This window comes from Stomoxys calcitrans, chromosome 1 (assembly GCF_963082655.1).
Source record: "Stomoxys calcitrans chromosome 1, idStoCalc2.1, whole genome shotgun sequence".
NCBI lineage: Eukaryota > Metazoa > Arthropoda > Insecta > Diptera > Muscidae > Stomoxys > Stomoxys calcitrans.
In genome coordinates, this window is record NC_081552.1 from 31,125,792 (window position 1) to 31,269,970 (window position 144,179).

Here is a 144,179-nt window from a genome sequence, read left to right on the forward strand (position 1 = left end):
TTCGAATAAGAATTGCGCCCTTTGTGGGCTCAAGAAGTAAAATAGAGAGATCGATTTATATGGGAGCTATATCAGGCTATAAACCGATTCAGACCATAATAAACACGTATGTTAATGGTCATGAGAGAATCCGTCGTGCAAAATTTCATTCCAATCGGATAAGAATTGCGCACTCTAGAGGCTCAAGAAGTCAAGACCCAAGATCGGTTTATATGGCAGCTATTTCAGGTTATGGACCGATTTGAACCATACTTGGCACAGTTGTTGGATGTCATAACAAAACACGTCGTGCAAAATTTCATCCCAATCGGATAAGAATTGCGCACTCTAGAGGCTCAAGAAGTCAAGACCCCAGATCGGTGTATATGGCAGCTATATCTGGTTATGGACCGATTTGAACCATACTTGGCACAGTTGTTGGATATAATAACAAAATACGTCGTGCAAAATTTCATTCCAATCGGATAAGAATTGCGCACTCTAGAGGCTCAAGAAGTCAAGACCCAAGATCGGTTTATATGGCAGCTATATCAAAACATGGACCGATATGGCCCATTTACAATACCAACCGACCTACACTAATAAGAAGTATTCGTGCAAAATTTCAAGCGCCTAGCTTTACTCCTTCGGAAGTTAGCGTGCTTTCGACAGACAGACGGACGGACGGACAGACGGACGGACATGGCTAGATCGACATAAAATTTCACGACGATCAAGAATATATATACTTTATGGGGTCTCAGATGAATATTTCGAGTAGTTACAAACAGAATGACGAAATTAGTATACCCCCCATCTTATGGTGGAGGGTATAAAAATTTGGTGAAAAAAATATTCAAAATAGTACTGAAAGTGCGAGAACTTAGGTACACCATGGCAACCCTAAATTGGATGACTAGAAGATTTTTTGGAAATTTTCAGGTTAGGTTAAAAAGAGTACCAAAGTACCACTATGGACATACATCTAAGCCAGTAATTGGCTTGTTGTGCGTTCTAAATACTTAAAAGTAAACTCAAAAAGGAAATTTAAGTCAGGAATTCCGTGCTACTTACAAAATCTCTAATTGTTTTGCAAATCACGCCCCTTAGTTGGTCTATGTCTGGTATTTTGTCCCCACTTAAATGCCGGTGTCTGTTAGCCGCTAAAGCTGGCCAATGACATAGGAAATGCTCCAAGGTCTCATCAATTTCCCCCACATGCCCTACACATGCTATCACTTTGCATAAGTGAGCTTGTAGTCCTATGTATCCTGTTATGATACCGAAAGCTATACTGACCTCACAATCTGGATCTGTCCGTAGGATTTCCGTCTTCCTACCGACCGTTTCGCTGTTCTACAGTATTACGATGCGGATCGTGATGGGTGACAAAATGATCTATTCTTACATATCGGTATCAAAAATTGCTTTATAGTACGAAATAGTTTATCTTCGCCTACAGCGAGCGGGGGCAGCTAGAATGAAGCAACTTGATACGAATTATCACAGTCTTGACAAAAATACGATATATCGTAACAAATCATACCAGAAGTGGAAGAAAACGTACTAATTGTTGTGTAATTGATAGCTTGAAAGCATATATTGGGCGATTTTAGAATTTTTTTTTTTTAAATCGTACTTTACTTCGTTCATTAACTTTCTAAAACCTAGAAAATGGTACTATTTTCCACAGTGGCCTAAAGCTCTAAAATTTGAGATACAGTTACACCTAGACAATATATTGTGGGTAACTAGATTTTTTTTTCTGGCAGTAAATGAAGATAAGACGAAATGGATGGTTTCAACTCCCAAAAAGCCTTGCACAGCCGAGCAGATAAAGAAAATGGAGAGAGTTGGGAACCACAACTTTGAGACAGTCAGTAACTTTATCTACCTCGGCACCGCCGTAATCGAAACGAATGACACCAGTTTTGAGATTAAGCGAAGAATAATACTGGCAAACAGATGCTACTTTGGACTAAGTAAGCAGTTTAGTAACAAGGCCACCTCTCGACAGACGAAGACTATACTTTACAAGACACTGATACTAGCCGTGCTGTTATATGGTTCTGAAGCATGGGTAGTTGTGAAAGCAGATGAGGGAGTGCTTGGAGTATTTGAGAGAAAGATTCTTCGTAAAATATATGGACCAGTTTGCGTTAATGGAGAATATATGCAACGTATGAACCACGAGCTGTATGAGCTGTATAACGACGATAGCATAGTTACACGCATCAAAATACAACTGCTGCGTTGGCTAGGTCATATTGTCAGAATGGATGAAGAAGCTCCAGCAAAGAAGTCTTTTGAAGGCAAACACAGTGGTACACGCAAATCGAGAAGACTAAAAGCCCGATGGAAGGATAAAGTGGTAGGAGGGACCTCGAAACATGGTGTCAGAGATTTTAGAATGAGCGCAGAAGATCGAGGCGCTTGGAACGCTTTTCTACGTTCGGCTGGTGGAACAAATATTCTGTCATAGGCAATTAAAGTAAGTAGATTTTTATACCCTCCACCATAAGATGGGGGGGTATACTAATTTCGTCATTCTATTTGTAACTACTCGAAATATTCGTCTGAGACCCCATAAAGAATATATATTCTTGATCGTCGCGATATTTTATGTCGATCTAGCCATGTCCGTCCGTCCGTCTGTCTGTCGAAAGCACGCTAACTTCCGAAGGAGTAAAGCTAGCCGCTTGAAATTTTGCACAAATACTTCTTATTAGAGTAGGTCGGTTGGTATTGTAAATGGGCCATATCGGTCCATGTTTTGATATAGCTGCCATATAAACCGATCTTGGGTCTTGACTTCTTGAGCCTCTAGAGAGCGCAATTCTTATCCGATTGGAATGAAATTTTGCACGACGTGTTTTGTTATGATATCCAACAACTGTGCCAAGAATGGTTCAAATCGGTCCATAACCTGATATAGCTGCCATATAGACCGATCTTGGGTCTTGACTTCTTGAGCCTCTAGCGTGCGCAATTCTTATCCGATCAGAATGCAATTTTGCACGACGTGTTTTGTTATGATATACAACCACTGTGCCAGGTATGGTTCAAATCGGTTCATAACCTGATATAGCTGCCATATAATCCGATCTTGGGTCTTGACTTCTTGAGCCTCTAGAGGGCGCAATTCTTATCCGATTAGAATGGAATTTCGCACGACGTGTTTTGTTATGATACCCAACAATTGTGCCAAGTATGGTTGAAATCGGTCCATAACCTGATATAGCTGTCATATAAACAGATCTGGGGATTTGACTTCTTGAGCTTCTAGAGGGTGCAATTCCTGTCCGATTTGGCTAAAATTTTGCATGACGTATTTTATTTTTACTTTCAACAACTGTGTCAAATAAGCTTCAAATCGGTTCATAACCTGATATAGCTACCATATAAACCGATCTGGGTTCTTGACCCCTAGAGGTCGGAATTATTATCCGATATGCCTGAAATTTTGTACGATGGATCCTCTCATGACCATCAACAAACGTGTTTATTATGGTCTGAATCGGTCTATAGCCCGATACAGATCCCATATAAATCGTTCTCTCTATTTAACTTCGTGAGCCCCAATGGGCGCAATTCTTATGCGAATTGGCTGAAATTTTACACAGGTCTCCAACATATAATTTAGTTGTGGTCTGAACCGGACCATATCTTGATATCGTTTTAATAGCAGAGCAACTCTTTTCTTATATCCTTTTTTGCCTAAGAAGAGATGCCGGGAAAAGAACTCGACAAATGCGATCCATGGTGGAGGGTATATAAGATTCGGCCCGGCCGAACTTAGCACGCTTTTACTTGTTTTTTTTTTTAATTTTTACATTTAGGTACGAAAACTTACAAAATGGTACTTTCTTTATTGTATTGAGCTAGAGCTCTGAAATTCGGGATGCAGTTACACCTTGACAGTATATATTAAGTGACTAGAAGATAATTCTGATATTCGTATATTTGTATACTAAACCAAATAACATTGAGTTTTTATGGAGCTGGACTCTGCAGCTGAACTTTTAGTTTTGCAAAGCATGGGTTTTGAAATTTGTAGACTTAGATGAAGAACCTAACAAACATTATTATTGTTATTTCCATGAATGTATTTATTAACAACTAACATCCAGGCGGTCCGCTTCGCTATCCCCGTTTTTGGTACCCCCTTTTAAGTGTAGGACTTCCGAAAATAAAGGTAGTCAATTTAAAAGGTTATGAAGTTTTGAAACAACTGCATAAAAAATTTCAGATATCTGTCCCCTTCCGTAAAGAAAATACCAAATAGTACCAAGAATAATAAATATCGGAAAAATCATAAAGCCACCCAATATATATTTTCGAGGTATAAATGAATTCCAATTCTGAACGCTTTAGCCCAATTGGTAAAGGCAGTAACATTTTGTATGTTTTAGCTCCTAAATGTACGATTTAAAAAAAATTTCTGATCGTCCAAAATTTGTCGTCAAGGTATAGCTGTATCGCAATTTTGAGAGCTTAAGATCACTCTGTAAAGAAAGTACCATTTTGTACGTTTTAGTACCTAAGTGCACGAATTACAAATAAATCTTCTAGCCGCCCAATATTTAATGTCAAAGTGTATCCAATTCCAAATTATGAGTGCTTTAGCTCAATTCGTAGAAAAAGTACCATTTTGTATATATATTTTAGTACCTAAATGTACGTTTTCAAAAAAAATCTTGTGGCCGCCCAAAATTTGTCGTCAAGGTATAGCTGTATCCTAATTTTGCGAATTTTATCTTACTCCATAAAGAATGTACCTTTTTTTGTATGTTTGAGTACCTAAATGCACGAGTAAAAAATATCTTTTAATCGCCCAATTTATATTTTCAAGGTACAATTTGCACCACAATTAATACGTTTTCTTCCACATTTGGTATTTTTGTTTGTCAAATTGCTTAATTCTTGCTGTTCCCGTTCGCTGTAGGCAAAGATGGTCTATTTTGTATTATTTTACACTTTCTGCTACAACAATGTACGAATTTTAAATAGATCATTTAGTCGCTCATCATATTTTTTCTCGTTGTACCTACATGCCATATTTCAGACCTTTAGCTCGTAAAGAAATTACCAAATGATACCAATTTTGGTACCAAAATGTTCGAATTTTAAATAGATCATTTAGTCATCCATCATATTTTTCCTCGTTGTATCTACATGCCAAATTTCAGACCTGTAGCTACATCTATAAAGAAAGTACTAGGCCTGCAGCTCTACCAACATGTTCGAGTTGTGAACAGATCATTTAGTCACCCATCATATTTTTCCTCGTAATATTTACATGCCAAATTTCATCCCTCTAGCTCCATCTGTATAGAAAGTACCGAATGGTGCCAATTGCTGTACTAAACTTACGTTTTCTCCCTACCATTGCTATTTTATTATTTTTTCATTTTCAGGAGATGTCTTTTAAGACAAATTTCTAAATTCATGCTCTATCCATTCGTCCTGTACAAAGTTCGCCCATTTCGTACATTTTTGGTACTTTTTTTAGTACCTAAATTTACAAATTTTCAAAATCTCTTCTCTAGCTCAATATACAAAGAAAGTACCAAATAGTATAATTGCGGCACTTAACGTACAATTTCTCCCACTTCCGGTACTTTTTTGGAAAATCTTATTTTTTGCGCTGGGGAAAAAAGTCACAATTCCGTACTTTTTAGTACCTCAATGTTTGAATACCACCAAATCCGGTCTTATCCCGTGCCTACAAGCCAATACCAACATTTCTGCAAAATTTCATGATTCCGATTCAAGTTTAAGCTCAAAGATAAAGGGCCTCGCTTTTATATCCGAGTCCGAACGGCGTGCCGCAGTGCGACACCTCCTTGGAGAGAAGTTCTACATGGCATATTACCTTACAAATGTTTCCAGCATTAGGAGGGGAAAACCACCGATGAAAATTTTTTCTGATGGTCTCGCCAGGATTCGAACCCAGGCGTTCAGCGTCTTGGGCGAACTTGCTAACCTCTGTGCTACGGTAATGGAGGAGGTTAGCATTTGGCGTTTTATACATTTAGACAATAAAATAGTAAATAACAAGTAAAAGAGTGCTAAGTTCGGCCGGGCCGAATTTTACATACCCTCCACCATGGATCTCATTTGTCGAGTTCTTTTCCCGGTATCTCTTTTTTAGGTCAACAAAGGATGAAAGAAAATAATTGCTATGCTATTGGGGCTATGGTCCGATTCAGACCATAATCGATTGAATGTTGGAGACCATTGTAGAAGTCATTGTGTAAAATATCAGACAATTCGAATAAGAATTGCGTCCTTTAGGGGCTGACGAATAAGAATTGCGTCCTTATGGGGGCTGTATCAGGCTATAGACCGTTTCAGACAATATTTGAAACGTATGTTGAAGGTCAAGGAAGAAGACGTTGTACAATATTTCAGCCAAATCGGATAATAGCTGCGCGCTCTAAAGACTCAAAAAGTCAAGATCCCAGATCGGTTTATATGGCAGCTATATCAAAACGTAGACCGATTTGTACCATATTTATCAAAGTTGTTGGAAGTCATAATCGGATAATAATTGCGCCCTCTAGTGGCTCAAGAAGTCATAATTCAAGGTCGGTTTATATGGCAGCTATATCAGGTTATGGATCGATTCGTTGGTTATGGATCGATTCGTTAGCCGGCATCTGCCTGCTAACTTGCAGGCAGATGCGTATGCATGTATTTCACCCCGTGAACAATTTTTTTTTTTGCTAGCGGCTACTTACCTTCCTATCTTATCAACTTCATCGATTAGTACCAAAGGGTTTTCAGTCTTGGTTTTTTTCAAGCATTGTATAGTCTTGCCGGGCATGGCTCCTACATAGGTACGACGATGACCCTTGATTTCAGCAACATCGGTCATGCCACCCACACTGAAGCGGAAATACTCTCGGTTCAAGGCACGAGCAATGGAACGAGCTATAAGAAAAGAAGGAAAGTTTGGACATTCATCTTCATGATAATTTATCGATTTAACTCTTACCTATGCTGGTTTTACCCACACCTGGTGGTCCATGGAAACATAAAATTTTACCCTGAGTTGTGCCTTTCAATTGGCTTACAGCTATGAACTCTAAAATTCGCTTCTTTATATCATCCATGCCATAGTGATCATGATTGAGAATCTCAGTGGCTTGTTCCAAACTAAGATTCTCTTCGCTGGTAACACCCCAGGGCAATGAAGTTAGCCAATCCAAATAGTTGCGCGTCACATTAAACTCTGAGCTGTGACTTTCCAAAAAGTTCAATTTATTTAATTCCTCATCAATGACAGCCATAACATTTTCTGGTACAGTTTTATCCTTAAGTTTCTCACGATATTTCTCTCCTATGGCATCTTTGTCGTCCTTTTCAATGCCCAATTCCTTTTTGATGGCTCTTAATTGTTCATGGAGTATATATTTACGATGTTGTTGCTTAACCTTTTCCTCGACTTCACGACCAATTTTCTGTTGCAATTTGGAAAGTTCGAGTTCTTTTTTCAAAATGGCCAAAGCCAGATGAAGACGTTTTGGGATCTAAAGTATAAATAATACCGACGAGTTAGTTCTTAATTTTCTTTAAAAGCAAAAGAAACTAAACTTACATCCATTTCTTCCATAACTTTTTGTAGTTCCTCGGGATCGGCAGCTGACAAGGAAGCACCCAAATCACAGAGATATACCGGATTGTCAACCACACGTTGATTTTGATGCAGCATTTGTTGTAGACTTTCTCTGTAAAAAAATAAAATGAAAAAAAAAAAAAAAAAAAACAAATTTTGAACTTTTCTCAATTACTTCAATATTTACCATACCTATACAAAGGATTCATAATGACAATATCGCGAATGGTTTTAATTACTTCCTGCGTTAGTGCTTTCACCTCCTCGGTTTGCTTAAAATTGTCATGTTTAACATTCACCACCTCTACCATGAGCACAGGCATGGGGTCCGACGATGTCTCTGCTTCATTTACAGGTGACTCTTTGTTTGTGGTCGCCTCAGGGGTCTCACTAGTTGACTTTGCATCGCCCGGTGTTAAGGGTGTCTTCTTCACGTTGCTATCGTATATGGTTTCTTGTGTCCCGGTTGTCGTTGTACTTTCTGCTGGTACTTCACGTTTATTCAGACGTCCGGGCCGGGCTTTTCTTGACATTTTTCGTCGTTCTGCATCTGTTGAAGGTTTGCTGCTACTACCAGTCTGAGCTGTTTCATCAGCTGGTATTTGCATTTTGATATTAAATAGTGGATAATGTATAGTCGTTGTTTTTTCTGAGTAAAAATCATAGGGAATACAAAAGTGCTTAGCATAAAGTAGAATCAGTAGATGTACTGAAAGTTAGTGGATGTGTGAAATGAGAAGTTATGAAGAAAACTGCCCTCTAAACTATCCGATTAAGAGATCGCAGCAAGGAACGAAGATTTGAGGAAGCTTAGACAAACTTCAACTTCAATCCCAGAACAATTCAAGAGCAAGGTGAAATCGGCAAAGAGGGCCTCATAGGTCCGTTTTTTCCAATCTTAGATGGATACTTGGATAAGCCCAGCGGACATTCACCTGATGAAGATGGGTGTTTTTGTGGGACCTGTCCTCGGTGCGCACGATCTGCCGTGTTCTTGAGAAGCCAGTTACGACTACATGATTTTTGACAATCTCATGGCAGCCGGTTGTACGTACCGGATTGACCCGATGAAGTCCTTCATCGGCAAGGTCTGCCACCTCAGTGTATAACACACTGCTACAACAACATGATTTTTGACCCGAAACAGAACGGAAGAAGGAACTTCGTTGAGAGGATCAAAATGGGAACGCGCATTCGTTCTCCTGTAGCGACTCGATTCGTAGGATTTTGGGGGTTGTTGTTGTAGAGGTCCTGGTAGTGCTCCCTTTGGAGAATAAAGTTGATCCATATTGGACACTCTTCTATTCTTCTGAGGGCTGGTGATGCGACGTGATATACGTATTATGTATAACGAGCGTCCTTCCTTATTGATAGGTTCAATGTTATTTTCCCGGAGAGGGAACTCTGGGCTGAGAGCAACCCCGATTTACCTGGAACCGATTTGCCTGAATACAGACAGGGTCTTCATTGAGTTCCTAGGAATTAGAATCTTTGGCTTTCAGGTCAAGGTCTTAGCGACCCTGAAAACCCAGGAGACAACTTCGAAGTAGGAGCGACAGCCAGAACGGTCTATCGTCATACGAGTGAAACGTCAAGCAGAGTTGAAAGCTTTGCTTCTGCGGGTAGGGAAGGCTATCAGGCTTTGATGGGTTCACCGGGGAGTGGCGACAAACAAGACAGCTGACGAGCTAGAAGAAATGGATCGCTGATGAACACTGATCATGCCATGCTGAATCAGTAAAGCCTCCCATAAGCGAGTTCCTTGTTAGGATAGGCGGCTTCAATGATGGCCGGGCAAATAGGCATGGGCTGATGCTGTAGTTGGCAGAGACAACTAGAACCTGTGACCGATTTTTTTCGCGGAACAAGACGTCACTTTTCCTGTGACAGAGGAAATAAAATCTCGGGCTGCTGATAGAAGTCCTTGTTATTTCCATGTCAGGTCTTTGACTTTGCGGAGTCGGACTCTCTTGTTATTGTTGTAACCACATTTACATGTGGAGGTGGCGATCCTCGTCAAGCTCCTGTAGGTGAGCAACTTCGTTGCGGTCCAAAGGACCGATCGCCGCGGAAACAGAGTGGCCATTGGTTATTTAAAGGCGCCAATAACACGCCTTGCCATATCGAGCATCATAGGCACTCAGTATTTGTGCAAGAGCCGGTGCCACCGGACCTCCCACTGAGACTCTCCGCTCGATACCGCTGATTGTCCGTGACTGCCGTTACGGCTACTCCGTATGGAGCATTCCACTTTCCGCAATCTGTGGATGCGCTCGGGAGCTTGCAGCTAAGCTTCTCGTTACAGCAAAGAACACCCCAAAGTTCAAACTTGTGTGGTGCACACAGCCGTGCCGGGGGACTCTCTTGTTGTTTTTGTATGTGAACTTGTTCCGGCCTAAAGGACCGATTACCGCGGGAACATGTTGGCCATTGGTTGCTTAAAGGTGTCAATAACTCGCCAAGACATCATTAACGGCGCTGCCGATCACTTCATACCGACCAGTCGAATACCCCAATTGCGGCCCACATTGCCAGCGCAGGCAGCGGTACTCGCAGACGAGCCTAATGGGATTCGTTGCACCGACACCTCTAATCCATGAAACTGGAAATAAACAGGGTAGTCAAGGAACATAAGCGGAATTTGTAGCTCGAATGCTGGGTCAACTGTTAAGTCACTCTTGAACCCCGGTACAAGGAATGACAGGACCTTAGTAACTTTTGGCGGCGTAACTAAACCACCATCAATATTGAATTTACCGTGGACAAAGCTACGAATGTCATCTATGACGCCAAGTCATAGGGCCCCGACGGATGCTGAAGAATCTGGATCTACCTGAAGTCGAGTACTTTATAACTGTCCATCTCTGTCTCTGAACACTCTTATAGTACCCAATGTCTGGAAGATGAGCAGAGCGATCCCGCTACTGAAGCCTGAACCCGAGTAAGGGGGATTCGTACAGACCGATCTTCCTTTCCTCACCAGTAGCCAAGACGCCTGAGGGACAACTCCTCTTTAGTTTCATTAGATAACTTCAATTCGCCGAGCAACAGCATGGATTTCGAAGACTGCATAGCACATAGCCACAGGCTTTAATCAGCTCAGACAAAGTGATAGTACGGTCATCGTGGCACTGGACCTATCGGAGGCGTCAGTCATGCCAAACTATTTGAGGACATCGAAAACACGTGCTTTCAGCTAGGCTTGAAACGCTGGGACGCGAATTTTCTGGCTGGCCGCCAGTCATTTGTGAAATTACGGGGATAAGAAGTTGAAACAACGTAGAGTGAAATAGGAAGTTCTTCAAGGCGGGGTGATATCTACGGCACTGTCTAACCTCTTCCAATCCCCCATTCCACCCCCTCCAGACGGCATCGAGATGGTATTATATGCAGATGATTGTACGACCATGGAATCAGGCCCCCCACCCATTGATGACATCTGCCATAAGTTAAACGTCTACCTCAATAAGCTTGCAGTTTATTTCGGCGCAAAGGATCTGCCTCCAAAACTTCAGCCACATTGTTCACTCCATACACGCATGAGCTGGGTAAAGAGCTGAACATGTTAGTCGATGGAGTAACGATTCCGACCATGAAGTGTCCCAAAATACTTAGTTTCACATTTGACAGCTCTTACAAATTCTCCCCAGATGCCATTGCAATTTGCGGTAGAGTCAAAAGTGGAAACAAGGTCGTCAAGTCACTTGGAGTGCTGATAAAGAAACCTTGTTGACAATGTACCAAGCCATTGGCCGGTCTGGTCTCGTCAGCTTCGTGACATGCAGTGGAATAATATTCAGTTCTTACGTGGACCATCTCTCTCAGGAGACGAAGATTCTACACGTGCGAAGACATAATTACATGATGTTCAAGCAAATCATGATCATGTGGATGGGTATCTACCGCCCAGAAGCCTCAAGGTGGATCTTCAGAGGTTCGGCGCTACAAGAGAGAACATCCAGATCAAGCGGCATACCAAGCGGGTCTGGACAACATACATGCACGACATACGACGATGCCTGTCTCACAGCCAGGCCCACTCGACCCACACCCTGATCTCTCCGAACTCATCCAACCTTAATCCCAGATTTCCTGGATCTGGATATTCAACAGAATCAAGCAGACGAAAGATAAATGATAGAATACAATATACTGCTACAACAACATTCTACTATCCACAATCCGTGGAGGTGCCGGGCAGTTGAGGATTCTGAACTACTATAGATGCATACAGTGCCTGACTGGAGGAAACTCTTACATATAATAACTATTAATTTCTCCTTATCATTTAGTTTCAATGTTTTACATCGATCTATGGGAGATCCCATCTGTATTTTTTTTTTCTTTTCCTCTATGGAGAAACGACTAGTGACGCCCGAGCCCTTCAACCTATCCAAACCTACAGAAAAACAATGCCTCTCTAAAAAGCTGACTTGAGATGGGCATTTTTGACCACTCATATGAGGTTGCTACCGAAATTGTCAGCAAATGTCATTTTACGAAGCTAAAGCCTGAGACACATCAGGACAAATGGATGGACGTTTAGAGGGCAGATCTAACAACACCATACCGATTTCCTAAAGGATTCAATAGGTCTGGACAACATACCAATACCCAATACGAGCCAGCCATGTACATCCGTCCGTCCGTCGAACAAGAAAAGCTTTCCGCCACAAAAATTAACAGATGTTTTCTTTTGATGTAGTTCGTTAGCGATTGAAAATTTGGCAGAAATTCAATAAAAGTATGAAGTACATGTATGACCTACAATCTATTTACGTAAAACGACACCATCCCTGATCTCAGCCTGAAATGCGGCATGAACCACAATAACCCCAATTATTGATGGCTACGAGACAAACTCAAATGCCCGGCACGGGATAGCTGTAAGCACCACACAGGCTGGAACAGTCAGGTCCGATCAGTGTGGTGTTCATTGCTATCACGAAAAGCTAAGCTGCGAGCTACCGGGCGCGTCCACAGGTTGCGGATAGTGGAATGCTCCATACGGAGTGCTGCAATGGTAGTCGCGGACAATCAGCGGTATCGAGCGGAGAGTCTCAGTAAGAGGCCGGGCGGCACTGTTGCACAAATACTGAGTGCCTATGATGCTCAACATGACAAGGCGAGCTTTTGGCGCCTTAAAATAACCAATGGCTACATTGTTTCCGCGGCGATCGGTCCTTTGTACTGGAACGAGAAGCTTGACGAGGTTCGCCACCTCCACATGAAAATGTGTCTACAATAACAACAATAAACTCATATCATTGTAGGCAGATCCCATATTTTGCCGAAGACTTTATATCGACTATGCCCATAATCTTTCCCTACTGTTTCGCACCCATAGTGAAGTGTTTTGAGGGTTGACTTTATATCTTTATAGAACGAACACACGTCTGGGGACCTCCTAATTAAATGTACAGATTTTTTTTAAGAATTGTTACGGCATCCCTGCTATTAAGAGAACCTTAATCTCGTGCAACACGACTCTCGACAGATGTAATTAATGAAACCAAAGAGGAAGAACACCACAAACAAATGATAAGAATACATGATGATTAACTTGTTAACATTTTAAATACATTGTCTCATATATACCTTGGGGCATCAATTCCTCCAGTATTTGCCCGGTAATCTGAATACGCCGATGGGCAACCACCACCATTCTAAGTTTATCGCCAAGATCTTGTAATTCTTGAATTTGTGCAAAAGTACCCACTTTGTAGACCTCATCTAGTTTTTGAACAATTTCTGCCTCGTTGCTGCTGTCTTTTTTCAAGAATATGCCAACATAGGGTTGATTCAGTTTCACTTTACGGCGTATTAAGTCAATCAATTGGGGATTGGAGATCTTAGTGGAAATACATTTCAAATAAGAATTTTACATAATCTACTACATACTCCCTTTATAGATAGTTACCTCCAAGATTTTCATAAATCTAGGAAACACTGGATTGCGATTGGTGGCCAACAATGGAACATGGGGCCAAACCTCTGGCACTGCCACTGTGGCTGGCAATTTTTGATCTTTGTTGACAATAAAATCCTGAGCATCCAGCAGATCTTCATCGTCTCCTTGTTTGTTGTTGCTGCTACAAAAAGTTCTCGAACACACGGTAGCTCCTAAGGCCGTTCTCAGCTGTTGTTGTTGTTGTTTCATTAAATGAACATTGTATTGCTTCACCACAAGTGCCGAGGAACGCTGTGCCGGAGTTGCTGCTCTTTGTGCTGCCAGCTGTGTTAGGTTGCGGGTAAGGAAATTCCTTTGTCTTGTGGCCAAACGTGCTAACATTTTGCTAGAACTTTTTATTGATAAAAACACGAAAAAATACTTGAATCTGATGCAATTTTCTGGAACGTCTATTGTGAACACCGCAAATTCTCTTGATAATCTGAAATGTTGGGTGATTATGTGATTGAATGAATGAAATTTTGGCAAATGTCATTTAGTTAAGAGAATTTTTTGGTGTTGCCTTATGGCTAATGTTTACACTTTTTTGTGGAAGTTGCCATTTGATTGGGTTGGAAATTTACTAGTTAGGGCATTTGGTAGCTACAACAGATTGTCGTAAGATGACGCTGGTGAATATGAGACAATGCATTTCAAATGATATTGTAGTTTGGTGCTTTTTTGTTTGGTCACTAAATTTTAGGCAAATGCCATTTAGTAGGGGAATTTTATTTTTGGTGTTATTTTGTTAAAGGTTGCCAATTGAGGGGAAAATTGTCAAAGCAGGTTAATAGTATTAACAAACTATTGCCCTCAGATGTCGCTAGTGAATATTGGATGAAAAAGGAGAGCGCCCTAACCGTTATTATCGCATGCTAACGGCGATATTGCAAGAACGACATTGATAGAACGAATAAAGCTGTTTGCTGATCTAGGTTATCGAGTAGAGGGTCTCAGTAGGAGGTCGGGTGGCACAAACTCACTCGTAAATACCGGCAGCCGTATTCACAAAAATTTACTAATGAAGCATTAAAGCGCTCAATAGTTATTAAACAATTTTTGTACAATAAACCCACTTGAGCATTTCGTATTCACTAACGACATCTGGCATCCAAGAAGTGCAAATAAGGTAAAGTTTCTTTACATATTTTATGATTAGGTGCGATTCTTTATTTTACTTTGGCAACCCTATGCCATTTAAAAAATCATTGCTTCGGTTTTGTTGTTGTTGTTGTAGCAGTGAGTTATACACTGAGGCGGCAGCCCTTGCCGATGAAGAAGTCCATCGGGTCAATCCGGTACGTACAACCGGCTGCCATGGGATTGCTTCGGTTTTGTGGCATTCGGTTTTTGGTGTTATCAAACTTACTTGTTTAACAATTACTAAAACAAGTAAAAACGTGCAAAGTTTGGCCGAGCCGAAACTTGGGAACCCAACACCTTTTCAACCATATCGGACAAAAATTGCGGCTTGTAATGGCTTAAGAAGTCAAATCGGGAGATCACTTTATATGGGAGCTATATCACGTTACAGATTGATTTGGACTGTACTTGGTACAGTTGTTGGAAGTCGTAACAGAACACCGCATGCAAATTTTCAGCCAAAACTTGTGGATTGTAAGGGCTCAAGAAGTCAAATCGAGATATTGGTTTATATGGGAGCTATATCAGGTTATAGACCGATGTTGAAAGTCATAACAGAACCCTACATGCAAAATTTCAGTCAAATCGGACAGAAATTTTGGCTTGTAAGAGCTCAAGAAGTCAAATCGGGAAATCGGTGTATACGGGAGCTATATAAAAAATCTGAATCGATGCAATCTACAACGACAAACACCAATATAAAGTATCTGTGCAAACTTTCAAGTGGCTAGCTTTACGCGTTCGACCGCTATCGTGATTTCGATTGACAGCCGGACGGACATGGTTAGATCGATTCAGAACGTCGAGAGTATCAAGAATATATATAATTTATGGGGTTTTAGACGAATATTTCCCACCACCATTCTGTGGTATTTGTTGCAGTACTTCAGAAATATAAACAATGTTTCGCTGATAATCTATTACAATTGGGCAAAGTTTGTGCTGTAGAAATGAATATTATATTAAAGAATCCTGAAAAAAATTATTTGTCAAAAACCAAATCGGCTTCCATACCATTTATACGAAAAGATGGAAGACATTGTGTCAGAACTTTTGAAATGTTATGTCATCGAAAATTCCATATCCCTTTCTGAACCATATACGCAACGGATGTCGAAAAGTCGAACATAAGTCATTGCGTCGAGTTTCAGCGAAATCGGATTATAAATGTGTATGGGGTCAAGACTTTAAATCGAGGGATCGGTCTCTATGGCAGCTCTATCCAAATCTGAACCGATCTGGGCCGAATTGCAGAAGGATGTCGAAGGGTCTAACACAACTCACTGTCTCAAATTTCAGCGAAATCGGACAATAAATGCGTCTTTTATGGCCCCAAAACCTAAAACCTAGATGTCGGTCTATATGGCAGCTTTATCTAAATCTGGACCGATCTGTGCGATATTGCAGAAGTATGTCAAGGGGCTTAACTTAACTCACAGTCCCAAATTTCGGCGTCATCGGACAATAAATGAGCATTTTATGGGCCCAAAACCATAAATCAAGAAATCAGTCTATATGACAGCTATATCCAAATCTGAACCGATCTGGACCAAATTGAAGAAAGATGTCGAAGTGCCAAACACAACTCACTGTCTCAAATTTCAGCAAAATCGGACAATAAATGTGCCTTTTATGGGACTAGCACCATAAATCGGAGGATCGGTCTATATGGCAGCTATATCCAATTCTGGACCGATCTGAGCCAAATTGACGAAGAATGTCGAAGAGCCTAACATAACTCACTGTCCCAAATTTCAGCAAAATCGGATAATAAATGTGGCTTTTATGGGCCTAAGACCCTAAATCGGAGGATCGGTCTATATGGCAGCTATATCCAAATCTGAACCTATCTGGTCCAAATTAACGAAGGAAGTCGAATGGCATAACACAAATCCCTGTCCCAAATTTCAGCGAAATCGGATTATAAATGTGTCTTTATGGGCCTTAGACCCTAAATCGGAGGATCGGTCTATATGGCAGCTATATCCAAATCTGGACCGATCTGAGCCAAATTGACGAAGAATTTCGAAGAGCCTAACACAACTCACTGTCCCAAATTTCAGCAAAATCGGATAATAAATGTGGTTTTTATGGGCCTTAGACCCTAAATCGGAGGATTGGTCTATATGGCAGCTATATCCAAATCGGGACCGATCTGAGCCAAATTGACGAACGATGTCGAAGGGCCTAACACAACTCACTGCCCCAAATTTCAGCGAAATCGGATAATAAATGTGGTTTTTATGGGCCTTAGACCCTAAATCGGAGGATTGGTCTATATGGCAGCTATATCCAAATCGGGACCGATCTGAGCCAAATTGACGAACGATGTCGAAGGGCCTAACACAACTCACTGCCCCAAATTTCAGCGAAATCGGATAAAAAATGTGGCTTTTATGGGCCTTAGACCCTAAATCGGAGGATTGGTCTATATGGCAGCTATATCCAAATCGGGACCGATCTGAGCCAAATTGACGAACGATATCGAAGGGCCTAACACAACTCACTGCCCCAAATTTCAGCGAAATCGGATAATAAATGTGGCTTTTATGGGCCTAAGACCCTAAATCGGCGGATCGGTCTATATGGGGGCTATATCAAGATATAGTCCGATATAGCCCATCTTCGATCTTAACCTGCTTATGGACAAAAAAAGAATCTGTGAAAAATTTCAGCTCAATATCTCTATTTTTAAAGACTGTAGCGTGATTTTTTATCAGACAGACGGACGGACATGTCTAGATCGTCTTAGATTTTTACGCTGATCAAGAATATATATACTTTATAGGGTCAGAAATGGATATTTCGATGTGTTGCAAACGGAATGACAAAATGAATACACCCCCATCCTTCGGTGGTGGGTATAAAAATATTGAATTAATTAATTTCGTGATTGAAACAGATTTTTATTTTTTTCTGTGTACTATAACCAAATAATAACCTCACTTATTGTAATTTCAGAATATTAACCCAAATTTTATAGCCACCACTGTAGGATAGGAGGTATATTCATTTAGTCATTCCATTTGCAACATATCGAATATCAATTTCCAACCCTTCAAAGTATATATATTGCGGATCGTCGTAAAATTCTAAGACGATTTAACAATGCCCATGTGTCTGTCCGTCCATCTGTTGTAATCACTCTACAGCCTTCAAAAATTGAGATATTGAGCTGAAATTTGGCACAGATACGTTTTTTAATGCACGCCAGTTAAGTTCTTGAACGGGCCAAATTGGACCATAATTGGATATAGCTGCTAAAAGACCGATCTGCCGATAAAGGGTTCAATGCCCATATATGCTTTATTTTTTATCCGATTTCGCTGAAATTTGAAACAGCGAGTTTTTTAAGGCTTCCCGACATCCCACCAAAATATAGTTCAGATCGGATTATATTTAGATAAAGCTGCCATATAGACCGATCTGCCGATAAAGGGTCTGAATCCCATAAAAGCTTTATTTATTACGCAATTTCACTGAAATTTGAACTGAACTAAATATGGTTCAGATCGGATTATATTTAGATATAGCTGCCCTATAGATCGGTCTCCCGATAAAGGGTCTGAAGCCCATAAAAGCTTTGTTTTTAAACGATTGCGCTGAAATTTGAAATGATGAGTATTTTTAGACTTTCCAACATCTGACCTAAGTATGGTTCAGATCGGACTATATTTAGATATAGCTGTCATATAGATCGATCTCCCGATAAAGGTCTTGAAGCCCATAAAAGTTTAATTTTTAAACGATTCCTCTGAAATTTGAAATGGTGAGTATTTTTAGACTTTCCAACATCTGACCTAAATATGGTTCAGATCGGACTATATTTAGATATAGCTGTCATATAGATCGATCTCCCGATAAAGGTTCTGAAGCCCATAAAAGCTTTATTTTTCAACCGATTCCGCTGAAATTTGAAATAGTGAGTATCTTTAGGCCTTTCAACATCGGACCTAAATATGGTTCAGATCGGACTATATTTAGATATAGCTGTCATATAAACCGATCTCCCGATAAAGGGTCTGAAGCCCATAAAACCTTTATTTTTTAACCGATTCCGCTGAAATTTGAAATAGTGAGTATCTTTAGGCCTTCCAACATCGGACCTAAATATGGTTCAGATCGGACTATATAGATATAGCTGTCGTATAGACTGATATTCCTATTTAGGGTCTTAACCCCTTTAAAAGTAGATTTATTGTCTGAATATGTTACTTGTACATGAGTACTCGGGACCTGAAAAAAATCAGCCACTATTTTGATATAAGTAGTGGATATAGTAGTGGAGTTATAATGAAATAGGATGATTTAATTTGGTCCAGATGGCTTGTTTAATTTGGTCCAGATGGCTCCAGATTTGGTTACAGGTGCCATATAGAACGATCTCTCGATTTAAAGTCTTTTTAATAGTGTAGGTCGGTTGAGATTGTAAATGGGCCAAATCGGTCCATGTTTTGATATAGCTGTCATATAAACCGATCTTGGGTCTTGACTTCTTGAGCCTCGGGAGGGCGCATTTCTCGTTCGATAAGACTTAAGTTTTGAATAAGAAGAATAACTTGATAAAGCTTATTCAATATTCTTTGTTTGCCTAAAAAGAGATACCGCGCATAGAACTCGACAAATGCGATCCATGGTGGAGGGTATACTTACTTGTTATATACTAATTTCGTTATTCCGTTTGTAACACCTCGAAATATTCATCTAAGACCCCATAAAGTATATTTATTCTTGATCGTCATGACATTTCAAGTCGATCTAGCCTTGTGCGTCCATCCGTCCGTCCAGCTGGTTGGCCCCTTAGAATGTGTAGTTCAAATCCCTGGTAGAACCTCAGTGGTTTTCCTCTCATTAGTGATGTACTTAGCCATTTAAACTCTTTTGCGAAGAGGTGTCGTTAAGCATTAAGCCATTTGGACTCAGTAATAAGAATCTCCCTGAACATTGGGCTACAAATTTAATAGGACTACACTTATTGATATGAGAGAAGTATCCCCTTTAACCTTTATGGAATCTATGTGGGAAAATTTATTTTAAATTAAGTAGGCTACTATGAAAAAAGCGATAAACCTGAAGGCTGATGATGCAGGCAAATTATAGACATGCGGAGATATTTGAAGATTTGTCATTTTTTACTGAAAAACGTATATGGTACAAAAATCCATTTGTCAATGTCTTACTTACTTTGGTGAAGATTATACTGAAAAAAATCCCTCCCACCCTTTCAAATCTGTTAAATATCTCCAAGTTTTTATACTTCTTGAATAAATTCATAATTTAATTTCTTAAAACTTTTCCATAATGTCTTGATGATTAATGTACTGAGACTCGGCATGACCTGCTTTGGTTGGCTTTTTTTATTCCTCCTCGATCGACTTAAATGTCATTACTTGTAATCTGTACTTTGTCTTCACACCACATGTATGTATCAAAACCAGGACTGTAGAATCTTAAATCCAGTTTCAACTGATTCTTATGCCACTTTTTTCAATTGATATCAATGCATTTGTGCAGCTACAAATGGAAACACATCTTTGCGTCACTATTGATGATTGATATGTTGAGAATTCTATTCGAATCACATTATTAACTTGTGATCCATTACACCATAATGTTGGCCTTTAGTATCACTTATCAGCATTAGAAATTGAAATTAGATTTCCATTGAGACTTTATAGAAAATTTTAATTTTACAAAAAAAGGTCATAGAAAATAAATTTCTAAACAAAATTTTGTTAAATGTTTTATTAAAAAAAAAAATTAATATCAAAAATTTTAGAAAATTTGGTAGAAATTTAGATTTCTGCAGAAAGTATGTAATCTTTAGTGGCCACAAACAGTCTGATGAGGTCCTTGGTAAGGCCGAAATCGCAATTATTATAGCATGCCCAATGCATTTTGCACACCACATTTCTTCTGAACTTTTTAAGCGGTTTTTATTGTTTTGGTTTTGATGGTGAAATACACTGCCTCCCGCTCCGTCCAGATGGTGACAGAGTGGGATGACGGGATATAAAAAATTTAAAACAAATGGCGATGGAATAGGGAGCACGCGCCTGTCCATCAATCCACAAGTTTGGTTCTCTGGAGGGAAAGCTCACACTCAATGAAGTAATCACTCTCCAAGTGCCAAGCATTGGTGCTCCGCGTTTGCGCATGTACGTTGAAGATTTCATCGCGTCCTTTGTCGCATTAACCCCGTCTTATGTCTTATCTACGTATCCGAGGAGACTCCCAAAGAGACATATCTGCAAGTTCGCCGAGATCGGAGAAGTATCTCCTCCTTAAGATGGAAAGCCTATGCCCCTATAGACCCGGGCATTAGTAGAGTAGTGGATAGTCTGATCTTCATCCTCATCAGGACATCGTACATCCCATGCGCGCGGCCATATGGTTATTCGATTATGACTGATGTAATCGCACTCAGTGGCTCCTTATCGAGGGCCAGGAACTCCCTCGTCTTCTTCCGGCCAATAGCTGGTCAGAGTGTCCCATCACTCTAACTGTCGAGAAAACTCCTAGTCCCGTCTCTGACTCTATCTTGGTGCCGTCAGTGAGGTCTCATCCAACTCAAACACAGCATCCGCCTCCCCTCCGGCAAAGCGAATCCGGAACAATCCCGAAATCTATCTAGGCGACAGTCTGAGACCCTCCTCAGCTTACCTCCTACATCCAAGGCCTCCAGAATGGAGCAGTCGCCGTGTCCGCGTTCTCTCAGCATGCCAAGCTCAACCTCAACAGGTTGTAAATTCAGCATCGCCTAATGTCCTACCTGCGTTGTGGATCTTAACTTCCCCGTGACCACGATGCAGGCCAGACTCTGAACCTTTTGAAGTTCCTTGGTCCTTGTACCCTTCTCCACAGCCTTCCACTATATCAGTGCTCCATACATTAAAACTGGTTTCACAATGACCGAATAAATCCGGCCTAAATACCTACCGAGCATCCTTCAGCAGGAGTAGGCAGGAGGCGCACATCTCTCTTTCTTTAGGGAACTTTCCTTAGCATTATTTTTCCAGAACAGTTTCGAATCGAGAACTAGACCTATGTATTTTGCCTTCTTTGACAAGTATAGAGTGGTCCCGTCTAAAGACGGGAGTCTGAAATACTGTAGTTTATATCTCCGAGTAAAGGGCATCAACTCCGTATTCCATGGGTGGTCCTCAACCCCTTTTCTCGTAGCCACCACAATGATTTTTCATTCCATCACAAGGTTCCAGAGAATCGGCGCGAATACTCCTCCTTGCAGTGTTTACCTTGTAACCCGCCTTCTGATATAACCGGGAGACACTCGGGTGGATCCCCGTACAGTCCAGGGTGTATCAACTGTATCTCTACGTTGTTACCACCCTGACCTCCCTCCAAGTCCTTGATATGTAGGACAATGGCAAGCTCGCCTTGAAAGAAAGTAATAGACGGTTTTGACTTATCCCACCATCTGGGCGCATGATACGGTGGATCTCCTTTCTCCCACTCTCGTAAAACCAAATATGGGTGAAAACAAAAAAAAAATTGGGTTAATCCGGATTCTCTCGGTCTCGGAATGTGTGAGACACAGGGAGAGAAGGACGTTGCCACGATGAATGGGGAGCTATACGCAAAATGGCGTCTGAGACAGATGTCGAATATATTGGACTCAGTCACGAGAGTATTTCGACAAGTTTGATGGCAGACCTGATTTTGTTCGACGAGAATTCGGAGATCACAGTTGTCCCAGTCGCCTCCTCAAAGGAGTCAGGAACAAAGTATCAAACAAGGTAGGAACCTTCTCCGTCTGAACCTACACACGACATCAATGCAAATTTGCCCAAGAACATTCCATTAAGGAACAGGGGAAAACTTCTTACATATCAATTAGTGCTGTCCGATTCAAGTTTAAAGCCCAATGGTAAAAGGCCTGCTTTTTATAGCCACATCCGAACGGCGTGCCTCAGTGCGACACCTCTTAGGGGAGAAGATTTACATGGCTTCTATGCGTGGCATAGTACCTAGCAAATGTCGTTAGCATAATGAGGCGAAAACCACCACCGAAAAATGTTCTGCGCTACGCTGGCCTCCACGACATCGTGCTAGAGCATAAGCCACCTCGGCTTGGGTTGGCAACCGACCAAGAGGCTAGCTGGCATTCGAAAGCCGAAGATTCAGGGCTCACCCGGCAAGGTGCGATTGATCTCGACATGTTGAGTGAGAACTCTCCTCCAAGTAAACGAAAATCGCAGGCCAAGGAAGCAAAGGATACATACCAATGAGCTTGTTTTTATCTGCGGAGATGCGTCGGCAAAAGAGAAAGCTACCTTACACGAAGGGAGAGAAGACACATTGAGCTTAACTGCAAAACGCAACTTCGTCACGAGAGGATGAATCCAGGCGTTTAAAAGAAATCGAGCTTACTGCAAATAAGAAGTGCGTGGCAAAGTGATGGAGCCCTGAACGGACTCTTGACGTTGTGTTGGCCTGGATTCAAGGACACATCGGTGTTTAGGCAGGCAAACCTGTGGCCGGTCTTGCACACGTACCTTTTGGCGAACTATGGGCCAGTGCGGAGGTGGGAGTCTGTGGATGCTTGTCGGATTGCCAGAACGCTCTGACCAGCTGTTGACCGGAAGAAGAAGAGGAAGTTGTTGGCTGAGTACGAATATTGTGTCTACAACTCGATGTCTTGATGAGGAGATGGCGATCGAGCACCTGCTCTGCTCATACCCGGGTCTACACGAGCCTAGGCTTTCCATCCTAGGGAGGTGGTTCTTCTCCGATCTCGAAGAACTTGTACATGTGCCTCTGGGGAGTTTCATCAGATTCGTGGATGAGACGAGTTCTATTCGACGATGGACACAATGAAATCTTCAAGCAGTCATGGAGCTCCAATGCTTGACACTTGGCAAATCAATACTTGAGGAGTGTGGGCTATGGATGATGGATAGACGCTTACTGCCTATTCTATTCTTATATTCCTTGCATTTTTCATATTTCGTCAACTCCCTGTTTCCATTCGGGACGGAGCGGGGGCCAATGTATTGCATCATCATAATTCACCATGTCTTCCATTTTCTCCTTCTATTTTTTCTTGCTAAGGTGCTAAAAAGGGCCGCCCCTGCCTCCGAGTGAACTAAGTCTTCATCCTGAAAATGCGGTGAATTTAAATAAAATAATTATCAAAGCGAGAGGGTAAATAAAAACAAATCGAAATGGGATAACAAATAAAGCTTTTATGGGCTTCAGACCCTTTTTCGACGGATTGGTCTATATGAAAGCTATATCTAAACATTGTTCGATCTGAACCATATTTAGGTCGGATGTCGAAAGTTTTAAAAAATTTCGCTGTTTCAAATTTCAGCGAAATCGGATAATAAATAAAGCTTTTATGAGCTTCAGACCCCCTATCGGCAGATCGGGTTATATGACAACTATATTTAATATATTCCGATCTGAGCCATATTTGGGTCCGATATTGATTTGTCTAAAACTGCTATTTGTTTCAAATTATAGCGAAATCGGTTAAAAACCAAAGGTTTTATGGGCTTCAAACCCTTTATCGAGAGATCGGTCTGTAGGGCAGCTTTATCTAAATATAGTCCAATCAGAACCATATTTAGGTCAAATGTCGGGAGGCTTAAATTAACCCACTGTTTCAAATTTCAGCAAAATCGGGTAATAAATAAAGCTTTTATGGGCTTCAGACCTTTTATTGGCAGATCGGTATATATGACAGCTAGATCTAAATATAGTCCGATCTGAACCATATTTGGGTCAGATGTCGGGAAGCCTTAAGTTACTCACTGTTTCAAATTTCAGTGAAATCGTATAAAAACAAGTAAAAAGGCGTTAAGTTCGGCCGGGCCGAACTTTGGATACCCACCACCTCGGGTATATATGTGAACCACATTTCGTCAAAATCCAGTGAAAAATTCATACCTTATGCCCCATAGCAGCTCTATAGATATCATCCGGTTTAGACCAAATGCTTATAAGTACAAGTCATTGTTCAACCGAGAGATCGGTCAATATGGCAGTTATATCCAAATCTGGACCGATCTGAGCCAAATTGAAGACAAATATCGAAGAGCCCAACACAAGTCATTGTCCCAAATTTCGGCGACATCGGACAATAAATGCGCTTTTTATGGGCCCAAAACCTTAAATCGAGAGATCGGTCTATATGGCAGCTTTATCCAAATCTGAACTGATCAGGGCCAAATAGAAGAAAGATGTCGAAGGGCCTAAGGCAAATCACTGTCCTAAATTTCAGCAAAATCGGATAATAAATGTGGCTTTTGTGGGCCTAAGACCATAAATGGGAGGATCGGTATATATGGCAGCTATATCCAAATTTGGACCGATCTAGGCCAAATTGACGAAGGATATCGAAGGGCTCAACACAACTCACTGTCCCAAATTTCAGCAAAATCGGATAATAAATGTGGCTTTTATGGGCCTAAGACCATAAATCGGAGGATCGGTCTATATGGCAGCTATATCCAAATTTATACCGATCTGGGCCAAATTGACGAAGAATGTTGAAGGGCCTAACACAACTCACTGTGCCAAATTTCATCCAAATCGGATAATAAATGTGGCTTTTATGGGCCTAAGACTCTAAATCGGAGGATCGGTCTATATGGCAGCTATATCCAAATTTGGACCGATCTGGGCCAAATTGACGGAGGATGTCAAAGGGCCTAACACAACTCACTGTCCCAAATTTCAGCAAAATCGGATAATAAATGTGGCTTTTATTGGCCAAAGACCCTAAGTCGGAGGATGGGTCTATATGGCAGCTATATCCAACTCTGGACCGATCTGGGCCAAATTGACGGAGGATGTCAAAGGGCCTAACACAACTCACTGTCCCAAATTTCAGCAAAATCGGATAATAAATGTGGCTTTTATGGGCCTAAGACCCTAAATCGGGGGATCGGTCTATATGGGGGCTATATCAAGATATAGTCCGATATAGCCCATCTTCGAACTTAACCTGCTTATGGACAAAAAAAGAATCTGTGCAAAATTTCAGCTCAATATCTCAATTTTTAAAGACTGTAGCGTGATTTCAACAGACAGACGGACAGACGGACGGACATGTCTAGATCGTCTTAGATTTTTACGCTGATCAAGAATATATATACTTTATAGGGTCGGAAATGGATATTTCGATGTGTTGCAAACGGAATGACAAAATGAATATACCCCCATCCTTCGGTGGTGGGTATAAAAAAGCATTTATGGGCATTAGACCCTTAATCTGCTGATCGGTCTATATAGCAGTTATATCCAAATATGGTCCGCTTTGGCCCATTCAAGAACTTAAACAGCGTGCATCAAAAAGACATATCTGTGCTAAATTTCAGCTCAATATCTCAATATTTTGAAGGCTGTAGATTGATTACAACAGACGGAGGGGCAGACGGACAGACACAGGGACATCGTTAAATCGGCTTAGAATTTTAAGGCGATCCGAAATATACATATATACTTTGTAGGGTCGGAAATGTATATTTCGATGTGTTGCAAATGATTATATATACCCCCTATCCTATTGTGGTGATGGATGCAATCAATGGAAGTTTTTTAAATATATCTCTACCAAGGCCCAGTATTAACTTTTATGGGAATGCATTAAGTAGTATTGACAATGATATTACTCCGAATCAGCTTTTTGATTTCGGACACTTTGAACCATATGACACCATCAATGCCGTCAAATCAATTAAATCTAATGCTGTAGGATCTGATCTAACTGATCCTAAATTTTTAAAAATAATATTTCCCCATATTCTGCCTTACATTTGTTATTTCTTTAACAATATTATATTAAGGAGCTGCTATCCACAATCCTGGAAATAGGCGAGAGTAGTCCCGGTACCGAAAAATAATCAAGAATTTAGACCTATAGCCATACTTCCATATATTTCGAAGATATTTGAACAAACAAATTTCGCAACTTTTTAAAGATATAAGACGTAATATTGATCGCAATAAAATCACTTTTCTGGTTCTTTTAGATCATTCTAAGGCGTTTGACTCTGTTGACCCCAAAATTCTCTGTCTTAAACTTAAACATTTTTTTAAATTTTCCGAATCTTCAACAAATCTGATTCATTCCTATCTTTCCAATCGTAGCCAATCTGTATCAGTTGGAAATCGTAATTCTAGATGCTTTCCAGTTTCACGAGGTGTCCCACAAGGTTCGATATTAGGCCTTCTCCTTTTTTCTTTATACAGCAATGACCTTCCCAAACAGTTGCAGAGTTGTAGTATACATATGTATGCCGATGATGTTCAACTGTATATAAGCACGTCAGCTGAGAAAATAAGCGATACCATAGGTCGTCTGAATAACGACCTTAACAATATTAATGCGTGGGCGAATGCTAATGGCCTTCAATTGGATCCCTCGAAGTCAAAATGAATAGCCATTTCCAGAAATCGCACAATATTGCCGCTAAATATTAATATTGTAATTAATAGTTCTGCAATCGAAATGGTGACCTCAGCGAGTAATCTTGGTGTAGTTTTTGATGATAAATTATCATGGGCGAACCATATTAACTCGGCAGTTGGCAAGACGTATGGTGTATTAGGGACCTAATATATGAGTTGCTCGTATACTCCCATAGAAATCAGAATGCTCTTGGCAAAAACATATATCCTGCCAAAACTTTAATATTCTTGTGAAATTTTTTCAAATTGTGCTGTCATGTTGCCTTTAATGATGTTTCAAGATATGTTTTTGGTCTGTGTAGGAGAGATCGGATATCGGACTTTGCCAAACAGTTATATGGTGTCACTTTCGATTCATACCTTAAAATACGTTCGCTGCTGGCACTGCACAAAATAATATACACAAATAAGCCGTCTTATTTGTCGTTATGCTAATTCTAGTAGAGGCAAACAAGTGATTCAAGTGCGACACCAATATCGCATATCGGAGCAACAGTTTTTTGTCAGTGCAATACGCCTTTGGAATACTCTTCCCAATAATATCCAAACTTTAAGTAACGAAAAACAGTTTAAATCTTCGATTTTTAATCTTTTTAACATATTCAATCTTTTTCTAAACAATTTATGAACAATTATACTTCGTTTAACCATTTGTTATATAAGTTAAACAAAAATTGGAACAAATTTATTTAATTTAACCCCTATGTAGATACACATTCTTAAAATGCGAAAATGCATATGTATTTAAAATTTGCTACATAGTTATTTTATACAATTTATAATTTTTTTTTCTTTCTCTTTTATTAATTGATCTCTGAATTTTCATTGCTGCCTTCAATTTGTTAAAATTAAAATGTATTACTTAATTTTTACTTTATAACTAAGTTGCAAATCAAAACTGTACGATTACCTGACCCATACTTTATATAAGACTTAGTCTTTTGTATGGGTATTATCACAATAAAAACAAGTAAAAGCGTGCTAATTTCGGCCGGGCCGAATCTTATATACCCTCCACCATGGATCGCATTTGTCGAGTTCTTTTGCCGGCATCTCTTCTTAGTTAAAAAAGGATATAAGAAAAGAGTTGCTCTGCTATTAAAACGATATCAAGATATGGTCCGGTTCGGACCACAATTAAATTATATGTTGGAGACCTGTGTAAAATTTCAGCCAATTCGTATAAGAATTGCGCCCATTGGGGCTCACGAAGTAAAATAGAAAGAACGATTTAAATGGGATCTGTATCGGGCTATAGACCGATTCAGACCATAATAAACACGTTTGTTGATGGTTATGAGAGGATCCGTCGTGCAAAATTTCAGGCATATCGGATAATAATTGCGACCTCTAGGGGTCAAGAAGTCAAGATCCCAGATCGGTTTATGTGGCAGCTATATCAGGTTATGAACCGATTTGAAGCTTATTTGACACAGTTGTTGAAAGTAAAAATAAAATACGTCATGCAAAATTTCAGCCAAATCGGATAGGAATTGCGCCCTCTAAAAGCTCAAGAAGTCAAATCCCCAGATATGTTTATATGACAGCTATATCAGGTTATGGACCGATTTGAACCATACTTGGCACAGTTGTTGGGTATCATAACAAAACACGTCGTGCGAAATTCCATTCCATTCGGATAAGAATTGCGCCCTCTAGAGGCTCAAGAAGTCAAGACCCAAGATCGGTTTATATGGCAGCTATATCAGGTTATGGACCGATTTAAACCATACTTGTCATAGTTGTTGAATATCATAACAAAACACGTCGTGCGAAATTCCATTCCATTCGGATAAGAATTGCGCCCTCTAGAGGCTCAAGAAGTCAAGACCCAAGATCGGTTTATATGGCAGCTATATCAGGTTATGGACCGATTTGAACTATACTTGGCGCAGTTGTTGGATATCATAACAAAACACGTCGTGCAAAATTTCATTCCAATCGGATAAGATTGCGCACTCTAGAGGCTCAAGAAGTCAAGACCCAAGATCGGTTTATATGGCAGCTATATCAAAACATGAACCGATATGGCCCATTTACAATACCAACCCACCTACACTAATAAGAAGTATTTGTGCAAAATTTCAAGCGGCTAGCTTTACTCCTTCGGAAGTTAGCGTGCTTTCGACAGACAGACGGACGGACGGACAGACGGACGGACATGGCTAGATCGACATAAAATGTCACGACGATCAAGAATATATATACTTTATGGGGTCTCGGACGAATATTTCCAGTAGTTACAAACAGAATGACGAAATTAGTATACCCCCCATCTTATGGTGGTAAAGGGTGATTTTTTTGAGGTTAGGATTTTCATGCATTAGTATTTGACAGATCACGTGGGATTTCAGACATGGTGTCAAAGAGAAAGATGCTCAGTATGCTTTGACATTTTATCATGAATAGACTTACTAACGAGCAACGCTTGCAAATCATTGAATTTTATTACCAAAATCAGTGTTCGGTTCGAAATGTGTTCATTCACCGTAACGTTGCGTCCAACAGCATCTTTGAAAAATACGGTCCAATGATTCCACCAGCGTACAAACCACACCAAACAGTGCATTTTTCGGGATGTATGGGCAGTTCTTGAACGGCTTCTGGTTGCTCTTCACTCCAAATGCGGCAATTTTGCTTATTTACGTAGCCATTCAACCAGAAATGAGCCTCATCGCTGAACAAAATTTGTCAAAATTTGAACACATTTCGAACCGAACACTGATTTTGGTAATAAAATTCAATGATTTGCAAGCGTTGCTCGTTAGTAAGTCTATTCATGATGAAATGTCAAAGCATACTGAGCATCTTTCTCTTTGACACCATGTCTGAAATCCCACGTGATCTGTCAAATACTAATGCATGAAAATCCTAACCTCAAAAAAATCACCCTTTATATTCGGCAAGGCCTTCAAACCTACTTCACGGGTGGAACGTAATACTCTTTTGATTTCGGCGCAGCAAGTCTATGGACATTCTCGAATTCTCTATAACGAGTGCTGCTGTTCGCAGACCTTAACCTTATCAGTGACCCTTATGTCAGCAGTTTTATCTTTTGACTAACTCCGCACTTTCTACCGAAAATCTTCAAGAAAGTAATACTTGAAATGGTTCTTGATGGGTTTGCAAAACTTAACTCGGCCACCTTATCAGCAAAGTCATTAAATCAGCACATACCCTATAAATTTGCCCTTTCTTACAATCTACGTAAACCACTTTCACCTGAGTGAGAACTATAGATCAATGATCCCCCAAATACAGTCCACAAGCAGTCAATGACATAAATTTCGTAACTTCCAAAGCGTATACTGGATTAATATGAAGCCTTTTCATGCCTTTATTTCTTTAATTTTTTAACTTATTCCAAAAAGAGTTGATGTGCATTGAAGATTAGACTAAAATTCATTCATAATCGCACATGAAAAAAAAACAGATGAACCCAATGACTTTTCATTCTGTCTGCGACATAATTCACCATCGATTTTTTTTTGCAACGATTCACACGTGCATTCAACAGGCAGACCGCGTGTTTGTTCATAAATCATTCAAGCTTTCCTGTGTTGAGACTTGAGAATGAAATCAAATGAAATTTGTGGATGAAATCTAAACAAAAATACATACATACGTATGTATTAACTTCTACATATATAAGGTGATTTTTTTTTTAGATTAAACATGTATCAGTTTTATGTGAACATGTATAGAAACATACATAATCTTATGTATTTGTTTTTTTTTTCTTGTGTGCAGTTAATATGTTTGAACAAGCTCGTACAGCAATTAACAAATCATTAGAAAATTAATCTGAAAGAAAACAAATAAAAGCGTGCTAAGTTCGGCCGGTCCGAATCTTATACACCCTACACCATGGATCGCAGTCGAGTTGTTTTCCCGGTATCTCTTTTAAGGCAAACGAAGAGTAAAAGAAAATAACTATTTTGCTAATTCAATTGAACGTTGTAGACCACAGTAGAAGCCAATGTGTAAAATTTTGAAAAAATCGAATAAAAATTGCGCCCTTAAGGGGCTCAAAAAGTCAATATCCCGGATCGGTTTGTATGGCAGCTATATCAGGTTATAGACCGATTTGAACCATACTTAGCACAGTTGTTGGAAGTCATAACAAAACATGCATGCATCATGCAAAATTTCAGCCAAAACGGATAAGAATTATATGTGGCAGCTATATGAAAACATGGACCGATATGGCTCATTAACAATCCCAACCGACCTACACTAATAAGAATTATTTGTGCAAAATTTCAAGCGCCAAGCTTTATTCCTTCGAAAGTTAGCGTGCTTTCGACAGCCAGGCGGACGGACATGGCTAAATCGACTGAAAATGTCATGGCGATCAAGAATATATTGGGTTGCCGGATTAATATATAATATATTAATTGCGGATTTTTCATATAGTCGGCGTTGTTAAATTTTTTTACAGCTTGTGACTCTGTAATTGCATTCTTTCTTCTGTCAGGTATCAGCTGTTACTTTTAGCTTGCTTTAGAAAAAAAGTGTAAAAAAAGTATATTTGATTAAAGTTCATTCTAAGTTTTATTAAAAATGCATTTACTTTCTTTTAAAAAATCCGCAATTACTTTTTGGGCAACCCAATATATTCTTTATGGGGTCTTAGACGAATATTTCGAGGTGTTACAAACAGAATGACGAAATTAGTATACCCCCATCCTATGGTGGAGGGTAAAAAAAGTAAAAACGTGCTAAATTCGGCCGGGCCGAATCTTATATACCCTCCATCAGCGATCGCATTTGTCAAGTTCTTGGCTCGGCATTTCATTATAGGTAAAACAAGTGAAAGCGTGCCAAGTTCGGCCGGGCCGAATCTTATATACGTCCACCATGGATCGCATTTGCCTAGTTCTTTTCCCGGTATTTCTTTTTAGGCAAACATATAATAAAAGAAAAATATTGCTATGATATTGGAGCTGTATTAACTTATGGTCTGGACCATGAACTGAATGTTGAAGACCATAGTAGAAGTCGTTGTGTAAAATTTTAGCCAATTCGAATAAAAATTGCGCCCTTTAGGGGCTCAAGAAGTAAAATAGGGAGATCGGTTTATATGCGAGCTGTATCAGACTATAGACCGATTCAGACCATAATTGACACGTAAGTCATCTTAGGCACAACTGTTGGAAGTCATAACATAAAATTTCTTGCAAAATTTCATTCAAATCGGATAAGAATTGCGGTCTCTAGTGGCTCAAGAAGTCAAGATTCAAGATCGGTTAATATGACAGCCATATCAGGTTATGGACCGATGTGAACCACACTTAGTACAGTTATTGGAAATCATATCAAAACAGCTCATGCAAAATTTCAGCCAAATCGGATAGGAAATGCGCCCTCTAGTGGCTCAAGAAGTCAGATTCAAGATCAGTTTATATGGCAGCTATATCAAAACATGGACCGATATGGCCTATTAATAACCCCAAGCGACCTACACTAATAAGAATTATTTGTGCAAAATTTCAAGCGGCTAGCTTTATTCCTATGAAAGTTAGCGTGACAGACAGACGGACGGACATGGCTAGACGTACTTAAAATGTCAAGATGGTCAAGGATATATATATATACTTTATGGGGTCTAAGATCAATATTTCGAGATGTTACAAACGGAATAGCGAATTTAGTATACCCCCATCCTATCGGGAGGGTATAAAAATAGCAAAAGTATGAGCAGTAGACAGTGGCGGAAATAATAAAAAAATTATTCGAGTGAAAAAAATTACCATTGATGCATGGCTGAGAAGTAGAATATTACGTCACTTGCCGAAAACAAAAAGGAGAAAGGCCCCATGAACATTGAGGAAATCAAAATTTTCTTATTAAAAACGTCCCATAAAATTTTTCCCTAAACTGATAAATACGGCGTCTACGTTTGTCAAATCTATTTCGAATGCGAGTACTGATGTTCTGCCAAATGCCGTGAGCCCGAAAACTGATATTGAGACAAAATCTATAGATTATATACCCATTTTAAATACAATCCTTTGGGTTTTAGTATTAAACGAAAGGCGTTTATTCGCTACTAATATCAAATTTAGTTGATTTTATTGGAAAAACATCTGCATTTTTTTATAACCGATAATTAATAAAGGGTGATTTATAGCTGTTATCTTTTCGGCAACACTGATTTAAACAGCTCACGCACGTTTCGAGTTTTGTTTCATGTCAAACATTTTCAGTTTGGTCGATGTTTTAACCATGAATCGTCTTACAAACGAACAACGCTTGGAAATTATTGAACTTTGTTATCAAAATGCATGCTATGTTAAGAAAGTTCATCGCGCGCAAAATTGTGTTCAGCGACGAAGCTCATTTTTGGTTCAATGGGTACGTAAATAAGCATATTTGTCGACTTTGGAGTGAAGATCAGCCAGAAGTATTGCAAGAGCTACCAATGCATCCAGAAAAATGACAGTTTGGTGAGGTTTATGGGAGTGAAGATTAGCCAGAAGCATTGCAAGAGCTACCAATGCATCCAAACAGTCACAGTTTGGTGCGGTTTATAGGCTGGTGGCATCATTGGACCGTACTGCTACCGTGAGATGACATCCAACTTTTTTTTTGCCCAAAATTCAGGAGCTTGACTTGCATGACATGTGGTTTCAACAGAACGGTGCCAAATGCAACACAGCACATGTAACAATGGACTTATTGAGAGACGCGTTTGGGGAACATTTTATTTCACGTTCGGGACCGGTCAATTGGCCGATTAAGGCCTTTAGACTTTTGTTGTGGGGCTATGTTAAAGCTCATGTCTATTCAGACAGGCTCGCTTCAATTAACGCATAGGAAGACAACTTTGAAGCATTGAAACATTGAAGTTGCAAAGAGTATGCCAAAATTTAACGAAGCGGAGGGACCATTTGAGGCGCAGTCACGGTCAAATAATTTTTAAACATTAAATTATATGAACCGTACTAACGATTCAAACAAAGATTTTATAAATTTTTCTGAATTTTATGTGTTTTTGTTTGAAAAACTTTCCTCTTAAAAAACTACCCTTTGTTTATGTTGTTCACCCAAATTGTCATATGAGACCATAACACCTATCAAATATCAGTATTCACGTGAGGATATCATTTGACATATGTAAGCGCCATAATTATCCATTTAGAGAGAGACACATGTTGACATGTTTATATATACAAATTAATTGGGACTTTTGGGAAGAGTTGTCAACTACAAAAATCCTGTGAGCATTATTATCGGCTACAAGAATTGGGTTGTTGTAGCATCTTAAACTTTCATATGTGGCGAAAACGGCGCAACGGCGCTGGTGAAATGATATAACCAGACATGGAAATCTTTCCTTCATTCAATATTTATTCTTTTCGCAAATCAATAAAAATCTTTCCTTCATTTGATATTCGTACTCAGAGTTAAATTGACTCCACTGTGTCTAGTATGTTTAGTTCGGCCGTGCCGAACTTTGCATACACACCACCATGGATAAATTAACCATCCTCTTTTATAACAACTCCACTACCATATCCATAGTAATATGCAATAGGAACTGGTCTGGATCATATTTGATTAAGGCCCCGAGAACTCTTATACCAGTCACAGTTTCAGCGAAATCGGGCAACAAATCCGCTTTTTATGGGATTAAAACCCTAAATTGGAAGATCAGTCCATAAGGCAGCTATATCTAAATATAGTCTGATGTGCAGCATATGCTGTTCGGATGACGTGAGGTTTAATACAAGTCACTGTGTCAAATTCCACCGAAATCGGGCGCAAATTTTAGGTTGTAAAGTGTATAACTTTTAATAAGAAAGGATAATCTTTATCAATTTTTACACTGAAAAAGAAAAAAAAACGGTATCGTATTATGTAGTTAAAAATGTACCCAAAATTAGTATAAAAATTGTATTACGCTTGATGAAAAATGTCTCTTTTGTAATGAAAGTTTGCTAAACTACGGTAACATATGCTATTTTCAAAGAAATTGCAAATAGTTCATATACTTGAAATGAGTATGGAAATTTCCTAAAAAATTTACTTATAACCAGTTTAAAATTTTTAAATTCTCGTTCAAAAATACTTACATTCTAAATGGTAATCATACCAAAAAAAAAAAAATTTTTTGTATGAAAAAAAAAAAAATGTGAGCAAATTTTTACTGATGCTTATTACGATATATTTTGAGGACATGTCATTATGAAGTCCACCACGTTGTAAAAGCAAATTTAGTATTAAACTTTTTAGTTAGTGGGGAATAAAATATGGTATACATGATCCTAAAAATAGGTAAGTGAACTTTTAAGACACTTTCATTAACTTCTTGTAGAAGATATACTCTTTTACCAAACAATCGGCATGTTTTGTTATGACTTTTTCATAAATTTTATTGACGAAACTAATTTATTTCTTTGTTTCTCTTTTGAGAGGAGGAGGATTTTCGTTGCTAGTGGGAAAGGAAAGCCAGAGATTGCAACACACATCAACCACTATGGGACGCGTTTCGTCTATGGTTATAAGACTTTTCAACCATATTAGGGTATGATGGCTTCAAGGGCCGTGCGTTGGTATGTTGTATTTGAATCGTATTAATTGGGAAAACGCCTCTGTGATACAATTACCACATTAACCACGCTCGACAACCTTGTCTATCAGCTGTACTTTTCCCCAATGCATATGTTTTAGTGTTATGATAGACTTTTTTTCTGTGACAATTACACTACTTTCGTGGTATACATGATTCTGTGCATCTGTTGGAAGTTGTATTGATGGCTTCGAACGCTAGACAACGGCAACGGCTCTCACTATTGCTCCGTGTGCCCAGGTTCGAATCCCGACCGGGCTCTGCGGAATTTTTTGTCATTTTTATTTTTTTTTTTGCCTGTTCTGGCAAAGATCATAAAATTTTTAAATTTTTTGTTTGTTTCTTTTTCGAGACGAGCTCAATGACCGGAGATTTTCTTTGCAAATGGTAAGGAAAGCCAGAGGTTGCAACACACACCAACCACCATGGGAAAAAATAAATCTCCGATCATTGAGCTCGTCTCGAAAGAGAAACAAACAAAGATTAATTATTGTTTAATTTTGACTTATGATAGTCAATTGCCAAAATATCCGCTTTTCTATTAGGTGCTCTTTATTGGGTAGACGCAAGTCTGTACATGGTGTTCCCCAGTTATATAGAGCTGTGGACTGTTACAATTTAATGTTGAGAGAAAATAAGTAGACATAAAATTCCCAGTGCAATTCTAATATGTTTTAAATGGACTCAAATATTAAACTCTAGAACACAAGTGATTATTTAAATACTGTTTAAACATGTTAATACAAACAAGTAAAAGCGTGCTAAGTTCGGCAGGGCCTAATCTTAAATCCCTCCACCATGGATCGCATTTGTCGAGTTCTTTTCTCGGCATTTCTTCTTAGGCAAAAAAAGATATAAGAAAAGATTTGCTCTGCTATTAGAGCGATATCAAGATATGGTCCGGTTTGGACCACAATTAAATTATATGTTGGAGACCTGTGTAAAATGTCAGCCAATTCGAATAAGAATTGCGCCCTTTGGGTGCTCAAGAAGTAAAATAGAGAGATCGATTTATATGGGAACTGTATCGGGCTATGGACCGATTCAGACCATAATAAACACGTATGTTGATGGTCATGAGAGGATCCGTCGTACAAAATGTCAGGCCAATCGGATAATAATTGCTACCTCTAGAGGCTCAAGAAGTCAAGATGCCAGATCGGTTTATATGGCAGCTATATCAGGTTATTAACCGATTTGAACCTTATTTGACACAGTTGTTGAAAGTAAGAATAAAATACGTCGTGCAAAATTTCAGCCAAATCGGATGGGAATTGCGCCCTCTGGAAGCTGAAGAAGTCAAGACCCCAGATCTGTTTATATGACAGCTATATCAGGTTATGAACTGATTTGAACCATACTTGGCACAGTTGTTGGATATCATAACACAATGGTTCGTGCAAAAATTCATTCAAATCGGATAAGAATTGCGCCCTCTAGAGGCTCAAGAAGTCAAGACCCAAGATTGGTTTATGTGACAGCTATATCAGGTTATGAACCGATTTGTACCATACTTGGCACAGTTGTTGGATATCATAACACAATGCTTCGTATATAACCTATAAGAAGCTAAAATATAGCTCCCATATAAACCGATCTCCCGATTTGACTTCTTGAGCCACTGGAAGACTCACTTTTCATCCGATTTGGCTGAAATTTTGCATTCGGTGATCTGCTATGACTTCCAACAACTATGCCAAGTACGGTTTAAATCGATCCGTAACCTTACATAGCAACCATATAAATCGATCTCCCGATTTGATTTCTTGAGGTTCCTCAGATTCGGCCCGTCTGAACTTACCACGCTTTTATTTGTTCTTTCTCTCCCAATTGTCAATCTGAGCCCACTGTATCATACAAAACATGTTTTTAGTTATTGTATGCAATTCAAATTCTTATCAATGTCTAGTGGAATTCTTTGGGCGAAGGGACATAACGTGCCGTAAATATCTCGGCGGAATGTTAAAAACCAGAAATGATTTTTGGCGTGAAAACATATGTATATTAAAGTCTCACGGGATATTCACCTACAACAACAATGATGTAGCGGGGTACTCTGCTCAATGAGATAACCCGAGAAAGCACAGATCAAATTGAGCTAAAATTCGTTGTATGTTTGTTAGGTTAATGGAACTTTGGTCGATGAGGAGAAAGCATACACTTAGGCTTATCGAAGAAGACCTCTTAGGCGACAAAAATTCCGTTTATTTCCGGATTAGGCATTTTTGCAATTATTTATATTTTCAATTTGCCATGCCATTCGATCACCTACTACGCACATACATACACATGTGATTATCAGTGATGACTGGTTTTGAAAAATAGACACGTGAATGTGATGATTAGTTCAATATTCTCATCTGTCCGAGCTGAAATAATCGATATGACTGGGTAGGTAGGATTCCTTGGATTAGTTTTTTGTCAGAGCCTATTTGGCCACGGACTAATGTTCGTCGCTGGGCTTCGGCCGATTGTCGGTAAGATTTTTTTTTCTTCATCACGAATGCAAATTTTATTTGATTAATTTGATAATATTTTTTTGCATTGAATATTGACAACGAAACAAATTGTTACTCAGTTTAAATCAAACTGCAAATCATTGAAAAGTTTTAAAAATGTCAAAAGTTTAAGGCGATAATTAATGACACATTGGGTAGTATTTGGAAAAAATTGAGTTACATTTAAAACTACATTTCACAAAATAATCCAGGCAACATAGCAGTATTCACCAAAAGGTTATCACACTTGCCGATTTGGCTGAAAGTGGGAAGGCTGCATGAACATTGAGGACGTCAAAATATGTCGATTGAAATTGACACAAATAAGAGAAAACGTAAACTCAATGGCAAGTACTGTCAAAAATTTAAAAACTGCTTCACGCAAACTTATGAAGTGAATCCTGGCAACAGAGGAAGAGATATGTAAATTGATACAACATTTTGTAGGAGATAGAGTATGTGGGGAAATGGAATGATTTGCAGATGTGTACTTAGGAGCTTCACTTGGAAAAATTTGTCAAAACTCCTAAACAGCTCACCACGATTTAAGATCCACAACTATTGTATTTATTATCCTGTGTAAATGCCAACAATTGGTTCGTAAGTTTATGAACCATCATTTGCGAATTAGCGTCTGGAGTTTCCGGACTCTCACAGATGAGATGCAATTAAGAGATATTACCATCATACGGCGTTTAGTGGCGTCATGACTACAATAAACGCCATCGCACTGTATTATAGTTGCCAATAGGTTAGGTCTGGATCTGGTCTGGACATCGGTCAACCTTTCAGCCAAATCAGATAACAATTTGTATGTATAATGATTTATTTGTGGAAATTCATTTGACAGTACAAAGGATGGGGGGTTGGGGGTATACTAACCTAGTCATTCCGTTTGTAACACCTCGAAATATTGATCTAGGACCCCCTAAATTGCATATATTCTTGATCGTCTCGACATTCTGAGTCGATCTAGCCATGTCCGTCCGTCTGTCGAAATCAAGTTAGCGGTCGAACGCGTAAATATTGATGTAGGTCATTGGGGATTGCAAATAAGACATATTGGTTCAGATTTGGGTACAACTCCCATATAAACCGATCTCCCGATTTGACTTTTTGAGTTCCTGGAATCCTCAGTTTATATATGATTTGGCTGAAATTGTGCAGACAGTGTTCTGTTATGACTTTCAACAACTGTACCAAGTACGGTTCAAATCGATCAAGAACTTGATATAGCTGCCATACATCCCGATCTCCCGATTTGACTTCTTGAGCCCCTGGAAGCCTCAGTTTTCATCCGATTTGGCTGAAATTTTGCACAAAGTGTTTTGTTGTGTACGATTTAAATCGGTCTATAATCCGATGCATTGTAGCTCCCATATAAACCAATCTCCCGATTTGATTTCTTGAGCCCCTGGAAGCCGCAATTTTTGTCAATTGTGTCCAAATAGGTCAAGAACTTGATATATTGGGTTGCCCAAAAAGTAATTGCGGATTTTTCATATAGCCGGCGTTGACAAATTTTTTCACAGCTTGTGACTCTGTAATTGCATTCTTTCTTCTGTCAGTTATCAGCTGTTACTTTTAGTTTGATTTAGAAAAAAAGTGTAAAACAAGTAAAAAGGCGTTAAGTTCGGCCAGGCCGAACTTTGGATACCCACCACCTCGGGTATATATGTAAACCACCTTTCATCAAAATTCGGTAAAAATTTCATACCTTATACTCATATACCTCATACCGATCTGAACTATATACGACACGCATGTCGAAAAGCCGAACATAAGTCACTGTGTCAAATTTCAGTGAAATCGGATTATAAATGCGCCTTTTATGGGGCCAAGACTTTAAATCGAGATATCGGTCTACATGGCAGCTATATCCAAATCTGGACCGATTTGGGCCAAGTTGCATAAACATGTCGAAGAGCCTAACACTAAGCACTGTCCCAAATTTCGGCGAAATCGGACAATAAATGCCTCTTTTATGGGCCCTAAACCTTAAATCCAGAGATCGGTCTATATGGTAGCTATATTCAAATCTGGACCGATCTGGGCAAAATTGAAGAAGGACGTCGAAGAGCCTAACCAAACTCACTGTCTCAAATTTCAGCGACATCGGACAATAAATGCGTCTTTTATGGCCCCAAAACCTAAAACCTAGATATCGGTCTATATGGCAGCTATATCCAAATCTGGACCGATCTGTGCGATATTGCAGAAGTATGTCAAGGGGCTTAACTTAACTCACTGTTCCAAATTTCGGCGACATCGGGCAATAAATGAGCATTTTATGGGCCCAAAACCATAAATCAAGAAATCGGTCAATATGGCAGCTATATCCAAATTTGAACCGATCTGGACCAAATTGAAGAAATATGTCAAAGGGCCTAACACAACTCACTGTCCCAAATTTCAGCAAAATCGGATAATGAATGTGGCTATTATGGGCCTTACACCATAAATCGGTGGATCGATCTATATGGCAGCTATATCCAAATCTGGACTGATCTGAGCCAAATTAACGAAGGATGTCGATGGGCCTTACACAATTCACTGTCCCAAATTTCATCAAAATCGGATAATAAATGTGGCTTTTATGGGCCTAAGACCCTAAACCGGAGGATCGGTCTATATGGCAGCTATATCTAAATCTGAACCGATCTGGGCCAATTTAACGAAGGATGTCGATGGGCCTTACACAATTCAATGTCCCGAATTTCATCAAAATCGGATAATAAATGTGGCTTTTGTGGGCCTAAGACCCTAAATCGGAGGATCGGTCTATATGGCAGCTATATCCAAATCTGAACCGATCTGGACCAAATTGAAGAAATATGTCAAAGGGCCTAACACAACTCACTGTCCGAAATTTCAACAAAATCGGATAATAAATGTAGCTTTTATGGGCCTAAGGCCCTAAATCGGCGGATCGGTCTATATGGGGGCTATATCAAGATATAGTCCGATATAGCCCATCTTCAAACTTAACCTGCTTATGAACAAAAAAAGAATCTGTGCAAAATTTCAGCTCAATATCTCTATTTTTAAAGACTGTAGCGTGATTTCAACAGACAGACGGACGGACATGGCTAGATCGTCTTAGATTTTCACGCTGATCAAGAATATATATACTTTATAGGGTCGGAAATGGATATTTCGATGTGTTGCAAACGGAATGACAAAATGAATATACCCCCATCCTTCGGTGGTGGGTATAAAAGTATATTTGATTAAAGTTCATTCTAAGTTTCATTAAAAATGCATTTACTTTCTTTTAAAATTCTCCGCAATTACTTTTTGGGCAACCCAATAGATCCCATGTAAACCGGTCTCTCGATCACCCTTCTTCGGTTCTTAGAGCTTTAGTTTTTGTAAGTTTGGCAGAAGTTTGGTATGTGAATAAAATTATGCCCTTCAACTACATTTATTTTGTATACATTTTTAACTGAATCCGTAGTGGTGGGTTCCCAAGATTCGGCCCGTCCGAACTTAGGACGCTTTTCCTTGTTTTCATTTAATTATATAAAACTATAATAAGACAAAACATTATACGAAAGTTGCCTTTTATATTTCGAGATTGGACAACCCTTATGTTGCAATCTGCCAACTGACAGCTCTATCGTAAAGTTTGACATTTTTGAAGTTATACGTACGCAGAACGATTTTACATACGAGCGTTATTTGTGTTCATTACAGTAACTTAAATCGTCCACATTTTCGTGAGATTATTTTTTACAACTTTCGGCATGGATTAACTCAACAGCAATGCATCCATGAACTTAACATAAACCACATAAACTGTTCTTCCGATTCGACTTCTTGAGCCCTTGCAACTCGCAATTTTTGTCCAATTTAGCTATAAGCCGATATGGACCGTACTTAGATGCAAAATTTTAGCCAAATGGGGCAAAAATTGCAGCTTGTAAAGGCTCAAAAATTCAAATCGGAAGATCGGTTTATATGAGAGCTATGCAGGGTTATAGACCGATTTGAACCGTAATTGCCACTATTGTTAAAGGTCATAACAGAACCCTACATGCAAAATTTCAACTAAATCGGACAAAATTTGCGGCTTGTAAAGGCTCAGGAAGTTAAATCGGGAGATCGGTTTATATGGGAGCTATATCAGGTTATAGACCGATTTGGTTAGTATCCCCCATTCTTTGGTGTGGATATAACAAGTAAAAGCTTGATAAATTCAGCCGGGCCGAATGTTGGGAACCTACCACCATGGATTCTGCTAAAAGTTTATACAAAATATATTCAGTGGAAAGGCATAAGTCATTCCGTTTGTAACACCTCGTAATATTCGTCTTAGACCCCATAAAGTATATATATTCTTGATCGTCTCGACGTTCTGAGTCGATCTAGCCATGTCCATCTGCCGAAAGATAGAGGTCGAACGCGTAAAGCTAGCCGCTTCAAATTTTGCAAAATACCATATCGGTTCAGATGTAAAGGGTGATTTTTTTGAGGTTAGGATTTTCATGCATTAGTACTTGACAGATCACGTGGGATTTCAGACATGGTGTCAAAGAGAAAGATGCTCAGTATGCTTTGACATTTTATCATGAATAGACTTACTAACGAGCAACGCTTGCAAATCATTGAATTTTATTACCAAAATCAGTGTTCGGTTCGAAATGTGTTCAAATTTTGACAAATTTTGTTCAGCGATGAGGCTCATTTCTGGTTGAATGGCTACGTAAATAAGCAAAATTGGCGCATTTGGAGTGAAGAGCAACCAGAAGCCGTTCAAGAACTGCCCATGCATCCCGAAAAATGCACTGTTTGGTGTGGTTTGTACGCTGGTGGAATCATTGGACCGTATTTTTTCAAAGATGCTGTTGGACGCAACGTTACGGTGAATGAACACATTTCGAACCGAACACTGATTTTGGTAATAAAATTCAATGATTTGCAAGCGTTGCTCGTTAGTAAGTCTATTCATGATGAAATGTCAAAGCATACTGAGCATCTTTCTCTTTGACACCATGTCTGAAATCCCACGTGATCTGTCAAATACTAATGCATGAAAATCCTAACCTCAAAAAAATCACCCTTTAGATGTATGGTAGCTCCCATATAAACCAATCTCCCAATTTGAATTCTTGCTGCCCTAACAAGCAGCAATTTTCGTCCCATTTGGATGAAATTTTGCACGTAGTGTTCTGTTACGTTTTCCAACTACTCTGCTTAGTACGGTTCAAATCGGTCTATAACCTGATATAGCTCCCATATAAACCGATCTCCAGATTTGATTTTTTGAACCCTTACACACCTCAATTTTTGTCCAATTTGGCTGAAATTTTGCATGCGATTTCGTTTTGAACCAATTTCGAACCATACTTGTTACATCTGTTGCAGATCAAAGGAAAAGTCACTGTGCAAAATTTCAGCCAAATCGGATAAAATATAGAAATAAAATCGGAAGATCGGTTTATATGGGAGCTATATCAAGTTATGAACCGATTCAGACCATATTTGAAACGTATGTTTAAGGTCGTTGTATTTGAATAAATTTTTATGCAAAAAATTGTTTGCACCCAACAATTTTTGTAGCATCCACAGCAAATTTACTAAAAAAAATTCCGATTTTGAAACCATCTTTGCAGTTCAAAGACAAGAACCGCACGCTCTATTGGCTCAAGAAGTCATGATACGAGATAGGTTTACACGTACGTTAGAGGTCATAGAAAAAGTCACTGTGCCAGGTTTCAGCCAAATCGGATAAGATGTACGCTCTCTTGAGGCTCAAGAAGTTTAATCGGTTCAATAGGAGCTATATCTAAATATGGACCGTTATGGCCTATTTACAAACCCAACCGACCTATACTTGTAGGAAGTGTTTGTGCAAAATTTCAATGGCCTAGCTTTACTCCTTCGAAAGTTAGCGTACGTTCCACAGACAGACAGATGGACATGGCTACATCGACTTGAAATGTCATGGCGGCCTATGAGATATATACTTTATGGGGTCCATGGACCAATATTTCGATATATTACAAACGGAATGACACGGTGTACTAGTAAACACCCCCATTCTTTTATGGGGGGTATAACAGGGACATGTTAATTGCTTAATGGCAAGGCCAACATAGCTCAGTCATTAATGCTGAACGCCTGGGTTCAAATACCGGCGAGAACATCAGAAAAATTTTTATCGGTGGTTTTGCTGGAGACATTTGTAAGGTAATCTGTAAACTACTATACTAAGTGGTATCACTTTACGTCACTCCCTTCGGACTCGCCAATTAAAAGAAGTTCCATTATCATTTACCCTATAACTTGAATCGGACAGCACTCACAGATATGAGAGAAGTATCCCCTCTGTTGCTTAATGGAATAGTACATGACATACTTGCAATTTGGGGAAAAAGGCCACAACGATGAGATTTCGTTCTTTTGATTCATCGATATCAGCTGTGGGAAGTCAACGGATTTTGGAAGGAACCACGACCATTGGCTTACAAAATGCAAATTTGTCCATGAACATTCCATGAAGGAATAGGGACAAACTTCTCACATATCAATGAGTGCTGTCCGATTCAAGATTAAACTCAATGATAAGAGGCCTCCTTTTTATAGCGGAGTCCGAATGGCGTGCTGTAGTGCGACACCCCTTTCGAGAGAAGTTTTTAAAAGGCAGAATACCTCACAAATGCCGTCAGCATTTGGAGGGAATAACCACCGCTGAAAAGTTGTTTTTTGATGTTCTCGCCAGGGTTCGAATCCAGGCGTTCAGCGTCATAGGCGGACATGCCAATCCTGCGCTACGGTGGCCTCTTGGGGTTAAGCTGCCATTTAACCTGAAAAGTTTTGTTAGCCATTAATTGTTTAGACCCAATGTGCATTTAAGATTCTCTATAGAAAAAAAAAACCCTAAAAGAAAAAGATTGAGTCCACCACAAGTCGAAAGAAAGTAAAACTGGACTGGATACAGACGGTATTGGTGTTTTTGTTGTTGTTAAAACACCTAACACTACGCACTTTGAATATTTAAAGTACCCATAGCTATAGATATTCAACTCGCTTCCCAGTAATACGAATGAGAATTGGGTTCTTCTCAAACATATAATCGATGCAAAATGATAATGAATGAGGGGTGTTGGGTACAAAATAGTTTTTGTTGTTGTATATTATACGGAGATGGGATGGGCAGCAGAGTAATCAGCAGTTGTAGGCGCTTGCCATTCGCTCTTGCCGCTTGCGGGTAACAACAACGGCGGCAAACACCGACCCTTTGCACTTGCTTGCTATGTCTGTCGGTGACTTGGCGGTAAACAATCATCAGCAGCAGTACGCACAGTGGTAGTGTTGGTGTCGGTATTGCTATTGATAGGGACCCCGACAATGGCTGTAGAGCGAGTTTATAGAATTCCCAGCCAGCACAACGTTCGCGGACTTCGACAGAGAAGGTTGCCTCATTTCATGTGCAAAACGAACGTCGAAGCTCTAAGTGGCCCAGTACTAGAGAAAAAAAAAAACGAAATAAATAAACAACAGCGGAATTCGCGAGAAATTGAAATTTAAAGAGTAACACGCGCCAATCGATTTGCCAACACCCAAAACATTTTTTCAAAATGTTGTCATACAACAGCATCAGCACTCCAACTACACCCAGCCCCAATCCCAGCAATGGCATTAGAGTGGGTGCTTCTACTTCAGCAGTAATTAACAATAGTTTGCAATCAACACCATCAGTCCCCAAGGAAGTTGCAGAGATACGTCTCAATTTGGCCAACGATTGGAAAGTGTTGCGCTCTGTCCACCAAATGTTGGTGGATGAGAAAGCATTTTGTGCCAATCCCGATGAATGGCATGAGAAAATTGTGAATTTTGTGCAGCCAGAGGAATTGAAGGTAAGCTGTTAATGTTGTTTGGTTTGGGAGCAGGGGGATATTGTTGTCAATACCCCAAAAAATTGTCCCCATAGGAATTTGAATGTTCACACACCAAACTTTTGCGAAGTTAGTGCAAATGTTTAATACCTTTTATACGGGAGTTGGAACAAAATTGTGAATGCCTTAAAAGGCCCTTACTGTAAAGTGTGGTCAATTGAGAGGTTTTCACACATACACATTTTATGATGGGCTAAGAGGACTATTTATATCCGAGCCCAACCGTAGTACCGCTGAGCGACATCTCTTCGTAGGAGAGTTTTACATGAATTAGTAAGGGGATAACTTCTCCCGAAAGAGGCGTCGCACTGCGGCACGCCGTTCGGACTCGGCTATAGAAAGGAGGCCCCTTTTCTTTGAGCTTAAACTTGAATCGGACAGGCTTCATCAATTAGTAAGGGGATAACTTCTCCCGAAAGAGGCGTCGCACTGCGGCACGCCGTTCGGACTCGGCTATAAAAAACTTGAATCGGACAGGCTTCATAGATATGTGAGAAGTTTTCCCCTGTTCCTCAATGGAATATTCATGAGCAAATTTGCATTTGCAGTAGGGGATAACTAAAAAACAAATTTGCGCATGAACATTCCATTAAGAAACTGGGGCAAACTTCTCACATATCAATGAGTGCTGTCCGATTCAATTTTAAGCTCAAAGAAAAGGGGCCTCCTTTTTATAGCCGAGTCCGAACGGCGTGCCTCAGAGCGACAGGCGTTCAGCGCCATAGGCGGACTGGAGGGGAAATCCCAAAGTTTGGTTCACTCTCCAATCAGGTGCCATCATGCCCTGGTCTAGGGAGCAGAGAGTGCTTCTTTTCTAACGGTCGTTCACTTATTGTTACGTAGCGTACCTTTTACGCTCGCTTTGAAATTCCTCCTCACAGTCTGGTTCCAAGCCGCAATTCGATTCTGCAGTGAGTTAACTTATTTCGGGAGTGAAGAAAAGTCGCTTAACCCAGAACTTCAATGGACCATCAGAACTACGGAAAATAGCGAAAAAGCGAGGCAGTCAGTTGTGCGTTCTCCCCGACGTTTCGCTCGCAAACACGCAGCTGCCATGGGAATTTGTGACAGCACTGTTCGACGAATTCTCCCAAACACACAGTCGCTATGGGAACACTGACAACAATGTTCATCGAATTCTTCATCAAGAACCAGGATTCACTGAATAAGGTTAAGCCAAGCAGTCAGCCAAGGATGCCAACTTGTTCTCTTTTTACATTTATTCCTTGTTTATGTTTTCTCCTATTTGATGACATTTTCAATCGGCAGAGTTGACATCCTCAATGATGCTCATGGGGCCTATCCACTTTATGCTTTTGCAAGTAACCTATCCTTCTATTAGTGAATCTTGATCAAGACCTTAAATGTCATCCCTATAAATAGGCTGATGTGCACGAACGCGATTTAGTTGCCCGTCAAAGTACATGATTGACAACCTGCCTGAAGACGCGGTAGTATAAAAGTAAAAGTGAGTTTTGTTTTCTCCGTATAGACTCGAAAAGGGTTGAAACCATTTCTTTGAAATTTTCACAGATTGTGTAGGATGGTGAAGACGGGTGTAATACTCTAGGTATTTCATTTTTTAAATCTGAAGAGGGTAGTACCCTCCGCCCTACCCCAAAAGTATCACCCACAATCAAAAGTGAACCTATGGAGACAATATAACACTCAAACGAAAGTTATTTTGGGATAGAATACGAAACATATATCGAAATATGGGTTCTGGTCTCAGGTGGGCCGTCCCGCCCAATAGTGGGCCCGTGGCAACAATGTAGGATTCATGGGAACAATATGGGAGTAAGGTCTCAAGGGCGCTGTCCGGCCCTAAACGGACTTCTTAACCGATTGGGATAAACCACATGCAAAAGGACAGGTGGATAAATTGTGTATCCCCCATCACATAAATATAAGGGAGAAAGTGGCACAAGGCACGCCATAGGGGGGCATTTTATCGCCACTTCTATGGGTGACTACCATAAATGACCTACTACGGATGCTGAATGAGGTGGCATTTGAACCCGTCTGCTACGCAGACGATGTTATAATACTTGTAAGGGGTAAGATTCTGACCCAGCTACGCAAAAGGGGAGAAGGGTCTTAGGCTAGACCTAGGGGTCTCAATGTTAACCCAGAGAAGACTGAAATATGACTGTTCACGAGGAAGACAAAGGTGGGCAAAACGCACAACGTTTCCTCAATAAAACGATTTCGATATCTGACAAGGTCAAATACTTTGGTGTGATCTTGGTCAGGAAATTGAATTAGAGGTGCCACATTTAGGAGCGTACCGTGAAAGCTCACATATGTTGGGCACTATGTGGAGGCTTGAATCTGAGGATAATCCACTGGCTCTACAGGAGCGTGATTAGACCAATACTTACTTACGTCTCAGTAGTATGGTGAACTATGATGGAGAAAAGTACAACGGTAGTATTATACAACAGGTTCAGAGAACATCTTGTCTTGGCATAGGCGGAGCGATGCGGACCACACCTACTCGGACAATGGAGACCATTCTAGATATCCGACCCATAGACATACAGATTAAGTGTGAGACAGCCATTGCGGCTATGAGACTTAAGGCGGTGGGAGATATGGATAGGAGCAGGTCATACAATCGAGGCGACGATATGAAAGCTGAAAGGAGGGGAAGAAATGTCTGATCGGATACCTGAGGCGACACTTGAAGTCGAGAGCGAGGACTTCTGCCAGCGGCACAGTCTTGCATTGACGGAAACCTAGCACTGTCATCTGGAAGATCATACTACACGGATGGATCTAAACTAGAGGGGGCCTGGGGGTCTATATTGAGAACCCAGGGACAGATTTGTCTTAGACTGCCTGACCATAATACGGAGGGGGAGATCCGGGCGGTTACGGGCATCAAATATGAACATCTTTACGGACAGTCAACAGGCCATAAGGGCAATAACAACTAGGACTGTAAGATCACAAACAGTGTTGGAATGTAAGAAGGAGATTAACGCCTTCTCTGAGGATGGCACAATCCGCATCGTTTGGGTACTGGGCCATAATGCATTAACGGGGAATGAGAAAGCAGACGATTTGGCAGTGAAGGCCAGAGAACTGCCGTCAATTAGCTTGGTTAAGCTAAAGCCTTTTGAGTCAACGCAGTCCGAGTTAAGGGCGTAGGCGACGATTGCTCATGTAACCGTGTGGAACAGCGAAACGTTCGGCTATTACTGAAAGGAAGTAAGAAGGAGGTCATTATAGCTTTCGGTATCATAACGGGACACATAGGACCACGAGCTCACTTATGTAAAATCGGTGCCGGTGATAGCATGTGGGGAAGATGATGCGACATTGCAGAATTTCCTATGTTATTGCCCGTCTTTCGCGGCTAACAGACACCGGTACTTAGGTGGGGACACGATAGCAGACATGAACCAACAAAACAATTAAGGATTTTGTAAGTTTCACGGAATTCTTAACTTAAAATGTTCTTTTTCGAGGTTAATTTTTTTACCCACCACCGTAGGATAGAAGGTATATTCATTTAGTCATTCCGTTTGCAACACATCGAAATATCAATTTCCGATCGTACAAAGTATATATATATTTCGGATCGTCGTAAAATACTAAGACGATTTAACGATGTCCGTATGTATGTATGTCCGTCCGTCTGTTGTAATCACTCTACAGCCTTCAAAAATTGAGATATTGAGCTGAAATTTGGCTCAGATACGTCTTTTTGATACATGCTGGTTAAGTTCTTGAACGGATCGAATCGGACCATATTTTTATAAAGCTGCTATATAGACCGATCTACCGATAAAGGGTCTACTGCCCATAAATGCTTTATTTTTTATCCGATTTCGCTGAAATTTGAAACAGTGTAGGTTTACCAACATCTGACCCAAATATAGTTCAGATCGGACTATATTTAGATATAGCTGACATATAGACCGATCTCCCGATTAAGGGTCTGAAGCCCATAAAAGTTTTAGGCTGCCCGACATCTAATCTAAATATGGATTAAATCGGACTATATTTAGATATAGCTGCCATTAAGTCCGATTACCGGCTTAGGTGTATGTCCATAGTGACATGGGGCGGATTAACATCTGCACCCTCTTTTCAACCTAACCTAGCCTAGGGTGTAGCGAAGCACACCGGCCCAGCTAATATCTCATTAATGTTGCCAGCGTTAGTAAGAAGATAACTATGGCTGAGAGATTTTTCTGATAATCTCGCCAGGAATCGAACTCACGCGTTCAAGTAATAGGTGGGAATGGGAATTCCAATGCCAACCAACTAATGCTGCCGACTTTTGTAAGTTCTTCTGCTATGCAAACGTCTTTACAAAAATGTTTCGTTCAGCGGCGCACCATACGAACTCGTCTAATAAAAGTAGTGCCCATATCATTGGGCTACGATGTGAACCGTAAAGCACTTACTGATATGAGAGAAGTCTGCCTGCTTTTACTTAATGACACGTTTATGGTCAAATTTCCAATTTTAATTTTTAAACATGTCCTAAAGTATTTAAAGGGTGCCTAATAATATTCTATTTATTAATATATATTAGCCTTTTCCACAAAATACGGAGCCCTCGATAAAAAAAAAAAAATTAAAAAAACAAAAATTAATTATCTTTAGTATATTTAGAGCGGGCTATAAAGGTACTCTCAAGATGACTTCTTCGCAGTAATTCCAGTAAAAATAATCTAAGGTGAAGGGTATAAAAAGGCTATCTCGCCCAATTTACTTATTGTTTATCTCACCAAATAATCTAGTTAAACTTATACGACATGGCTCATAGACATGTTGTATGTACAAAGATGGAGTGAAGAAGGAAACTGATATGATAACTAATCTATTCAAACACAACATGCTGTTGAAAATTTCTCGCCCATCACATTCAACCCAAACATAAGATTAGATCACTGTGTCAATGACTATCTCAAGTTCACTGTCAAACCAAGAACTAGCAAAAACGAAATAGTAAAATACTTTTCGCTTATAAATATAATCAGATCCCAACTAGTTGTCACTGTATTTGTCAGTATTTGCTTTTATTTAGGAACCAAGTGGCGGCGTGGTTAGTTTCAAATGGAAGCCTAGTTTTTAAACCAACTCATTTAGTCTATTTTAGTTCATAATGATGGCACAGTACTGTCAGATCAGGCGTTTGGTGGGAATCGAACCCAATGTACAATGGTACAAAATCAGTTGCAAATAGTTATAAACGACTCATAATAGCTGTGTTTTATTTTGGTACCATATAGTACAGGGCAATGAAATTTGTATGAAAATATTATCCACTAAGGACAAAGAATGTCTGGACAAATTATCAGTGCATGCTTATGTAGAATATATGTCGTCAGTATTGCCATATGTTTTTCACAAATAAGTGTGGCCAACCGCAGAAATCTTCTATTGTGAATGGCAAAGTAAAATCAAAACCAATTATTTATAAAATTGCGTGCACAAATTTTAATAAATTTTATTTAACTTCTATGCCAACATATGTTTTGCAAATTTAATCAGTAAATTCTGTATATATGTGTAGACTTCACTTTTTTCCTGATACTGTTTTGACAGGTTGGCAAATGGAGTTACCCATCATGACAAACAAACAGATTTGCATTGGAATTTTTTTTTGCATTTTATTTTTGCCCTTCTCGGCTTGTGTATCCGAATTAAAATAAAACACAGCAAGTGTGTAGTCGTTTACACATTCTCAACAACGTACGATTAATTCACATTCACAATAGTGCGTACACAATTTATCTGTTCTGTTTTATATTTTTGATGGATAAGTGAGTCGTGAAGAACAAAAACATATGCCATTTGTCAATTGCTACAATTCACAATAAATATGATTAGTCAATATGTTTTAGATTGCAAATTTTGCCCATTTACATTCCACTAAGGAATAGGGGCAAACTTCTCACATATCAATGAGTGACGCAGAACGCCTGGGATCGAATCCTAGCGAGACCATCAGAAAAAATGTTCAGCGGTGGTTTTCCCCTCCTAATGCTGGCAACATTTGTGAGGTACTATGTCATGTAAAACTTCTCTCCAAAGAGGTGGCGCACTGCGGCTCGCCGTTCGGACTCGGCTATAAAAAGGAGGCCCTTATCATTGAACTTAAACTTGAATCGGACTGCACTCATTGATATGTGAGAAGTTTGCCCCTGTTCCTTAGTTGAATGTTCATGGGCAAAATTTGCAATTTGGATGTGCAATATGCTGCTTTTTGTCGAAAAAAAAAATATTTTTACTAACTTTTGTAAACATTCACAATAGGCAGATCACAACAATCTTAATGAAGTTCATGGGTTCTATCCACTTAATGTTTTCGCAAGTAACTTATGCCCAAATTCACATAACTTTTGCAGCTTTAAATTAGGTTTATTTGACAGATTTTCTTTAAAGAACTGTCAAATAAATCTACTTTAAAGCGGCCATAAGTTTTGTAAATATGGGCATTAGCCTTCTATTAATGAATCCTGAGATTGGCCAACATATTTGGGCAAAAGCTCCGTCGTAATTCTAGAAGCAAATCTGATACAAATCCTCTTCTTGTTAGCTATCCATGTTACGAAGAAAAAAAGAAGAATATTTAAGGCGTCGGAAATAATCAATTTAATTGTTGCTTGAAGTGTATTCTTTGAAAACAATTGCTTGCCCAATATTATGTACCCAAAGCCTAGCTGAATATGACCCTAAATTATTTTCGTGGGTTGAATGGGTAAGTTACCAACACTGGCCGGTGCGCAGATCTAGCTAAAATAAAATGGTTTGGCCAATCTGCAAAAACTGTTAAAGCATTAGTATTCTTTAAATGAAGCCGAAAAATTCTCCAAACCTTACAGTGTCACCCTGTAATACAAATTAATTCGAAAATTTCTCTTAGTAGATGTCAATGGTTTTCATTGGCCTAATCAGAATGAGCGCGTTGAGCTTTGTTTTTAAACGTTGCGTTCTAGACTTTAGAGCTACGTACTGGCCTTAAGACGAGCTCACTCGAAGGCTATTTTGACCCCATTGCGATGGCTTAATACCAGGTATGAAAGTATAGGATAGGAAAAGAAGTACACAGTGTATCTTCAAAAGGGCATAGGACCTCATACACATACAAGTTTACTCCGTTTGTGGACACGAATTGCATTATGCTCCATGTGGAAACCATCCTCGGGTCTCCCAGCCCAAAGTGGTACCTTCTCCCTAATGTTGAAGGCCTGTGCTTCTGCAAACAAAATAAATGGTTTATCGTTTTGGCAATTTTTAATTACCATGGTGATATAAATGGATTGAATGAAACTTTTTTTAATATTCCAACCTTAGATATGGACTTGACTTTTTACCAAGACACTAGTAGGCTTTTAGAAAGCACAAAGGTTGATTACAGTTTTGAGTTTAGATGTATATCGCACGACAAAGTTTTACATTGTCTTAGATCAGTCAAATCAAATGCTATTGGTCTTGATAATATTGACCCAAGATTCATTAGAATCTTAGTTCCTTACCTTATACCTTATTTTACTCATCTCTTTAATTCAATTCTAATCACCAGTGTACATCCGACTATTCCGAAAACATCAAAGATAATTCCAATCCCTAAATCGATTAATGATTTCCGTCAGGCTTCTATACTATGTTACTTCTCGGAAGTTTTCGAGAAGATTTTGCATAAACAAATGTCCGAATATCTCCATCATCAATATTTGTTGACCGATAGACAATCCGCGTTTCGTGCCAATGATAGTTGCGTTAGTGCACTAGTTGAAGTTTCGGAGTCAATTAAAAGCGAAATTGGTGATTCGAAGGCTTTCGACTCGGTTGATCATCATAACTTATATTGAAGCTCGGAAATCTTTTTCTTTTTAGCGACACTTCTATCAAATTGGTTCAATTATATCTTTGAAATCGGCAACAGTCAGTGTACGTAGGTGATTCAATATCAGAGCCAATTCTATTGCCCAATAGAGTTCCACAAGGCTCAATAATTGGTCCGCTCCTTTTTTCGCTCTACGCAAACGATCTTCCTTCCTTATGTATGCTGATGACGTTCAGTTATTCCTTAGCGGCTCTGTTAATAATATTAATGAATGCGTTGCAAAACTCAAAGAGGATCTGTCCTGTTTCTATAAGTTGGTTAATTTCTGAACCCCCAGAAATTCAAAGTGATTGTTATTCACAAAAATAAAAGATTTAGTTTGCGAGACCTAGATATCACCATAAATCAAGAGAAAATTGATACTGTGTCTAGTGCTAAGAATTTAGGTGTGATTTTTAACTGTTCTATAACTTGGTAAAATCATATAAATTCTGTAGCGGGCAGACATAGGCAAAGCTGCATGCAATGTGGATAACACACTCTTATATACCAATAGAAATTCGAATTCTGTTAGCAAAGACATTTCTAATTTGTGGTCCGATCTATGGGTGTGAACTTTTTTCAAACTGCCATTCACTAAGCCAACGAAAATTAAATGAAGTATTCAATAGACATACGTATTGTGTAAGAAGGACTCAACATGTTTCTCTCTTGGCTACTTCCCTTTACGGCTGTAGTATCGACAATCTACATAGAACTAGATCTCTACTAGTTCTCTCTCTACCCCTCTTCTATTCTTACATAAAATCATTTAGAAGCAAACACCTAAATACCTCTATGATAAATTAATATTTGCCCGATATAGAAGGGGTAGGAAACTTTTTCCTTTTAGAAGAAGGAGCTAAGTATCTGAATGACAGTTTTATACGAGTACCATACGTCTTTGGAATACTCTTCCTCATAATATCCAAAACATCAGCAACGTGTCAATTAAAAAAAAAATGCTTTCAATATTTCTTCGAAATCAGCTGTTTTAAAATTAATTTTTTTAAACAATATTATTTTCTAACCTATTTTAAAGTTTATTTTAACTATTTCACAAAATTCTAAAGTCTATTTCAATTATTTTCTATAATGATATTTGAAAATGTTTATTCCCTTAAAAATTGTTTTATTATTTCTTAAGAAGGATACATGACTTTTCTTATAAGCGTGAACTATAACTATCACATTTAATCTTGTTCTATAGGTAATCATTAAATAAATAAAAACAATTTTATTCTTATCTTACTGAAGGCATAATCTGCAGTAAACATTATGTGGGATTCCCATGCGTGCCGCCAAAAGTCCCCTTGCAGTACCCAGTTATCACCCCTTTTCGAGTACTCCAAGATGTCTTGCGAAAACCAAGAAATTTATTCGTCAATTTCTGGTCTATATCAGCCTTATTACTGAAATTTAGCCCTGGTGTGGTACTTATGTCTGCGTTATGCCCAGCGTAGAGCTCTGACTGACTATTGAAAGCTTTAGAGCCCTGACGTATATAAATTCCTTTCAATCCTTTAAGAAACAGGGCCGAAATGATTTGCGGAACGATCTGTCAGTTGAGCGTTCCGGCAACCTCCTTGTCAATCTCCTTCTTCAAGTGTTTGCAGGACGATCTTTTATGCTGTTGTACTGCGGATTCCAAATTGTAGATTGTGATGATATATAATTTCTACCTAGAATGCCGATTGCGTTGATTATTATCGCACAGACATCTGCCAGAAAGACCGTCTCCTTTCCCCAAGTACTCCTATTCTGAGGGTATACATTCTCAACAGGAAAGATTGGGAGGGGTGATAAAACATCAATTTTCACGGTTTACTGCAAGATGCAGAAGTGCACGGGAATGCGTATACTTAAGATATTAATGCAGGAAATCTTTATTTGAATCGATAGTAAGGTCCATATAATTTTATGTTTGAAGATTATTTCATGCAAATGTTGACCGTGACTGCGCCTCAAATGGTCCATCCGCTAAGTCCAATTTTGGCATACTCTTTCCAACATTTCGGCCGGTATCTCACTAATAAATGCTTCAATGTAGTCTTCCAATGCGTCAATTTAAGCGGGCTTGTGTGTATATTATGAGATTCAACATAGCCCCACAAAAAACAGTCTAAAGGCGTTAAATCGCACAATTTAGGCGGCCAATTAGCCGGTACCGAACGCGGAATAAAATGTTCACCGAACTCGCCTCTCAATAAGTCCATTGTTACGCGTGCTGTGTGGCAAGTGGCATGTGACACCGAAACCAGCTCCTGCATTTTGGGCAAAAAAAAAGTTGGATATCATCTCACGATAACGCTCACCATTCACATTTATATTACGATTCGCATCATCTTTGAAGGAGTACGGTCCAATGATGCCGCCAGCCCATAAACCACACCAAACTGTGACGTTTTACCCATTGAGCCAAAAATGAGCTTCATCTATAAAATGGAAAAAGCGCGCAATGAACACTCATTTTGATAATAAAATTCAATAATTTGCAAGAGTTTTTCATTTGTAAAACGATTCACGGTTAAATTATACACCAAACTGAAGGTGTTTGACAGAGAAATAAAACACGAAACGTGCATCAGCTGTTTAACCAGTGTTGCCAAAAAGATTATAGCTAAAAAATCCCACCCTTTATAACAAGCGTATTACAATTAGTGTTATCCGATTTCAGTTTAAGCTCAATGGTAAGGGGTCTCCTTTTTATAGTCGAATCCGAACGGTGTGCCACAATGCGACATCTCTTTGGGGAGAAGTTTTTTTACATAGCTTAGTACCTAACAAATGTTGCCAGCATTTGAATCCAGGCGTTCAGCATCATAGGCGGACATTCGAACCTCTGCGCTACAGTGGGCATTATGTTGATGACGAAAAAATTCAAGTCAACTTTTTCAACCGTGATTGCATTTTTTGCTGCTGCCAATGAGGCTTCAAACCAAAATCATTTAAAGAACAATAAACGCAGGTAGGTTGAATATTAGCAAAGGGATTGGAATGTTTGTCGTTCACTTGGGTTTGTACTTAACATCTCATAGAATTTTCATCGTCATTGCCATCTCTGTAAATTGTCTAAAGAAGAAATTATTTTTACATTGAAAAAAATTTTAATGTATACCATATATATGTATACCATATATATATCCTTAGCGTTTCGTGTATAATATCTCGAAGTATTGATCCACTGTTGATCAATATTAAGATGCCTACTTTAGTTATGGATAATTAAATATTCAACATTGTTGCACATAAATATATATCTTATTTAAATTATACCACGTTCTTCATTTTCAGATGCGTTTCGCATCTATAATTTCTTGCATTTATATATTCCCATTCTCCATTTTTATACCCTCCACCATAGGATGCGGGTATACTGATTTTGTCTTTCTGTTTGTAACACCTCGAAATATGCGTCTAAGACCCCATAAGGTATATAAATTCTTGTTCGTCATGACATTTTATGTCGATCTAGCCATGTCCGTCCGTCCCTCCGTCTGTCTGTCGAAAGCACGCTAACTTCCGAAGGAGTAAAGCTAGCCGCTTGAAATTTTTCACAAATACTTCCTATTATTGTAGGTCGGTTGAGATTGTAAATGGGCCAAATCGATCCATGTTTTGATATAGCTGCCATATAAACCGATCTTGGGTCTTGACTTCTTGATCTTCTAGAGAGCGCAATTCTTATCCGATATGGCTAAAATTTTGCATTAAGTGTTCTGGTATGACTCCCAACATGCCAAATGCCAAATATAGTCTAAATCAGCCGCCATATAAACCGATCTCCCGATAAGACTTCATGAACCTCTAAAGAGCGCAATTCCTTTCCGATTTGGGTGAAATTTTCCATGACATGTTTTGTTATGACTTTCAATAACTGTGCTAAATATGGTTTAAATCGGTCTATAACCTGATATAGCTGCCACTTGGTTGTTGGAAGTATGGTTTAAATCGGTATTTAACCTGATATAGCTGCCATACAAACCGATCTCCCAGTTTGACTTTTTGAGCCTCTGGAGGGCGCAATTTTAACTCGATTTTCCTCAAATTTTGAAGGTGGTGTTTTTCTGACTGTTGTTTTTCTATATGAAAAAGTTATTCAAAGAACTTGACGAATGCGATCCATGGTGGAGGGTATATAAGATTCGGCTCGGCCGAACTTAGCACGCTTTTACTTGTTTTTTTTTGCCAATTTTTTTTTTTCGTCTAACTACGATCACATGTTATGATGCAATGGCAAATGGAATTTCAATGTCAACAATTATCCAAACAATCAATAACTTTGTTAAAAATATTTTTATAAATCAATTCCATGTTAAATTAGTCCAAGTTAAGTCAAAATATTTTCCGTGAAACGAAAGCTAGATTAGTAAATAAAACAACCCAGCCTTGTACTTTAACGTTGGCAACACTTAGACACATCCACAACAATCGAATCTCAACAAAAAAAAGTAATTTTAATTTTAAATTAATGTTTCTCGGAGTTCTTAAATGCGATTTTATTAAAATCCTTTAACCACTGACTAAATAAAGGGTGATTTTTTTGAGGTTAGGATTTTCATGCATTAGTATTTGACAGATCACGTGGGATTTCAGACATGGTGTCAAAGAGAAAGATGCTCAGTATGCTTTGACATTTCATCATGAATAGACTTACTAACGAGCAACGCTTGCAAATCATTGAATTTTATTACCAAAATCAGTGTTCGGTTCGAAATGTGTTCATTCACCGTTCAGCGATGAGGCTCATTTCTGGTTGAATGGCTACGTAAATAAGCAAAATTGCCGCATTTGGAGTGAAGAGCAACCAGAAGCCGTTCAAGAACTGCCCATGCATCCCGAAAAATGCATTGTTTGGTGTGGTTTGTACGCTGTTGGAATCATTGGACCGTATTTTTTCAAAGATGCTGTTGGACGCAACGTTACGGTGAATGAACACATTTCGAACCGAACACTGATTTTGGTAATAAAATTCAATGATTTGCAAGCGTTGCTCGTTAGTAAGTCTATTCATGATGAAATGTCAAAGCATACTGAGCATCTTTCTCTTTGACACCATGTCTGAAATCCCACGTGATCTGTCAAATACTAATGCATGAAAATCCTAACCTCAAAAAAATCACCCTTTAGTTTTGTCATTCCGCATGACGCAATGATGACACCTTATGTATATATAATAAGTGGGGATAACCCAAGCCGCTTAGTAAGCATTTTTCTCCACACAAACTAAGCGCTTTTTGGGTAAATAAAACACCATTAGAGTCGATGTTCCTTAATGGAATGTTCATGGGGAAATTGCAGAGTCGCTAAAAATGGCCAGATGAGAGGAACATTTGCCTCCCAGTTAACTCCTGCTGCTATATACCACTTCGTTGGAATCATTGTCCTTTTCATAACATTATATTTTTTACAAGTTCTACGTAATACAAATTGAGTTCCATGAAAAATGTTAGCGTATCAACAAAAATGCTCTCGTTTGATAACCATTTTGCGGCACTAAAAATTTTCACACATATACATATGTATGCTAAGTATGTATAATATATCAACATACGAAAAAAGAGTGTCCCAGTTACATTAAGAAAAGTTTCCATTGTCAACTGATAAATTGTTGCCACGCCATCTGACAGCCAAATACGTCAAACGTCATACTGGTCCAGTCAATTAAGCTTCTCTACGAATCATATTGTCTGGGGACCGACTGGCGATAACTACTCTGAAAGCAACATTAATTCTTTTTTTCTGTAGGTTTGATTACAATTTCATGTACAATCTTATTTCATATTCCAATTGGCACATAAACAAAACCTACAGCATTGCATTGTTTGGGTTCAATCTGGGGCATCATTTAAATGTCTATTAATCACTTGGGAATTACATGACAATCGGAAATGAACTGATGTGTGACGACAATTACCTGGTGATAATTAAAATTGTTTTTTTTTTTTTATTTATTACTGTTGGCAGTACAAAGCATTTGACTTATTATTCTATTGAATTCTGTAATTCCACAGTATTCTAGGTATTACGAGAATGGGGTAAAGAGGATAGGGAAAATGAATATGTCACTTGGAAGGAAATAAAAAAGATTTATGCCCATATTCACAAAACTTAATGTAGCCTTTAAGTAGGTTTATTTGACAGATTTCCTTTATAGAACTGTCAAACACTTTAAAACCACATTAAGTTTTGTGAATACCGGTGTTAGAGTTTTAACGCTGTATAGATAATGAGCACGTGTAAACAACCCATTAACTTACAATATGCAAACCATTCACAATAGCGGTCATACAAAACAATGCATACATTGTGTGTTTTAGCTGTTTTTATACCCTCCACCATACGATGGGGGTATACTAATTTCGCCATTCTGTTTGTAACACCTCGAAATATGCGTCTAAGACCCCATAAAGTATATATATTCTTGATCGTCATGTCATTTTAAATCGATCTAGCCATGTTCGTCCGTCTTTCTGTCGAAAGCACGTTAACTTTCAAAGCTAGCCGCTTGAAATTTTGCACAAATACTTCTTACAAGTGTAGGTCGGTTGGTATTCTAAATGGGGCAAATCGGTCTATATTTTATTATAGCTGCCTAAAAAGAGATACCGCGCATAGAACTTGACAAATGCGATCAATGGTGGAGGGTATATACCATTACTTGTTTTTATACCCTCCACCATAAGATGGGGGGTATACTAATTTCGTCATTCTGTTTGTAACTACTCGAAATATTCGTCTGAGACCCCATAAAGTATATATATTCTTGATCGTCGCGACATTTTATGTCGATCTAGCCATGTCCGTCCGTCTGTCCGTCCGTCCGTCCGTCCGTCCGTCTGTCTGTCGAAAGCACGCTAACTTCCGAAGGAGTAAAGCTAGCCGCTTGAAATTTTGCACAAATACTTCTTATTAGTGTAGGTCGGTTGGTATTGTAAATTGGCCATATCCGTCCATGTTTTGATATAGCTGCCATATAAACCGATCTTGGGTCTTGACTTCTTGAGCCTCTAGAGTGCGCAATTATTATCCGATATGCCTGAAATTTTGTACGACGGATTCTCTCATGACCATCAACAAACGTGTTTATTATGGTCTGAATCGGTCTATAGCCCGATACAGATCCCATATAAATCGTTCTCTCTATTTTACTTCGTGAGCCCCAATGGGTGCAATTCTTATACGAATTGGCTGAAATTTTACACAGGTCTCCAACATATAATTTAATTGTGGTCCGAACCGGACCATATCTTGATATCGTTTTAATAGCAGAGCAACTCTTTTCTTATATCCTTTTTTGCCTAAGAAGAGATGCCGGAAAAAGGACTCGACAAATGCGATCCATGGTGGAGGGTATATAAGATTCGGCCCGGCCGAACTTAGCACGCTTTTACTTGTTTTTTTTTTATTTTAGTACTATGTAGAGCAGTGCCATGCAATTAATTTATAAAATTACGTGCACAAATCTTAATAAAGTTTATTTGACTTCTATGCCCGCACATCAGTTGCAAATTTTATTTATAAGTTTTTCAAAAATCAAGTAAAGTTTTGACACATTGCCAATTAGTATTACCATCTGATGTTAAACAACCAGACTTGCACTGGAAACATTTTTTTTAATCCTCTACCATAGGATGGGGGTATACTAATTTTGTTATATCGTCTGTAACACATCGAAATATTGATCTGAGACCCAACAAAGTATAAATATTATTGATTGTCTTGATATTCTTAGTCGATTTAGCCATGTCCGTTAGTCTATGCGTCCGTCCGTCTGTCAGTCGTAAGCACGCTAAATTTCGAAGGAGTAAAGCTAGGTGCTTGAAATTTCGCATAAATACTTCTTACTAGTGTAGGTCGGTTGGGATTGTAAATGGGGCAAATCGGTCTATATTTTATTATAGCTGCCATATAAACCAATATCGGATCTCGACTTCTTGAGCCTCTAGAGGGCGCAAGTTATTGGAAGTCAAAATAAAACATTTGGTGCAAAATTTCAGCCATATCGGATTGGAACGATTTCGCTGAAATTTTGCACCAAGTGTTTTATTTTGACTTCCAACAACTCTGCTAAGTATGATCCAAATCGGTTCATAACCTGATATAGCTCCCATAAAAACCGATCTCGGATCTTGATTTCTTGAGCCGCTAGAGGATGCAATTATTATCCTATTTGGCTGAAATTTAGCTGCAAGTGTTTTTTTTTGGCCAACAACAACTGTGTTAAGTATGATTCAATTCGGTCTATAACCTGATATAGCTCCCATATAAACCGATCTCGAATATTGACTTCTTGAGCGATAGAGGGCGCAATTATTTTCCGATTTAGTTGAAATTTTGCAAGAAGTGTTTTGGTTTGACCGGCAATAGCTGCGCCAAATATGGCCCAAATCGGTTCATAACTCGATATAGCTCCAATATAAACCGATCTCCCAGTTATATTGGGTTGCCCAAAAAGTAATTGCGGATTTTTTAAAAGAAAGTAAATGCATTTTTAATAAAACTTAGAATGAACTTTAATCAAATATACGTTTTTACACTTTTTTTCTAAAGCAAGCTAAAAGTAACAGCTGATAACTGACAGAAGAAAGATTGCAATTACAGAGTCACAAGCTGTGAAAAAAATCGTCAACGCCGACTATATGAAAAATCCGCAATTACTTTTTGGGCAACCCAATATTTCTTGAGCCTCTAGAGGGAGCAATTCATATCCGATTTGGCTGTAATTTTGCACAACGGCTTCTTGTATGATTATGTTAAATATGACCTGAATCGTTCTATAACTCGATATAGCTTCCATATAAACAGCCTCTAGAGGAAACAATTCTTATCCGATTTGGCTGAAATTTTGCACAATGAATTCCGCTTTGGTCTCCAACAGTCCAACCAAAGACCCAATCGGTTCATAGCTTGGTAAAGCTGATAAAGCATTTCTATTCTTATCCATTATCCTTTGTTTGCCTATAAAGAGATACCGGCCAAAGAACTTGACAAACGTCATCCATGGTGGAAGGTATATAATATTCGGCCCGGCCGAACTAATCACGCTTTTACGCTTCCGGGGAATCATATAGGCTCTGGTCGATGACCTATCAGACTTTCATGATATACGTGGACAGTCAGGCGGCGCCGAACGCTCCGTCGTCGGGCCAGGGGTTGGATCCCAGACTATCAAAGAGTAGCGGGGAATTAAGCGGCCGACGAGCCAAATCGTGTTATTGAATCAGTGAGCCCTCCCCTGCGTGAGCTTCTGATAATAGAACTGTAACGATGGCATCATTTATTGCTAATATTCGCTGGATCATTAGGTAGAAACTGTTCCACTTTGTTGGCATTTCTTGTGGCAATGTGAGAGAAGTCTTCTTAAGCCGTTTTAAATTTTTCACCCGCTATAGTGCTTTGCTTGAAAAATCTGACTATGGTCTTAAACTTTGTAAATAAGGCTTATTTTAAATCGTCGTTGTCGAATTTTAAACCATCTTGAACCACATTCCAATGATTTAAAATATCTCTCAAAGGGTCTGCAATATTTTGAGCCAAATGGTTAGTTGTATTCAATAGTTTTCTTGTGGCTAATGACGATGTCTTCAAATCACAATCGTACACGAAAGGGCATGTGGTGGTAAAAAAGCTATGGTTGGCACTCGATGACCACAAATCACATGTGACAGGTATATCAGAAATACCTTCTACCATTATTTGTAGTTTAGCTGAAGTTTCCTTGAACATATTAAGCATCAGCACATCTCTTAGGTACAAATATCTCGGGGAGCCAATACCTGACAGTAGTTTACAAAACCTTCGGTTTCAACTATGGTATAAGGCTGCACATCCTCGGCAATCATTTCCGTCAAAGGCTTGTCAATGTCATTCTTTCGCTTTGAGTTTGTGCCACACAAAACGGCTCTTTTAAAGGAAGAAGCTACAGAATGTATCGACGATCTACAACTGCTGCTTGTCGAGGCGGTATTGTCAGTATCCGTCGAAATAGCTGGAATCTGGGACATACATTTCCAAGCCAGAGTGGTATCTTTTCAAATGATCGTGTAATGCACTTTGCAAATTTTTTTTTCATCTGACCTTTTAAAGTATTTCCATGCTTGTGAGATTTTACCTTTTCTTTTTTTTTGCCTCTCGTTCGCCAAATCTTTTTCAGAGTCGGTGCTGCAGTCAACCGCATGTCTGCCTTTCAGCGCTCGACACGCTGAGTGTGATGGAGCTCCTACATTTACCTTAAATTCAATACATAGTCAAAATACTTCATAACCACTTAAAAAGTAAACATTATACCTTTTTGAAGAAAGCGATCCATTTCTCTATATAACTCTCTTTTCTTTGCATACCTCTTTTAATCAATTCTTTCACAGATATTTTTTTAGCAGGAGCCACAAATGAACGCGGAAATTTTACTTGGTGATGTGAAAAAAAAAACTATCGACGATAGTATCTATCGATGGTAGCGATAGTGACCAACCATCCATAGTGCCGATAGTGCTATCGAAAGTTCTCCACCTCTACTATGGACATTAGAACTGGCAAACTATCGATAATCGTAACATTCGATAGTTTTAATTATAAATATCGATGCAAATGCTAATTTTGCCCATGAACATTCCACTAAGGAACAGGGGCAAACTTCTCACATATCAATGAAGTTTTACATGGCATAGTACCTCACAAATGTTGCCAGCAATAGGAGGGGAAAACCACCGCTGAAAATTGTTTCTGATGGTCTCGCCAGGATTCGCACCCAGGCGATCAGAGTCATAGGTGGACATGCTAACCGATCGATAAATATCGATGCTATCGTTAATTTCCCATCACCTATATTTCAAACGAAAATGAGAAGTAAAAATCAGAAGATCGATTTATGTAGAAATAATATCAATGCACAAACTAATAAAGTCAGTTGGAAGTCATGAGAGAAGTTATTGTACAAAATGCTTCCCTAATCGGATGAAAATTGTGCTCTCTATAGGCGCAATATATCTTAAAAGATACATTTAGTGTCGGTTGGCTTATTATACCCACCACCGAAGGATGAGGGTATATTCATTTTGTCATTCCGTTTGCAACACATCGAAATATCCATTTCCGACCCTATAAAGTATATATATTCTTGATCAGCGTAAAAATCTAAGACGATCTAGACATGTCCGTCTGTCTGTTGAAATCACGCTACAGTCTTTAAAAGTAGAGATATTGAGCTGAAATTTTGCACAGATTCTTTTTTTTGTCCATAAGCAGGTTAAGTTCGAAGATGGGCTATATCGGACTATATCTTGATATAGCCCCCATATAGACCGATCCGGCGATTTAGGGTCTTGGGCCCATAAAAGCCACATTTACTATCCGATTTTGCTGAAATTTAAGACAGTGAGTTGTGTTAGGCCCTTCGACTTCCTTCGTTAATTTGGCCCAGATCGGTTCAGATTTGGATATAGCTGCCATAGAGACCGATCCTCCGATTTATGGTGTTAGGCCCATAAAAGCCACATTTATTGTCCGATTTTGCTGAAATTCGGGACAGTGAGTTGTGTTAGGCCCTTGGACATCTTTCTTCAATTTGGTCCAGATCGGCTCAGATTTGGATATAGCTGCCATATAGACCGATTTTTTGATTTATGGTTTTGGGCCCATAAAATGCTCATTTATTGTCCGATGTTGCCGAAATTCGAGACAGTGAGTTGTGTTAGGCCCTTGGACATCTTTCTTCAATTTGGTCCAGATCGGCTCAGATTTGGATATAGTTGCCATATAGACCGATCCTCCGATTTATGGTGTTAGGCCCATAAAAGCCACATTTATTGTCCGATTTTGCTGAAATTCGGGACAGTGAGTTGTGTTAGGCCCTTGGACATCTTTCTTCAATTTGGTCCAGATCGGTTTAGATTTGGATATAGCTGCCATATATACCGATCCTTCGATTTATGGTGTTAGGCCCATAAAAGCCACATTTATTGTCCGATTTTGCTGAAATTCGGGACAGTAAGTTGTGTTAGGCCCTTCGACATCTTTCTTCAGTTTGGTCCAGATCGGTTCAGATTTGGATATAGCTGCCATATAGACCGATTTTTTGATTTATGGTTTTGGGTCCATAAAATGCTCATTTATTGTCCGATGTTGCCGAAATTCGGGACAGTGAGTTGCGTTAAGCCCCTTGATATACTTCTGCAACATCGCACAGATCGGTCCAGATGTGGATATAGCTGCCATATAGACCGATATCTAGGTTTTAGGTTGGTGCCATAAAAGACGCATTTATTGTCCGATTTCGCTGAAATTTGAGACAGTGAGTTTGGTTAGGCTCATCGACGTCCTTCCTTAATTGTGCCCAGATCGGTTCAGATTTGAATATAGCTGCCATATAGACCGATCTCTCGACTTCAGGTTTTGGGCCCATAAAAGCGACATTAATTGTCCGATTTCGCTGAAATTTGGGACACTGCTTTGTGTTAGCCTCTTCGACATTTTTATACTGATAGTTATAGTGACTTATGTAAGGCTTTTCGACATCCGTGTCGTATATAGTTCAGATCGGTTTATTTTTAGATATAGCTAGTGTACTTAATAATATTTGGTCCAAATCGGAGCATATTTTGATATAACTGATATGGGACATAAAGTATGAAATTTTTATCGAATTTTGATGAAAGGTGGTTAAATATATACCCGAGGTGGTGGGTATCCAAAGTTCGGCCCGGCCGAGCTTAACGCCTTTTTACTTGTTTTTGTTTAATTTTGCAAAAAAGTTAACTTTTTCGATGGTATCCATCGGGAAAAAATATCTATTGATATTCAGTCAAAAAATTTTGGTTCACGGGCCACAGAGATATATCAAGCAATTGTAGATCAGACGAGCTTGCAATAATAGGAATACCTAAACATTCCAAGGAACTTGAATTTGTATGCCTCTAGGGAAAACATCTGTTGTTGGCATATTCCCCAAGAACAAGGTCTTTTACTTAAGGTTCTCATTGAAGAGTTCTCCAAAAAAGCCAATGGTGACATTCGCAAGTTACCACTTGTCATCGTAAGTGTGATCATTTAAAGGCGCTTCTCAACATTTCTTTTCCCCCCACCCAAGTTGGGCGGAGGCGAGTTTTGGCCAACACCAATTTATGTTGGAAAGTTTTTGTCACAAAAATTTTAAGCTTAGCCTAATGAAGCAATTGTGATTTATAGCCGAGTTTTATTTGCACTTTCATATTTGAAAATTGCAAATCTGATAAGCTCATTGAAAGTGTCATTCGTCGCCGCAGACGACGTTATTGTCGTTGTGTTGACAATCCAATGATGAATTATCTAAACAATTTTATTCAGGTGCCCCGGAGACAACGAGAGTTATTTGCGAGCAGATGAAATAATAAAAAAAAAAAAAAAACAAAATAGGCAAGCAAAATTATGACGTTTTGCAAGTGTGGCACTTTGGATGACCATTCATATAAGTTTAGAAAATAAAATACAATACTCGTAGTAAAAATAATGACACTCCACAAATTCCAAGGTAATGTTTGGCTGCTGTCAACAAAAACAGTATCCGTTTATTTTTAAACTAAAAAAAATACGAAAATTATAAAAGACCATAGGCACAACCGCAGCGAGTTGCTGAAAAGTCTGCTACAACTACAACAATGATGATGGCATTGAAATTGGAATTGTTGTGATGACAAAGTTAAAACATGACCAAAACAGTTGACAATCTCAACACAAACATCGGCTCTAGCAAAAAACAAACCAAAAAAAAAAATTGCCTTTCCAACACCATGCAATTGCTGTTGTTGAACTACTCTGCCCATGGATCGACTATATGCAGCAGTTGCAGTTGTAACTGACATGTTGACAAAATATTGCTCAGATGATTGGTCACACGTTTATAGTGAGGTGTGAGTAGCGCAGGGGTACCGCCTGGGCATGGTCATATACTCACAATCTCCACCGCTAGTGAAAACGCCCGCTGAAGAAAATGTTTTTCCAAGCACGCCAAAGCTAAACTTGACATACATTTCTTCTAATGGCAAATCCATGACAAACACCAATGAACATGGGGAGACAGCAGCAGTTTTCAGCTTCATTGCTAGCAAACTTGAATTTGCTATGGATTTAAAACTTTTCTTTGTTTTGAGGGTATTCATATTTTTACAAGTTCGTTAAGAATGCTTCACAATAGCAGCTGCTTTGTCAACCCACAACCATTACGTACGTTTACATTGGCCACTAAATCCGGATTTATGGCCTTTTTTGGGATTTAATTGCTAAATCCTGTGTTTTTCTGACAGGTTTTACCATACAAAACTAAATCCCATTTTTGCTGGATTTATTTTTATATACCAAATAAACCCGATTTCATGGCTGAATAATCGATAAAAGTACCAAAATATGCAACTGTTTTCAAGAATTATGCATGGATGTGTGTGATATGCACATTCATGTATACGCATGTACGCTTGTGTATGTTACTCAAATCCCCAAAAACGCAGTGTTAACGGACAGGATTTGTTTTTGTATTTAGTTAAATCCAGATCATAAAAATTTCAATAAAATCGTGCTATAAGAAAGGCACTTGTAGCCTTGTTATACCCTCCACCATAGGATGGGGGGTATACTAATTTCGTCATTCTGTTTGTAACTACTCGAAATATTCGTCTGAGACCCCATAAAGTATATATATTCTTGATCGTCGCGACATTTTATGTCGATTTAGCCATGTCCGTCCGTCCGTCTGTCTGTCGAAAGCACGGTAACTTCCGAAGGAGTAAAGCTAGCCGCTTGAAATTTTGCACAAATACTTTTTATTAGTGTAGGTCGGTTGGTATTGTAAATGGGCCATATCGGTTCATGTTTTGATATAGTTGCCATATAAACCGATCTTGGGTCTTGACTTCTTGAGCCTCCAGAGGGCGCAATTCTCATCCGATTTGACTAAAATTTTGCACATAGTATTTTAGTATCACTTCTAACAACTGTGCTAAGTATGGTTCAAATCGGTTCATAACCTGATATAGCTGTTTTATAAACCGATTTTGGGTCTTGACTTCTTGGGCCTCTAGAGTACGCAATTCTTATCCGATTTGACTGAAATTTTGCACATAGTGTTTTAGTATGACTTCTAATAACTGTGCTAAGTATGGTTCAAATCGGTCCATAACCTGATATAGCTGTCATATAAACCGATCTTGGGTCTTGACTTCTTGAGCCTCTAGAGGGCGCAATTCTCATCCGATTTGACTGAAATTTTGCACATAGTGTTTTAGTATCACTTCTAACAACTGTGCTAAGTATGGTTCAAATCGGTTCATAACCTGATATAGCTGTCATATAAACCGATCTGGGGTCTTGACTTCTTGAGCCTCTAGAGAGCGCAATTCTTACCCGATTGGAATAAAATTTTGCACGACGTGTTTTTGTTATGATATCCAACAACTGTGCTAAGTATGATTCAATTCGGTTCATAACCTGATATAGCTGCCATATAAACCGATTGGGAATCTTGACTTCTTGAGCTTCTAGAGGTCGCAATTATTATCCGATTTGCCTGAAATTTTGTACAACGGATCCTCTCATGACCATCAATTTTATTATGGTCTGAATCGGTCTATAGCCCGATACAGCTCCCATATAAATTGATCTCTCTATTTTACTTCTTGAGCCCCCAAAGGGCGCAATGCTTTTCGAATTGGCTAACATTTTACACAGGTCTCCAACATATAATTTAATTGTGGTCTAAACCGGATCATATCTTGATATCGCTCTAATAGCAGAGCAAATCTTTTCTTATATCATTTTTTGCCTAAGAAGAGATGCCGGGAAAAGAACTCGACAAATGCGCTCCATGGTGGAGGGTATATAAGATTCGGCCCGGCCGAACTTAGCACGCTTTTACTTGTTGATACGTATGTCTGCTTCTGATTCTCCGTCCTTTGTTATTTTGCTACCAAGATAGAAGAAGTTGTCAACGTCTTCAATGACATGGTCGTTAATAGTGAGCGGTGTCAGATTTGAGTTCCTACTCTGATAGAAAAATGACGGTACTTTGCCAATACCACCTGGTATTATTTTTTTGCGTCATTGGCAAAGATTTTTAATACCATTTGGTATCAATTCAATACCAGACAAAGGTGGCTATTAGGATTTGTCGGCGGCACATTTGTTAAACAAATAAACCCGATTTCATGGCTAATTGTTAAACAAATAAATTATAAATAAAATGTTTTAATACAATTTGAGTGCGTTAAAACCTGCTCATATACTCGAGACCGTTGGAAATGGAAATAGTTCAAATTCTGGGAATCAATGGATATGGAATCAATTATTGAATACAAAGAATTGAGGTTGGTCACGGTGTAACATTACTATTGTAATAATTAACATAACTAATCGAAATAAAATCAGATTAAAATGATTTTTCAAGGTGTTTGCTTGTTAGGGTGAAGATCATTAAATATTACAATCTTTGTTTGTTTCTCTTTCGAGACGAGCTCAATGATCGGAGATGCAAATGGAAAAGAAAAGCCAATAATAGCAACACCCACCAACCACTATGGGACGTGTTTCGTCTTTGGTTAGAAGACTTTTCAACCATATTAGGTGTAATGGCTTCAAGGGCGTTGGTATGTTGTATTTGAATCGTATTAATAGCGAAAACGAATCTATGATACAATTACCACATAAACCAAGCTCGACAATCCTGCTTATTAGCTGCACTTTTCCTAATGCATGTATTATTGTGTAAAGACAGACATTCTGTCTGTGGCAAATTACACTTCTTCCGTACTACACATGATTTTGTGCAGCTGTTGGCTCTCGCTGTTGTTCCGTGTGCCCAGGTTCGAAACCTGGTCGGGCTCTGCCGAATTTTTCATTTTCAAATTTTTTTGCCTGTTAGGACGAAGATCATTAAATTTGACAATATTTGTTTGTTTCTCTTTCGAGACGAGCTCAATGATTGGAGATGCATTTCAAATGTTGTTTTTTTGGATCATTAGGAGGTGGGATAATCAATAACGGTTTGGTACTAAAACCATGTCATCCGGTTGTACTTACCGGATTGACCCGATGAAATGCTTCATCGGCAAGGGCTGCCGCCTCGGTGTGCAACACACTGCTACAAAAACAACTAAAACCAATAACGGTCTGGTGCTAAAAACAATAACATATTGGTATTAAAATTAACACCAATTCGGCAATATGTCTAGTACCAAACTGTACTAATCATTTATGTTTCATCCTTACCATCCGGTATTGTTTTTATACCATACGGTGAGGCTTTACTATCAATTCCGTATGGTACTGAAATGAGCACGTTTGGTATCAACTTTTCTCTGGGTGTATCCTCATCACCTTGGTCTTTGCTATGGTTTTGTTCAGGCCTACTATGGCAGCATTTCAGTCAATCGTTCCAGTTTAAGCTTAATGTGCTCGAACCGATGCGCAAATAAGCATATTTTATTCACGTAGTCGATGTGTCCTAGGAAGTCGTTAATACCCCAGCGTCACTTGCCATCACTTTATTTACTGCGTTTGGCAATACACTGGGTTGGGTCACCCTTTTTTGGGATTGTGATCATGATCCCCTTCTTGCATTTCGTGGGCACATCGTTTGTTTGAGCTATGGGGTGTTCCCTATACCGTAACAGTTCATCAGGTATATTATCAGGGTTGGCTGAATTGCTGTTTTGGGTAAGACCAGGACGGCCTCAATTCATCACAGGCGGTTGGGGCTGTAAATATATGCCTGCGTGGGTTTCGACGCACAGGGGGATTAAGAGGGTTGGATCTGAACTCATCGGTTGCTGGTCCTTTGGAGCCGAAGAAACCGCGCCATCGTTCCAATTGTTGTTCGGGTGTTGTTAATTCCGATCCATTCTCATCTTTTATTATTGCCGTTGGCCTTATTTGCCGCTCATTTGTTTTGTTAATTTGTAAATACTACACATTTTTCCAATATTAGCTGCATTTTCGTCTTACTCTGCCACCATATTGAAATATTGGGTTGCCCAAAAAGTAATTGCGGATTTTTCATATAGTCGGCGTTGACAAATTTTTTCACAGCTTGTGACTCTTTAATTGCATTCTTTCTTCTGTCAGTTATCAGCTGTTACTTTTAGCTTGCTTTAGAAAAAAAGTGTAAAAAAAGTATATTTGATTAAAGTTCATTCTATGTTTTATTAAAAATGAATTTACTTTCTTTTAAAAAATCCGCAATTACTTTTTGGGCAACCCAATATATTAGATTAACTCTGCGCGAATGCGCGATATTATGTCCTGGTCGCTGTTCTTGTAACACTTGATTTTGTCCATAGCAGAGCGTTGCGTAGACGTTTCGTTGCTTATGCACGGTTTTTGGGATCGTCTAGAAATGCCTACGATAGAGGTGGCAGTCTTCGTACATGCTGCTGTTATGTCTGGGTGATATTTTGCAGCTTCTCAGTTAATGCTGTTTCGTATTTGCGCGCGATTTCGGGGTTTTTTTAGGTGAAAGAGGTTGAACATTGTCCTTTTTGTTTGAGTTCTTTTTACGACAGCTGGGAGTAGACGTAACGCATGCAGTCACTATCGATGTCAGCTCCTCATCTAGTTTTTACATCCATCAGCGAACCCAGAAAGAGCATACTGATAAGTACGTGATCGATTTCATTACGAGTATTTCTATCTTGTGTTTCCCCAGTACATTTGTATAAATTTTTATGGGGGAATTTTGTGCCTGCAATAAAGAACCGGTTGCTTGCGCAGAAATCAACCAATCTGTCGTCATTGTCATTCCTGGTATCGCCATGTCCTTGCATTCTCATGATTGATTGTAGATTATTGTTGTTGGCATTGAAATCCCTCATATCCCTCCTTTACTAGAGAGCGAGTGTCACTGAGTCGAGTTGGGAATAGAATTGATTCTTTGTTTCGTCGGTTCGGTTGGCGCGTAGATTTGTACAATAGGTATTTTATGGAATTTTGAATTTAATCTTGCCGTCATGATGCGTTCGGATATGACTCTGAGTATAAATAATTTATGTGATTGCAGATCAATATTTCGAGTTGTTACAAGGTTAGTTTTCCCCCATTCCTATGGTGGTAGGTATAATAATCCCAGTGATGATATTTCCTGCTGCGTGAGCAGAATTTCTCGTTGCCATATTATAAGCAACACTGTCACAACTGTTGGCAGCTCTATGGCACTGTAACGCTATTGTGAATAGTTTCAAGAATGCAATGTATTTAGGCCGGTACGCACCTCTAACGGAATTGTCATTTCCATAGGTAATGCATAGAGCTTCGAAATTTTTCTGCTTCATTGCTAGAAAACTAAAGCTTGATCATTTTTTTGCACCACGTAATGGATTTATTTGTACAATATATGTACATATATATGGGTACTTTATCAGCAAAAAATTGTGGCAAATTTTTTGACCAAAGTATCGTTTTCTGGCAGTATGTGTTTGCAGCACTCATAGAAAAATCTCGGCTGAAAATAGCGAAAACTGTCTGCTGACTGCTAATAGTTAATGTTGCTGCTAGTACAGTAGTAGTTCCGCTATTACATCAGTATTTCTTAAATTTTATAACAACAGGCCTACTGCTGAAAAGTCTGTTGTTTGCTGAAAATTACTGCAGCTTAATTTATGATGGGTTTGCTAATAGAAATGAAAAGAAATTGTTTTGGAAAGTAAATAAAAAAAATTGGTTTCGGTCAGACACCCACACTGATGATATCCTTTAGTCGTTGTTCTTTATTACAAACACTGTTTGTAAAAGATTTTTGAGAATAGGCGCATGTGCGCCGCGTTTATGACAAGTAAAAAGGGTCATCGTTATTGTAAGTAATAAACAGCACTCATGCGCCATAAGCGTCAAATAGGTATGAATCATTTATGCGGCATTTCCCTGTTTAAAACACCTTTGGACTGTTGTTGTTCTACTGTACTGCACACGACAGATGTATTGTTGTTGTTGCGTTATCAGAACAACCAAACAGAGGGGTTTCCTCTCAAAAACGGAGATTAAAAAGGCACAATATATAGGTAGACCCAAAAAATTCCAGAAGGTTTTTCATAAAATATCGATATGAGTAGAAATGAGCTACAAAACCAGTAGTAGTAGTAACAGTGTGGGCATTAGCAGGGCAGTTAAATTGACGGGAGAGTTTTCGCCAATGTATATCATTGGCCGCCATGTTTATGTGTGCAAGAATCTGTTGATCGGTTAATTTCCTTTCAGTAATATTCCGCAAATTAAAATCTTTTCTCCCTTCGTAAAAAATGAGCAAAGTAATCAAAACACGTGACCTACCGTAAACTGCAGACATAATGTTCTATTGCATAAAAATTAAATTGTTGCGCTTTGTTTCTTAGTTTGTTTATCTGTTCCGTATAGACTCAAAAACAGCTGAACCGATTTTTATAAAATTTTCAAAGATGGTAGAGTTTGGGCCCCCGGTGAAAATAGGGTCATACATTTTTCCACATCCGAAGGTGGAGGGGGACCCTCCCCCATACCCCCATTTTCAAAAACGCCAGATCTCGAAGTTGCGTGTACCGATTTAAGCGAAATTGTTATCCCAAATTATGGTACCCCAAAAACAGGCAATTGGTATAAAATTTTTGGATCATATAAACTGGGGAGACGCCCTACCCCAAAACCCACCCGGACGGATATGTTTACCTATTAGGACAATAAGGGTATCAAATGAAGTGTATTTAAGAGTAGATCACGAACTTGGTATACAAATTTCGCCCATAGTGTTCGGGGGGTCCCCCCGCCCAAAAAAAAACCCCAACAGAACTCTTTCACAGCTTTGGGAAATATGGGTATCAAATAAAAGGTATTTAAAAGTAGAGTACAAATCTGACATAAAAATATATTCCTTTGTGCCTGAGGGTTCTCCTAACCCCCCCCAAACCCACCCGGACGGACATTTTTACCGATTGGGACAATATGGGTGTTAAACGGAAGGTATTTAAGAGTAGTGTACAAACTTGGTATACAAATTTCGTCCAAAGTGTTAGGGGGCTCCCCCACCCCCAAAATATTACCCAACAGGATTAATTCACCGCTTTTGGCATTATGGGTATCAAACGAAAGGTATTTAAAAGTTGAGTGGATATCAAATGAGTGGTGTTTGGAAGTTGAGTACACATCTGTTATAAGAATTAGGTCCAAGGTGTCTACGGGGCCTCCCCAACCCCAAAACCGCTTAAACTGCCCTTAATGTCCAACGTGACATAATGAAAGGTCTTTGGGAGTTGACTACGCATCTGATATACATATTTGGGATAGAGTCTGGGACTGGCTCACCCACTTAATACCCTTCAATAGGAGGTGAAGTTCGAGCGGTATAATATGTGAATTAAAATAAAGGTCTATGTCTGTAGAGTTCGAGTCTAATGTTGATATAAGGATTAAAGAATCTGGATCACGTCCAGCCGTCCTGCCGTTCAGCAGGACATGTATATCGCGACAATAAAGGACTCAAAAAAATTATCTTTTGGGTCTTAGCGTCGGGGGGAGCGACCCTCTCCTCCCAAAGAAAACAACACCAAACTGTCATGTAGGACGACAGAGAATATATTGTACTGAAATGTATTAAAAATAATATATGAAGGCCGATCAGGATAGAATAGGACAACAATAAAAGGTCTTTGGTAGTAGTAGAGTACACTTTTTACCCTCAAATTGGGATAGACACTGGAGGATCTACAGATCTTTAAAAATGTGGTATCCCAGGTGGTAGCTTTAAATATGATTTTGAATGTAGATAACCAAAACCAAAAAAAATAATTAATTAGTGAGGACCTGAACGAGACCCGTTGCACTGAATACATTGATAACCACCTTAAAAATCCAGGCCCCTAAACTCCCTTTAATCCGACCATGTTTGTCTACTATGGAAATAAATAATAAATAAATAGGCCAAGTGCTCTGGTGTCGTCACACCCCATTAACTCCAATAGCAATTGGGGCTTAAATAAAATAAATTTGCGCCCCACCCCTAAAACTCACCAAATAAAAGGTATTTGAGAGTAGAATACGAATCTGATATCAAAATGTGGGACCAAATATTTCGGGGACCATCCCATCCTCCAAAACACCCCTAAATCAGAGATATTTATCGACCATGGCAATATGGGACTCAACAAAAAAAAGTATTTGAGAGTAGAACACGAACCTGATATCAAAGTGTTAGAAATTGATACCCGCTTCCGGGACCAAGTATCTGGGTTTGTTTCATTCACTTTTGAGTGAATTCAGAGTGAATTCAAGAATGTAGGGGAACGATGGTAAACCGCAGCATTGCGCCATATCCTGCGAAAATAACTTGGCAAAAACCGCCTATTACATGCTGATGCGCTTTTACAGTAGAGTATCGCTATAATCTGTCAGGAGGGAGAGGGGGTGGTCTTATACGTGAGGATGACCCCATTAAAAGGGAGGGACTGGGGATGGTAATATACGTGAGCAAGATTTATTAAAATCCCTCAGGGGTGACGTTCGGTCACTTTTTTATCTAACAGGAGGATTCGGATATGGTCCAATATGCGAAGGAAGATCCCATTAATTCTCCGCTGTAAGAAGGTAGCCTTTGGTCATCCAGTTTTTGCCGTCGTGCATCAGACCATGGTAGAGACCAATATGTAGAGGCCCACCACCCATGTCAGAGTTCCAAGCTGGTAGAACAGGGTTTAAGCCCTCACATCGATACAAGGTGTTTATCCTCAGCAGAGTGTAACTCTATTATGGTTTAACCTTCGCGGTATAATACAGGTAACGAGAGTACACCTGCGTGGATTGGAAGAGGTTTCGGATCAAATGACTGATCACTTAAGGTCGAGTGGGTAGCACTGCTGCCAGCGGCACATTTGGCTGTGACTGACCTCTGGTTTTGCCAACTTAAGCTACATCGATGGATCAAAGCTGGAGGACAGAGTGGGCGTGGGAGCTTACTTCGAGGATCCAGGGACTGATATATGTTTCCGACTGTCTTAACATAATATAGTCCTGCAGGTGGATATACAGTCGGATTGCGAGAGGCAGTATGGTGTTAGCGTGAGGGCGTCGAGTGTGATAGTTAACTGGCCTGCAGGGCTATAACAACCAGGACGCAAAGGTTACAAACAGTGATGGAGTGCTGGAGATTAACACCTGATCAAAAAATAGCACGATCCTCATTGTTTGGATGCGGGAATGAAAGGGCAAAATGATTGGCCGTTAATGCCAGCGGACTGCCATCAGTGAACTTGGTGAATGGGAAACCTCTGAAATACTGATCTGGGACCAATATTATATATTCTTGATAGTCTCGATCTAGCCATGTCCGCCCGTCTGTCGAAATCACGATAGCTTTCGAACAAATAAAGATATCCGCTTGAAATTTGGCATCGATACTTAACATTCTAGAAGCCTCAATTTTTACTTGATGTTAATGAAATTTGGCACAAGGACATCTGTTTTGACTTTCAACATCTGTGCCAAGTATGGAACGAATCGGTCTATATACTGATATAGGCCTCCTTTAATACCGATATCCCGATAAAAACTTTGAAAACCTTAATATGGTTGTATCTCCTAAATAATGCGTCCTAGAGGCAGATAGGCCTAATTCGTGACTCCACCGAAAGTATCAAGTTTTAAAATGGCTGTATCTCCTAAACTATGCGTCCTAGAGGGAAATGGGCGTTAATTCGTGCCTCCAACGAAAATTTCAAAATTTCATCGAAAATTCATTAGAAATCTAATTTTCACTTTGAAAAATTTAAAACGCCTTTATCTCCTAGACTATGGTTCCTAGAGGGAATTGGGCCATAATTTGGGCCACCGAAAATTTAAAATTTTCGCAATGAAAACTTAAAATGGCTGTATTTCCTAAACTATGCGTGCTCCCTCTAGGACCATAATGGGCCATAATTCGTGACTCCACCGAAAGTTTCAAAATGTCATCGAAAATCCATCAAAAATCTAATTTTCACTTTGAACACTTTAAAATGGCTGAATCTCCTAAAATATGTGTCCTAGAAGGAAATGGGCTATAATTCGTGACTCCAACCAAAATTTCTTCCAAAAACCACTAAAAATCTAATGTTCACTTTGAAAACTTGTATCTCATAAACTTTTAAACGCCTGTATCTCCTAAACTATGTGTCCTAGAGGGAAATGGGCCATAATTCGTAACTCCAACGAAAATTTAAAAATTTCATCGAAAATTCATTAGAAATCTAATTTTCACTTTGAAAACTTTAGATGGCGGTATCTCCTAAACTATGCGTCCTAAAGGGAAATGGGTCATACTTCTTGAAATCATAGGAGCCGCAATCAACTCCCGATTTGATTGTTTCAAAATAACTCAAATACGAATTAAGGTAACAAAATAAAATTTTTAGCAGAATCCATGGTGGTGGGTACCCAAGGCTCGACCCGGCCGAACTTAGGATAATCTTCAAAATCCCGTTTTATCCCGTGAAATATGGGGTTTCAGGACTTTCTGCCTATAGGGATTGAATGAATTTTCTGCGGAGATGCAGAAGCCAATAGGGGATTTTTCTGAGTCTTTTTATACCCACCACCATGGGATGGGGGTACACTAATCTAGTCATTCCGTTTATAACACCTCGAAATATTAGTCAAAGACTCCATAAAGTATATATATTCTTGATCGTCTCGACGTTCGGAGTTGATCTAGCCATGTCCGACCGTCCGTCTGTTGAAATCACGATAGAGGTCGAACCCGTAAAGCTAGCCGCTTGAAATTTTGCACAAATACTTACTATTGATTTAGGTCGTTGGGGATTGCAAATGGGCCATATCGGTTCAAATTTAGATATATCTCCCATATTAACCGATCTCCCGATTTGACTTCTTGAGCTCCTGGAAGTCGCATTTTTTCTCCGATTTGGCTGAAATTTTGAACGTGGTGTTCCGTTATGATATTCAACAACTGTGCCAAAAACGGTCCAAAGCGGTATATAACCTTATATAGCTCCCATATAAACCGATCTCCCGATTTAATTTTTTGTGCCCCTGGAAGCCTCAATTTTAATCCGATATGGCTGAAATCTTGCAAATAGTTAAGTTAATAGTTATGATATTCAACGATTGTGCCAAGTGCGGTCCAAAACGGTATATAACCTGATATAGCCTGATATATAACCTCAATTTTAATCCGATATGGCTGAAATCTTGCAAATAGTATTCTGTTATGATATTCAACAACTGTGCCAAGTACGATCCAAAGCGGTATATAACCTGATATAGGTCCCATGTACACCGATCTCCGATTTTACTTCTTGAGCTCTTACAAGCCGCAATTTTTGTCCGATTGGGTTGAAATTTTACATATAGTGTTGTGTTATGACTTCCAACAACTGTGCCAAAAACGGTTCAAAGCGGCATATAACCTGATATAGTTCCCATGTACACAGATCTCCCAATTTGATTGAGATCAACAGAAAAAAAGAACATTTTTTTTAATAAAAGTCGCTTCCCTTTCCGTTTCTCCTCCTTTTCCAGAAATTGATTGATTTAAAAATCGAAGAAAATCAAAAGTATTCACTGGAAGAGATACAAAAGATATGCCAGCAAGTGATCAAGTATTCGGTGAAGACAAGTCATGGACGTTTTCACAATCAATTGTTTGGACAAATGGATCCTTATGGTTTGGCTGGCAGTTGGATAACGGAGGCCCTCAACACAAGTGCGTAAGTTAAAAAAAATCGATATTAGACATAAGAGAGTCAACGGTGAAGGCAATAACGATGATGATGATCTTGTCAAACAATGCCACGATGAATCATTAATCTGCTATTGCCAGCCAAATAAATATTTGCATAGGTGCGCGCTTGCGCCTTTTCTATGTCCATCAATGTCATTGTGTGTGTGTGTTTTTTTTTATAATTTTTGCAGTTACACATTTGAAGTGGCGCCAGTGTTCTCATTGGTTGAGACCGAGGTGGTGCGTAAAGTATGCGAATTATGCGGCTATGGTCAAGGTGATGGCATATTCTCGCCCGGTGGATCAATATCAAATATGTGAGCAAAAATCATTAAAACAGGCAGGGTGGATCCACTATATACAGGGTGGCTGATGAATATTGCTACAATGATGAATATTGCTACATTTTTTTTTCGGTGTATGGAATACATTTTTCTTTTATTCATGTTAAATTAAATTATTAAATTAATTATTAAATTATTATTAATTAAATTAATTAATTAATTAATTAAATTAATTATTAAATTATTATTATTAAATAGAAAAAAAGTTATTACATTTTTTTTTGGTAGCGGCTTTCATCAGCCACCCTGTATGTGTTGGCTCGACCTGAGGCCATAAATCACAAGAGGCTCTCTTGACAGCTTGATGTTTGCATGTGATGGCTAAATCATCAAACTGGCTGACTCTTGACTTTGTGCGCCAAGCTGGCAGGCATTGTTCAGGGGACTTACTATCAAAATAATGACTATTATTATGGAACTTTTAACCATTATGTCATTTTCATAGAGAGCGATTTTCAAGTATTCTAAGTTCTTCCTTTTTTTTTAATTTTTGATATTTTTTTCAAATTTGGCAGGTATGGTGTAGTCTTGGCTCGCTATCGAAGTTTCCCCAACATCAAGTCTTCTGGCATGTTTGGCATGCCGCCTTTGGTTTTGTTTACCTCTGAGGAATCCCACTACAGCTTCAAAAAAGCTGCCCATTGGCTGGGCTTTGGTGTTGATAATTGCGTGATAGTCAAAACCAATGCCAAGGGACAAATGCTTCCTGAAGATTTGGAAATTAAGATTATCGAGGCCCAGGGTCAGGGCAAGATACCGTTGTTTGTCAATGCCACAGCGGGAACCACAGTTTTGGGAGCTTTTGATGATTTCAATCGTATTGCCGATGTGTGCCAGCGATATGGTCTTTGGATGCATGTAGATGTAAGTATGAAGAAATACCTAATTTTCCTGGATTTATTTCAACAGAAAAAGTTGTTAACATTTTAAATTTTTAGTCATATCCTAGATGATTGTATAGGAAAATAAGGTTTAGATCCAAGTACATAGATCAAAAGGCTGCAAAAAGTTAGGAAGTTCGCGCGTAAACAACTACACCTTCTTGAATGTTCATTGTCGGGGGGTTCATGGGTCTGCATCCACACAATGTCTTGTCGATGTCATTCACCATCGTTAACATTAAACTTGAGTGGGGTGGCACTATCATTGTTATGAAAAAAGAATGCTTCGGGGACAAATTATGAGGTGGAGAGAGGCCATACTACAGCTCTATTAAAGAAACCATTCCTTTACCCCCAGTGATTATCAATAGTCCACTTGTAGGTTTGTAGCGCAAGATTCGATTTCTCGTCCTTTCCTTAATGTTGAATTTGATATTAAATCAACAAAAATTGTTCACACGATATAACGGGATTGAAGAAAATATAAGAACTTATGTATTATGGGTCAAATCAAGGTACACACACATCACGGATATTGTGGAAATGGGAATTGTTAAGAGCTTCCATTCTTCAGTGTCATCGGGGACTGCTATCATATTCTCGGCATTACTACAGAAGGACACAAATATTTGTTGTTCCATAGATCTCGCATATACCTCAAAGCTATGAGGCGAAGCTGGGCATTGTTCATATCTGAACCAACTATGCGACCCCATAACTTTTTGGACCTATAAGCTTTACCTTCATTCTGGTCAAGGCAATGCTCGGTCATCTTTATATCAAAGAAAATTATATGGGATTTCTTTGCGATAGTTGTTGTTGTAATGTAATACTCAAACGATGACTATCGTCGTTTGAGTATTACATAGTCATCGTTTGAGTATTACATTACATGGTAAATATAACCGGTAATTAATCTCGCCTCCACATGACCCTTTGGTCTACGAGGTTCAGTAGTTTTTAACGAACCTGAATTTTAAAGCCCTATTCCCGTTGGAAGTGGCTACCTTTTGGCATAAAGAAAAATTTAAGAAAGCTCTTTAAAATTTTAGAAAAATATGTCGATCTGAGTAAAAGTTCGGCCGGGCCGAATTTCAGGAACTCACCCCCATAGATAGATACTGCTAAAAATTTATACAAATAAATTTAGTTGAAGGGCATAATTTTATTCTACATACCGAATTTTCTGTCAAACCAGCAAAAATTAAAGCTTCTAGGAACCGAACATAAGTAATCGAGAGACCGGTTTACATGGGAGCTATACTAGGAATGAACTGATTTTGACCGTATTTACCACAGTTGTTAGAAGTCGTAACAGAGCATGCAAAATTTCAGCCAAATCGAGAAAAAATTGCGACTTGCAATGGCGCAAGAATTCAAATCGGGAGACCGGTTTATATGGGAGCCATATCAGGTTATAGACCGATTTATACCGTACTCGGCACAGTTGTTGGAAGTCATAACAGAACACTACATGCCTAATGTCAGCCAAATCGGGTAAAAATTGCCGCTTGTAAGGGCTTAAGAAGTCAAATCGGGAGATCGGTTTATATGGAAGCTATATCAGGTTATAGACCGATTCGAAACGTACTTAGCACAGTTGTTGCAAGTCTTAACAGAAGACTACATGCTCAATTTCAGCCAAATCGGGCAAAGATTGCGGCTTGTAAGGACTCAAGAAATCAAATTGGAAGATCGGTTTATATGGGAGCCATATCATGTTATAGACCGATTCGAAACGTACTTAGCACAGTTGTTGGAAGTCTTAACAGAAAATTGCGGCTTGTAAGGGCTCAAGAAGTAAAATTAGCAGATTAGTTTATATGGGAACTATATCAGGTTAAACATCATTTCAGACCGTACTTGGTACAGTTGGTGAAAGTCATAACAGAACTTGACGTACAAAATTTCAGCCAAATCGTACAAAAAACAAGTGAAAGCGTGCTAAGTTCAGCCGGGCCGAATCTTATATACCCTCCACCATGGATCGCATTTGTCGAGTTCTTTTCCCGGCATCTCTTCTTAGGCAAAAACTAGAGACTCAAGAAGTCAAGATCCCAGATCGGTTTATATGGCAGCAAAATCTGGTTATGAACCGACTTGTACTTTATTTGACATAGTTGTTGAAAGTAACAATAAAAAACGTCTTGCGAAATTTCAGCCAAATTGGATAAGAATTGCGCCCTTTAGAAGCTCAAGAAGTGAAGTCCCCAGATCTGTTTATATGACAGCTATATCAGGTTATGATGCGATTTGAACCATATTTGGCACAGTTGTTGGACATCATAACAAAATACTACGTGCCAAAATTCATTCAAATTGGAAAAGAATTGCGCCCTCTAGAGGCTCAAGAAGTCAAGACCCAAGATCGGTTTACATGACAGCTATATAAGGTTATAGACCGATTTGAACCATACTTAGCAAAGTTGTTGGATATCATAACAAAACACGTCGTGCAAAATTTCATTCCAATCGGATAAGAATTGCGCACTCTAGAGGCTCAAGAAGTCAAGACCCCAGATCGGTTTATATGGCAGCTATATCAGGTTATGGACCGATTTGAACCATACTTGGCACAATTGTTGGATATCATAACGAAACACGTCGTGCAAAATTTCATTTCAATCGGATAAGAATTGCGCACTCTAGAGGCTCAAGAAGTCAAGACCCAAGATCGGTTTATATGGCAGCTATATCAAAAGATGAACCGATTTGAACCATACTTGTCGCATTTGTTGAATATCATAACAAAACACGTCGTGCAAAATTTCATCCCAATCGGATAAGATTTGCGCACTCTAGAGGCTCAAGAAGTCAAGACCCAAGATCGGTTTATATGGCAGCTATATCAAAACATGGACCGATATGGCCCATTTACAATACCAACCGACCTACACTAATAAGAAGTATTTGTGCAAAATTTCAAGCGGCTAGCTTTACTCCTTCGGAAGTTAGCGTGCTTTCGACAGACAGACGGACGGACGGACGGACAGACGGACGGACATGGCTAGATCGACATAAAATTTCCCGACGATCAAGAATATATATACTTTATAGGGTCTCAGACGAATATTTCGAGTAGTTACAATCAGAATGACGAAATTAGTATACCCCCCATCTTATGGTGGAGGGTATAAAAACTGCAGCTTGTAAGGCCTCAAGAAGTCAAATCGGGAGATCGGTTTATATGGGATCTAAATCAGGTTATAGACCGACTCGAACCGTACTTGACCCAGTTGTTGGAAGTCTTAATAGAACACTACATCCAAAAATTCCAGCGGCTCAAGAAGTCAATTCGGGGGATCTTCTTGATCGCCTCCGCGTTATGAGTCGATCTAGCTATATCCGTCCGTCCGTCTGTCGAAATCACGATAGCAGTCAAACGCGTAAGGTAGCCGCTTGAAATTTTGCACAGATACTTAATATTGAAGTAGGTTGTTTTTGTTGTTGTAGCAGTGTGTCGTACTCCGAGGCGGCAACCCTTGCCGATGAAGGATTCCATCGGGTCATTTCGTTCGTACAACCGGCTGCCATAGGATTGGTATAGGCCTTTGGGGATTGCAAATGGGCTAAATCGATTCAGATTTCGATATAGCTCCCATTCAAAGAGATCTTCCGATTTGATTACTTGAGCCACTGGAAGCCGCAATTTTTGGCTGAAATTTTGCATGCGGTGTTCCGTTATGACTTCCAACAACTGTGCCAAATATGGTTCAAATCAGTCTATAACCTGAAATAGCTCCCATGTAAACCGGTCTCTCGATCATTCTTTGCTTTAATTTTTGCTGGTTTGATAGAAGTTTTGTGTGTAGAATAAAATTATGCCGTGCAACTGAATTTACTTTATATAAATTTTTACCAGAATCCATGGTGGTGAGATCCCTAGATTCGGCCCGGCTGAACTTTGCACGCTTTTACTTGATATTTCTCCTAGAGGTATTGTAGTATATTTACGTAACGACGTATAGTTCCAAAGACAAAAGTACCATGACGCAAAAGATCCAGAGTTTAACTCCCTATGTGTGATCCAATCCTGAACTCGCATATTTTGGATTTTTATGTAAAAGTCCAAAAACTCTCTATTTTCGCTCTTTTCGATTCTATATCGAAAATTTTAAAGGATTTTCCGTCAGGTAAAATCGTTGTTGCTGTGGAATTTATTGTGGATATCGAGGAGGCCACCATAGAACAGAGTTTAGCATATCCACCTATGACGCTGAACGCTTGCTTTCGAATCCTGGTGAGAACATCAGAAACAAGTAAATACGGCCTAAAGTCGGGCGAAGCCGACCTTTTGATACTACACCACATTGGGAAGGCAGCTTAAGAGATCGAAACTAAGCCATCGAAATTTGAAATGTAGAATTTCGGCCAAAATCAGGATATATTGTGGGAGTGAAAGAAAAAATCGAAGTGCAAAATATTGATAAGATAGGTTGGTAAATGCGTCAACAAAGGCCTTAAAAGTGAAAAATCGGGGAAAACATATGTATGGGAGCTATATCTAAATCTGAACAGATTTCTATAAAATTAACCAGTGATCAGAAATGTCATAAGAGAAACCATAGTGACAAATTTTGTGAGGATCGGTTAACAAATGACCAAATTATTGCAATATTAGTCAAAATCGGACAAAAATATATATGAGAACTATATCTAAATCCTAACAGATTTTAATCAAAATCGATATAAACAGTTTAAACTATAGAACAAGTAAAAACGTGCTAAGTTCGGCCGGGCCGAATCTTATATACCCTCCACCATGGATCGCATTTATCGAGTTCTTTTCCCGGCATCTCTTCTTAGGCAAAAAAAGCATATAAGAAAAGATTTGCTCTGCTATAAGAGCGATATCAAGATATGGTCCAGTTTGGACCACAATTAAATTGTATATTGGAGACCTGTGTAAAATGTCAGCCAATTCGAATAAGAATTGGGCCCTTTGTGGGCTCAAGAAATAAAATAGAGAGATCGATTTATATGGGAGCTGTATCGGGCTATATGCCGATTCAGACCATAATAAACACGTAAGTTAATGGTCATGAGAGAATCCGTCGTACAAAATTTCAGGCAAATCGGATAATAATTGCGACCTCTAGAGGCTCAAGAAGTCAAGATCCCAGATCGGTTTATATGGGAGCTATATCAGGTTATGAACCGACTTGTACTTTATTTGACATAGTTGTTGAAAGTAACAATAAAAAACGTCGTGCGAAATTTCAGCCAAATCGGAGAGAAATTGCGACCCCTAGAAGCTCAAGAAGTCAAATCCCCAGATCGGTTCATATGACAGCTATATCAGGTTATGAACCGATTTGAACCATATTTGGCACAGTTGTTGGATATCATAACAAATTACTACGTGCCAAAATTCATTCAAATTGGATAAGAATTGCGCCCTCTAGAGGCTCAAGAAGTCAAGACCCAAGATCGGTTTATATGACAGCTATATAAGGTTATGAACCGATTTGAACCATACTTGGCAAAGTTAATGGATATCGTAACAAAACACGTCGTGCAAAATTTCATTCCAATCGGATAAGAATTGCGCACTCTAGAGGCTGAAGAAGTCAAGACCCAAGATCGGTTTATATGGCAGCTATAGCAGGTTATGAACCGATTTGAACCATACTTGGCACAGTTGTTGGATATAATAACAAAATACTACGTGCCAAATTTCATTTCAATCGGATAAGAATTGCGCACTCTAGAGGCTCAAGAAGTCAAGACCCAAGATCGGTTTATATGGCAGCTATATCAAAACATGAACCGATATGGCCCATTTACAATACCAACCGACCTACACTAATAAGAAGTATTTGTGCAAAATTTCAAGCGGCTAGCTTTACTCCTTCGGAAGTTAGCGTGCTTTCGACAGACAGACGGACGGACGGACGGACAGACGGACGGACATGGCTAGATCGACATAAAATTTCACGACGATCAAGAATATATATACTTTATGGGGTCTCAGACGAATATTTCGAGTAGTTACAATCAGAATGACGAAATTAGTATACCCCCCATCTTATGGTGGAGGGTATAAAAAGAAAATTTGGCTGGGCCGAATCTTATATACACCATGGATCGCATTTGTCAAGCTTTTTGGTCGATATCTCTTGATAGGCAAACAAAGGATAATGGATAAGAATTGCTAGGCTATGTGAACTATACCAAGTTATGAACCGATTGGGGCCATACATGTTTTGGCTGTTGGAGACCAAATTGAAATTCATTGTGCAAAATTTCGGCCAAATCGGATAACAATTGCGACCTATAGTGGCTTACGAAATAATATCGAGAGATCGGTTTATATGGGATTTATAAAAGGTTGTAAACTGATTTAGACAACTTTACTTGGCACTGTTGTTGGAAGTTGAAACAATTTTCAGATATTTATTGTGCCCTAGCGGCCCAAGAAGTAAATATCCGAGAGCTGTTTATGTGGATGTTGTATCAGGTAATGAACCGATTTGGGCGATACTTGGAGCAGTTATTGGAAGTTGAAACAATTTCCGGATATTAATTGTGCCCTAGCGGCTCAAGAAGTAAAGATCCGAAATCGGTTTATGTGGATGCTGTATCAGGTAATGAACCGATTTGGGCGATACTTGGAGCAGTTGTTGGAAAAAACCTGTAAGTAAAGGCAAAAGTCGGAAGGAGCCCACTATATAATATCCTACACCACCGAGTCAACGTACTACTTTTAAAACATGGAACCTATGTTGAAATCTAGTCAGACTTTAATTTTGCATACCTTTCGAAATATTTAATAGAACCTTGCAAGATTTTCTTACGAAAGGAGCTAAATTGTGTCTACTACAGCCTTAGAGGGCCATATCGGATGAAAGATATATATGAGTGATATATCTAAATCTGGACCGACTTTGATGAAAGTAAACACACGTGCCAGGACTTCAAATAAAACACCTCACATAAATTTTATTAAGAGCGAACCAAAATGCAGCTTTTAAAGCGTTCAAGGGCCATATCGGATGAAAGATATATACGGGAGCTATATCTAAACCATTTCCGATTTTTTTTTTTCAAAATCAAAAGCGTTCGTCCTTGAACCAAAAAAAAGGGGCCTGTGTACACGTCTTGGAACGTCGAATAAAACATATCGTGCTACATTTTGTAAAGATCGGTGCAAAATTTAGGCTACTACAGCTTTAAAAGGCCATATGGGAGAAACGATATTTGTGGGAGGTACATGTAAATCTGATCTGATTTTTTTCGAAATCAATAGCGTTCGTCTTTGGACCAAATAGAGACCTGTGCATAATTTTATAACAATCGGATAGACGGACATGGCTAAATCAATTCAGAAAGTGATTCCGAGTCGATCGGTATACTTTTCAATGGGTCTGGCTCTTCTTCTTCATACAAATGCACGAAGTTATAATACCCTGTACCACAGTGGTGGTACATCCAAATCGAATAGAATTGTGACCTCTACAGGCTCAAGAAGTCAAGATCTAGGATCGGTTTATACTGCAGCTACATCAAAACATGGACCGATATAGCCCATTTACAATCCCAACCGACTCACACTAAGAGGAAGTATTCGTGCAAAATTTCAAGCGCCTAGCTTTATTCCTTCGAAAGTTTGCGTGCTTGCAACAGACGGTCTTCTTAATATCTACATCACGTACATCAGGCGGAAGATTAGCCGATATTTGGGCTGGAGCCTCAAAATCGTCCCTGGGGCTATTTGACCGTGACCAGAGGCGAGCATAGGCGATAGAACAGCGCCCGCCTCTCTTTTTACCAGTCTTCCGCATCGTCTCCCAAGTTCTCCTAACAATTAGGCTGAGGAAGTCTGGTACCTGGTTCTCCTCAAACTTTGGGCATTCTGCTGTGAGATGGAGATGTGGCATTGCGGCTTGCTATTTGCGGTGCGACTGATTCTATACCTGGGAGTTCTACTTTGTTGACGGTTGGACATAATTTTTGCGAAAAGGAATTTTTGGGGTTGGAGTATTCGTCATTTCCGAGGACTAGTACTTCTAAATTGGATGGGGGAACCTGGATTGATAATCAGGAAATCGTATAGGGCGGAAGCGGTAATTTTCAGGCGGACGTATTTGAGATTCTGAAGGTATGGATGACGATGTGGACGGCTCGATCAGTTTCTCACAATGTACATGTACACACCCAGGCGGCTAAAAGGCTCTGGTGTCAGGTCATCGAGACTGGTTAGGAGAGCTTTTTTGAACCATGAGAAAGGCTGTAAGGATCTACTGGCTCCCGGGCCATCAAGAGGTGCCTGGAGACGAAGGACCCGATGAGCTGGCCAAGAATGGCTCGGTGCCTAGCGAGGATCACGCTATGGAACCAGTGAGCCATCGCCTGTGCGCGAGCTTCTTGGTTGGATGGACCCCTTCTACAATGACCGCGAGCATAAGACGCAGGTTCCGGGTTGCCAAGACATAGCATATGCTGGGGCTGATCGACGCAACGTGTCCCAACCCTGCAATTGCTAGAATATGACCCGGTCTAATGGTTGTACAGCACTTTCCGTGGCTGGCTAGTCCTCTCGTCATTCTGTAGTTCTGTAGAGGCGCTAGTTGACTGACTGAATCATACTCTCACCGGTAAGAGTTGCTTCCCACTCCGTCTGATTCCCTACAATTTTGACTGGTTGTTTGAAATTTTTATGACGTTTTTCGTCTTTCCGTTTGTAAGTAATTGGAATATTGATCAGAGACCCAACAAAGTATATATATATATTCTTGATCGTCTTGACGTTCTAAGTCGATTTAGCCATATCAGTCCGTCTGTCGAAAGCACGATAACTTTCGAAGGAGTAAAGCTAAGCTCAAATACAAATTGTAAATAGGCCAAATCGGTCCATGTTTTGATATAGCTGTCATATAAACCGATCTAGAGCCTTGACACATTCGATGTGGCTGAAATTTTGCACGTACCTTTTTGTTATGACTTCCAACAACTGTGTCAAGCTGCCGTATGACTTGATTGATTGAATGTGCAATTACAATATTATCCGATTTGACTGAAATGAAGTGCTTGAAGTGTTTTGGAATGACCATCAACAACTGTGTCAAGTATGATATAAATCGGTTCATAGACTGATATAGCTGCCATATAAACCGATCTAGGATCTTGACTTCCTGAGCCGATAAAGGACGCAATTCTCATACGAAGTGGCTGAAATTTTGCACTTAGTGTTTTGATATATTGGGTTGCCCAAAAAGTAATTGCGGATTTTTTAAAAGAAAGTAAATGCATTTTTAATAAAACTTAGAGTGAACTTTAATCAAATATACTTTTTACACTTTTTTCTAAAGCAAGCTAAAAGTAACAGCTGATAACTGACAGAAGAAAGAATGTAATTACAGAGTCACAAGCTGTGAAAAAATTTGTCAATGCGGACTATATGAAAAATCCGCAATTACTTTTTGGGCAACCCAATATATTTGAACAATTGTGCCAAACACGGTCCAAATACGTCAATAATCTGATATAATGTCTTTTTCTTGGATGTGTAACATTTGCGCCGAGTATGGTCGAATCGGTTCAAAACCTAATATAGCTCCAATATAAACCGATCTCCCAATTATAATTCTTGAGCCTCTAGAGGGCGTTATTTCGATCCAATTTGGATGAAATTTTGCACAGTGACTTTTTCTATGACCACATAACATACGTGCCAAATATTGTCTGAATCGGTCCATATCCTGATATATGTAGCTCCCATATAAACCGATTTCCCGATTTAACTTTTTGAGCCCTACAGGGCGCAATGCTGTGGTCCCCAACTCTATTTCAGTTCTCATCCATTTTCCTTTGTTTGCCTATAAAGAGATACCGGGAATAAGTGATGTTCTGCTTTGCGAATTACTCGGCCACAGGTCTTTTCCACCCTGCAACACACAGCACAAGCCCAAGACTCTTTCGCGTGGTCATTGTTGAAATTGTTCACACTACTAAGAGATGCTCACCGATTCCATTCTGTTCTTAATACCAATCCATTCCAGACGAGCTCGTCAGCCGAGTTACCCATAATGTTCTGGGGTTACCTGCACATTGTGCACAGCTAAACAGTATTTTTTTTTTAGAAATCACTGAAATTTGCATAATATTACTCGTATATTAAAAATTGTTATTCGAACCTATAAATTGGTCTTTGCCGTTTACTTTTTATACCCACCACCATAGGATGGGGGTATACTTATCCAGTCATTCTGTTTGTAATACCCTGAAATATTCGTCAAGTGTATATATAGTCTTGATCGTCTTAACGTTTTGAGTCGATCTAGCATCGTCCGTCCATCTGTCGAAATCACGATAGAGGTCGAATGCGTAAAGGTAGCCGCTCCACTTTTGAAATTGTTGCCAATAGAGCTCGAAGGACCTTCCATTCGACCTTGAGAAAAATTTCTATGGACATACTGCTTTTAGGCGCAGGCGTTAGTCTTCAAGGGCCTGCAATTCAATATTGTTGTTTGTATGGGGTTTCTTTGCAGGGTATGCAATCTTGATGTCGTTTTTGCATTTGTTGCCATTGAAATGGTCGAGACTCGTCCTCCTCTTTTTCAATGATATGCGATAGCGCTCGGAGAATCTTTTCCTCAATCCTCAGCCACTTATCTGTGGACTATCGATCCTCAGGACTACTTTGTTCCGGGATATTCACTTTCAATTCAGGCGGTGATGACTCGTATCTTGACCTATTTGCCCTCAGACGTCTGGGTGTCGCAGTCCATGTCAGTCGTTTTCCACAGCCTGTGTGTTCTGCCGACATTTGCAAGCTTTTTAGAAATTTTCCTCTCTAAACCACTGAAAATTTATTTTTACAGAAAATTGGATCTTAATATGTTTTTTCTCATTTTTTTATTCCTTTTTCTTCATGCAGGCTTGTCTGGGAGGTTCAGCATTGCTCTCCTACAAATATCGCAACCTACTTAAGGGTCTAGAACGTTCGGATTCCTTTTCCTGGAATCCCCATAAATCTTTGGGAACTCCATTGCAATGTGCCCTCTTTTTGACACGTCATGCCGAACTTTTGCCGCAGGCCAATAGCACGGCCGTGCATTATCTCTTCCAGCAGGATAAGTTCTATGATATCAGCTACGATACAGGCAATAAGAGCATACAATGTGGTCGCAAAATTGATGCCTTTAAATTTTGGATCATGCTTAAGGCTAGAGGTTATGGCAGTTTTGGACGTTTAGTGGATCATGCCTTGGATATGTCCAAAGTGTTTATGGACAAGCTGAGGCAAAGGCCCGGATTCCGTTTAGTATTGGATGATTATCAGTATGGCAATGTGTGTTTCTGGTATGTGCCCAAGGCAATGAGAGAACAAACAGAGGATGACAAATGGCGGCAAAAGCTTTATGAGGTGAGTTTTAAGGGTTTGATGAGAATTTTAATGGGTTTCCAACTGTTTTTTGTTTTATTATTGTCAGGTGGCTCCCAAAGTCAAAGAGCTTATGATTCGTCAGGGTACCCTTATGTTGGGCTATTCACCTTTGCAGTATCGTAATATTGGTAACTTCTTCCGCATGGTCTTCACCTGCTTCCCCATTATGGATGAATCAGAATTGGATTTCATTTTGAATGAGATCGAAAGATTGGGCGATTGTACTAGTCTATCAAATGGATGTCTTTGAAAGGCTTCTTTCCCCCCTTATGTAGTTCAAACAAATCACATATTCAGCCATTTTGTTTACCTTAGTTTTAAGATAGTCATACTTAAATTTAGGCTATAAGAACTTTTATACGTATTACCACAGATTTAATTTTAAATAAAATTTATTATTAATTGAAAGTTTTCTTTTTAAATTTTTCTTAAATTTTTGGAAGGTGTCATTGGTGGCAGTGTAACGTTTTTTCTTACCAGTCTAAATATTGGGTTGCCCAAAAAGTAATTGCGGATTTTTTAAAAGAAAGTAAATGGATTTTTAATAAAACTTAGAATGAACTTTAATCAAATATACTTTTTTTACACTTTTTTTCTAAAGCAAGCTAAAAGTAACAGCTGATAACTGAAAGAAGAAAGAATGCAATTACAGAGTCACAAGCTGTGAAAAAATTTTTCAACGCCGACTATATGAAAAATCCGCAATTACTTTTTGGGCAACCCAATACATCTACAGACAAAGTTCTGAATGCTTTCCTTACCTTGGGCATATAGCGCAAAATGCATTGATTATCATTTTTTTTTTCAAAAAATTTTAAAGTCTAAAAATTTTAAGTTTCTTTAAAACTCATCACCCTCTTGAGCTCTTGAAGACACTGCATCTTTCGCATCATAAAAACGTTATGCGTCACGTTTTTGCATTTAGTTGTCGTTAAATGTGGCGTGCAATAAAATTAAATCAGGCGTGTAGCATTTAACGCAAATATCCCGTCGATAATTCATTAAAGTTTTCTTTGTTTATTTTCAAAATTTGCAGGCCTTTTTTTTATTTGCATGGCTGCTTCGATGATGGCAATGACATCGAAAAGCGGCTGCGGATGATGGTCGCCCTCATCATCGTCATGATGATCAGCCACACGATTTGCGTTAATGATGCTGAAGGAGTAGCTAGCTGATGCTTGAGTCGAATGCGATGTTTGTATTTCGACACTGGCAAAGCAACTGCAAAGTCTTCAATTACACGTTACATGCAACATGTTTCAAATACTGTTAAAGTTTCAGCAGAGTTTTTTTTTTCCTAAGGCGATTTTTTCTTTTTTTTTTTAATAAACAAAAAACTCCAACGCATTGTACGAAAGAAACATTTTGTTAAACTAAGCTAATGTCATGCAAGCATACGACCATATATGTAGGTATTTAAAGGCACGAATGTTTTCTCTGCATTAACCCTTTTAGGCGGCGTGTGTGGTTAAGGGCGCATGCGCAACTAGATGATGCTCAATATGTTCTTCAAAAATTAAATTTTGATAACATTTATAAGAAAAATTAAATTTTAAATAGAATTTTTTAAGAAAATCTAATTTTTATCAAATTTTCTTTGAAAATATATTTTTAACAAGTAAAAACCAGGATTGCAGAGTCGTAGTCGAGCTAGTTTGCCCGAGTCGGAGACGAGATAATTTTCTCGACTCCGGACAAAGTAATAAAAAATCTTTCACAAAAAAAAAATTAATTCTAACAAGTAAAAGCGTGCTAAGTTCGGCCGGGACGAATCTTATATACCCTCCACCATGGATCGCATTTGTCGAGTTCTTTTCCCGGCATCTCCTCTTAGGCAAAAATGGATATAAGAAAAGATTTGCTCTGCCATTATTATAATATTACATGTTGGAGACCTGTGTAAAATGTGAGCCAATTCGAATAAGAATTGCGCCCTTTGGGGGCTCAAGAAGTAAAATAGAGAGATCGATTTATATGGGAGCTGTATCGGCCTATAGACCGATTCAGACCATAATAAACACGTATGTTAATGGTCATGAGAGAATCCGTCGTACAAAATTTCAGGCAAATTGGATAAGAATTGCGCCCTCTAGAGGCTCAAGAAGTCAAGACCCAAGATCGGTTTATATGACAGCTATATCAGGTTAAGGACCGATTTGAACCATACTTGGCACATTTGTTGAATATCATAACAAAACACTTCGTGCAAAATTTCAGCCAAATCGGATAGGAATTGCGCACTCTAGACGCTCAAGAAGTCAAGACCAAATAAATTTAGTTGAAGGGCATCATTTTATTCTACATACCAAACTTCTGTCAAACTAGCAAAAAATAAATCTTCTAGGAACCGAACAAGGATGATGGAGAGACCGGTTTACATGGGAACAATATCGGGTTGTACACTGATTTAGGCCGTGTTAGGCACAGTTGTTGGAAGTCGTTACAGAACACCACATGCAGAATTTCAAATCGAACTCAAGAAGTCAAATCGCGACTTTGGTTTATGCAACATGAACATTCCACTAAGGAACAGGGGCAAACTTTTCACATATCAATGAGTGCAGTTCGATTCAAGTTTAGCTCAATGATAAGGGGCCTCCTTTTTATAGCCGAGTCCGAACGGCGTGTCGCAGAAGAAGTTTTACATGGCATAGTTTTACAGCGTCATAAGCGGACATGCAAACCTCTAAGCTGCGGTGGCCTCCATGGTTGGTTTATATTGAAGCGTATATGGGAGCTATATAAGGTTATAGATCGATTCGCACCGAATACTAAATGCAAAATGTCAGCCAAATCGGACAAAAATTGCGGCTTTTAGGTGCTCAAGAAATCAAATCGGGAGATCGGTTTATATGGGAGCTATATCAGGTTATAGACCGATTTTGACAGTACTTGGCACAGTTTTTGGAAGTTATAACAGAATACTACATGCAAAATTTTAGCTAAATCGTAAAATACTTGCGTCAAGGGGCTCATGAAGTCAAATCGGGAAATCGGTTTATATGGGATCAGGTTACAGACCGTTTTGGACCGTACTTGGTATAGTTTGTGGAAGCCGTAACAGAACAACGCGTGCAAAATTTCAGCCAAATCGAACAAAAATTGTGGCTTCCGGGGCTCAAAAAGTTAAATCGGGGGAACGGTTTATATGGAATTTACATCACGTTATAGACCGATTCAGACCGTACTTACAATTGCTGTTGGAAATCATAACGGAACACCACATGCAAAATTTCAGCCAAATCGGACAAAAATTACGGCTTGTAAGAGCTCCAGATCTCAAATCGGGAGATCGGTTTATATGGGAGGTTATAGACCGATGTGGACCGTACTTGACACTGTTGTTTGGAAGTCATAACAGAACACTACGTGCAAAATTTCAGCCAAATCTGATACAAATTACGGCCTCCAAGGGGCTTAAGAAGTGAAATCAGGAGCCTAGCTTTACGCGTTCGACCGCTATCGTGATTTCCACAGATGGAAATCGGTTTATATGGGAGCTTAACACGGATTACAAGTCATAACTGAACGCTTAGTGCAAACTTCCAGGCAAATCGGATAATAATAGCGGCTTTCAGAGGTTCAAGATCTCAACTCGAGAGATAGGAAGCTATTTAAGGTTGCACGGAGGCCATAGCGCAGAGGTTAGCATGTCCGCCTATGATGCTGAATGCCTGGATTCGAATCCTGGCGAAAATATCAGATATAATTTTCAGCTGTGTTTATCCCCTGCTAATGTTGGCGACATTTGTAGGGTACTACGCTATGTTTAAACTTCTTCCCGAAGAGGTGTCGCACTGCGGCATGCCTTTCGGATTCGGCTATAAAAAGGAGACCCCTTATCATTGAGCTTAAAATTTGAATGGGGCAGCATACAGTGATATGTGAGAATTGCTCCAGAACCTTGGTGGAATGCATATCAGATTATACCCCGATTTGGATCATACTTGCAACAGTGATTGGAAGTTGTTACTACGAGCAAAATTTCATTCAAAACGGATAATGATTGCGCTTCCAGTGGATCAAGACGGAAATTCGGGAGATCGGTTTATATGGGAGCTATTTAGCACGGTTGTTGGAAGTTGTAAAAGATCAGTAGATGCAAAATGTTTGCCAAATCGGATAATAATTGCGGCTTCCAGAGGCCAACATATTCAAGTCGAACAAAATCGGGAGTAGGGGAGCAGGGGGTATTGCCCGGGAGTCTCCACTATTTGTGGAGATAGTGTCCGGAGTCGCCGCTCTGGACTGAGACTGCGGTCCACCCGAATATCTAATAATGGACAAATACAATGGGGCAGGATTATCAATGTGATCTGGAACACGTATCCTGAGCATCATTTCTTTAATCTGGCTCTATGTCTTGTAATCTGAGTATATCCTGCGTATGTATTGTAGGCAAACTGGGACTGTACTCTTATACGTCATCTTTCGGTCTGCAGGAGTTCCTTAGACTAGACACAACCTTGACAAAGTAGTTCTAAATGTAGGTCTGCATACTTGGGAGATGATCAGTGTTACCATTGTGCGACTAAAGTCGGTATTTGCGACCTTTTGAAATTTACACTTTTTGTTTAATTTTTCTTCAAGAGTACGACTTTTATACAGTTTGCAGAAAATTATTATACCCTCCACCATAAGATGGGGGTATACTAATTTCGTCATTCTGATTGTAACTACTCGAAATATTCGTCTGAGACCCCATAAAGTACATATATTCTTGATCGTCGTGAAATTTTATGTCGATCTAGCCATGTCCGTCCGTCTGTCCGTCCGTCTGTCCATCCGTCCGTCCGTCCGTCTGTCTGTCGAAAGCACGCTAACTTCCGAAGGAGTAAAGCTAGCCTCTTGAAATTTTGCACAAATACTTCTTATTAGTGTAGGTCGGTTGGTATTGTAAATGGGCCATATCGGTCCATGTTTTGATATAGCTGCCATATAAACCGATCTTGGGTCTTGACTTCTTGAGCCTCTAGAGTGCGCAATTCTTATCCGATTGGGATGAAATTTAGCACGACATGTTTCGATATTATATCCAACAACTGTACCAAGTATGGTTCACATCGGTTTATAACCTGATATAGCTGCCATATAAACCGATCTGGGGTCTTGACTTCTTGAGCCTCTAGGGTGCGCAATTCTTATCCGATTGGAATGAAATTTTGCGCGACGTGTTTTGTTACGATATCCAATAACTGTGCCAAGTATGGTTCAAATCGGTCCATAACCTTATATAGCTGTTATATAAACCGATCTTGGGTCTTGACTTCTTGAGCCTCTAGAGGTCGCAATTATTATCCGATTTGGCTGAAAATTTGTACGACGGATTCCCTCATGACCATTAACATACGTGTTTATTATGGTCTGAATCGGTATATAGCCCGATACAGCTCCCATATACATCGATCTCTCTATTTTACTTTTTGAGCCCACAAAGGGCGCAATTCGTATTCGAATTGGCTGACATTTTACACAGGTCTCCAACATATAATTTAATTGTGGTCCAAACCGGACCATATCTTGATATCGCTCTAATAGCAGAGCAAATCTTTTCTTATATCCTTTTTTTGTCTAAGAAGAGATGCCGGGAAAAGAACTCGCATTTGTCGATCCATGGTGGTGGGTATATAAGATTCGGCCCGGCCGAACTTAGCACGCTTTTACTTGTTTTTAAGTAAACGTAGAAAAATCAGAAAGCGCTTCTTTGTTGTGGGTTTTTTATTTATTTTCCACTAAAAATTCGAGATATGTATTTGTTGCCGATCTCTGTTTCGGTTTGTGTGAACCGGCAGATGATTATTCCCATGATTTTCTTGTTGGAGCAATACCTTAATGGATTGTTCCTGTTCCATAATGGACTGTTCATGGGCATAATTTTGCATTGCAACTTCATTGGTTCATTCAAATCCCAGTCAATGTAGGCGGTTTATTTATCAAATTTTTGCTAAAGGCAAAGAGGTAAAGATAAAAAAATCACATGACAGATTGTCTCTTTGTTTGGCACTGAATGGTTCGGAGATTTTCTTCTGTAATTTATCTGATGATCAAGTGCCAGATAATGTTAACTTGCAAAAAGTTTGGACTTAGATGTAATTCCATGTACATACATTACCCAATTTTGATTTATAGAGGCGTAACAAGCTCATGTGCCAACAACTTTTTGCAAAAACTGGACTTCTTTTAATCCAATTTGGACAATTTTTTACATTGGTTAGGGTTTCTCAAAGTCACGAATGCTCGGCAAACTTAGTAGGTTGTTTGTATTCTGTTGTAAAGTGTTGATTTTTTTTGAGAACTTTTTTAAGAACAATCGCCTTTGTATGCGACATTTTCTAAATTCTCAACTTTAACTCTAGAGATGGTACGGTCAACAGGAAGGTGACAAAGGGAATGCCTCAAAGAGGAGTGTTCTAGCCGATTCTCTGAAAACTTAGGACAAACGAAGCCCTATGGGATCTCAACGCTTAGCCAAACGAATCCAACATGTCGAAAGAGGACGAACAGTTATGATCACAGTTCCATTCTAGTAGCTATGGATGCTCAAATTAGTCTAAAGAAGGCCGCACCGAAATCGATACTATATAAGATCTTAAGGACTCACCTTTCCGAAGGAGAGAATTGTGCTTGATAACGATGAGACCTCTGCCTTCATGGTTCACTGTTCCATGGTGAAGTCAAGTGCTGGGCTTCTACTTCGATGAACTCAATATCAGTATGTAGCTGAGACTACCGTATTTGATTATGGTCTTTCGGGCTGAAATCTATGCTATTACGATAATCGCAAGTGAAACCCGGGGAAGGATTTACCTCTTACAATACTCAGGATATGGCGACACTCATTGCCCTTGGATCAAGGACAATGAGATTAAATTGTTTAGAATCCCTGACAAACCTCCAAGCTCATGACCACGATTTAGGTGGACATTATGAAGGCACTGAAAGCCTTGTATCAAGGACAATGAGTGATGTGCGTGGTAAAATGTTTAGAATCCCTGGGTTCTTGGACACGATAGTGTTCGGGGAAATGAGAATAGAACGTAGAGAAATATACCAGAAACAGCTCAACTACGACAAGTGAACCAGGCACTGGTCTTGAATACATCCGATTCATCGAGCTTAGGTCTTCAATGATGGACGCAAGTATGGCATTGTGGCCTACGTCGATTCAACTGCTATCTGTAAATCGCTTAGACTGCCGGACGATTGAAAAGTCTTTCAGTCAGGCGCAGATCCGTCTCTGGATATAATAATCCCTTAAAAACCCAGGCTCATAGCATAGCGCTGATTGGGTTCTTGGACACGATGGTATTACAAAACATAAAAAGTGATTACTGCAGAAACGGAATTTCTTCGTTTGTATGATGTTGGAAACAAATTTCTGGGGGGTCGGTATGACTCCGATACGAAGCCCCAATGAATCTCTACTAAAGCTATCTCCGTCACTTACAAATACATTTAATGTTGCGTGCATCAGGTTATCTCATGTGTGTGTCTCTTGGTCAGGACAGCAAGATAAAGAATCCAACAGATACAAAGGTAGCGGACAGACACAGCGAAGGAAGAGTGAGAGATGTTCTGTTGCCAGTGATGCCCACCCAACCGTGATCACAATGCAAAAAATGTCCCTAAGGGAAAGGTTATCATTATGATCCCTATCCAAATCTGATCCGATTTTTTCCAATTTCAATAGGCTTCGTCTCCAGCCCGAAAAACACGCCCATACCAAATTTGAAGACGATCGGATGAAAATTGCGACCTGTAGTTTGTACACAAATTAACATGGACAGACAGACAGGCGGACATTGCTAAATCGAATGAGAAAGTGATTCGGAATCGACCTGTATACTTATCAATGGGTTCGGCCGGGCCGAACTGTGGATACCCACCACCTCGGGTATATATGTGAACCACATTTCGTCAAAATCCAGTGAAAAATGCATACCTTATGCCCCATAGCAGCTCTATAGATATCATCCGATTTAGACCAAATGCTTATAAGTACAAGTCATTGTTCAACCGAGAGATCGGTCTATATGGCAGCTATATCCAAATCTGGACCGATCTGAGCCAAATTGAAGACAAATATCGAAGGGCCCAACACAAGTCATTGTCCCAAATTTCGGCGACATCGGACAATAAATGCGCTTTTTATGCGCCCAAAACCTTAAATCGAGAGATCGGTCTATATGGCAGCTATATCCAAATCTGAACCGATTCGGGCCAAATAGAAGAAAGATGTCGAACGGCCTAAGGCAAATCACTGTCCCAAATTTTAGCAAAATCGGATAATAAATGTGGCTTTCATGGGCCTAAGACCATAAATCGGACGATCGGTCTATATGGCAGCTATATCCAAATTTGGACCGATATGAGCCAAATTGACGAAGGATGTCGAAGGGGTCAACGCAACTCACTGTCCCAAATTTCAGCAAATTCGGATAATAAATGTGGTTTTTATGGGCCTAAGACCATGAATCGGATTATCGGTCTATATGGCAGCTATATCCAAATTTGGACCGATCTGGACCAAATTGACGAAGGATGTCCAAGGGATCGACGCAACTCACTGTCCCAAATTTCAGCAACATCGGATAATAAATGTAGCTTTTATGGGTCTATAACCCTAAATCGGAGGATCGGTCTATATGGCAGCTATAATCAAATCTGAACCGATCTGAGCAGTATTGACGGAGGACGTTGAAGGGTCTAAGACAACTCACTGTCCCGAATTTCAGCAAAATCGGGTAATAAATGTGGCTTTTATTGGCCTATGACCCTAAATCGGAGGATCGGTCTATATGGCAGCTATATCCAAATCTGGACCAATCTGGGCCAAATTGATGGAGGATGTCGAAGGGCCTAACACAACTCACTGTCCCGAATTTCAACAAAATCCGATAATAAATGTGGCTTTTTTTGGCGTAAGACCCTAAATCGGAGGATCGGTCTATATGGCAGCTATATCCAAATCTGGACCGATCTGAGCCAAATTGACGGAGGATGTTGAAGGGCCTAATACAACTCACTGGCCCAAATTTCAGCAAAATCGGATAATAAATGTGACCTGTGCAAAATTTCAGCTCAATATCTCTATTTTTGAAGAATGTAGCGTGATTTCAACAGACAGACGGACGGACATGTCTAGATCGTCTTAGATTTTTACGCTGATCAAGAATATATATACTTTATAGGGTCGGAAATGGATATCTCGATGTGTTGCAAACGGAATGACAAAATGAATATACCCCCATCCGTCGGTGGTGGGTATAAAAAGTGTTTTTGATCTTCTCGCCAAGATTGGAACGTGCGGCTATAGGAGCACGTTCTAACCCATGGACCTGCGTTGCCATATTCATAAATTCGCAAAAATTTTAAATAATTGTACGATTTCCTACATATTTTTCAATTCTGTCAAAAACAGTTTTTTATACGTCGGAGTTTCCGACAGACCATCTCTGAAGCTCACATCTTTTCTTTACTTTTTCTACAACACTTATTTTCTCGATAGACTAGAGAATTTTCAGAATATTTCTAATTTCACGTAAATTGCTTATTACAAAAACCAGTTTTAGATTAAATTTTCTGGAAAATCTAAACTTAATGTAACAATGTTTTTTTTTTTTTTAATATCTGAAATCTTAACTTTGTTCCCACATTAAAACTTCCCTAGTCCCAACCAACCCCTTGACCAGAAAGAAATTCTGCCCTACAAAAACTATTCTATTCCTCTGCCGAAACTTTAAAATCCACCAAATTGTAGTGAGGTATTATGCTTAACCACACCCTTTGGATTTGATGAAGTAGCTCCTGCGAATGATGATGATGGTGGCGATGCATTGTGTTCATGTACTTTTATGCACTGTCGCCGTCATCGACATCGTCGATGCTTATTGCCTGTTGAATGTTGGGTTTGTTATGCTTAATTTTTTTCTTTAGGATTCAAGTTCGAAAGAAATCAGCATTTTTTTTATGTTAAGGTTTTTTATTTAATTCTGCAGTTTTTTTTTTTCTTTTGATGTAAGTACTCCAGAGTATCTTGAGGCACGTTTCGTTTGTTATTGCTTCTGTCCCTTGGCTGGATATTTACTGTAGATTAAGCAATGGCGAGCGGTGAATGAGGCAAAGCATGATGTTTGAATGTGTGTGATGGAAGCGGGCCTAAGGTTCTATTTAATGAATAGGTGGGAAGGCCTTAAGCATTCTAACATAGGTAGAAACTTGGTCACGGCAGGAAGAGGGGCCAAACTCATCCAAAACCAAAACAGAAAGTATTAGAAAACCAGTAAGGAAAGGCAAAAGTCGGGCGGAGCCGACTATATAATACCCTACACCTACCCAACAATTATAAATTCGGCCAATATGCAAATATATTGGGTTTTTTTTTCATATAGTCGGCGTTGACAAATTTTTTCACAGCTTGTGACTCTGTAATTGCAATCTTTCTTCTGTCAGTTATCAGCTGTTACTTTTAGCTTGCTTTAGAAAAAAAGTGTAAAAAAAGTATATTTGATTAAAGTTCATTCTAAGTCCTATTAAAAATGCATTTACTTTCTTTTAAAAAAATCCGCAATTACTTTTTGGGCAACCCAATATATGTATATGAGATCTATATCTAAATCTGAACCGACTTTCAAACAGGTCGTTTGAAAATTGTTTTTACATCCATATAAGTGCAAATCCGGCGATAAATATGTATGGGGCTACATCCAAATTTGAACCGATTTTGATAACAAAGCTGTCCGTGCCAAATTTTGTGCAGATCGGTTGAAAATTGTAGCTTCTACAGCCATTTAAGTGCAAATCGGGCGATACATATATATATGGGAGTTATATCTAAATCTAAACCGATTTTGATGAAATTTTGCAGATATATTAAGATCGGTCACAAAAAACTCTGTGCCATATTTTGTGTAGATTGGTTGAAAATTTTTGCTACTACGGCCATTTAAGTGCAAATCGGGCAATACATATATATGGGAGCTACATCTAAATCTGAACCGATTTTGATGAATTTTTGCAGATATGTTAAGATAAGTAAAAAAACAATCCACACCAAATTTTGTTCAGATCGGTTTAAAATTGTAGCTACTATGGTCATTTAAGTGCAAATCGGGCAATACATATATATGCAAGCTACATCTAAATCTGAACCGATTTTAATGAATTTTTGCAGATATGTTAAGATCAGTAACAAAACAATCCACATCAAATTTTGTGCAGATCGGTTGAAAATTGTAGTTACTACGGTCATTTAAGTGCAAATCTGGCAATGCGTATACATGACAGCTTTATCTTAATTTAAACCGATTTTGATAAAATCTTGTACATATATTAAGATCAGTGGTGACACAATTTGTGCCAAATTTTGTGCAGATCAGTTAAAAATTGTAGCTACAGCGGCCATTTAAGTGCAAATCGGGCGATTCATATATATGGGAGATATATCTTAATCTGAACCGATTTTGATGAAATCTTGCACATATGTTAAGATCAGAAACGAAACAATCCGTGCCAAATTTTGTGCTGATCGGTTGAAAATTGTAATAACTACGGCTATTTAAGTTCAAATCGGGCGATTTATACATATGGGAGCTATATCTAAATCTGAACCGATTTTTACCAAAACCAATAGCGTTCGTCCTTGGGCCAAAAAAAATGATATGTGCATTTCGTGATGATTGGACAACAAATACGACCTGCATTTTGATTACAAGAATACATGGACTCACAGACGGACGGACGGTCGGACGGACATGGCTAAATCGAATCAGAAAGTGATTCTGAGTCGATCGGTATACTTATCAATGGGTCTAGTTCTTCTCCTTCTTAGCGTTGCAAACAAATGCACAAGCTTATAATACACTGTACCACAATGGTGGTGTAGGGTATAAATATGATTCCTCAGAGCACTACGTGTAAAATTTCAGCCAAATGGGATAACAATTGAGGTTTCCAGGGGCTCAAAATGCCAACTTAGGAGATCGGTTTATATGGGAGAAATATCAGGTTACAGACTGATTTGAACTGTAACAACATGTTTTCCACTACTGCTGGGGTTAAGCTTGGCAGGTGTCCAGGGTCGTTACACACTTTTTTTTTTCAAGAGATTTATAGAAGAGAAAATACGAAGGGGACTTTATTTTCATATAACGTTATAATATTTACTAATTTTTTTCCACTACGCGTATTTTTTTACAAAAATTATATTTTTAATAGTCTGGGTACAGTGAAACACGCCATAAACAAGCACTTCGTTTTCCGCTGGCTGGTTGCACCTATAGTTGGCACTGTGGGCTTCTTGCATTCGACGAACGAGAAGGATGAGACGAGTATCAACTCTATGTCTGTACGACGACGTTATTGCTTTAGTGAGAGGAGTGCGACGGGTGTCCATTCCACGTCTGTACGACGCCGTGATTGCTTTAGTGAGAGGAGTACGACGGGTGTCCATTCCACGTCTGTACGACGACGCGGTCGCTTTAGCGAGAGGAATGCGACGAGTATCCACCCTACGTCTGCACGTTTAGCCAAGGAGATATACCCCAGAGCCTCTAGCACTGACCTAACTTGGGCATGCGAAGTAAGAGCTAAAGATCCACTTCAACTCCCTACTTCCTACACTCCAATCTAAATCTGTCTTACCTCGGCGAGTTCGCTGGCGAATAGACTCTGTAGTTTGTTGGCTCCTCCTTTTATAGTCCTTGGCTGCCCACACACACTCTTACGTCTGCCTTTTGCCATTCGCCATCATTGTCTCTTTGTTTTTATACCCTCCACCATAAGATGGGAGGTATACTAATTTCGTCATTCTGATTGTAACTATTCGAAATATTAGTCTGAGACCCCATAAAGTATATATATTCTTGATCGTCGTGAAATTTTATGTCGATCTAGCCATGTCCGTCCGTCTGTCTGTCGAAAGCACGCTAACTTCCAAAGGAGTAAAGCTAGCCGCTTGAAATTTTGCACAAATACTTCTTATTAGTGTAGGTCAGTTGGTATTGTAAATGGGCCATATCCGTCCATGTTTTGATATAGCTGCCATATAAACCGATCTTGGGTCTTGATTTCTTGAGCCTCTAAGTGCGTATTTCTTATCCGATTGGGATGAAATTTTGCACGACGTGTTTTGCTATGATATCCAACAACTGTGCCAAGTATGGTTCAAATCGGTCCATAACCTTATATAGCTGCCATATAAACCGATCTGGGGTCTTGACTTCTTGAGCCTCTAGAGTGCGCAATTCTTATCCCATTGGAATGAAATTTTGCACGACGTGTTATGTTACGATATCCAACAACTGTGCCAAGTATGGTTCAAATCGGTCCATAACCTTATATAGCTGTCATATAAACCGATCTGGGTCTTGACTTCTTGAGCCTCTAGAGTGCGCAATTCTCATCCGATTGGAATGAAATTTTGCACGGCGTGTTTTGTTACGATATCCAACAACTGTGCCAAGTATGGTTCAAATCGGTCCATAACCTGATATAGCTGCCATATAAACAGATCTTGGGTCTTGACTTCTTGAGCCTCTAGAGGGCGCAATTCCTATCCGATTTGAATGAATTTTGACACGTAGTATTTTGTTATGATATCCAACAACTGTGCCAAATATGGTTCAAATCGGTTCATAACCTGATATAGCTGTCATATAAACAGATCTGGGGACTTGACTTCTTGAGCTTCTAGAGGGCGCAATTCCTATCCGATTTGGCTGAAATTTCGCAAGGCGTTTTTTATTGTTACTTTCAACAACTATGTCAAATAAAATACAAGTCGGTTCTTAACCTGATATAGCAGCCATGTAAACCGATCTGGGATCTTGACTTCTTGAGCCTCTAGAGGTCGCAATTATTATCCGATTTGCCTGAAATTTTGTACGACGGATTCTTTCATTACCATCAACATACGTGTTTATTATGGTCTGAATCGGTCCATAGCCCGATACAGCTCCCATATAAATCGATCTCTCTATTTTACTTTTTGAGCTCACAAAGAGCGCAATTCTTATTCGAATTGGCTGACATTTTACACAGGTCTCCAACATATAATTTAATTGTGGTCCAAACCGGACCATTTCTTTATATCGCTCTAATAGCAGAGCAAATCTTTTCTTATATCCTGTTTTGCCTAAAAAGAGATGCCGGGAAAAGAACTCGACAAATGCGATCCATGGTGGAGGGTGTATAAGATACGGCCCGGCCGAACTTAGCATGCTTTTACTTGTTTGCATCTAAATATTACCCGCTTGGCGGCGCCATCTTTTTTATCAGTTAAATTCTAAACATTATTTAAACAGAGAGATAATTCATTATTTCAATCAAATTAAAAAAAAACTCTTACATAATTTCTTCTTTAAATAATATAATGTTATATATAATGCAGAGAAATCAATTAACAATTCATAGCCGCAAATGTGTTGCTAAAAACAAGGGTCCCCCGACTTTTGCCGTCACAGGACCGTACTTTGCGAGGTTGTTAGGAGCCGTTACAATACTTGCAAAATTTCAGCTCAATTGGATAACAATTGTGGCTTCTAGGGGCTTAAGAAATCAAAATCGAAGGACCACTTCATATGGGAGCTATGGATTGCCCAGAAAGTAATTGCGGATTTTTTAAAAGAAAGTAAATGCATTTTTAATAAAACTTAGAATGAACTTTAATCAAATATACTTTTTTTTTACATTTTTTTCTAAAGCAAGCTAAAAGTAACAGCTGATAACTAACAGAAGAAAGAATGCAATTACAGAGTCACAAGCTGTGAAAAAAATTTGTCAACGCCGACTATATGAAAAATCCGCAATTACTTTTTGGGCAACCCTATATATGCAAAATCAGAACTGATATAGCCAGCTTGCAATCCCCAATGTACGGACAGATGTGACTAAAACTACTACAAAACGATCAGAAATATACATATATACATTTTGGGGTGGAGATCAATGTTAACCTCCCATTCTATGGTGGTGGGTATACAAATTCAGACACTATAACCCACAAAAAGGCCTTCGGTCACTCCTCCTTACTACTCAATTCTAACTCTGGCTGTCTATAACCCGTCCTGGTTTTCTTGTGTCATTGTTGATTATTCGGAACGATCACCACAAGCCAAGTTCTTGTATGTTTTTTCGATTTTGTTACTTAACCCTCTGTCATTGTGTCGTGTTGGAAACCCCATTGCCATCATTTGCGCTTGCGTGTTCGTGTGTTCATTGTAAATGTCAAAAACAATAATACTCCTCGCTTCGTGTACGCAGGATTGAAGAATACATACGTATACACTGGCGAAAGCTTGCTTTCCAATGTCAGCATCTCAAATGGAATTTATTGTTGTCGTTGCACGAGTACTTGTTACTTCTATGAACGTTCTGAGCATTACAGCTTTTTTTGTGGTACTGTTTTTATACCCTACACCACCACTGTGGTATAGGGTATTATAGATTTATGCATTTGTTTGCAACGCTAAGAAGGGGAAGAGCTAGACCCATCGATAAGTATATGGATAGGCTTAGAATCACTTCCTGATTCGATTCGAGCTATGTCCGTCTGTCCATGTATTCTGGTAATCAAGGTACAGGTCGCATTTGTTGTCCGATTTTCACAAAATTTTGCATAAGTCTTTGTAAAAAATTTTGCATAAGATTTTGTAAAAAATCGGTGCAGATTTAGATATAGCTCCCATATATATATTTCAACCGATGCCCCCTTTTAAAGCTGTAGAAGTCACAAATTTGGCACAAAGTATTTTCTTTTGATGTCGCATATATGTGCAAAATTTCATCAGAAAATCAAATCAGATTTATATAAAGCTCCCATATATATCTTTCATCCGATATGGTCTTTTAAGACTATAGAAGACGCAATTTTGGTCCAATCTTTACCAAATTTGGCATGAAGTGTTTTTTTTTAACGTCCTAGTATGTGTTCAAAATTTTATCAGAATCGGATCAGATTTATATACAGCTCCCATATAAATCTTTCATCCGATATGTTATTTTAAAGCTGTGGTAGCCACAATTTTGGTCCCATCCTTACAAAATTTTGCAGGAGATGTTTTATTTGACGTCACACTGCATGCTCAAAATGCCATCAAAATCGAACCAGATTTAGGTAAAGTTCGCATATATATCTGTTAATCGATTCGAATTTTAAGGCTGTAGTAGCTACAATTTTGGTCTGATCTCTACTAAATTTTTTTGAGATGTTTTAATTGACCAATTAAAATTTAAATACGTGTGCAAAATTTTATCACAATCGAATCAGATTTAGATAAAACTCCCATATATATCTTTTATGTGTTTCGACATTTAAGGCTATAGAAATCATAATTTTCGTAGCATCGCAAGAAAATCGTAGAAGTTTCTATTCGATATTTCAATAGGCATGCAAAATTAAAGTCTGACTAGATTTGGATATATGTGTTTTATAGTAAACGTATTACTTAGAGTCGTTTATTCGATATGTCAATATTTCAATATTAAAGACTTACTAGATATGGAGATAAGTTTTATATATTAAAAATAGCACGTATACTAGGTGGTGTAGGGTATTATATAGTCGGCGCCGACCGACTTTTGCCTTTCCTTACTGGTTTTTTCGCAAGATTTTTTTTCGGTTTATTTTAATTTTTATTTTTTTTCTGGCATCACTTTAACACTTGCATGAGGAGATATTTACGTTTACATTGCCCAGAGCTAAGATGGAAATTTGTGGTTCCCAAACGAGGGCAATAATATTCTGAGCAATTTGTTTATGACTCGGTACTTACACGACGCCCCAACTCACTCTACTCTACTCTACTCTACTCTACTCTACTCTACTCTACTCTACTCTACTCTACTCTACTCTACTCTACTCTACTCTACTCTACTCTACTCTACTCTACTCTACTCTACTCTACTCTACTCTACTCTACTCTACTCTACTCTACTCTACTCTACTCTACTCTACTCTACTCTACTCTACTCTACTCTACTCTACTCTACTCTACTCTACTCTACTCTACTCTACTCTACTCTACTCTACTCTACTCTACTCTACTCTACTCTACTCTACTCTACTCTACTCTACTCTACTCTACTCTACTCTACTCTACTCTACTCTACTCTACTCTACTCTACTCTACTCTACTCTACTCTACTCTACTCTACTCTACTCTACTCTACTCTACTCTACTCTACTCTACTCTACTCTACTCTACTCTACTCTACTCTACTCTACTCTACTCTACTCTACTCTACTCTACTCTACTCTACTCTACTCTACTCTACTCTACTCTACTCTACTCTACTCTACTCTACTCTACTCTACTCTACTCTACTCTACTCTACTCTACTCTACTCTACTCTACTCTACTCTACTCTACTCTACTCTACTCTACTCTACTCTACTCTACTCTACTCTACTCTACTCTACTCTACTCTACTCTACTCTACTCTACTCTACTCTACTCTACTCTACTCTACTCTACTCTACTCTACTCTACTCTACTCTACTCTACTCTACTCTACTCTACTCTACTCTACTCTACTCTACTCTACTCTACTCTACTCTACTCTACTCTACTCTACTCTACTCTACTCTACTCTACTCTACTCTACTCTACTCTACTCTACTCTACTCTACTCTACTCTACTCTTCTCTGTATTGAATTGAACAACACTTCGGCAAAAGATTCCTTTTTTTTATTTTCGGTTGATCTCAAGATCTCTTCTGCTTTGAGAACCTCTGCTTTATTGCTCTTATGTTTTTATTTCCAAGCTTGCCTCACAATACACTAACCCGTCCTTTGAATTTCATTCCTTAAGCGGTACTTGCACTACTATCGTGGCCATCGTATTGATGTCACACGCACATTGGATGTGGGCATTGCGGTAGGCACAAACTAGGAACACACTTTAGAACTCCAAAAGAGCACTTCAACGAGAATGCATACAGATCGAGCAACGGCAGACGATGAACAACAGCAGAAAAAGAAAAAAAACAAGTAAAAGCGTGCTAAGTTCGGCCGGGCCGAATCTTATATACCCTCCACCATGGATCGCATTTGTCGAGTTCTTTTCCCGGCATCTCTTCTTAGGCAAAAAAAAGGATGTAAGAAAAGATTTGCTCTGCTGTTAGAGCGATATCAAGATATGGTCCGGTTTGGACCACAATTAAATTATGTGTTGGAGACCTGTGGAAAAAGTCAGCCAATTCGAATAAGAATTGCGCTCTTTGTGGGCTCAAGAAGTAAAATAGAGAGATCGATTTATATGGGAGCTGTATCGGCCTATAGACCGATTCAGACCATAATAAACACGTATATTAATGGTCATGGGAGAATCCGTCGTAAAAAATTTCAGGCAAATCGGATAATAATTGCGACCTCTAGAGGCTCAAGAAGTCAATATCCCAGATCGGTTTATATGGCAGCTATATCAGGTTATGGACCGATTTGAACCATACTTGGCAAAGTTGTTGGATATAACAACAGAACACGTCGTGCAAAATTTCATTTCAATCGGATAAGAATTGCGCCCTCTAGAGGCTCAAGAAGTCAAGACCCAAGATCGGTTTATATGGCAGCTATATCAGGTTATGAACCGATTTGAACTATATTTGGCACAGTTGTTGGATATCACAGCAAAACACGTCGTGCAAAATTTCATTCCAATCGGATAAGAATTGCGCACTCTAGAGGCTCAAGAAGTCAAGACCCAAGATCGGTTTATATGGCAGCTATATCAAAACATGGACCGATATGGCCCATTTACAATACCAACCGACCTACACTAATAAGAAGTATTTGTGCAAAATTTCAAGCGGCTAGCATTACTCCTTCGGAAGTTAGCGTGCTTTCGACAGACAGACGGACGGACGGACGGACGGACGGACGGACGGACGGACGGACGGACGGACGGACGGACGGACGGACGGACAGACGGACGGACATGGCTAGATCGACATAAAATGTCACGACGATCAAGAATATATATACTTTATGGGGTCTCAGACGAATATTTCGAGTAGTTACAAACAGAATGACGAAATTAGTATACCCCCCATCTTATGGTGGAGGGTATAAAAATAATACAGCAGCAATTGAAAAGCAGAAAAACGGCACAAATTATATATTTTTATAGGTCGAACATGAAACATTTGTGCGAGTAACTGCAGCTTTAATGCCGTTTAATCTTAAGGGGAGGAGGTGGAGAGTGGGCAACGTTTGACTTTTGTAGTCAACCATCTTTGCAAAAACGGGTAAATTGTAATTCCAGCATAAGTCACACACGCTGATAAATCCATAAAACATAAAGTACAGGCAAGTACAGAGTAGTGTTGTCAATAAATGGAGCAATCGGTTATTGGTATGAGAGATATCAAGCCAAGCATCTGGTGGTGAGATTAGTAGGTAGCGGAGGTCTGAAATAAGACTACAATAGCGATAGACCAAAGCCTAGTGTGGAAATCAAACTCATGACCTCCGTACTGATAATCACTACAAACTAAACTACCGGTGCGGTTACTGCTTAATAAAGCTAATCTTGGAATATTTTTCGGACAAGCTAAGAGGAATAGAATAGATGTCGGAATAGATTCCAAATAGAAAATCGTCTCTAAATCAATCCCGAAATTATTGATTAATCTCTCCTAAATAAAGGGTGATTTTTTTGAGGTTAGGATTTTCATGCATTAGTATTTGACAGATCACGTGGGATTTCAGACATGGTGTCAAAGAGAAAGATGCTCAGTATGCTTTGACATTTCATCATGAATAGACTTACTAACGAGCAACGCTTGCAAATCATTGAATTTTATTACCAAAATCAGTGTTCGGTTCGAAATGTGTTCATTCACCGTAACGTTGCGTCCAACAGCATCTTTGAAAAAATACGGTCCAATGATTCCACCAGCGTACAAACCACACCAAACAGTGCATTTTTCGGGATGCATGGGCAGTTCTTGAACGGCTTCTGGTTGCTCTTCACTCCAAATGTGGCAATTTTGCTTATTTACGTAGCCATTCAACCAGAAATGAGCCTCATCGCTGAACAAAATTTGTCAAAATTTGAACACATTTCGAACCGAACACTGATTTTGGTAATAAAATTCAATGATTTGCAAGCGTTGCTCGTTAGTAAGTCTATTCATGATGAAATGTCAAAGCATTCTGAGCATCTTTCTCTTTGACACCATGTCTGAAATCCCACGTGATCTGTCAAATACTAATGCATGAAAATCCTAACCTCAAAAAAATCACCCTTTACTTTTTGGGTCTTAGACGAATATTTCGAGGTGTTATAAACGGAATTACTAGATAAGTATACCCACCTCCTAGGTCTATGTAAAAACAAAAAAATACAACAGGTCGCAGAAATGAAGTTCCGCAATAGAACCATAGAGATCAGCAACAGTTTCAACTATCTACACCGAAAGAAATATTGATACCGTATGGTATCAACGAAATTGATAGTGCAGTAATGTCGTGAATTAATATCAACACAATACCATGAGGTATTGTTTTGGTATTAATTTCAGATCGAGAAAGACAATGAAGGAGATCAGGGAGAAACATCTTTCAAAAGTAATAGAACATAATAATATCCGATAGCATGGACTGATTGTGTTGGCCAATTATGGGAAAGCGCAAATATTGGCCGGGCCTTACTTCTATTTTGGATAGGAAAGATTTGATAAATAAATTAAGTTTTTCGTTGCCGTTCATTTTCTTTACAAACTTGAAAATATTTAGACAAGACAAAATATGTGTCTATTCATAGAACATTTTTCTGCGATTCCGGTAAAGTGGAAACTGCGAAATATATATATTTGGTCGAAAGATCGAGCAGATCGCTTAAGTCTGCATCTCCTAGAGCCAAACCAAGAGGCAAACAGCGGCCGCTATTGTGGATCCCATAGCTAGTTGGTCTCAGGAAGGGTTGAAGAAGTCACTTCAATGCAACATCCCTATTGTCTTAAGTTTTCTTCTAAGTAAAGGGTGATTTTTTAGCTATTATCTTTTTGGCAACACTGGTTTAAACAACTCACACACATTTGGTGTTTTGTTTCACTGGTAAACATCTTCAGTTTGGTCTATAATTTAACCATGAATCGTCTTACAAGCGAATAACGCTTGCAAATTATTGAACTTTATTATCAAAATGCGTGCTCTGTTAAGAAAGTTCATTGTGTTCAGCGACAAAGCTCAAAATAGGCAGAATTGTCGATTTTGGAGCGAAGATCAGGCAGAAACATTGCAAGAGCTACCAATGCATCCAGAAAGGTCACAGTTTGGTAAGGTTTATGGGGTGGTGGCATCATTGGACCATGTTTCTTCAAATATGATGCGAATCGTAACGTTATGGTGAGCGCTATCGTAAGATGATATCCAATTTTTTTTCTGCCCAAAATGTAAGAGTTTGACTTGCATGACATGTGGTTTCAACAAGACGGTGCCACATGCCACACAGCACGCGTAAGAAGGATTGCGATGTTTTATATTTCCAAGTTAAAGTCTACACTTACTGTGATTTTTCCTACTTATCAAACTTTTTATGTCAGGCAGTCTTGTAAGGTGACCCAGTCTCATGAAGCGACTCAGACGCAATAAGCAACTCAGTTTTACAAGGCGCCTCATTCTTTTAAAGTTTCTTAGCATATCTAAAGAGGCTTAGTTTTGTTAAACAATTCGGCCTGATGAGGCAACTTAACCTTCCAACGCGACCCAGTCTCAGTGCCCTAAGCGAATCAATGTCCTTAAGCGACTTAATATTTTAAACTGACTCCTGTATCCTGAAGCTAGTGAGTGCCCTTAAATGACTCAGTCTCTTAAAGCTACAACATCCGATACAGAGACAAGTCTTTTTAAGCGGTTCAGTTTGATTAAGCAAATAAGTCTTATTTAGTGTTACTTAAGCCACATAGTATCCCCTGTGTCACCTAAAGCAATTTAGCCTGTTAACAGACTTAGTCTCTTTAAGCGAATCTGCGTCCTTAAGCGTCTCTGTCTCTAAAAGCGACTTCGTTGCTTAAAGCGACTCAGTTTCCTAAACCTACTAAGCTTCCGTAAGCGACATAGTCTTCTGAAGCGACTCAGCATATGAGTTACCTTAAGCGACACAGTCTCCTGAAATGCCTGAAAGGAATCTGCGATTCAATCACCTAAAACGACCCAATCTCGTAAAGCAACTAAGACTGTAGAAGCTACTAAGACACTTGGACAATTCTGTCCTTAAATCATGATTTTTTATACCCACAACCGTATTCATTTTGTCAATCCATATGCAACACATCGAAATATTGATCGTCGTAAAAATCTAAGACGATCTAGGCACGTCCGTCTGCTTGTTGAAATTACGCTACAGTCTTTAAAAATAGAGATATTGAGATGAAACTTTGCACAGATTAGCCATGTCCGTCCGTCCGCCTTTCGAAATCACTATAGCGATCGAACGCGTATAGCTAACCGACTTCTAACAACTGCGCCAAGTACGTTACAAATCGTACCTGATATAGCTCCTATATAAACCGATCTCCCGATTGGACTTCTTGAGCCCCTGGAAGCCACATTTTTTTGACCGATTTGTAATGACTTCCAACTACTTAACCAAGTAAAGTTCAAATCGGTCTATAACCTGGTATAGCCCCCATATAAACCGATCTCGTGATTTGACTTCTTGAGTCCTTACAAGCCCCAATTTATTTCGATTTGGCTGAAATTTTGCAAATAGTGTTCTGTTATGACTTCCAACAACTGTGCTAAGAACGTTTTTTGTTCGATTTGCCTGAAATTTTGCATGCAGTGTTCTTTTAAGTACTTTCCAATGAGCCTATAACCTGATATAGCTCCCATATAAACCGTTCTCTCGATTATCCTTGTTCGGTTCCCAAAATTTATAATTTTTGCTGGTTTGACAAAAGTTTCGTTTGTAGAATAAAATTATGCCCTTCAACTAAATTTAGTTGGTATACGTTTTTAGCAGAATTCATGGTGGTGGGTTCCCATGCTTTTACTTGTTAGCGCACAATCGCTATGGTCTTTCACTCTTCTCATTTTCTTTAGCTATCTCTAACTCTAACACACTTACTAATATAATTTCAATAAACCCATATTGTAACGTTAACTTAAAATCCTCTACCTTTTGTGGGTTTTTCTGCGCTCATCAGCAGGGTCTCGCAATTTGCCTGGGCGACTCTGTCATCATCCACCTTCTACATTCATTCGGTCTTGCCTATTTAAATTGTAAGATTTCCCCCATACCTCTTTAAACCTTAAAGCTACTCAGTCTTTTAAAGGCGCTTTAGCCTCCTAAAACGAATCAGTCTCTTTCAGCGACTCAGTTTGCTAAAGCGACGTAGTTTCCTAAAGCGACTCGGTTACCAAAATAGACTGTCTCCACAAACAATGCAGCCTCTCATAACTACTGAGCTTCCCAAAGGCACTTAGAGTCCAAAAGCAATGCAACTATGTCTCTCAAAGCGGGATCAGTCTCCCAAAGCGTTTTTGTCTCCCAAAGCGATTCTGTGCATTAAAGCGGCTCAACCTTCAAAAGCTATTTAGTCTCCTCGAGAGAAATTTAGTCACGTATAGCGACTATGTCTCCAAAAACTACCAGTCTCTTTACAAGCAGTCTGTTAAGACATCTAGTCTCCATGAGTGAATCTGTATCCAAGAGTGACTCTGTCTCGGTCTGTTAAGACATCTAGTCTTCTTAAGTGAATCTGTATCCAAGAGTGACTCTGTCTCCTAAGAGGACGGATTCGCTTAAAGCTATTCAGACTTTTAAAGCGATTCAGTTTCTTTAAGCAGTCGTTACCTAAAACGGCTCAGTCTTTAAAAGCGACTGAGTGTTTTTAAGAGACTCAGTTTGCTAAAGAGACTCCATCTGCTAAAGATGCTTGCTCTAATACCATCCCATATCGTCTGCCAAAAGCGATTCACTTAAGTGACCCAGTCTTCTCAAACTGTTCAGTTTTCTCCTCAGTCAGAAAAGGTTTCGTCAATGAGACTAACTGCAAAGGCGTCTAAGGTGACAGATATGCAATCTTGTAAAAATACCAATTCATGAAAATGCTCTTAGGACTCGAAGCTAGTGAAAAGAAACGGAGCCTTGCAGTATGGTCAAGTCATTCAAAGTTGCAGAATACTCCAATGGGATAATGTTGAACACAGAATTCGAGTCGTCTAAACCAAAAGAGGATCAATTCGAGGTAAAACCCCAAGTCTATCAAAGAGACTGAGCAATCTAAAGTGTCCGCGTCGCTTAAAGTGGACGAGACTGCTAAAGTTACAGCGACATTGACACATTGAGTAGTCTAAAGATACCGAGCTGCCTAAACAGACTTCCAAGACTTTATAAGACCAAGTCTTGGAAAGTCACCGGTTCGTGGAAAGACAACATGTCGTTCAAGTTCACAGACACAGGTTAGTCCAAGAGACCCAAATTGTATTAGGGACCTCGAGTCGTCTTAAGAGACGAAATTATCTGTATTCTGAAGAATTCGTATCGTCTATGATATAGAGTCGACAAGATTTAATGGGGAAAATATTGGGTTGCCCAAAAAGTAATTGCGGATTTTTTATATGGTCGGCGTTGACAAATTTTTTCACAGCTTGTGACTCTGTAATTGCATTCTCTCTTCTGTCAGTTATCAGCTGTTACTTTTAGCTTGCTTTAGAAAAAAAGTGTAAAAAAAGTATATTTGATTAAAGTTCATTCTAAGTTTTATTAAAAATGCATTTACTTTCTTTTAAAAAATCCGCAATTACTTTTTGGGCAACCCAATATAACAAACCGGTCGAAGACATCTCCCAAGAACCAAGAGAACTACTCGTCTAGGTTAGCTAGGTTGAAGGGACTGAGTAATCCTTGAACATTTAGTGATCGAAAAAGCCGAGTCAAAAAGACTGAAGATACCGAGCAGCTACCAAGTCGTCTAAAAATATCAATTCATTTATAAGACCGAAATGTCTTAAAACAAGTAAAAAGGCGTTAAGTTCGGCCGGGCCGAACTTTGGATACCCACCACCTCGGGTATATATTTAACCACCTTTCATCAAAATTCGGTGAAAATTTCATACTTTATGTCCCATATCAGTTATATCAAAATATGTTCCGATTTGGACCAAATATTATTAAGTACACTAGCTATATCTAAAAATAAACCGATCTGAACTATATACGACACGGATGTCGAAAAGCCTAACATAAGTCACTGTGTCAAATTTCAGTGAAATCGGATTATAAATGCGCCTTTTAGGGGGCCAAGACTTTAAATCGAGATACCGGTCCACATGGCAGCTATACCCAAATCTGGACCGATTTTGGACAAGTTGCATAAAAATGTCGAAGAGCCTAACACAAAGCACTATCCAAAATTTCGGCGAAATCGGACAATAAATGCCTCTTTTATGGGCCAAAAACCCTTAATCGAGAGATCGGTCAATATGGCAGCTATGTTCAAATCTGGACCGATCTGAGCCAAATTGAAGAAGGACGTCGAAGAGCATAACCAAACTCACTATCTCAAATTTCAGCGACATCGGACAATAAATGCGTCTTTTATGGCACCAAAACCTAAAACCTAGATATCGGTCTATATGGCAGCTATATCCACATCTGGACCGATCTGTGCGATGTTGCAGAAGTATGTCAAGGGGCTTAACGCTACTCACTGTCCCGAATTTCAGCAAAATCGGACAATAACTGTGGCTTTTATGGGCCTAACACCATAAATCAAAAAATCGGTCTATATGGAAGCTATATCCAAATCCAAACCGATCTGGACCAAATTGAAGAAAGATGTCCAAGGGCCTTAGACAACTCACTGTTCCAAATTTCAGCAAAATCGGATAATAAATGTGGCTTTTATGGGTTTAAGACCCTAAATCGGAGGATCGGTCTATATGGCAGCTATATCCAAATCTGAACCGATCTGAACCAAACTGAAGAAAGATGTCGAAGATCCTAACACAACTCACTGTCCCGAATTTCAGCAAAATCGGACAATAAATGTGGCTTTTATGGGCCTAAGACCATAAATCAGAGGATCGGTATATATGGCAGCTATATCAAAATCTGAACCGATCTGGACCAAATTGAAGAAAGATGTCCAAGGGCCTAACACAACTCACTGTCCCGAATTTCAACAAAATCGGATAATAAATGTGTCTTTTATAGGTCTAAGACCCCAAATCGGAGGATCGCTCTATATGGCAGCTATATCCAAATCTGAACCAATCTGAGTCATATTGACGGAGGATGTTGAAGGGCTTAAGACAACTCACTGTCCCAAATTTCAGCAAAATCGGATAATAAATGTGGCTTTTATGGGTCTAAGACCCCAAATCGGAGGATCGGTCTATATGGCAGCTATATCCAAATCTGGACCGATCTGATCCAAATTGACGGAGGATGTCGAAGGGCCTAACACAACTCACTGTTCCAAATTTCAGCAAAATCGGATAATAAATGTGGCTTTTATTGGCCTAAGACCCTAAATCGGCGGATCGGTCTATATGGGGGCTATATCAAGATATAGTCCGATATAGCCCATCTTCGAACTTAACCTGTTTATGGACAAAAAAAGAATCTGTGCAAAATTTCAGCTCAATATCTCTACTTTTAAAGACTATAGCGTGATTTCAACAGACAGACGGACAGACGGACAGACATGTCTAGATCGTCTTAGATTTTTACGCTGATCAAGAATATATATACTTTGTAGGGTCGGAAATGGATATTTCGATGTGTTGCATTTTTATACCCACCACTTATCCTTCGATGGTGGGTATAAAAATGGAAATTTATAAAAATCTCTGGTCCAAAAAAATTTAATGACCTATTCGCTCTGACAATACAAACTCACCTCAAATAACACTAATGTGCCAATTCCTAAAAGTGTTATTCGCTCTTCCTCCACACACAACATCCAGAAATTATTTGGGTTGAAAGTCTGGTTTTTGTCAACCCATTTTGTGGCAGCGTACGAGTACTCTTAGTGAATATTGTGTCAATAAATTAGTTCATTAGCCAATACATGTTCTCTTTTCATTTACTTGTCATGTTGCAATTTTTTGTTTGCTTGGTTTGTGTTTGTCTTCCTTTGCAATTATTAACATTGAAAAGTAAAGCCAAACAGAAACATATTTTTGCGTTTTATGTTAGCGCTTTGAAATTGTGGCGGTCAATTACTTTTGGCGTCACTGACGAATGGGTTTGAGCGTTTTTAAGCGTATCTCCATCGAGCCTTAGTTGAAGGCAACTAGATGGATGGACGGATGAATGGATGGATGGGTGAACGCTTTAACATTTCGATTTAAAGCCAGAAGGAACTGATGATGAAGACAATGATGGTTATGACAGTGGAGGATAACTGCCGCATGGACTTTAGTCGCACAGTGTTTGCAGAGGTGAAGGTGAGAAATTGTCTTTAAAAATACAAAATAAAAACTTGACTGAATCGCCTTTCACAAAAACTAAAACAGTCTCTAGAATGTGGGTCATCATTGTCAGTCATTGGTGGCAGACTGGCGATAAAGTTACATAGTAAGTCTTAAGATGAAGTAAGAATAAAGCGAAGAAACACACCAGAACCCTACCCATGTAGACCCAAACCGAAAGGAAAGTTGAAGGATTTATCACAGAATGACATATACACTACTATTCTAACCAGGGCTGCGGAGTCGAGCTATTTTGCCCGAGATCATTTTCTCCACTCCGATTCCGGATAAAGTAGTAAAAATTCTAAAATTTTTTTAAAATGTAAAGAATAATTGTTTTTTATACCCACCACCGACGGATGGGGGTATATTCATTTTGTCATTCCATTTGCAACACATCGAAATATCCATTTCCGACCCTATAAAGTATATATATTCTTGATCAGCGTAAAAATCTAAGACGATCTAGCCATGTCCGTCTGTCTGTCTGTTGAAATCACGCTACAGTCTTCAAAAATAGAGATATTGAGCTGAAACTTTGCACAGATTCTTTTTTTGTTCATAAGCAGGTTAAGTTCGAAGATGGGCTATATCGGACTATATCTTGATATAGCCCCCATATAGACCGATCCGCCGATTTAGGGTCTTAGGCCCATAAAAGCCACATTTATTATCCGATTTTGCTGAAATTTAGGACAGTGAGTTGTCCTAGGCCCTTCGACGTCCTCCGTCAATTTGGCTCAGATCGGTTCTGATTTGGATATAGCTGCCATATAGGCCGATCCTCCGTTTTAGGGTCTTAGGCCCATAACAGCCGCATTTATTATCCGATTTTGCTGAACTTTGGGACAGTACGTTGTCTTAGGCGCTTCGACATCCTCCGTCAATATGGCTCAGATCGGTTCAAATTTGGATATAGCTGCCATATAGACCGATCCTCCGATTTATGGTCTTAGGCCCATAAAAGCCACATTTATTATCCGATTTTGCTGAAATTTGGGACAGTGAGTTTTGTTAGGCCCTTCAACATCCTCCGTCAATTTGGCCCAGATCGGTCCAGATTTAGATATAGCTGCCATATAGACCGATCTCTCGGTTTTAGGTTTTGGGGCCATAAAAAGCGCATTTGTTGTCCGATGATGCCGAAATTTGGGACAAAGAGCTAAGATAAGCCTCTCCGCATATTTCTGCAATTTGGTCTAGATCGATCAAGATTTGCATATAGCTGCCATATAGACCGCTTTTTTAATCCGATTGCACTGAAATTTGACACATTGATTTATGTTAGTCTTTTCGACATCCGTGTCGTATATAGTTCAGATCGTTTTATTTTGTTATATACAATTGAACAATGACTATTATATTATTACTATTTGGTCCAAATCGTAACATATATTGATATAGCTGCTATGGGGCATAAGGTATGAGTTGTGCACCGGATTTTGACGAAAGGTGGTTTACATATATATCCGAGGTGGTGGGTATCCAAAGTTCGGCCCGGCTGAACTTAACACCTTTTTACTTGTTTTATAGTAGACTGTTGTATTCAATTTTGCTGCTTCTAAATACAAGCTCGAGGTCTTTTTGTTTTTTTTTTATTTAAATTATTGCAGAAAAATTATATTAAATTATAGTCTCAAGGAAAAACTTCATTAGAATTTTGTGCTAAGAAAAAAATTTCATTCAAATTTTGTTCTTAGGAAAAATCTCATTAAATTTTTTTCTTTAAAGAAAATTGAATTAAATTTTTTTATTTAGAAAAATTTGAAAAAAAAAATATCAATAAAATTTCTCTAAAAATGTCTTTGTATGTATTAAATGTATTAAAAAATGTCCTAGAAATTTTGTGTTGAGAAAATTTTTGGTTAAAAATTTTCTTCAAAAAGATTTAATTTAAAAATGCATTAGAGAAAATTGCACCAAAATTTTGTTAAAAAAAATTGCACTAAAATTTTGCTGTGTTTGGATGAATTTTAATAAAATCTTGAATATATGTAGAACTAGCTGGACTGGGCCCGCTTCGCTGCGCTTTCTTTTACTTTATATGGAACAAAAATTGCCTTGGAATATTTATTTTCGACAATTTAAGAGTTTTTAGTGAAATACCATGCTACGAAAATTGTATATCGCTTGAAAAAGAGTTTAACAATATAAGTGCCTTTATCTGAATCCCATATGATCTTGTTGGTCTACGAATTTAAGATTGGGTGTATGGTGTACTCCATTATTAAAATACTTTATTTCAGTTCGATATTCTCATGATGTGTGATTTTGGGGTCTTTTCGGGGGTGAGGTGGTCCCCCAGACACTTGGCCCTTAAAAAATATCAGCATATTGCCATTAGGGGTAGACCCCCAGAAAATTGGTCCCGAAAGTGGGGGTCAATTCTTGCTCTACCCCCCAATTCCCCATATTGATTTAGGGGTGTTTTGGGGAGTGGGTTGGTCCCCCAAACACTAAGCACTGAAAATATATCAGCAACGTGCTCTATTTTCATATATTTCCATATTGCCATCGGCCTTAAAATTGGATATTAAATTCGTTTTCTTATCTCAAATACCATTCACTTAAACCCCTTATTGAAAAAGCCAGCAAATATTAAAAAATTCGAGCTCCACTGTCTTCAAGACCCAAATTGTCTTGGTGAGCAAATACGTGCTACTTTGTTGTTGTTTTGGTGGTGGGTCCCCTAGACAGTTGGTGCCGATTGTTGATGTCAGATTCATGTCAGATACCATTCATTTGAGTTCCATTTTTCCTTAGTCGGTAAATATGACCGGTTTGGGGGATGGGGCGGCCACTCAGTGACATGGTTTTGAAAACATATATCAGATTCGTGTTCAACTCTAAAAAAACGTCTAATTTGAGCCTCATACTGCAATGGTCAGCAAATACTTTCTATTTGGCTAGTGTTATGGGGGTGGGGTGGCCCCATAGACACTTTTCCCGAACATTGATATCAGATTCGTGCTTTAATTCCAAAGACCTTTCATTTGGGTCCCATATTGCTATGGTTGTAAATTTGTCTTCTTTGGGGTATGTTTTCGGGGCCCCACATCTGGATATCAGATTCGTATTCTACACTCAAATACCTTTTATTTAAGCCCCATATTGCCATGGTCAGTAAATAAGTCCTGTTTGGGGGGTGTTTTGGGAAGGGGGTTGACCCCCAGAAACTTTGTCCCAAATTTGGATTTCAGATTAGTATTTTACATGCAAATATCTTTCAGTTGAGTCCCATATTGCCATGATCGGTAAATATGTCCGATCTAGAGGTGTTTTGGGGGCTGGGGTGGTCCCCCTAGCACTTGGTTCGACAAATGGATATCAGATACGTTTTCTTATCCTAAATACCTTTTATTTGAGTCCCATATTGTCTTGATTGGTCTAAATATATGTTCGGTAGGTTTTAGGGTGGGGCGGCCCCCCTAGGTACCCCATCCGAAATTTGGATACTAAATTTTTATTTCTAGGGTACTATATGAGGGCACATAAAATTTCGCTTAAATCGCACCACCTATCTCCGAGATCTGGCGTTTCTGAAAATTAGGGTAAGGGGGAGGTCCGCCCCCCCCCCCCCTTCAGGTATCAAAAAATGTAGTACCCTATTTTCACCACGGGATCATTATGCACCATCTGTGAAAATTTCAAGAAAATCGGTTCAGCCGTTTCTGAGTCTATAAGGAACACAAAAAGAAATAAATAAACAAACAAACAATTGATTTTTATACCCTCCACCATAAGATGGGGGGTATACTAATTTCGTCATTCTGTTTGTAACTACTCGAAATATTCGTCTGAGACCCTAACTTCCGAAGGAGTAAAGCTAGCCGCTTGAAATTTTGCACAAATACTTATAATTAGTGTAGGTCGGTTGGTATTGTAAATGGGCCATATCGGTTCATGTTTTGATATACCTGCCATATAAACCGATCTTGGGTCTTGACTTCTTGAGCCTCTAGAGTGCGCAATTCTTATCCAATTGGAATGAAATTTTGCACGACGTGTTTCGTTTTGATATCCAACAACTGTGCCAAGTATGGTTCAAATCGGTCCATAAACTGATATAGCTGCCATGTAAACCGATCTTGGGTCTTGAGTTCTTGAGCCTCTAGAGGGCGCAATTCTGGACCGATTTGACTGAAACTTCGCACGACGTGCTTTGTTATGATATCCAACAACTGTGCCAAGTATAGTTCAAATCGGTTTATAACCTGATATAGCTGCCATATAAACCGATCTTGGGTCTTGACTTCTTGAGCCTCTAGAGTGCGCAATTCTTATCCGATTGGAATGAAATTTTGCACGACGTGTTTTGTTAGGATATCCAACAACTGTGCCAAGTGTGGTTCAAATCGGTTTATAACCTGATATAGCTGCCATATAAACCGATCTTGGGTCTTGACTTCTTGAGCCTCTAGAGTGCGCAATTCTTATCCGATTTGCCTGAAATTTTGTACTACGGATCCTCTCATGACCATCAACTTACATGTTTATTATGATCTGAATCGGTCTATAGCCCAATACAGCTCCCATATAAATCGATCTCTCTATTTTCTTGAGCCCCCAAAGGGTGCAATTCTTATTCGAATTGGCTGACATTTTACACAGTTCTCCAACATGTAATTTAATTGTTGGACCACAATAACATGTCTTGATATCGCTCTAATAACAGAGGAAATCTTTTCTCATATCCTTTTTTGCCTAAGAAGAGATGCCGGGAAAAGAACTCGACAGATGCGATCCATGGTGGAGGGTATATAAGATTCGGCCCGGGCGAACTTAGCACGCTTTTACTTGTGAAATATAAGATGGGGTCTTGGACAAATATTGCGAGGTGTTACAAACGGAATGACTAGATTCGTATAATTCCATCCTATGGTGGTGGGTATAATAAATTTAGTTGAAGGGCAGCCAAATATGATAAAAATTGCGGCTTTTAAGGGTCAGTTTATAGACCGATTCGAATTGTACTTGGCACAATTGTTGGAAGTCATAACGACACACTACATGCTTAATTTTAGCCAACTCGGGCAAAAATTGCTTCTTGTAAGGGCTCAAGAAGTCAAATTAGGAGAACGGTGTATATGGGATCTATGTCAGGTTATAGAACAATTCGGACCGTATCTGGCACTGTTGTTGGAAGTCATAAAAGAAAACTACATGCGAAATTCAGTCAAAGCTGACAAAAATTGCAACTTGAAATGGCTCAAAAAGTCAAATCGGAAGATCGGTTTACATGGGAGCTATATCAGGTTATAGACCGATTTGGACCGTATCTGGCACTGTTGTTGGAAGTCATAACAGAACATCGCATGCAAAATTACTGCCAAATCAGACAAAACTTGCGGCTTCCAGGGGCTCAAGAAGTCACATCGGAAGATCGGTTTATATGGGAGCTATATCTAAATTTGAACCGATAGGGCCCGTTTACAATCCCCAACGACATACATCGATATTAAGTATTTGTGCAAATTTTCAAGCGACTAGCTTTACGCGTTCGACCGCTATCGTGTTTTCGACAGACGGACGGACGGACATAGCTAGATCGACTCAGAACGTCGATACGATCAAAAATATATGTGCTTTATGGGGTCTTAGACACATATTTCGTGGTGTTACAAACGGAATGACCAAATTGGTATACCCTCTTCCTATGGTGGTGGGTATAATGAGTTCGTCAATAACAATTTTGTGGTTCCTTTCCTCTTTTCCTGTCATCGAAGACAAACTTGCAGAGATTTTGGTAAATTGTCATTAACGAATATATGAGGGAACTGTCATCTATATATTCTTTGATGACATTTTCGTTCACAATGTCGCTTAAAATGTCATGCATGATTTCCGCGAAAACTATATGAAAATGTCATAAAAAATTTGTATGGTCTGTCGACTATATGTCATCAACGATTTAACAAGGTCATGCACCCTTCTTTTAAGACGGCGCATCCTGCTGGGTTTGTGTTTCTCTTTCTCTCACGCACGTTTGTCGTTTTTGAAATGACATATTAATGACGAGATGGCAGATTGCACCATATGATCTGTGGTTGTTGTACAAATGAGAGCACCTTTAATTGTTTCGCTATGGTCGCATATAAGGACTTAATCTTAACTTAAAACGACAATGTAACCACACTTTTCTTGATTTTCTGCTTAAGTTTCCTTATTCAAGATGCTTTGTGATATTCCTCTTCAAACACTGTGCTTTTCAAGTTTCACATCGTATCGCACATGTCTCTCTAACACACATGATTATTCTCTGTCCAATTTCCCTAGTCTTTGGGATTCAATTTCGTTTGCCAAGTAGTCGCACTCCTCTTAAGTCCAAGAGGTCTTGAAGGGGCCAACTTTAAATGAAATTGTACGGTTACGCTAAGAAATTGTCTGCCACTAAATCAAAATGTGAAAATAATCGAAAATAATAATCATGGGATAAATACAAAATGGATAGATAAGGAAAAAAGAAGAAGACGTTGAGGAGTATGATCAGTGGGAGTAAGCTGAAACCAAGAGTGAAGTGAAGACACAAAAAGAAGCCTCATGCACTGCAACTTGCAAGCAGTGGTGGACATGATCACAATGAGGGAAAAAATGAATTGAAATAAACTAAAATGAAGTGAATTGCATTCAAGCGTAATTATCATTGAAATTTGGAGAGACATGCAACTGTGACAAACTTCAGCAATAACCATGGGACACAAAATGGATGAAACCATGATGGACGGACAAGTCAAGGCATGAATGGTTGCTTAATGCATGGTTGGTCGTCAGCCAGTATTCAAACATTGGTTTTCATAAATGGTCAACTAGAGATGATGTCCAAGTTGCTGTACAACTCGCTGCGATTGTAACTCTTATGGCCTTAACGACCAAGTGGGTGGGTGATGTCTTTTTCGCTTTGTGATCTTTTGGTCTTCTGGTGGCCATTTATTATTGATAAGACAAGTAGTTTTTATTTTGTGTGGCTGATTATAATTGATGTTGCAACCTACCAAGAGATGTAACAAAACAAAAAAGAGAGGAAATGGAGGTTGGACAGTGAGTGCTGCATGTGTCAGATGTATGCCTCTATTAAGTTGATAACATGGAAAATGCGAAAAAAACATGACATGCTGTGGAGTTTATAATACAAAGACTCCAAGCATGACACCATGAACGGTAGGATGGATTAGCTTTCTCTTCTGTGCAACAATGACCATAAATGATCGAAGCTAGCTTAGAAGAAGATTTTATTAGGGAAGTCCATAAGATAACAAAATGTAGTGAACCCAAGTCAATTGTAGAGCAAATACGATAAGATGGGAAATATTTCACTATACAGAATACTTTGAGAAGGTACTAACTCTTTTTAAGTATTCCTTTTAATACTTCTGCAAATCTACATACTCTATACATCTTATTCTTGCTGTATGATATACAACATTTACCTCAATTCACATGCAGTGTAAATACAATAATAATAATAATAATAATTTTTTTTTGCAAATTTATGTATAAGAAATGAATTGAAGTTCTTGTATTCAGTAACATAAACAAAGACTGTAAGTGATATGCAAAAAAGTTAGCCTGAAACTCTACAAAACCTTATCATCATTTGTGCCACACCCTAAGAACGAAGGACTTCAAAATGGCAAAGGCAACGATTTTTTCAATATTTACCAACTTGAGATTTAAATTTATTCAAATCCTTCACAAAGCCCCAAGACAAAAGAATAATGCAACCAAGATGCATTGCTAAGGAAATATATAATTCCAAGTGAAATGAAAGGGGAAAAACACTGTCCGACAAATGTTTAAGGTAAAGGTTAGCTTGCTGTGGCAAACATATTAATCAGAGAGCATTACTTTCTCATGTATCAGTGGCTTTGGAAAAGTCATCACACGCACGTTCTGCCACAGATATAAAACAGAATATATACAACCGGGCACACGAAGTGTGCTTTGTATCCGAAGGTGGAGATGAGGAAACCACAAAATCAATTCCGCCTCATCAGAATGATGTTCATATAGTAGTCACCCGGCTGTAGACAATCAAGGCAGCAGGAGGCCATGGGTTGCACTCTGAACTGTTTAAGACAGCAGACTTAACGCTGATGAGGCAGCTAATTTGACCTAACAGGCTAGAAGAACGCATAAACGATGATTGGCATCGCAGTATGCGGTGTCCTGTTTTGATTTAAGAATCATCACTGAAGACGAAATTCTCATCGTTCTTTAAAACAGCTATCGCCCTACAATTTTTCTTTTTTGGGAAAGAAAATATTAAGAATGTTATTCCGAGTCGACGCAGCCCGATTTGAGGACGTACCTACCGACTATATCGCGAAACAACGATATAGTCGGTAGGACGGGGAGAATCCTATGGAGTGATTCGGACCATGAGAGGACGAGGCTATTACTGAAAAGAAGTAAGAAGGAGGTCAGTATAGCTTTTGGCGTCATAACGGGACACATAGAACTACGAGCTCACTTGTGCAAAATCAGTGCGGCATGTGGGGAAGATGATGAGACGTTCGAGCATTTTCTATGTCATTGCCTGGCTTTCGCGGCTAACAGAATGCCCTCTTTTCATAGCCAATGCTAAAACTATTTAGTACTAAGAAATATTCAGAGCTAAATAGTTTCCTAAATGAAACGATCTTTTTACTACCATTTTCAGAAGGAAAGTGTAGCTTTAGTACCTTTTCCCAAAGGAATTGTTAGTTCTGTTACGCTTTCTAAAAAAAAGGGGTGGTTTTAGAACCCTTTCTAAAGGATGGGTGGTTTTAGTACCCTTTTCCAAAGGAAAGGCTAGTTTTAGTTCCCTTTTTCAAAGGAAAGGCTAGTTTAAGTACCCTTTCCCATAAGAAAGGGTAGTTTTAGGACCGTTTACCGAAGGAATGCGTAGTTTGACTAACCTTACCCAAGGGAAAGTGTAGTTCAAGTACCCAATACCAAAGGAATGGGTAGTTTGAGTAAAATTGTTAATAGGAATGCGTAGTTTTGGTACCCTTTTCCAAAGAAATGGGTGGTTTTGGTACCGTTTCCCAAATAGTGGGTAAATTCGGTACCTTTCCCAAAGAAATGGGTACTTTCGGTTCCCTTTCCCAAAGTAATGGGTAGTTTTGGTACCCTTTCCCATGGGATTAAGTAGTTTTGTTACCCTTTTTCAAAGAAATCAATGGTTTTGGTACCCTTTTCCAAAGAAATGTGTGGTTTTCATACCCTTTCCCAAAAGGAATGGGTAGTTTTGGTACCCTTTTCCAAAGGAATGGGTAGTTTTGGAAGGGAAGTGTAGTTTTAGTACCTTTTCCCAAAGGAATTGTTAGTTCTGTTACGCTTTCTAAAAGAAAAGGGTGGTTTTAGTACCCTTTCTAAAGGATGGGTGGTTTTAGTACCCTTTTCCAAAGGAAAGACTAGTTTTAGTTCCCTTTTTCAAGGAAAGGCTAGTTTAAGTAGCCTTTCCCATAAGAAAGGGTAGTTTTAGGACCGTTTACCGAAGGAATGCGTAGTTTGACTAACCTTACCCAAGGGAAAGTGTAGTTCAAGTACCCAATACACAAAGGAATGGGTAGTTTGAGTAAAATTTTTGATAGGAATGCGTAGTTTTAGTACCCTTCCCCAGAAGCAAGGGTAGTTTTATTACCCTTTCCCAACGGAATGGGTGGTTTTGGTACCCTTTTCCAAAGAAATGGGTGGTTTTGGTACCGTTTCCCAAATAGTGGGTAAATTCGGTACCTTTCCCAAAGAAATGGGTACTTTCGGTTCCCTTTCCCAAAGTAATGGGTAGTTTTGGTACCCTTTCCCATGGGATTAAGTAGTTTTGTTACCCTTTTTCAAAGAAATCAATGGTTTTGGTACCCTTTTCCAAAGAAATGTGTGGTTTTCATACCCTTTCCCAAAAGGAATGGGTAGTTTTGGTACCCTTTTCCAAAGGAATGGGTAGTTTTGGTACCCTTTCGCATGGGAATTGGTAGGTTATTTACCCTTTCCCAAATAGTGGGTAAATTTCGAACCCTTTGCCAACAGAATGGGTAGTTTTGGTACCCTTTCTCAAAGGAATGTGTAGTTTTGGTACCCTTTCTCAAAGGAATGTGAAGTTTTGGTACCCTTTTCCAAAGAGATGGGTTGTTTTGGTACCCTTTCCCAAAGGAATGGGTAGTTTTGGTACCCTTTCCCAAAGGAATGGATAGTTTTGGTACCCTTTGCCAAAGGAATATGTAGAATTGGTACCCTTTCCAAAGAAATGGGTAGTTTCGGTACCCTTTCTCAAAGTAGTGGATAGTTTTGGTACCCTTTCTAAAAAGGAATGGGTAGTTTTAGTACCCTTTCTCAAAGGAATTGGTTGTATTGGGACCATTTTCCAAAGGAATTGGTAGTTTTGTATTTTAAGTACCACCTCCTAATAGAAGTTGTAGTTTTAGTACAATTTCTCAAATAAAATTAAACCTTATACCTAACCAAGTACCCATAACTTAGTGAGAGAGTAGTTTTAATGCCATTTACTAAAAGAAAGAGTAGGTGGTTTAGTTCCCACTCCTAAATGAAAGGACAATTTTAGTACACTTTTTTAAAGGAAAGAGTACTTTAAATTCCGTTTCTGCACAAAAGGATAGTTTTAGTACCCTTTCCGAAAGAAAATGATACAAATTAGTACAATTTCTCAAATAAAATTAAACCTTAAACCTAACCAAGTACCCATAACTTAGTGAGAGAGTAGTTTTAATGCCATTTACTAAAAGAAAGAGTAGGTTTAGTTCCCACTGCTAAATGAAAGGACAATTTTAGTACACTTTTTTTTAAAGGAAAGAGTACTTTAAGTTCCGTTTCTGCACAAAAGGATAGTTTTAGTACCCTTTCCGAAAGAAAAGGGTAGTTTTAGTAAAATTTACTTTAGGAAAAAGTAGTTTTAGTACCCATTCCTAAAGGAATGTTTAGTTTAAGTTGCATTTCTCAAACGAAAGGATAGTGTTAGGACCATTTTCCAAAAGCAATTATATTTGTTTGTAGTTTTAGTACCATTTCTCAAAAGAAATTCAAGTTTTTGGTACCCGTCCAACGAAATTCTAGTTTTAGTACCAGTTCCAAACGAAATGTAGTTTTTGTACAAGTTCTCAACGATATTGAAGTTTTAGCACCCTTTTCTCGAGGAAATGGTAGTTTTAGTACCATTTCTCAAAATTTATTAAACTTTTCATACAAGTTTCCAACAAAATTTTAGTTTTATTTGCAGTTTCCAACGAAATTTTAGTTTGGTGCCAGTTCCACTTTCCTAGAGGAAATTGTAATTTTAAACCGTAGTTTTGTAACCATTCTCTTCAGAAAGGATAGTTTTAGTGCCCTTTCCCAAAGGAAATGGTAGTTATAATTTTAGTACCCTCTCCCAAAAGAAAAGTACTTTTCCAAAGGAGAAGATGATTTGAGAACTTTCCTTTTCTAACGTAGACGGTAGTTTGAATACCCTTCCCAAAAGGACATTCTTGTTTTATTACGGGGAGGACGGGGAAGTTTTAGTTTCCATTTCAAAAACGAAGCGGTAGTTTTAGTGTCCTTTCCTAAACCAAACGGTATTTTTGGGACCTTTCCCAAGGAAGACGGTAGTTTGAGTACCTTTTCCAAAGAAAACGGAAGTTTTAGTACACTTTTCCAAAGTAACCGGTCGTTTTTATACCCACCACCGAAGGATGGGGGTATATTCATTTTGTCATTCCGTTTGCAACACATCGAAATATCTATTTCCGACCCTATAAAGTATATATATTCTTGATCAGCGTAAAAATCTAAGACGATCTAGGCATGTCCGTCCGTCTGTCCGTCTGTCCGTCTGTCTGTTGAAATCACGCTACAGTCTTTAAAAATTGAGATATTGAGCTGAAATTTTGCACAGATTCTTTTTTTGTCCATAAGCAGGTTAAGTTCGAAGATGGGCTATATCGGACTATATCTTGATATAGCCCCCATATAGACCGATCCGCCGATTTAGGGTGTTAGGCCCATAAAAGCCACATTTATTATCCGATTTTGCTGAAATTTGGAAAAGTGAGTTTTGTTAGGCCCTTCGACATCCTTCGTCAATTTGGCTCAGATCGGTCCAGATTTGGATATAGCTGCCATATAGACCGACCCTCCGATTTAGGGTCTAAGGGCCATAAAAGCCACATCTTTTATCCGATTCCACTGAAATTTGGAAAAGTGAGTTTTGTTAGGCCCTTCGACATCCTTTGTCAATTTGGCCCAGATCGGTTCAGATTTGGATATAGCTGCCATATAGACCGATCCTCCGATTTATGGTGTTAGGCCCATAAAAGCCACATTTATTACCCGATTTTGCTGAAATTTGGGACAGTGAGTTTTGTTAGGCCCTTCGACATCCTTCGTTAATTTGGCTCAGATCGGTCTGGATTTGGATATAGCTGCCATATAGACCGACCCTCCGATTTAGGGTCTAAGGGCCATAAAAGCCACATCTTTTATCCGATTCCACTGAAATTCGGGACAGTGAGTTGTGTTAGGCCCTTCGACATCCTTTGTCAATTTGGCCCAGATCGGTTCAGATTTGGATATAGCTGCCATATAGACCGATCCTCCGATTTATGGTGTTAGGCCCATAAAAGCCACATTTATTACCCGATTTTGCTGAAATTTGCGACAGTGAGTTGCGTTAGGCCCCTCGACAGCTTTCTTCAATTTGGCCCAGATCGGTTCAGATTTGGATATAGCTGCTATATAGACCAATTTCTTGATTTAAGTTTTTGGGCCCATAAAATGCTCATTTATTGTCCGATGTCGCCGAAATTTGGGACAGTGAGTTAAGTTAAGCCCCTTGACATACATCTACAATATCGCACAGATCGGTCCAAATGTAGATATAGCTGCCATATAGACCGATATCTAGGTTTTAGGTTTTGGGGCCATAAAGACGCATTTATTGTCCGATGTCGCTGAAATTTGAAACAGTGAGTTTAGTTAGGCTCTTCGACGTCCTTCTTCAATTTTGCCCAGATCGATCCAGATTTGAATATAGCTGCCATGTAGACCGATCTGTCGATTTAAAGTCTTTGCCCCATAAAAAGCGCATTTATAATCCAATTTCACTGAAATTTTACATAGTAACTTATGTTAGGCTTTTCAACATCCGTGTCGTATATAGTTCAGATCGGTTAATTTTTAGATATAGCTACTGTACTTATTACTATTTGGTCCAAATCGGAACATGTTTTGATATAACTGATATGGGTCATAAGTTATGAAATTTTCACCGAATTTTGATGAAAGGTGGTTTACATATATACCCGAGGTGGTGGGTATCCAAAGTTCGGCCCGGCCGAACTTAACGCCTTTTTACTTGTTTTTAATTTTCCTTACGTATGGGGTAGTTTTTGTACATTGTCCCAATATAAACGTCAGTTTTTGTACTTTTCCTTAAGTTGAGGGTAGTTTAAGGACATTTTCCCAACCAAAGTTAGTGATAGTTTCAGAACAATTTCGTTCAAGCAAGGGATAGTTTTAGTTAACTTTCCCAAAGTAATGGGACATTTTAGTACATGTTACCAAAGTAGTGGGACATTTTAGTATATTTTCCCAAATATATGAGACATTTTAGTACATTTTCGCAAAGTAGAGGGTAGGTTAAGGCCACCGTAGCGAGCAGGATAGGATGTCCGCCTATGACGCCAAACGAGTGGATTCAAATCAAAACATCTGAAAAAAATTTTCGGCGGTGATTATCCCCTCCAAACACCGCCGAAAATTTTTTTCAGATGTTCTCGCCTCGATTTATATTTTACGCTGGAGGAGCTGCAGATATTCAGCAATCCTTCGGATACTTGATATACCGAATTCACCGACATACGGTAAAACGATATTGGCCGACGATATTGGCCATACTGAATATGTGCATGCGAAAATAATGTCTATTCTTCAAGAGACGAAATGCGTGGTGCCCAGAAATATTGGCAACCATCCTGAGTTTAAATAGACCGAATACGGCATCACGAATTACGATGCCTGATATTGGTACTTCTCGAAAAACAGAATGCCTTCCTATTATCCTATAAAAATACGCTACTTAACAAACTATTAAGGAATACCATACTCTCATTCCCAAATTAAGTTTCAGCTTTCCTTTGTGTAGTCGGGTCCGAACTGAGAGACACAGAGCGACATCTCTTGGTAGTGAACTCTTACTAGGCGAAAGGCCTTGCATGTTAATGCAGTGAATAACCACCGTTGCAACTTTTTTTGACGATCTCACAGAGTTCGAAGGCAGGCTTATCATTGAGCTATGGTCGACTCCCTTTTCACTACTTGCTTGCCTGTTAATCTCCCAATTTAATGTTCGTTTATAGTTTTTTTTTTGTCTTTTGAGGAAGAAGTACACACAGATGTGGATACTTCAGATTAATCTGGTGATAAATTTTTATTTTTAAAACAATTTTTTCCGCTAAGAACTTTCTATCTTATCAACTGTGTAGACTAGTTCTTTAAACCTACCTCTAAGCCACAAAACTAAGATGGGCATAACTGGAGTGCTGGCTAGAAGTAACCAGAATTTAAAATTTGTAAAAACTTTCAGCTGACAACATATAATCAAGTCACAAACAACAGCCAAGCAACTAGCACACTGACAAGACAAGATGAACGAAGACAAGTCCAGACGAAGCAACCGATGTTTATGATGGTGGCAATGATGACGATGATGATGATAATGATGCCTGAAACGCTAAGTAAAGCTTAAACACAAATAAAAGGTTTTGCTGGCATCTCAAGCGACTGACAAACAGACAAGACTGCAGGCAACAATTGAAACATGAGAATGAACATAAGAAATTTTGAATTGATTTACAACAGAACACAACAGTGCTTGAGCTGCAGCTCAGAATAAGAATCAGAAACCAGGAAAAGATCGCACAGAAAAAAAAGGTCTTTGCAACATGAATAAGAAATCCTTGCAGTAATCTCAAGAAACAGAGAACGAGCGAGTGAAAGAAGAGACTCTGGAAGAAGATGCTGGCGGCAGCATTTCAGGTTCGTATGTTGTGCCCATCTCACAACCACTAATCAAATATTCATGAAAATACGCCACACAAAACGGGCACAACATTTCAACATTGCGAGCAGTCAGTCAGTCAGTGGTTATATTCTGTGAATTCAAAGAGGATTTCATAGCAGACGACGGCCATTTGTGGTAGGCATGTCGCCAAAGTTTTTAAGTAGAGGTTACCCATAGAGTATCATAAGGGAAGATTATCTGGGGACGGAGCACATATCTTTCATCGAGAGCTCAAAAAAGGTCGCTTAAATCATAAACTTACCAGGAAGCTTTAAAGTTCCTGTTCTCTTGAACTTGAAAAGTAGTTTGTAGGGCTTTTATATAATAGTCTCAGATAGCTTCCTGTTCTCAAATTTTTTCTTCCTTTCCAGTTAGAATGCTTAGCTGAAATGTCAACAAAGAAATATCCTCCATCCAATTCCATGCATGTTGAACAGAAATGTGCAACAAATTGTTGGACAAAGACTCTTCTGTCTTTGGGCAAGCTGAGGTAACTTGCAACAAAAGACCGGCGGACAAGTCAACCCCGTTCTGAATAGGCTTATGGTGGAAGTAGTTGCTATTGTTTGCCACATTCACTGATACTGCCCATCGACCGCGGATGCTGGCGCACACCGCTGCATTCAGAATTAAAAATTAATCCCTGAAAAAAAATAACACAGAACACAAAGAGGGTAAAACACATGAGTCTATGTACTCTGGGGAAAGCATGAGTGGCAGGGTATGGTTCGATTTTAACACGAGCCACAAACCAAGACAGTGTAAAAACTACCTCTGTTGAGAGGTACTTATAGAGTGACCATAACTAAGCATTTGCTTAAATTTTTTTTTTTTTTTTTTAGACCGAATCATTTTGGCTTGTAAGATTTCATTCCACACGACCAAATGAAAAGAAGGGGCACCTTTTTTCATTTTACCCAAGGGAAAGGGTAAATTTAGAACCCTTTTACAAGGGAAAAGGGTAGTTTTAGTACCCTTTTCCAAAAAAAAGATAGTTTTAGTACCCTATTCCAAGGGAAAAGTAGTATTCAAGGGAATGGTAGTTTTAGTACCTTTTTCTAAAAGTACCCTCTTCCAAGGGAAAGGTAGCTTTAGTACCTTTTCTAAAAGAAAGAGTACGTTAAGTACTTTTCTAAAGGGAAAGGGTAGTTTTAGTATTCTTTTCCAAAGAAAAGGGTAGTTTTAGTACCTTTTTGCAAGGATAGTTTTAGTATCCTTTTCCAAGGAAAAGGGTAGTTTTAGTACTTTTTTCCATGGGAAAGGGTAGTTTTAGTACCATTCTCCAAGGGAAAGGGTAGTTTTAGTACCCTTTGCCAAGGAAAAGGTTAGTTTTAGTACCCATTTCCAAGGGAAAGGGAAGTTTTAGAACCCTTTTCCCAGGAAAAAGTTATTGGGTTGCCCAAATTGAGGATTTTTCATATAGTCGGCGTTGACAAATTTTTTCACAGCTTGTGACTCTGTAATTGCATTCTTTCTTCTGTCAGTTATCAGCTGTTTCTTTTAGCTTGCTTTAGAAAAAAAAGTGTAATAAAGTATATTTGATATTAAAGTTCATTCTAAGTTTTATTAAAAATGCATTTACTTTCTTTTAAAAAATCCGCAATTACTTTTTGGGCAACCAATAGTTTAGGTACCCTTTTCCAATGGAAAGGGTAGTTTTAGTACCCTTTTGCAAAGGAAAGTGTAGTTTCAGTGCCCTTTTCCATTATTATTTTTACAAAGAACAAAGTTTTTATAACTTTTTGTCGAAGGAAAGGCTATCTTTTTATACCTTTTTGCCTCAGTTGGTCACTCATTGCCTAAACTTCACCCCAAACAACTTCTACTTAAGAAACTCTGAAAGCTTAACAAAGCATTTGCAGCTAAACCGGTTTCCATCGTGGCATGCCGCATTTGAAACTTCAGATGACATTCATGACCATTTAATGACATACCATGTGATACTCACATGCACATATGAGTATGTAGAACCGACATATGTATATGGGCTAACTGATTGACCAATGCAGGGAAAAGTGGGGTGGATGGATGATGGACGGTCCAAAAGATTGCCTGACCATATGCCGAACATGGGCCTGCAATTCGTAATGCAGACAAGCTACTCGTTGTTACTCTCCTGCACTCGAATCGTGCAATTTTTCATGCTGATGATGATGCTGATGAGGCCAGTGATGCGGATGTGAGTGTTGGCCGACTGGCTCTGCTATTGTTAAGATGATGATCGTTGATAGTTGAACAGATGCTACAATCATGGCATAGAGATTGCCAACCTACCTTGCTGACCAATGGTCAACAGGGGTAAGTAGGATGGCATTGGCGCTCTTAAATAGGCACGCATACAGAGAGTTTCCAGGGAAAAATGCCAGACAAGACAATGAAAAAGAAAAACGCACATGACAAAATTCGCTTGAGTCAAAATGAGCGATCAAAGCTTTGAACGTTTGACCACCTACCAATTCTATTTTCAATGCTACAATAAGGACAATGGAAGAGGTGGATGTAACAATAGAAGCGTTTGTGGATTAAATGGCCTAGGAGCTATTCCTTTGGAAAAAGTTTATTATATTCAAAAACGTTGGCCAGCTGTTATAGTGCAAGAAATTGAAGAAGACCATGTATTTTAAAGTTTAACATTTTGGCACAGAGGATGGCCTGACCGCCTATGACGCCAAACGCCTGGGTTCAAATCTCGGCGTGAACAGAGGTTAACATATTAACCTGCTCTTACCTGACTTTGATTCGAGAGTATGGTCGTACCAGCTACACTTTAGGGTATTGTGCAACGTAGTCAGCGGTGATTGCATCTATCATCACCTTCGGCATCGTCGTCGTTAGATAAGTACCCCTTCCCAAAAGGAATGGGTACTTTTAGTATTCTTCATTATGAAAATGGTACTTCAAATACAATTTTCCAGCTGAACGTTTTATCATCCTTTCCTAACGAAAAGTGTAATTATAGCAGCCTTTTCCAAAGGAAAGCTTAGTTTCTATCATCTTTTTTCAAAGGAAAGCGTAGGTTTTGCACCCTTTGCCAAAGGAAGCGCAGTTTTTGCATTCTTTCTCGCAGGAAAGCATAGTTTAAGCTTCCTATCCCTAAGGAAGTGGTACCTTTAGCATACTTTCCTTTCCCACAGAAAAGCGTAGTTTAATCATCGTTTCCCAAAGGAAGCGTAGTTTTAGCAATATTTCTTAAAGGAAAGTGTTGTTTAAGCATCTTTTCCCAAAGGAATGCAAAGATTTAGCATCATCTCCCAATGGAAGGCGTAGTTTTAGAATCTTTTCTTAGGGTGAAGCTTAGATTTAGCATCCTTTCTCAAAGGAAGTCGTAGCTTTAACATCCTTTCCCATAGAAAAGTGTGGTGTCCCAAGGTAAAGCATCCTTTACCAAGGTAAAGCATCCTTTACCAAGGTAAAGCATCCTTTCCCAAGGTAAAGCATCCTTTCCCAAGCTAAAGCATCCTTTCCCAAGCTAAAGCATCCTTTCCCAAACGAAGGCGTATTTTTAGCATCTTTTCTTAAAGGGAACTTTGAATTAGATTTCTTTTCCAAAGAGAAGCGTAGTTTTAGCACATTTTCTTAAAGTGAAGCTTAGATTTAGCATCCTTTCTCAAAGGTAGTGGTAGCTTTAGCAACCTTTCCCATAGGAAAGCGTAGTCCTAGCATCCTTTCCGATCGGAAAGCGTAGTTTTAGCATCCTTTCCCAAAGTAAAGCGAAGATATAACATCCTTTCCCAAGGGAAGGCGTAGTTTTAGCATCTTTTTTTAAGAGAAGCTTAGATTTAGTGCCCTTTAACAAAGAAAGTGGTAGCTTAAGCATCCTTTCCCATAGGAAAGCGTAATTCGTTTCCAATAGGAAAGCGTAGTTTTAGTATTTGTTCCCAAAGCAAAGCGTAGCTTTAGCATCCCTTTTCAAAGGAAATCTTACTTTTAGTACTCTCTCTTAAAGGAAAGCATAGTTTTAGCATCCTTTCCTAACGAAAAGCGTTGTTTTAGCATATTTTCTTAGAGGAAAGCTTAGATTTAACATCCTTTCTCAATGGAAGTAGTAGCTTTAGCATCCTTTTCCATAGGAAAGTGCACTTCTAACATCGTTTCCCACAGGAAAGCGTAGGAAAACCATGCTAAAACTATGCTTTCCTATGGGAAACGATGTAAGTCCCATAGGAAAGCATAGTTTTAGCATGGTTTTCCAAAGGAAAGCATAGTTTCTAGCATCCTTTCCCAAAGAAACGGGTTGTTTTAGCTTCCTTTGTCTCAGGAAAGCGTTGTCTAAGCATCCTTTCCCTAAGGATGTGGTACCTTTAGCATCCTTTCCCAGGGGAAAGTGAAGTCCTAGCATCCTTTCTCAACTGAAAGCGTGGTTTTAGCATCCTTTTCCAAAGGTGAGCGTAGTTTTGGAGTCCTCTCCAAAAGAAAAGTGTAGTTTTAGCATACCTTTCCAAAAGAAAGCTTAGTTTTAGCATCCTCTCCCAAAGGGGAGCATTGTTTTAGCATCCTTTTCCATAGAAAAGCATGGTTTTAGCATGCTTTCCCAAAAGAGGGCTTCATATGGCATCCTTACTAAAAGGAAAGCGTACCTTTATGCACATTTTTTTGTTTTAGAATCCTTTCCTATAGGAAAGCGTAGTTTTAGAATCTTTTTTTATAGGAAATTCTAATATTTGCATCCTTTTCAATAGGATTGCATTGTTTTAAAATCCTCTTCCAAAATAAAGCGTAGTTTTAGCTTGCTTTACTAACAAAAAGTATAGCTTCAGCATAATTTCCCAAAGGAAATCGTTGTTTTGGAATCTTTTCTCAAACGAACGCTTAGTTTTAGCACTCTTTTCCAAAAGAAAGTATAGTTTTACCATACTTTCTCAAAAGAAAGCGTCGTTTTAGCAACCTCTCCCAAAGGAAAGTGAAGTTTTGCTGTCATTTCTCTAAGGCAAGCGTAGCTTAAGCATCCTTTTCCGAAGAAAGCGTAGTTTTAGCATCATCGTTTCCCAAAGCAAATCGAAGTTTTCCTGTAATTTTTCCACGGCAAGCACAACTTTAGCATCCTTTCCCTAAAAAAGCATAGTTTTAGCATTCTTTCTAGCAAGAAAGTATAGTTTTACCATAATTTCCCTATGAATGTTGCACTTATAGCATCCTTTCCTAAAGAAAATCCTAGTTTTAGAGTTCTTTCCTAAGGGAAAGCGTAGCTTTGGCATCCTTTCCCAAAAAAAGTGTAGTTTTAGCATACCTTCCGAAAAGAAAGAGTAGTTTGAGCATCCTCTCCCAAAGCTCAGGTTCAGCATAATTTCCCAAAGAAAAGCGTAATTATAGCATTCTTTCCCAACGAGAAACGTAGTTAAGTATCGAAAGGAAAGTCTAGGTTTGGCATTCTTTTCCATACGAAAGCATAGCTTGAGCATTCTTTCCAAAAGAAAAGCTTAGTTTTAGCATCGCTTCAAAAAGGAAAGCTTTGTTTTAGTCTCCTTTCCCAAAGAAAAACAGAGTTTCTAGTTTCCTTTCTCAAAAGAAATTATTGTTTCTCAAAAGAAAGCATAGTTTCTAGCAGGGACGTTGTCGAAATCTTTTTTTTGGGGCGGGAGGGGGGAATAATGTTCGCATTATCTTCGTCACCATTTTTTTTTATAAAGCGTGTTGACAGTTGTTCGTGTGAAAAGTCGAAGTTTGTACTAGGCTTAACGACGAAAAATACCCAAGAATAGAGCTGACTTAGAAAAATTCTAGCTAGAGTTAGGAAAGAGGTATCGTAATGGAACTTGGATTGGTGTAAAGCAGATGACTAAAACAAGTTACAACAATTTTTCCCGTCAAAAATCAAACGAAAAAATTTCTCAAAATTCTTAGGAGTGAGATTTCTGAAATCTGTTTTAATGTCTTGTTGCATTTGATGGTTTCTATTTAAAATAAATTGATTTCAATAATCCTACTTCTTTTGAAAGCAGGTTCTGTTTTATGCCAAAATCATTACGTCGAGCTTTTATTGCTAAATGATCGTAAAATATTAAGAAAATTATTTTTTTTTTAGGGTAAAACCCTAGGCGGCATGCCATCAAATGCAACAAGACATTAAAACGGATTCCAGATATGAACAGATTTTTTTTTCAAACATTTTTATACCCACCACCGACGGATGGGGGTATATTCATTTTGTCATTCCGTTTGCAACACATCGAAATATCCATTTCCGACCCTATAAAGTATATATATTCTTGATCAGCGTAAAACTCTAAGACGATCTAGACATGTCCGTCCGTCTGTCTTTTGAAATCACGCTACAGTCTTTAAAAATAGAGATATTGAGCTGAAATTTTGCACAGATTCTTTTTTTGTCCATAAGCAGGTTAAGTTCGAAGATGGGCTATATCGGACTATATCTTGATATAGCCCTCATATAGGCCCATAAAAGCCACATTTATTATCCGATTTTGTTGAAATTTGGGGCAGTGAGTTGTGTTAGGCCCTTCGACTTCCTTCGTTAAATTGGCCCAGATCGGTTCAGATTTGGATAGAGCTGCCATATAGACCGATCCTCCGGTTAAGGGTCTTAGGCCCACAAAAGCCACATTTATTATCCGATTTTGATGAAATTCCGGACAGTGAATTGTGTAAGGTCCATCGACATCCTTCGTTAATTTGGCTCAGATCGGTCCAGATTTGGATATAGCTGCCATATAGATCGATCCTCCGATTTATGGTGTAAGGCTCATAAAAGCCACATTCATTATCCGATTTAACTGAAATTTGGGACAGTGAGTTGTGTTAGGCCCTTTGACATATTTTTTCAATTTGGTTCAGATCGGTGCAGATTTAGATATAGCTGCCATATAGACCGATTTCTTGATTTATGGTTTCGGGCCCATAAAATGCTCATTTATTGTCCGATGTCGCCGAAATTTGGAACAGTGAGTTAAGTTAAGCCCATTGACATACTTCTGCAATATCGCACAGATCGGTCCAGATTTGGATATAGCTGCCAAATAGACCGATATCGAGGTTTAATTTTTTGGGGCCATAAAGACGCATTTATTGTCCGATGTCGCTGAAATTTGAAACAGTGAGTTTGGTTAGGCTCATCGACGTCCTTCTTAAATTTTGATCAGATCGGTCCAGATTTGCATATAGCTGCCATATAGACCGATCTCTCAATTCAAGGTTTAGGGCCCATAAAAGAGGCATTTATTGTCCGATTTCGCCGAAATTTGGGACAGTGCTTTGTGTTAGGCTTTTCGACATGTTTATGCAACTTGGCCCAAATCGGTCCAGATTTGGATATAGCTGCCATGTAGACCGATATCTCGATTTAAAGTCTTGGCCCCATAAAAGCCGCATTTATAATCCGATTTCACTGAAATTTGACACAGCGACTTATGTTCGGCTTTTCGACATCCGTGTCGTATATAGTTCAGATCGGTATGAGGTATATGAGTATAAGGTATGTAATTTTCATCGAATTTTGATGAAAGGTGGTTTACATATATACCCGAGGTGGTGGGTATCCAAAGTTCGGCCCGGCCGAATTTAACGCCTTTTTACTTGTTTTCATTGCTAAAATTCTAAGAAAAAGGAAAAATCATAAATTTTGGTCCAATTTTTTTTAGGGTATGACGCTGAACGCTTGGGATGCACTCCTGGCGTAAATGTCATAAAAACAGTATTGGTTATCGCCTATTTTATGCTGTGAGGGTTGACGCTAAATCGAGCCCATTTCGGATTCGGCCATAAAAGGCCGAAAACTTGATTTGGCCAACCCTCATTGATATGTGAGAAGTCCGACATGTTCCCTAATGGAATGCTCATGGATAATTTGCTAAAAAAGGTACATCTAACAAGTCACTTTATTAAAAACTTAACTGAGGAATTTTCAATATCTTTATGGAAATTGAAGAAGTTTCATTTTCTGCTTCGTGGTAGGTCTCCAATGACCGATGACCGGTATTAGTTTTGTTATTGACAATTTTAAACTAAATTGAGGAAATTTTCTCTCCAAGCTGCTAATGCGATTGCCATTAGTTTTAATTTGACTTCAAAGGCAGTTGCAACGTTCCGCCAGGCATTTTAGAGCGATTTCTTTATATTACTGTTATGATATCAAAGCAAAACTTTGCAATGACAATAGTCATGATGGAGTTGGAGGCGGTATTGGTGGTATAGTGAAGATTGACCACACTGACGATGTACTGCTGACGATGATTTTAATGATTGCCTTTTACAATCAACAGTTTTGAAGCACGACTGCTACGTACTACGAGCATAGTCTTAAAAGACTTCCATATAGCTGGGCTAAATTGTTTTCGTTTCATATCAATTCTGGAGGGAAAATGTTGTTGTGGACTTTTTCTCTTAGCTATGGTGACACCAATGAATGTGCTGCGCTTGCTTGTGTCCAGATGCATGCATGCCAGTCCATAAATGTTGCACAAAACGCATTGTGCTGGTGTCCCCATTCCCAAATGCGATGAAGTTGACTGTTGTAGGCCACTACTGCTACAACAACTACTACTCGCTGTGATTGGTACCGAATAGCAATTGTAAAAATACAAGAGAAACCAGTAACTGTTGCATGTATCCCAAAACGCATCGCACGCAACAATTGTCTTTAATTTGTTCCTTAAAGTAATCTCACTTAAGGAAATCTTCAAATCTTTGATTGAATCTAATTGTGGTATTAAATGCAATTGCAAATGCCGAATGGAAAAATGCCACAGCTATTGATGGGATTAGTTAGGTTTGAAAGAGGTTTCGAAATGCGAATGTTGATGGTAGTTAAAGTGAATGGTAGACTTAGATGGGTACTTTCATTACAAACATACACACATACGAAAAGAAGACCAGATTCGGAACAATCTACTGGGAAATGAAGGGAGCTGTTATTATATCAAGGAGTGATGAAATGAATGAGATCGGTTTAAATGGCAGCTATATCTGGTTATAGACTGATTTGATCCTTACTTTGCATGGACATTGCAAGTCATAACCAAAGAGAACTCTCATATACTATACATCTTAATCCATTGTGGTACCACCGGTCGATGCCTTCTATAGTAGCTACCGTTCAATCCGCTGGATCTTATAGCTCTGAGTTTTAGTGACAGTCTGTAATCAGATTCACTTGGACAATTTAGCCCATTTTAGTACCACTGGGACCCTGCCCGATACGGAATAACTATGAGCACCACACAGGCTGGAACTTTGAGCTCCGACTTGTGTGAGGTCCATCGTTATCACGGGAAGCTTGGCTGAAAGCTACCGGGCGCGTCCACAGGTTGCGGATGGTGAAAAGCTCCGTTTTTATGCGGAGTAGCTGCAAATGCAGCCGCGGGCAGTCAGCGATTTTCGAGAGGAGAGTCTCAGTGAGGAGTCAGGTGGCACTGGCTCTTAATTAAACACTCAGTGCCAATGATACTCGACATGACAAGGCGAGTTATTGGCGCCTTCAAATAACCAATGGCCAACATCAGC

At 39.0% G+C, this 144,179-nt stretch overlaps 2 protein-coding genes across 3 annotated transcripts in view; one reads left to right on the forward strand and one right to left on the reverse strand.

Annotated features, from left to right (window-relative positions):
- The window catches only part of LOC106086277 (lon protease homolog, mitochondrial), a 24,341-nt gene extending 10,321 nt beyond the window's left edge, over window positions 1-14,020 (reverse strand). The window contains exons 1-6 of one of the 2 annotated variants that reach the window (XM_013250882.2): window positions 13,521-14,020; window positions 13,199-13,451; window positions 7,793-8,195; window positions 7,583-7,712; window positions 6,980-7,514; window positions 6,723-6,915 (exon numbers count right to left, since the gene is read on the reverse strand). In XM_013250882.2, coding sequence (XP_013106336.2) covers window positions 6,723-6,915; window positions 6,980-7,514; window positions 7,583-7,712; window positions 7,793-8,195; window positions 13,199-13,451; window positions 13,521-13,892 — 1,886 coding nt within the window. In that variant the 5' untranslated portion in view covers window positions 13,893-14,020. Of the gene's footprint in view, window positions 1-6,722; window positions 6,916-6,979; window positions 7,515-7,582; window positions 7,713-7,792; window positions 8,250-13,198; window positions 13,452-13,520 lie in introns of both variants that reach the window. The other variant, XM_013250881.2, reaches the window with a different exon arrangement.
- A 31,540-nt stretch (window positions 14,021-45,560) lies between these two features.
- On the forward strand, window positions 45,561-92,672 carry LOC106086263 (cysteine sulfinic acid decarboxylase). Its single transcript, XM_013250861.2, has 6 exons — window positions 45,561-46,066; window positions 79,449-79,636; window positions 79,842-79,967; window positions 80,510-80,858; window positions 91,755-92,243; window positions 92,311-92,672. Exons 1-6 carry the CDS (start codon window positions 45,788-45,790, stop codon window positions 92,512-92,514), a joined length of 1,635 nt encoding a protein of 544 aa, XP_013106315.1. The 5' UTR covers window positions 45,561-45,787; the 3' UTR covers window positions 92,515-92,672.
- The last annotated feature ends 51,507 nt before the right edge of the window (window positions 92,673-144,179 follow it).

What these genes read in the sequence shown, in the direction of transcription:
- LOC106086263 (XM_013250861.2), top strand. Translation starts at nt 45,788, where the DNA reads ATGTTGTCATACAACAGCATCAGCACTCCAACTACACCCAGCCCCAAT. An exon ending in GGTGGATCAATATCAAATAT is followed by an intron (nt 79,968 to 80,509) that starts GTGAGCAAAAAT and finishes CAAATTTGGCAG; the next exon opens with GTATGGTGTAGTCTTGGCTC. An exon ending in GTCTTTGGATGCATGTAGAT is followed by an intron (nt 80,859 to 91,754) that starts GTAAGTATGAAG and finishes TTCTTCATGCAG; the next exon opens with GCTTGTCTGGGAGGTTCAGC.